This window comes from Emys orbicularis, chromosome 1, assembly GCF_028017835.1.
Source record: "Emys orbicularis isolate rEmyOrb1 chromosome 1, rEmyOrb1.hap1, whole genome shotgun sequence".
NCBI lineage: Eukaryota > Metazoa > Chordata > Testudines > Emydidae > Emys > Emys orbicularis.
Genome location: NC_088683.1, coordinates 224,640,669 through 224,784,847, shown reverse-complemented (window position 1 = coordinate 224,784,847; position 144,179 = coordinate 224,640,669). Strand labels below are relative to the sequence as shown.

Sequence of the window (144,179 nt, the reverse complement as noted above, 5' to 3'; positions counted from 1 at the left end):
TGTGTGATGTTTGTGGTTGCCTTTTTAACTTTGTAAGGAGTTTGTAAGCTTGTAATCATGTGTTAAGGATGTAAAGTGAATTGGATGTAATTTCTAAGTGGATGCCCAAGTATAATAGATGCCAACTGTTTATAAGCAACCACTTAAGTACATCTCTTTAAAAACATTGCCCTCATAAACATGGTATACTGCATACAAACATATGGAGAGGAGACAAAAAAGCTCAGAAATTAATCTTCAGTAATTGGCATGGTTTGTAATACTGTGCTCTGAAGCAAAATAGGCAGGGGTTACAAAAAACACTGATTTTTTTTCCCCACAGTAAGAAAAATATTGTTCCACCACTTCAAGTTTGAATCTTTGTAGAACAGTCTGAAAATGTACTTTACTGCTATAAATACATCATACTTGCCTTTGGATTTATGGAGGCTCAATTTTCTAGTCTCTGGAAATATTCCTTGGACTCAAAAATGATCTACCTATTATTCGTCTTTCTGGCAACCTGGCCAGCCTTTTGTCATTACCCTAATGTTGTCTAGTACTTTCAGTTGATGTCCGATCCTTTTCATTAATGTCATGAAAATATAAGTTCCACTTTGTTTTCTCAAATTTCCTCTGCAGGGACCAGTTTCAATCCACATATTCTGAGAGAGGAAACAAGTGCTCAAACCCGATCTAAGAAAATCATGATACAAAGTTATAATCTAGGTAGCCATGCATTCCAGGAGAACACTCCAGTCTGATCTCAGATAAACACATTCACACCAAGAGCTGCACTATCTTGAGTTCTGACAGAATACAAAAAAAAAAAAAAAATAGATGATTCATCACTGCAGGGCTCTCTCTCAACAATGGGTATGGGTCTGGGTACTGCTGACTTCTATGACTTGAATGCTACAGGCAAATATTCTTGTCCTCATTAAATACCTCATTAAACAGCACTGAATTAGTACACCCAAGTATACTCGTCAGAAAATTAGCCTTCGAGAATTCCCTAACTCAAGCGCCATCCCAACAACAAGAACTTCCTGAAATTCCCCCCAGCAACCCAGCAATTTACCCAAACCTAACCACCCCTATCCCGGTTGAATCAGACATCGCATGCATCTGCAGAACCCTTGCACTACTCCTCAGCAATCTTTTGCATGGGATCTACTGGCATTTTTATAATTTTGTAGTGGGGAGCCCGCTTACTGCATTTCTTTTCCAGTTTGTTGGAAAGGTGGGTGATCTCTTTTTTAATTTTATTGTATCCCCTTCTTAGTCTTGAAAGCAGGGCATGGGGGAAAGAAGAGGATTACACTTAGTGACTCACTGTTGAGTAGGAGAAAATGTTGTGGTTAAGACAAATGGCTTTGGGAGGCCTACAAGCTGCCCACTAGCAGTATGCACTCAGAGTGTGTGTTCACATCAGCATCTTCCTGTGTACGAGTGAACAGGTCACATTCAGTAGTGTTTTAGCTACATATTAAAAACTGTAAGCCACTAGCTGGAGTCCATGCTACAGGGAGGCTGCTGATGGTACTCAAGTGTATTCTCTTTTAATTTGCTCCTCATAGTAAATTAATATTGTCTTACAGCATTAAATTGTGTCTCCCACACACCTCCTCTACTGTGACAATGAAGTAGTTAAAATCCCCTATTAATAATAGATAAAATAATTGTAATAATTAATATAGGGCTGTCAATCAATTAACAAAAATAATCGTGCTTAATTGCACTGTTAAATAGAATACCATTTATTTAAATATTTGTGGATGTTTTCTACATTTTCAAATATATTGATTTCAATTACAACACAGAATTCAAAGTGTACAGTGCTCACCGTGCATCCATGCTGATGGCGGGTTCTGCTCAACAATCCAAAGCAGTGCAGACCGACGCATGTTCATTTTCATTATCTGAGTCAGATGCCACCCGCAGAAGGTCAATTCTCTCTTTTGGTGTTCAGGTTCTGTAGTTAATAAAATAATAATAATAATAATATATGGAGATATACCTATCTCATAGAACTGGAAGGGACCTTGAAAGGTCATCAAGTCCAGTCCCCTGCCTTCACTAGCAGGACCAATTTTTTTTGCCCCAGATCCCTAAATGGCCCCCTCAAGGATTAAACTCACAACCCTGGGTTTAGCAGACCAATGCTCAAACCACTGAGCTATCTCTCACCCCTAGATTGGATCCCTCCTCCCCTGGATTGGAGCGTTGCTCTTTTAAGACTTCTGATAGCATGCTCCACACCTCGTCCCTCTCAGATTTTGGAAGGCACTTCAGTTTCTTAAAACATTGGGTTGAGTGCTGTAGCTATCCTTAGAAATCTCAACTTGGTACCTTCTTTGCATTTTGTGAAATCTGCAGTGAAAGTGTTCTTAAAACGAACATGTGCTGGGTCACCATGCGAGACTGCTATAACATGAAATATATGGAAGAATGCGGGTAAAACAGCAGGGAACATACAATTCTCCCCCAAGGAGTTCAGTCACAAATTTAATTAATGTTAAAAAAAATAATGCGAGCCTCATCAGCATGGAATCATGTCCTCTGGAATGGTGGCCAAAGCATGAAGGGGCATATGAATGTTTAGCATATCTGGCATGTAAATACCTTGCAATGCCGGCTACAAAAGTACCATGCAAATGCCTGTTCTCACTTTCTGGTGATGTTGTAGATAAGAAGAGGGCAGCATTATCTCCCGTAAATGTAAATAAACTTGTTTGTCTTAGAAATTGGCTGAACAAGAAGTAGGACTGAGTGGACTTGTGGGCGCTGAAGTTTTACCTTGTTTTGTTTTTGAGTGCAGTAACAAAAAACCCCCAACATTTGTAAATTGCACTTTCAAGACAAAGAGATTGCACTACAGTACTTGTATGAGATGGATTGAAAAATACTATTTCTTTTGTTTATCATTTTTACAGTGCAAATATTTGTAATAAATAATAATATACACTGATTTCAATTACAACACGGAATACAATATATATGAAAATGTAGAAAAACATCAAAATATTTAATAAATTTCAATTTATATTCTGTTGTTTAACAGTGCAATAAAAACTGATTAATCATGATTAATTTTTTTTAGTTAATCACATGAGTTAACTGCGATTAATTGCCAGTCCTAAATTAACAACATTATATCTGGGGTCATTACAAAGCTCAGATTCAATCATGCTTCCCTTAATATCACTGGGATCTCAGTTAGGAAAAAGCTAGGACTCCCTTTCTATCACTGATGCTCTTGCCTCGCTTTAGTACTTTATTAAGCTTATCTTGACCGTGTGTCCAGTACATACCCACAAACATTATTGGATCTGGCCTAGCTATTTACAAAAGTGGGAAAGCAACCTGGCTAGAGACTTGGCCAAAAAGCATGTCTAGCTCTATAAACACCCATGTTTATTATATTTTATGCTATGATTAGCATTGCTATTTGTATTGGGATAACCCCAACACTAGTAAGATTCAAAGTCCCAGTGTGGTAGACACGGAACACACCGTGGCAGACATTGTAAGAGGCTGTCCCTGCCCCAAAGCTTTCACAGTCTAAGGCAAGACAAAATAGGTGGGTGCAACGAAGGGAAGATGTCAGTGAGAGGGGCTTAGGACATGGACATGTATGACAGGCTCCAAACACCCCAGGGGGAGAAAAGAGGGCCTGAACCCCAAAGAATAAGCAATTGAAGCAATAAGTGTATCAAGTAAGGTCCTTTATGAAAGCTGGTGATACATTGATAATTACTGTAATATCACTGAAATGTATGTGTTAACACTATGAGGAATTATGAACACTCCCTGATATTATACCTTAAAGTCTGTGACCAAACAAATAGAGGGAGAACCAGGTTTTCACCCAGACAGGAGGGAAGATAGCGGTCTGTCTCCAATGTAAGTTAAGCATTATGAAATCAAAACAATGGAAGCTCCATTTATGTAGGGATCCACAAGAGGATGGGAAGTCAACAGGAAAGGAAGAACAGAAGAGAGTCATCCTGACTTTGGGGTCACAAGGAGTTTTGGGAAATATAAGCTGAAGCAAAAGGCCATGTTAGCCTCCTTCGCCTGAGAAGACAAAGAAACCAAGCACTTTGGGCTTTGTGTTTTGGATCCTGTGGTGAGAAAAACTACTTTAAACAAAAGACTGGTTTGTTGTTAGGTTTTTAGTCTTAGACTTGTGTTTTTACTTTTGTTTGTTTGTAACCATTTCTATCCCCATTCCCTCTAGTTGGTATCACTTAAATATCTGTTCTTTGTTAATACACTTATTCTTGTTTTATTTGTGAAATAACCATTTCAGTGCTGTGTTTCAACATGAAGAATAAAATTCACAGCCAGTCTAACAGGCTGGTGCTGGGTACTATTTCTGTAAAGGAGCAGCAAACTTGATAAGGTTTTGCAAGTGCTACAGTGAGAACAGCTGAGCATTGCAGAGGAGACAATTTTAGGTAGATGTGAGACTGGCTGGGCTATTGGTATCACCAAAGGAAGTCTTGGAACAGACAATGTAAAGATTAGCTTGTGTGGGGAACAAAGGACTTATGGGAATGGACATAGAAATAAGGACTTTATGCAATGTGAATAAAGTTAATTTGAGACTATCGAAAGAGAGTTTCAGGAGAATAAGCTTATAAAATTGTACATCATTGCTTGTGAATCCAGATACCATCTACCAACCAAGTTAATGTAGACTTTATTTTATAAGCAAAGATATTTTGTCAGTCCAAGCCTTATCAATTATAATGGAATATGAGATGTTCTGAGTATCCATGAAACCCACAGATACTCTGCTCCATAAGGCTTAGTCTACACTAAAAACTTACATCAGTATAGCTACATCTTTCAGGGGTGTGGAAAAACCCACACCCCTGAGAGATGTAGTTATTCCAACCTAACCCCCACATTGTAGACAGTGCTAGGTCAATGGAAGAATTCTTCGATCGACCTAGTTACTGCCTCTCAGGGAGGTGGATTACCTATGCCAGTGGGAGATCTACACTGAAACGCTGCAGCTGCATTTTAAGTGTAAACATACCCTCAGTCTGTTTTTTGCCATTCCAAGCAGACTTACACCTTGCTTTAATGGCCAGATGAAGATTTCCCTGGTGTGAAGAAATCCATGGGCGGAGTAGATCATCTGCTTTCACACAGATACTCATGGCATTGGTGGCTACTTTGTGGCTTTGTCTTTTGGAAGAGACGTAAAACCAAGGTCCTGACCTAGCAAACAGAGTGGCAGGGGCTTCCCTCACCTCAGCTGCTGTAATGGATGGCTACTGGCTTCTGATGTAATTTAGTGTAGCCTTCAGGCTATTCTAACTTATATTAGAGGACTGGAAGTCAATGGAACTACATCGTTTGCACCAGCTGAGGCTCTGGCCCAAAATAAACAAAATATTCATAAAAGATGTAAATTTATTTATTTTAGTACTTTTATTAAATGGTGGGCTTAAGGCAAGGAGCCAGGATTAAGTTTTGAGGAAGATCCACACAGTAAAAAGTAATTTAAATGAACTCAGCTATGGAATACATTCTTTGACTTAAATTACATTGAAAAATCTAGAATATGCGGTTAATAAGTGAGAGCAGAATGAATCCCTTAGCTATCAGCTGTAACTTGCCTGGCATGTCATTTTAAGACTAGATTTTTTAATAGGCCTTTTGGGAAAGGAATCAACAGCATTGGAAGGGGGAAAACTTAATTACACATCAAAACAGGCTTGAACCCCAGTGTCGGAGTACATGAGAAGGTAAGAACTGATTTCACTGAGTATCATCCCACTTCTTCAGGAATTTGCTCCTAGATAATGATGAAATTGGCTCCAATAGAAAGATTCACACAGGGTATGCCTGCACTGGAATAAAAGACACATGGCACAGCCCCAGCTGCCCTGGGTCATTTGACATGGGCTCACAGGGCTCAGGCTGAGGGGCTACAAATTGCAGTGTAAATGTTTGGAATCGGGCTGGAGCCCGGGTTCTGGGAACCTGCCCCTTTGTGGAGTCAGAGAGCTTGGGCTGCAGCCCAAGTCCAAAATGTCTATACACCCATGTTACAGCCTCACAGCCCGAGTCAGCTGACCCTGGCCAGCCACGAGTGTTTAATTGCTGAGTAGATGTAGCCACAGAGACTCTATGCTCAACATAAACTGAAAAAGGTGGGGACACTTCTTTCATATGAAAGAAGCCTGAGTAATCATGTTCAGTGTGTGAGAAGTCCAGATGGGTTGTGGGCAGTGAAATCCACCTCACAATAGGGAGCCTGGCTCCAGGCTGCAAAGAGCCATCCTTTGTAGTTCCTTGTAGCGAGGCGGTGGGATACCCCACAGCCCCGCTGAGGGCCGAACCTCCCCTAACACCAATGTGGGCGGAGCCACTGGGTCCGGCGCCCGCCCCTCAGAGGTCACAGCACCGACCCGGAAGTATAAAAGCCTGCCTGCAGAGCTCAGTGGAGAACAAGCTGCCGGAGAGAGCAGACGTCTGTGGCCGAGCTTCCGCTTGGGAGACAGCAGCAGGCCGCGACCGGCCTGAGGACTCACCAGGCCAGCCGAGCCTACCCCTCACCCGTTACCCCAAGGAGGACTGGCCGAGCCTGCCCTTTCCAGCTACCCCGAGGAGGAGCCGAGCCTGCCCTTCGCTACCTACCCGGAGGAACCGATGCTGGTGGAGACCACCAAGGACACTAGTACGGCCCAGGTACCCTACGAGGGGGAGTGTGGAAGTAGCCCGGGGGCAGCCAACCCCAGTCTGGCTGCAACACTGCCAGAGCCTATGTCAGTGTGTTGTGGCCAGGATCCCCACTGACAGCAGTGAGTTTCCGCCGCTGCTAGGGCCCCGGGCTGGGACGCAGTGGAGTGGGAGGGCCTGCGTCCCCCCTGCTACCCACTCCTTGGGTGGCAGACTCCCCCTTTCCTGGCCTAGAAAGGCTGGGACCTCTCGCTCATTGACTCCGCCCCTGCTTAAGGGCCTGGGTTCCTGAACTATTGGCTTAGCCCCCGCTTAAGGGCCTGAGCCCCTAACCATTTGTTTGCTGTCCCACACTACCGCCAGACCAGGACTGACGGCGGACCAGAGCAAGGCCGTGGGATACCCCACAGCCCCGCTGAGGGCCGAACCTCGGCCGAGACTTCTACACTTCTACTCCAGTGGAAGTGGTCTATACAACAGGCTGGCCATGTTTGCCTGACATACCATATATTGATCTGGCTGACAACAGGTTAAGTACATTCATTTGATTCACTGAGACAAATGGCTCGTTACTTTACCTGCATATAAAGGAGGTGGGAGTGGCTCTCTAAGGAAAGAGGATCTAGTATGGAGGCTGAGTAGTCCTGAAGGAGGAACCTTGGGAGCAATCAAGCTTGCAGAGACAGTTTGCACTTAATGTAGTTATGTTACTGATAATTTCTTTATTAATAAATGTCAACACAGGAAGGGATGAGTTATGTGATCTACGGTATGTAGTACTTGATAAGTCGGCTCCAACTCCTCCACACCACTTGCACAGGGTATCGGGGACATGGTTCCACTTACATAAAAATCCCAGGGACCCTTCCTGGGCATTCCCATGACCAAGCTCATTATCTGCAACAGCCTATGCGAGGCTGGCACAGAGACCTTTTCCACAATGCATCCCTGCTGCTTGGCTGTTCTGCCTCCACCCCCTCTAAGCATCCCCAGCACAATTCAGCCTCAACAAAATACTTTACAATAGAATTTTAATTTATCTCAATCCAGATGGCTACATAATGGACCCGATTCTGTTCTCACTTGTTGTGGTACGATCCAGGAGTAACTCCATTGCAGTCAGTGTTACTGTCATGTAAGATTAGATTCAGGTACTATGTTCTAATCAGTGGCAGAAGGACAGCCCGTGGAGGTGGTATGTGGCCTGGTTTTTTACCTGATGTAACCCACCATCACAGTATCTTTCCTTTCAGGGTCAGTGAGAAAATGAAAGTTCTCATCTTTGAATTTGATCCTAATTCCAATAATCTTATTCAAATTCAATTCATTCCTAAAATATTTCCTTTTGATCTTCACTGCTCATTACAGTAACTCACTCTGCCTACCATCACTTATTGGTCTGGTGTTCAAAGGATTTAATAGTGACCATAAGGTTGAGTGTCTCACACACTTTCTTCTTCAAAGGTCTAGTGGCTTAAATTATTCTCGTGACATTGGAGAATATTCATGGCGGGGGAGGGAGATTTTAACTCTGTCTTTATGAGGTATTTGATAATACCACTGTGGGTTAGTTTGTTTGGTGTGGTTTTTTTTTTTTTAAAGGCATTATAATAGGAAGACAACCTAACTAAATGATATTCTGTTGTTCGTTTGGTCTTCCTTTTTTGTTAAGTACTGAATGTAGTCTCCAGGCTTCCACTGTCTGTTTGCATATGGGATTTACATGTATAGCTTTCATTACCGTTATTGTCTCAATCCCTGTGAACTGACAAACTTGCTACTTCAAATACATGGCTGACAGAGTATTTGTCCATCAAGTGTAACAAAGTCTCCATTGAAAGCTTGCATTGTATCCATGTTCCTAATCATGCATGTGTGCAGGTAATATTTAAGGGGTGATGTAACGGTTTTGAAGTTTATGCCCTTATGGTCTTAAGTTTAAAAGGAGTCACCAGGGAGTGCTATTACTCGGAGATGGACTATTCATGCAGGAGGGAAGTGTCACCCTTCCCTGGTTAGCCGATTATGTAAGGTAGCATCCAATTGCCTAGCCTTGCTCCATCACAGAACAGTCAAAGAACTGCAAACGTTCAAAACCACCTGCAGCTAAAACAGAACATGAACAGATGATCAGCCTGTCTCTGAATAAAGACAAAAGACTGATTTAGATATGAGATAGTGAAGAAATACTTTGTTCACCCCCACTGAGCAAGATGTCTCCTCAGTGTTTTTCATGAGAGATTGGATTCTGATTCCTGAGAACCCAGCCAGCTCTGCAACAGAGTGAACTGGGGGGGGGGGGGGGGGGGGGGAAGAGAAGAGGAGGGAAGCTACTTGATTAGCTAGAAAAGATAACTATTAATAAAATGTAGACCCTAGTTCACATTTTAGGACTTCATTTTCTATTATAACCATGTTTCCATCTCTGTTCTTTCTTAAAAAACCTTCTTCTACTTCATTACAAGTGCTGTGTGTTACTCACAAATGGTGGTTTAAAATAAAACTGATTCCTGATACTGTTCCTTTGGGGGCAGAAGATCTGGCTTTCTGTGTCAGGGATTGGAACACTTAAAGGGGACTCAGCTGCACCTCTGGTTAACCTGCAAGACAGAGATAGGGCTGGCATAGCCGCGAGGAGAATGCTTGAGTGGCTGAAAGGCTGGTGGTGTTAGGGAAGGAACACTCACTTATCCCAAGGCAGAAGGAGCTAACAAGGTGACTCAGTGAACTGTCATAAATATGCATCATGGAACCTTATTGACTCAATAATACATTGCCCTCAGTTACACTCATCAACCCCAGTGAAGTCAGACATTGGTCCAGGAAGTACTTTTTACCTATAGGGATGGATTATCCAGTCAGATACAGCCAGTATTGAGCACCTCCCCACATATACCTCACCTCCCAGAGCCAGGAACTCTCCCCTGGCATGAAGCCAGTAGAGGCAGCCCTACAGATCCTGTGCCACATACCCACTAGGCTAAGCGTAGGGAGGGGAGGGGGCATACAGAGGGCATTTTGGGGACTGGGACAGAGTTATATGGCAGAGCACTGTTTGATATGACTGATCCTTCACTGGAATAATATTCTGGCAGGCCTCCTATGGTGGTAGCATTAAGTTAAGGTTGCATAGGGATAAGCCTAACTTGCTGGATGGCTATGAATCAGAGATGCAACCAGCTACCTGCAGCCACCCCTCTCTGCTCTGTCCAGCTGCAGAAGCAAACCCATAGTTTCTTCAGAAATCCTGAACTCAATCCTTGGCTGCAGCTATGAGGCTTTTGGCACAACTCAGGAGGGGAGATCATAAGAAAAAGAACTGGTTAGAAAACTTTGCCTTTCTAATTGTAAGATCAATAAGGCACTGGTGTCCATTCCCGCTAAAGCATGAGTTTGGCTACTTGGGGCTAATGAGAATGACCAAACTTTTAGAAATAAGAAGTAGAGATCCCTTTATGCTAATGCCACAAGCTAGAACCCAAACGTGGCTTAGTTGGAATGTCTTAGGCCTGGTCTACACTATGACTTTAATTCGGATTTAGCTGCTTTAATTCGAATTAACGCTTGACCCGTCCACACAACGAAGCCATTTAATTCGAATTAAAGAGCCCTTTAATTCGATTTCTGTACTCCTCCTCAACGAGAGGAGTAGCGTCAAAATCGGTATTGTTAATCCGAATTAAGGTTAGTGTGGCCGCAATTCGATGTTATTGGCAATTAGATGTTACTGGCTACCCACAATGCAACGCTCTGGAAATCGATGCTACTACGGTAGCTTGGACGCACACCACCGAATTAATGGTGCCTAGTGTGGCCGAATACATTCGAATTTATAAAATCGGTTTCCTAAATTCGAATTATATAAATTCGGATTAATCCCGTAGTGTAGACATACCCTTACTTGAGAAAGGGTGATCTATTTGACTGATGTCTGTTTATCATCCACCACCTCTCAATGAGGTTTCAAATGGATTGGTAGACCATCTACCTAATTCTTAACACAGAACTTAACAAGTGTGTTTAAAAGTCCATAACTACCTGGCCTCAGGCTTTTGGCATGAGACAGTGGCTGTAGAAAGATCCCTCATAACTGACTAATATATCGCAGGTTTTCTAGCAATGCTGGAGTTGCAAGTGTTGCAACCATAAAGAGGAGTAGACACAGGGGGTCCCATCTAGACAACTGGCTCAAGAATTCTTGCTGTTTGCCATCTGGATACAGTTTTAACAATTCATGTGCCTTCAGAGAGTGGTGAGGCTCAAGGAGTGCTTCTCCATGATCTTCTGTGGCAGTGCTAAAATGTTATTTTCCTGATTTAAAAAAAAAAAAAATCAAAATATTGGTCCAGATCCTCAGCTGGCATGAATTAGCATAGCTGTACTGGCACATTTGTGCCCAGGGAAGATCTGGCCTCCCACCCCTTCCCTTTTATCTGAAGTAAGCTTGGTTTTTTGTTCCTATATGGCAGATAGAAACTTTGGGTGAGGAAGGAGAAACAGTAAAATCGTGTGTGATGCACTGGGAACCTATGTATAGAACACTAATTGTAAGTTAAAGAACTGTGCTTGGAGATCCAGAGCTCTTTTAGGGGCAACACTCGTGACATGGTCTTCAACCCTGTACAGAGATGCAGAGGTATTTTTGCTGAGTCACTTTGAGATAAGGTATGTTGTTCCCATTCAGCGCCAATCCAAAAATGTCTGGGGGAAGAGGGGAAATAGGGCCAAGATGTTTCACAAAAAAATTCCAAAATCATTCATCACACATTTGAGAAAAAAAATGTTAGGTTGTTTCGAAATTGCCAAAAAAAAGTTGGTTTTCCAATCTCGATTTTCCCTCTTCTGTTTCTCACCTTTTTGACCTTCACCACCCTTTTCCTTGTGCTATCATGTCACTGAAGAAGTAGGGTGAAGAAGTAGTAAAAGAGTGGGAAAGTAGGGGGAACAGGGAAGGAAAAACAAAATGAAGATTCTGTCTTTGGGGGAAAAAAGAAAACCCTGAAAACTTCAAAAAGTGAATTTCCCAGAAAAGAGAACATGCCCTAGGAGCGAAGAGTCCCGGAGTGGGTATCCCTTTAAGTGGAAGTTCCTGGTATCATGGCTCACTTGGAGTCTCGCTGATATGGAACAGGATGTTTACATCCAGATTCACTGCAGAACCCTGGGGCAGATAGCCCTTGCCTCCCACAGATCCCCCAGAATCTGCACAGTTAAGGGATAAATTGAGTAGTCTGTTCCACAGAGAGGGGCCCAATCACTGACACCTACATACCTCTGACAGAATGACATGGATGTGTCTCTGTGATGGAAACCTTGTGGAGGTTACCCACCTCCCTCTGCCCCAGAGCAGGTTTATCCATAAGAGGGAGTTGTCTGGCACATGGCCCTCAACAGCAAGCTCTCAAAACAGGACTATCAGCTAAGTTATATTAGCCACAGTGCCTCTGTAGTAGAGCCAGCTGAATTATTCATGTTGAACAATTTATCTGATGTTTTGCAAATGCGTTTTTTGTTATCAGACCCACTCTACAGCTGGCTGATCGATGGGAAAAATATTTGGGGGAAAAAAAGCACCAAATAAAATTATTCAACATTTTGTTCTCATTATGAGATCAGCTCTGCTATGCCCCCACTAATTAGGGGGAGGGCCTGGTGGGGGTGGGGGGAGAAGAGGCTGCATTGTTAAAAAAAAAAAAAAAAAAAATCAGAATTCCTGGCTTTTGCCAGGTTAAAACAGGCCTCTAATGTTATTTTAACATACGGTGGGGTTTAGAGACAGAGATGGCATCCTGCAGAGAGCAGAAACAGTTTGCTTAGGAATACATCTATAAACTTGACAAGAATCAGCACTGAGAGACCTCTGACTCCTGCCTGCAGTCTTCAAAGATTTCAGCCAAACTATAGTGAAAATGACTTTGATGTGCTAGAACCTAACCAGACCAGAAAACCGGTATCGGAGGTTTTCAATCAGAATTCTTCACAAAAAGCCACTTTCAGTTGCTAGAAGAACTAGTAGAAGAGGGGGGAGGGGGAGAGAGAAGCCTTGGAATGCCTGCTTTTGTTGGCATTCAGGGTGTAAAATAAAGCTTTCTATGGAAAGCTTTGCTAGTAGAAAAGGACCTCATATTAAAAGTCATACAAAGGCCCAAAGGTCAGGTCCTGGGTAAGATACCTGATAAGGAATCTTCCACAATTGCTGAATGAGACTCTGCAAAGCAGAGAAATGCAGAAAGTGGAAGATGATAGGGTTTTATCAATACTAGAGAGGGGCACAAACTGGAACCTCAGTTCCAAACCCTCTCAAAACTTTAGGAACATTAAGAATGAGATGTGAATTTAATTCCAGAAACTTTGCCATCTTTGTGGTTCCTTAACCCTAGGGTTGGCACGTACATGCCCAGTCCCTGGAATAAGACAGAGCCATAGCTATTAGGCTATGGGTTACAGATAGGTCTAGGTTACAAAGCTTGGATCTGCACCCAACTTTCCTCAGTGGACTTTGGATCCAGGCCTAGTTGTGTGATTAAAATGCTTGAGAAGGCAGAGTATAACCAAATAAAGCTCTACTGGACTTGTGTTCATAGATTATACAACCAGACAGAACAAAACAATTGTGATAATCTAATCTGACCTCTTGAATAAGGCAGGTCATAGGACATCCCTGAATTAGTTCCTGTTTGAACTAGAGCAGATCTTTTAGAAAAAGATCCAATTTTGATTTTAAAATCGCTAGTGATGGAAAATCCATCACAACCCTTGGTAAATTGACCCAATGGTTAATTACCCTCCCAGTTAAAAATTTGCACCTTATATCTAGTCTGAATTTGTCTAGCTTCAACTTTCAGTCACTGGATCTTGTTATACCTTTGTCTGCTAGACGAAAGAGCCCTCTATTATCAAGTTGCTGTTTCCATGTTGGGTTAATAAACTGATCAACTCACCCTGTAACATTCTCTTTGATAGACTAAAATAGCTCAATCCATTTAGTCTTCCACTATAAAGCACATTTTACAGTTCTTTAATGGTAACACTTCCAAGCATTGTGACTCAGAGCTGATTGTAGGGGGATGTACAAACAGCGAGACAGCATGCAGGGGCTCTTTCCTCATGGCACATCCCTTGCCAAAGTGGTGGGCCAAGAACTGGCTAGAGCATGGGAGGGGAGAATGTAGCCAGGTACTCTGCCCTACAATCCTCCACTGCTGGAACAGCCCCTAACCTTTAAGCAAACTCTGAGTCCTACTCTTCCTGCTCACTAAGTCTTTGAGCGCAAGTAAATTCCCTGGGGACTTCTAGGAGCTTTATTCCAGCTCTCTTTTTAAAGGGACAATACACATTATTTCACTCCATGCACAAACACTATCAGTCAACATTATTACACTTATGAATCAACATTTATCTATCAGCAGGAGACTGTCATTGACATTCTCTCTTGTTCTGTCAGACAGAAAGCAGATAGGTAAAAGTCAACAGGAGAACCAACGAAAGGTTAGAGCACAGTTGGAAAAAAGAAATTCACTAAGAATGGCAAGCTCTGACAAACTGAAAGTTTTTCCAATAAAGGACCAGGGAACGTTATTTTTACTATGTTCAGTGCTTAGCACAGTGGGATCACAATCCCTCACTAAGCCTGCTAGGCGCTGCCACAACACAAATAGTTATTAACAAAGAAGTATGTGGACTGATGGGGGGGGAAAAAAGTTACAATGGTTTAATGGATTTTGAGAGACCGTGTAAGAATTATATAAGGGTTATAAGGAATAGCCAACATGGATTTGTCTGGAAAAAAATCATGCCAAACTAATCTAATTTTCTTCTTTGACAGGGTTACTGACCTCGTAGACATAATATACCTTGATTTTAGTAAGGCTTTTGACATAGTCCCACATGACAATCTCATAAGCAAACTAGGCAAATGTGGTCTAGAGGAATTTACTAAAAGGTGGGTGCACATTTGGTTGAAAGATCATCTTCAAAGAGTAGTTATCAATAGTTTGCTGACACACTTGGTGGATGTATTTAGTGGGGTACTGCAGGGATCTGTCCTGGATCCAGTACCATTCAATGTTTTCATTAATGGCTTGGATAATGGAGTGGAGAGTATGCTTATAAAATCTGTAGAATGACAAAGTTGGCAAGAGTTACAAGCACTTTGGAGGACAGTATATTAAAATTCAAGAGGGCCTTGACAATTTGGAGAATTGGTCTAAAAACAACAAGATTAAATTCAATCAAGACAAGTTGTCAGATGTGATGACTACAGCAGTGTGCAAAAGTCACACTTCATTCAATCTGGATTACTCTTTGACACAGACAACAGGGATTCAAATCAAATAAACACGAAAGTCTATGAACATTTTTTTAAGTGTGTCAAGGCCCTTGATCCTCAGGGCTTTCCAGAAGGGTTACAAGTCTCAGAGACAATCTGGTGTTAATGCCTCTGGGAAGCTAGCTTGTATTGAGTTGTTTCTCCTTAGCAGTCCAAAGTTCTTCTGTCTCTGCCCCTTTCTCTCTGTTCCTCCTCCATTATAGCTGATCTTAGACATCACAGCTGTAGTAATTGATGAGGGTGTCTCCACAATTGCCATTTCTCACAGCTGAACTGGGGCCTGGTTAGTTTGGCTGTCTGCAAGCAGAGAAGGTTCTTAACCTTTTCCTACCTGTCTTTTGTAGACCCCATCACCCACCATCCCTCATGATTGAAGCCTCAGTGCATCAGGGAAAGTCTACCTATAGAGATAGTGTTTATTTTTTAATGTGATATTCCTGGGCTGTGTTGTACTTGGAAAGCATATGGTTGTAGTGACAGGTACACACTTTTTGGGTTTCCTTCATTCCATTCCTCAGTGGGGGGGAGGAATAGCTCAGTGGTTTAAGCATTGGCCTGCTAAACCCAGAGATGTGAGTTCAATCCTTGAGGGGGCCACTTAGGGATCTGGGACAAAAATCAGTACTTGGTCCTGCTAGTGAAGGCAGGGGGCTGGACTCAATGACCTTTGAGTGTCCCTTCCAGCTATATGAGATAGGTATATCTCCATATATTAGAACATTCAACCGTGGTAAGGGTGCATGATCCAAAACCAATGTAAATACATTCCCAAGGAGGTAATAACTCAGTGTCTGGTAGTCAAATGCTCTGTGGAGATCCTATCTCAATTATGGAATACTCTTTCTCATGGAAAAACTTCTTTTGCTGAGATATAACATAGGGTGCTCTTTGGCATCTACCTCCTGGGATGCAACTGCCGCTATGTCCAACTCAGGGGCATCTGTTTATAATACAAGCTTTTAGAAAATCTGGGCTATAACAGTGACTACAGAGGATGTCTGAGGCCTTGGATGGCTCTCTGGCAAGCTGGTGTCTGTATAAGCCACTTTGGGGCAGGGTCTTCAGTTTGGTTGATTAGCAGAGCTGCTACAGTGGCAAAGCGAGGTATGAATCTGCAGTAGTACCCTGCTAGCCCAAGGAAGGCTTGAACTTTTTTCTTGGTGGTAGGTGCTTGGTAAGCTTACAAGACATGACCCTTGTCCACCTGATATGAAAAAAAACTCCCCGCAGTCCATTGTGTAATCCTAACCTCCATTTTATCTCTCTGACTTCCCTCTTCAATAAGCAATTGTCATTTTACCATGGAGAAAACTGCAGGTCATTTACCCTTGGATGTTGTAGGTCACATGACCGGAGTTGAGCAATTCGTGGACTGAGCATGCCCAGTAGAAGGCAGAGTAAAATGAGGTATGGCCACAAATTAAATGACCTGAAGCATGACCAGTAGGGTCAGATGAGGTAATCATGGCTGAGGCAAACCACCACAAGAACATGTGCAAGAATGACAATGCTTAACAATGAGCATGTGCAGAATGAGGTTACTAAGAGTCACATAGCAGAAGCCATAGGTTACTCAAGGTCACATACAGGTTGAAAGAGAAGGTTGCCAGATGTCAGTGAACATGCTCAGTAAAGGTCTCGCTACTGATAGACTAGTATAGAAGGAGAGAGAAGAAGAAGACAGAAGAGCGGCTGAAGAAAGTGACAGTTTAGAATCTTGAGGAGCTAAAAGAAGCTGCCCCAACAGCAGCAGCAACCACACCAGCAACTTCTATCAATAAACAGACAAGCACACTGACGGGTTCAGACACTGATCCTCTTGGGACTGTCACCTGACGTGGTGAAATTACCTCTGAGCCCATTTTTCCTGCCAGCTTAGGACTTCCATAACCCTGCCTTGTTGAGACAGACACACTAGTCTGCTGCAACACAGATCCCTGTCTGGGCCACGCCCAGAAAGCTGCAGGCTTTAAGTGAAAACAGCTCTGCAGGTTACCTGACTCCAGCACCCAGACACCCAGCTCCCAGTGGGATCCAAACAAATCCATTTTACTCTGAATAAAGCTTATACAGGGTAAACTCCTAAATTGTCCACCCTCTATAACAGTGATAGAGAGATATGCATAGCTGTTTGCTCCCCCAGCTATTAATCACTTTGGGTTTACTAATAAATCCTACTTTTTATACTTTTATTTAAGTGGTTCCAAGAAATAACAGACAGAACAAAGTTAGTTACCAAGCAAAATAAAGCAAAAAAACCATGCAAGTCTAAGCCTAATACATTAAGAAACTGATTACAGGTAATCTCACCCTCAAAGATGTTCCAATAAGCTTCTTTCAGACTAGACTCCTTCCTAGTCTGGGCCCAATCCTTTTCCCTTGTACAGTCCTTGTTAGTTTCAACAGCCATCTCAGGTGGTAACTAGGGGTTCTCTCATGACTGACTTCCCTTCTCCTGCTCCACCCCCTTTTATAGCTTTGGCACAAGGCAGGAATCTTTTTTCTCTCTGGGTCCCCACCCCTCCTTCTAAATGGAAGAGGACCAGATTTAAGATGGATTCCAGTATCCTGTGACATGATCACATGTCCTGTGAGATCCTAGCCTCCATTCTTCCTGGGCTGGCCCACATATACACAGGAAGGTTTGCAAGTAAACAGAGCCATTTACAGTTCATTGATTCTGAAGCACCCTTAATGGCTTCCACTTAATATGTTTACATCAGTAATACAAGTTTGTGTTATTCTCCTAACTCCAGACATAGAAATACATTCATACAAATAGGATGAACACACACAGTAGATTATAAGCCTTGTAATGATACCTTACAAGAGACCTTTTGCATAAAGCATATTCCAGTTATATCATATTCACATTCATAAGCATGTAGAATGCAACATCACAACTACACTCTCAAAAAGTGATCAGGAAGGACTCAAGGTGGTCTTCTACCATGTTGGGAAGCTTATGAGATGGGGTGCTCCCCAGATTGATGGGCAGAACTCATGCTAGGGCAGGGTCCAAGTGGCTTTGTAAAGGCAGCAGGTTGGTCATATTTTGTAACACCTGTTGATTTGTCACCAGCTGCTCAGACAGTTTTCTGCTATGGGTGTACTTGTGAGTTAACTAGTCACTATAGGAGTTTATTCACCATCATTTGTGGGGATTCTTTGGAGGGGGACTGGAGATGGGCTTCTATTTTGAGGGGGGGAGGGGGAGAGAAGACAAATCCAACTTGTAGTGCTACCTGTCAGCTGTGCAAAATCTGCCTCAAGCACTCTGGGTCACTTTTTGACCTGAAGAGTTCCAATCAGCAAGAAAGGCGGGGTCTATAAATAAGGCCCTACCAAATTTATGGTCCATTTTGGTCAATTTCACGGTTATAGGATTTTAAAAATCTAAATCTCATGATTTCAGCTATTTAAATCTGAAAGTTCATGGTGTTGTAATTGTAGGGGTCCTGACCCATAAAGGAGTTGTGGGGGGGAGTGGAGGTTTCAAGATTATTGTAGGGGGGTTGCGGTACTGCGATCTATATGTCTGTGCTGCTGTTGGTGGCGGTGCTGCCTTCAGAGCTGGGCAGCTGCAGAGCAGTGGCTGCTTGCCTTCAGAGATGGGCTCCCCGGCTGAGCTGCTGCCAGCACAGTGCAGAAATAAGGATGGCATGGTATTGCCACCCTTACTTCTATGCTGCTGCCTGGAGAGCTGGGCTCTGTCAGCAGCTGCCACTCTCCAGTCACCAGCTCTGAAGGCAGCAGTGCAGAAGTAAGGGTGGCATGGTATGGTATTGCCACCCTTATTCTGCACCGCTGCTGGTGGGGTACTGTCTTCAGAGCTGGGTGCCTGGCCAACAGCCACCACTCTCTGGCCACTGAGCTCTGAAGGCAGCACAGAAGTAACCTTCCTACCCCCACCCTGCAACTCCCTTTTGGGTCAGAACCCCCCATTTGAGAAAATGGTCTCCCTGTGAAATCTGTATAATATAGGGTAAAACAGACCAGATTTCACTGGGTGGAAGGCCAGATTTCATGGTCCATGACATGTTTTTCATGGCCATGAATTTGGTAGGGCCCTATCTATAAACATTAAAAATTTAAAAGGTCCTTGATCCTCAGGACTTTCATCTGACTACCTCCCTTGCCCTGCCAGAGGGCTACAAGTCTCAAACAGTCTGGTGCTAACTCCTATGGCTGGGTGGCCAGCCGGCCAAGAATTGTCGCTCCTTAGCAGTCCCAAGCTCTTCTGCTCCTTCTCTTCCTGTTCCTCCCACTGTACAGTTGGCCTTGCCATTATTAGTTACTGCAGCTGTGAATGGATCTCTCCATTATTGGCATTTCTCACAACTGAGCAGGGGCATGGTGAGTTTGACAGTGTGCAGGCAGGCAGGGGTCTTAACCTTTTCCTGCCTATGTTTCAGGTCAGATTTGTAGACCCCAACCACACAAGTGTGAAGCACTGCACTTAAGGGGGGGGGAAAAAAATCAAATGCACAAATGCAAAATGGGGAACACCCAGATAGGCAGTAGAACTGCTGAAGAGGAACAGGGGATTACAGTGGATTTCAAACTGAATGAGTCAACAATGATGCAGTTGCAAAAGGGTAATATTCTGGGGTGTAGTAACTAATGTCATATGCAAGCTCAGGAGGTAACTGTCCCACTACTTGGCACTGCTGAGGTGTCAGCTGGAATACTGTCTCCAATTCTGGGTGCCACATCTCAGGAAAGTTGTGGACAAATTGGAGGGAGTCCAGAGGAGAGCAACAAAATTTTCAGTTTAGAAAATCTAACCTATGAGGAATGGTTAAAAAACTGGGCATGTTTAGCCTTTAAAAAAAAAAAAAAAAAAAAAAAAAAAATCAGGTTCTCCCCCCGCCCCCCCCCAATATGTTAAGGACAGTTACACTCCCTGTCCACTGAAATTAGGAAAGGCAGTAATGGGCTTAATCTGCAGCAAGGGGGATTTAGGTTAGAATCAGGGGGCCAGGGGGAGAACTTTTAACCAAAAAGAATAAACTAGGCACTTGAACAGGTTGATGAGAGATTGTGGAATCCTCATTGTCTGGAGGTTTTTAAAAAACAGATTAAACAGACACCAGTCATGGTTGGATTAGGTTTACAGTGCAGTGGGCTGGATTTGACCTATTGAAGTCTTAACTAGAGCCTTCCAGCCTGGAATTTCTAGGAGTTTGAAAAAAATCTTTTCCCCTCACTCATAGAATCAGTTAACCCTGCTGCTCCCCACCTCCTACAAAGAGGATTCTGCCACTCACTCTGCTTCCTCAAACTCTCACCTCTTCATTTTTTGAATATTTAAAATAGAAAGACTTGCTTTCTTTCAGCTAATCTGAGGTGATAGCTGATAGGGGGGCATAGAAGGGGAGTAACACTGCATGTGGGAGCCTCTTGCCAATCTCATTGTTCATACATTCCCTAGGACCAGCTCTGAGTCAGAAATCTTTAAGGGGGGGGGGAAGGAGAAGAAAAGTCAGTCCAATAGAGCTTTGGTTGTTATCCACCTTCTCAAGAATTAATAGCACATGGAAGCCCCATTCCAGCATACAAAGTGGTCAATGGGAGTCTTTCCCATTGACTTCAAAGGGTTTTTGTTCAGGCCTCTAATGAGAAACAGATTCCATGTTATTTCTTTGTATATCTCAAGATTTTTCCAGGCAATAGACAATATTTAAATGCTCCCAAGCTTTATTTTAAGAAATATTGGCAAACTGTAACTTGTTCTACAAGGGTCCTGAAGAACCTCCTTCAGGACAAAACACTAGCTTTGATAACTGAAAAAAAACCAAAGACAAATTCACCAGATAAGTGAATTTTATTGCAATTTAAACAATTTTTGCAGTGTGTAGGATGATATAGAACCTGTCAGAGCAAAGAGCAGTCACTGAATAATACAAGACACCCTATACATTAAGGAAGAAATGATTCTACATAATGAAGAATATTTTTCCACACACACACCTAGAAAGGATAGGAATCACATTACTGAGCAGAGTGATAAGCCCACCACCTTATGAATAAAGCAGTGGAAATAGGAAATGCCAAAGATAGGGAGAATGGAGGAGTAAGACTAGGCCAAGAATTTGTAAAATATACAAAACATTCAGATGTTTGTGAAAGTCCCAACTAGAGCAGTCCAATATTCACAAATTTATTCAATAATTGATGTATGAACAATTGATGAATATTTCTGGTACTGATCAGTTTTCTTCCCAATGGATTTTTGACTGCTGAAAATAGAATAATGAGCAGCTGAGAGCTGAATAAAAAGAGTGGAGCATTAGCCAGAGGCAAGCTACTCTCACTATGCCAGTGTTGCCAACCATGGGTGATGGTCTCTGAAATGGAATGGTGCAGAGATCCAGTCTGCTTACGACAGATGCGATTCTAATCAGATGCGATTCTTAAAAAACAAAAGTTGCACAAGTTATTTAAGTTATAAGTCCACTAAATTAAAGGCATTATAGTAGTGTAAAACTAGGAGTTTGGTGGAGAATCAGCCCTCATGTGTTTATTTATAAATACAAAAAAACACCTACATTAGAAGAGCATTTTTAAGATTTCTAAGTCAAGCACTCAAGTTAGGAAGTTCCTATACAACTTATTTGCCCCCTTGTTAGGGTGACCAGATGTCCCATTTTTAAAGGGACAGTCCCATTTTTGGGACTTTGTTATATAGGCACCTATTACCCCCCACCCTGTTTTTTCACAGTTGCTATCTGGTCACCCTACCCCTTGTATTATCCCACATATGAACATGCTTGTAGTTACATGATCACATTTTCCCACAGCACCCCTGCCTCATTCAGTGCAGGGAATAGACTGTCCTCACTTAATAAGCAAGTGATTCAATATTTTGTTTTAGCCTTATTCAATGTGTGGTCCCAGATCTTATTTACTGCAGAATATTTAATCCTTCTCTGAACACAATTATTGATTTCCTCATGGGCTTGTCTATGATGCCCCTCTCTATAGTGTCTGAGCACATCAAACATTACTGTATTTATTTTCACAATACTCCTGTGACATGAGGAGGTAGTATTTTCATAGAATCATAGAATATCAGGGTTGGAAGGGACCTCAGGAGGTCATCTAGTCCAACCCCCTGCTCAAAGCAGGACCAATTCCCAACTAAATCATCCCAGCCAGGGCTTTGTCAAGCCAGGCCTTAAAAACCTCCAAGGAAGGAGACTCCACCACCTCCCTAGGTAACGCATTCCAGTGCTTCACCACCCTCCTAGTGAAATAGTGTTTCCTAATCTCCAACCTGGACCTCCCCCACTGCAACTTGAGACCATTGCTCCTTGTTCTGTCATCAGGTACCACTGAGAACAGCCGAGCTCCATCCTCTTTGGAACCCCCCTTCAGGTAGTTGAAGGCTGCTATCAAATCCCCTCTCATTCTTCTCTTCTGAAGACTAAACAATCCCAGTTCCCTCAGCCTCTCCTCATAAGTCATGTGCTCCAGACCCCTAATCATTTATGTTGCCCTCCGCTGGACTCTTTCCAATTTTTCCACATCCTTCTTGTAGTGTGGGGCCCAAAACTGGACACAGTACTCCAGATGAGGCCTCACCAATGTCAAATAAAGGGGAACGATCACGTTCCTTGATCTGCTGGCAATGCCCCTACTTATACAGCCCAAAATGCCGTTAGCCTTCTTGGCAACAAGAGCACACTGTTGACTCATATCCAGCTTCTCGTCCACTGTAACCCCTAGGTCCTTTTCTGCAGAACTGCTACTTAGCCATTCGGTCCCTAGTCTGTAGCAGTGCATGGGATTCTTCCGTCCTAAGTGCAGGACTCTGCACTTGTCCTTGTTGAACCTCATCAGGTTTTTTTTGGCCCAATCCTCTAATTTGTCTAGGTCCCTCTGTATCCAATCCCTACCCTCTAGTGTATCTACCACGCCTCCTAGTTTAGTGTCATCTGCAAACTTGCTGAGAGTGCAGGCCACACCATCCTCCAGATCATTAATAAAGATATTAAACAAAACCAGCCCCAGGACCAACCCTTGGGGCACTCCGCTTGAAACCGGCTGCCAACTAGACATGGAGCCATTGATCACTACCCATTGAGCCAGATGATCTAGCCAGCTTTCTATCCACCTTACAGTCCACTCATCCAGCCCATACTTCTTTAACTTGGTGGCAAGAATACTGTGGGAGACCGTATCAAAAGCTTTGCTAAAGTCAAGGAATAACACATCCACTGCTTTCCCCTCATCCACAGAGGGAGTTCTCACATCATAGAAGGCAATTAGGTTAGTCAGGCACGACTTCCCCTTGGTGAATCCATGCTGACTGTTCCTGATCACTTTCCTCTCCTCTAAGTGTTTCATAATTGATTCCTTGAGGACCTGCTCCATGATTTTTCCAGGGACTGAGGTGAGGCTGACTGGCCTGTAGTTCCCCAGATCCTCCTCCTTCCCTTTTTTAAAGATGGGCACTACATTAGCCTTTTTCCAGTCATCCGGGACTTCCCCTGTTCGCCATGAGTTTTCAAAAATAATGGCTAATGGCTCTGCAATCTCATCTGCCAACTCCTTTAGCACCCTCGGCTGCAGCGCATCCAGCCCCATGGACTTGTGCACGTCCAGTTTTTCTAACTAGTCCCAAACCACTTCTTTCTCCACAGAGGGCTGGTCACCTTCTCCCCATATTGTGCTGCCCAGTGCAGCAGTCTGGGAGCTGACCTTGTTCGTGAAGACAGAGGCAAAAAAGCATTGAGTACATTAGCTTTTTCCACATCCTCAGTCACTAGATTGCCTCCCTCATTCAGGGAGGGGCCCACACTTTCCTTGACTTTCTTCTTGTTGCTAACATACCTGAAGAAACCCTTCTTGTTACTCTTAACATCTCTTGGTAGCTGCAACTCCAAGTGTTATTTGGCCTTCCTGATTTCACTCCTGCATGCCTGAGCAATATTTTTATACTCCTCCCTGGTCATTTGTCCAATCTTCCACTTCTTGTAAGCTTCTTTTTTGCTTTTAAGATCAGCAAGGATTTCACTGTTTAGCCAAGCTGGTCGCCTGCCATATTTACTATTCTTTCTACACATCGGGATGGTTTGTTCCTGCAACCGCAATAAGGATTCTTTAAAATACAGCCAGCTCTCCTGGACTCCTTTCCCCCTCATGTTATTCTCCCAGGGGATCCTGCCCATCTGTTCCCTGAGGGAGTCAAAGTCTGCTTTTCTGAAGTCCAGGGTCCGTATTCTGCATTTTCCCCATTTTACAGACAAGGATATTAAGGGAAAAAGTAACTACTAACTTTTGATGCTTCTTTCAAGATGCAGAGGACCTGATTTTTCAGAGTACTTAGCATTGTACATGTTCAAAGCACAGCTCCTACTGACTTCAGTTGTAGCTGTGAGAGCTCAGCACTTCTGCTGATCAGACCCCAGGGTCTCCAGTCAGGCACCCAGAAAATGAGTACATGATTAGTGACCACCTCTGAAACATCTGGCTTAAATGACTTCACTAGCACCACACAGGAACTTTGTGGCAGAGTACGAGACAGTTGAATAGTACCCAGGACAATTAGATTCTGTCTCAAATGTGAGACTGTCCTTTCTCTTCTTGCAATCCCCTATTTCATGCATAACAAATGTTCCAGATTCTGCAATAAATGAAGCAGGAATCCTACAGACAGCCTCCTTTGCTACCCTGCTTCATCCCAGAGCAGGTCAGATCGGTGCACTGAATGAGGCAGAGGTCCTGTGCAAGATATTAAGGACTGTATCATAATGCAGAAGCACTGAGAGCACAAGAGACAGTGTCCCTGCTCTCCGAACCAGTGCCTCAACCCAGACCGTCCACAACTGCAATTGCAGGTAAAGTTCTGCTCAGCCCCAGGCTGGAGTATGCCCAGTGCAGATGAAAGCTTTGGGGAATTTAGCTGCTAAAATTTAAGCCTCTATTGAGCATGTGCAAACTATTTTTTTTCCCCCTCAAAGGCTTATTACTTGGCCAAATTTGTGCAGGTTTTCATGGGATGGTCAGAGGCACATCCCTAACACAAAGGCCTGCCTGCCATATTTAAAGTCCCTGCTCCAAACTTGGAGGCACTACAGCTTTTCAAGAAGAGGTTGCCAGAAATTTGTAGTGAGAGCAAAATAGTTTCCATAGCTTTATTCTTTGAAATGGCTGAACTGTTTTGGCTGAACTATTTCCAGAACAATTTGGTCTGAGGCAGACATCCAGCATGGAACTCTTCAGCCCAAAGGGTTATAATTTGGCAAGGTTACAAACAACTGAAAATAGGCTCTATTGCAAGCGTCAAGCAGTCTTAATAGGTGGTGTTACCAGCTCTTCCTATAATAAAAAGATTATTAACAGTTATGCAGTAAAACTGTACCTCTAGTCTATGCATCCAGATACCATAGTGCTTAGAGATATGTAATAAAACAATCAAACTGCTGAATGCTTGATACCTCTCATTTAACTCCTCTTCATAAACGTCTAGATCTCCTGGACTTTCACTGTGGAAGTAATGTTTTTATCCTTTGAAAAAGGCTTACTGATACCTGGTTCTTGAATAGAGGAAAACTTATGGATATAACCATCTTCTTATGATGCTATTCATCAAGCTAGACAAGAGGTTCTCCAACTGGGGGTTGGGACCCCTCATGGGGTCATGAGATTATTACATGGGGGGGTCACAAGCTGTCAGCCTCCACCCCAAACCCTGCTTTGCTTCCAGTATTTATAGGATGTTAAATATATTTTTTAAAGTGTTTTTAATGTATGGGGGGGTTGCACTCAGAGTACAAAAGTTTGAGAACCACTGTGCTAGACCTTTTTAGGTCCCATTTGAGTATTTCAGAAACTCTTGCCCTTTAAAAAAAATCCTTCCAATTATCAGGACTCTTGGTCTGAGTGTTTCAAAAATGTCTAGAATTACAGCTAGACCTGAGGTCAGGGCTTATGTTCAACGTCTCCTTACTGCAATCAGCCTTGTACCTGGCCTGGTAGGCAGCAGAGAGTCACACACCATTTTCCTCCCAGAACTCAGTTGCAAGACTCTGCTAACTGTTCCTGTGACAAACTCTCCCTTTTAAGCTCATTTCCTCCAAGTACAGCAGACTCTGCAGGTGTGCCTATTTAGTACCAACTGAGCCCTGGGGAGCTCATTAGCCTTTTCCTGATCGTGATGGGGCACACCCCCATCCCAATCACAAGATTTGGATTTCTCCCAAGTCTGTGGGCCAGATCCTGGCTGCATTTCAACCACATTCAGTGCAGCTTGGGTGAAGAGGGAGAAAAGTGTATTTAAGCCACATCTAGGGAATAACAGTGGTGCAACCGAGGATCTGTCCCACTGGGTCTGATTCTCCACTGCCTTGTACAGCCATTTATACCTATGAACAAAGAATATAAAGTGAGGTAGAATGTTGCCAATGAATGAGTGTGGAGAATTTTGATTTGGCAGACTAACACTCACTTTGTACAAGCGTACATGGCTACACAAAGTGCAAGAGAATCAGACCCACTAATGTCATTTCAGCTGCCTGAAGTTGACAGCATTGAACTGAAGTACAGACAGAATTAAGCCAATTCAAAGAAAGAACGTGCCAAGGTACCGGAAAAGAGACCAATATAAAGATGTAATTTCAAATTAAGACCTAGCAAAGAGCAGAAGTAAATTAACAAATGCAGCAGTGTTTTCTCTTACCTCTAAGCACTTCTATTCTCCCATGCCATAATATGTTGGCACTTCCTTAATATTTAAAAATAGAAGTGAAAGTATTTCTTCCCAGCCTTGAGGAGAAGTAACCTGATTAGTTTATAGTTTGGAACACATATAGAAGAGGGAAAGGGTCAGAGTGTCTATATGTGCCAAGCTTAAGAGAAAGCTAAAAATCAAAGGGATGCTGCTTGACTTTAGTTCGGAGTACACGGAAATTAGTACCTACTCTTTATTCCATGCAGGAGTGAGTTCCAGGAGTTCTAGAATGCAGACTGTAACAGCTAAAATATGGGAGACTTCTTGGCAACATTATCTGTGGCTTCAGAAGAGAAAGAATGCCCTTTTAATATTTAACAAATTATGTTCTCAGCTATTCAGCATGTGGGATTTCTAAATGTAATATACTATCTTCTAATAATGCTTAATATCACATTTTAGATCATTTTATGTACAATACATGTCTCCAAACCTTTGTAATCGCTTCATTATAAAACCATTAGTTACTACATAATTGTTCCTGCAACTCCCCCTACTACCTTCCGTGATTGTTGCAGATCTTCTCTCCTCTCGTTATCAGTTTACAGGATGATGCGTTCAATGATCTGACTCCAGATTATTCTGTTTCCTTCTCTATCAACCCTGAACTACTCTCATTCCAAACTGCTGAAGTAATTACAATTCACACCTGCATCCTCTGTTTATGCATCAATTTGACTCTAGTTGCTGTTATAGTTTCATTATAGTGTCAGCACCCAAATCTTTGCTTTTAGTTTTCATATTGGTTTTAATAGCAATTAAAATATGGGGCCAGATTCTGCTTTCCATTACTGTGGAGCCAATCAGGAGGCAGCCATGAGAGTTACTCCTGATTTGCCTAGTATTGCTGAGAGCAATAATTCACTGATGGTTAACTTTATGATTCACACTGCATGGACAAGCGAGTTTACAGGCAAAGGTTATAATCTTCCTACTTTTTTTACTGTTCGTATTTAAATTATAAACTGAGAACACTTTATAGAGCAATGTATATTAATATGAATGCTAGGTGATCTGTGTTGTTAAGGAATTCAGTGACAAACATATCAAAAGAGACCCATTAACCACATTTTTTAAATTTGTTTTATTGCTCCACTGTTTATCACCCTCTCCCGATTTATCCATTTCTACTTTCTAAACATTTGGGGCCAAGTTCAATGCTTTACTCTAGTCAAGCAAAGCAGCCATAAGCCAAGCTTAATGGGTGTATCTGTCCCTCTGTTTATTTGTATTTTAAAAGCCTCTTTCATTGGGGTGGGGGTGCCTCAAAATACTTAGAAAATATGTATTGATTAAGTCCGATTGAGCCTGGGAGAAACTACAGATAGGGAAACAGAGGTTAAATTACCCAAGGTTGTATAGCAAGTGATTTGCAGAACTGGGTCAAGAATCTAAGAGACACTAACTACAGTACCTCGTTTGCTCTATTAAATACGTTGGGCTTGATTCTCCATTGTCTCCATCTTTGTGTTGTGATTTACTGCTGTGCAAAGTGGGTGTAAAAATGCTACCAAATAGCATAGGTATGAATGGCTTCATAAAGTGCCAAACAAAGCAGAATCCCCATAATATTTACCCCTTATAAACATGTCTCTGCCTCATTAACTTTGTTTATACACCAACTTCCATGATAAATTTAACACTGCTCTGTTGATAAAAGGGTTGGTTAATAATTTTCTCTTTGCTGCTAGATGACTCCGCAGCAAATGTGCATGAAATGTTTTAGGTCTCATATCCACCAGGCCTCTTTTTCCTCGAATTTTTCAGCCACAGCAATGGCTATTTCTTTTCATTAGAATTCAGAGGATTTCTATCTGCTATATTGTAACTATTCCAATATAGATTATACCAGTAGGTCAAATTCTGAGTTGCAAGCTTAACAGTTTCCCCTTAAATACAAATATAAATCACATTAATGTAATTTTCTAAATTTCTGTGTTTTGCTGCATATACTTGATATTTAAATATTCTATGCAAACATTTTAAATCCTCTATTGCAGATATATTACTAGAAGGGTAAGGCAAAAGGTAACAGTTTTTTTCATTAAGATATGCTTGTTTCCATATTTGCAAAATATTCCCAAAATGTGACACCATCTTAAATTTTGCTAAAAATTAGAGGCAAAAAAATCTTTTGCTATTGGGATGACTTCAAAAATTGTGTGTCAATTTGTCATGTTATTTGCTGAATGCCAAGCTGGACAGGTGGTTGTGTGGGGTCACAAATCACATGCAGCCAGTCAGGGTTTCACGTGGTGTGGAAGGTTAGCAAAAGGCATTGATCTTGCTCCCTTGTGGAATGGCTGAAATTTTACAAACAAAAAAAGAGGCAAGTGTTAGTAATGTAGTATGCAGGCCTGTATATTTGCCTGCGACAGAATTTTGGGCCTTGTTTGCTCATTTGACTTTTGATATTTTTATATTCTTACTAATGTGTGAACAAAGACACTGTTACATCTGTTCACAAGTTTCAGAGTAGCAGCCGTGTTAGTCTGTATCCGCAAAAATAACAGGAGTACTTGTGGCACCTTAGAGACTAACAAATTTATTAGAGCATAAGCTTTCGTGGGCTACAACCCACTTCTTCGGATGCATATAGAGTGAACCATATATTGAGGAGATATATATACACACACATACAGAGAGCATGAACAGGTGGGAGTTGTCTTACCAACTCTGAGAGGCCAATTAAGTAAGAGAAAAAAACTTTTGAAGTGATAATCAAGATGGTTCAGTACAGACAGTTTGATAAGAAGCAAGTGTGAAAATACTTACAAGGGGAGATAGATTCAATGTTTGTAATGGCTCAGCCATTCCCAATCCCTATTTAGCCCTGAGTTGATTGTGTCTAGTTTGCATATCAATTCCAGCTCAGCAGTCTCTCGTTGGAGTCTGTTTTTGAAGTTTTTCTGTTTTAAGATAGCCACCCGCAGGTCTGTCAAAGAATGGCCAGACAGGTTAAAGTGTTCTCCCACTGGTTTTTGAGTATTATGATTCCTGATGTCAGATTTGTGTCCATTAATTATTTTGCGTAGAGACAGTCCGGTTTGGCCAATGTACATGGCAGAGGGGCATTGCTGGCACATGATGGCATATATCACATTGGTAGATGTGCAGGTGAACGAGCCACTGATGGTATAGCTGATGTGATTAGGCCCTATGATGGTGTCACTTGAATAGATATGTGGACAGAGTTGGCATCGGGCTTTGTTACAAGGATAGGTTCCTGGGTCAGTGTTTTTGTTCAGTGATGTGTGGTTGCTGGTGAGTATTTGCTTTAGGTTGGGGGGTTGTCTGTAAGCGAGGACAGGTCTGTCTCCCAAGATCTGTGAAAGTAAAGGATCATCTTTCAGGATAGGTTGTAGATCTCTGATGATGCGCTGGAGAGGTTTTAGTTGGGGGCTGAAGGTGACAGCTAGTGGTGTTCTGTTATTTTCTTTGTTGGCCCTGTCTTGTAGGAGGTGACTTCTGGGTACTCGTCTGGCTCTGTCAATCTGTTTTTTCACTTCAGCAGGTGGGTATTGTAGTTTTAAGAATGCTTGATAGAGATCTTGTAGGTGCTTGTCTCTATCTGAGGGATTGGAGCAAATGCGGTTATATCTTAGAGCTTGGCTGTAGACAATGGATCGTGTGGTGTGTCCTGGATGGAAGCTGGAGGCATGTAGGTAAGTGTAGCGGTCAGTAGGTTTCCGGTACAGGGTGGTATTTATGTGACCATCGCTTATTAGCACAGTAGTGTCCAGGAAATGGACCGCTTGTGTGGATTGATCTAGGCTGAGGTTGATGGTGGGATGGAAATTATTGAAATCATGGTGGAATTCCTCAAGGGCTTCTTTTCCATGGGTCCAGATGATGAAGATGTCATCAATGTAGCGCAAGTAGAGTAGGGGCGTTAGGGGACGAGAGCTAAGGAAGCGTTGTTCTAAGTCAGCCATAAAAATGTTGGCATACTGCGGGGCCATGCGGGTACCCATAGCAGTGCCGCTGACTTGAAGGTATATATTGTCCCCAAATGTGAAATAGTTGTGGGTGAGGACATATCTATTCAAGTGACACCATCATAGGGCCTAATCACATCAGCTATACCATCAGTGGCTCGTTCACCTGCACATCTACCAATGTGATATATGCCATCATGTGCCAGCAATGCCCCTCTGCCATGTACATTGGCCAAACCGGACAGTCTCTACGCAAAAGAATTAATGGACACAAATCTGACATCAGGAATCATAATACTCAAAAACCAGTGGGAGAACACTTTAACCTGTCTGGCCATTCTTTGACAGACCTGCGGGTGGCTATCTTAAAACAGAAAAACTTCAAAAACAGACTCCAACGAGAGACTGCTGAGCTGGAATTGATATGCAAACTAGACACAATCAACTCAGGGCTAAATAGGGATTGGGAATGGCTGAGCCATTACAAACATTGAATCTATCTCCCCTTGTAAGTATTTTCACACTTGCTTCTTATCAAACTGTCTGTACTGAACCATCTTGATTATCACTTCAAAAGTTTTTTTTCTCTTACTTAATTGGCCTCTCAGAGTTGGTAAGACAACTCCCACCTGTTCATGCTCTCTGTATGTGTGTGTATATATATCTCCTCAATATATGGTTCACTCTATATGCATCCGAAGAAGTGGGTTGTAGCCCACGAAAGCTTATGCTCTAATAAATTTGTTAGTCTCTAAGGTGCCACAAGTACTCCTGTTATCTGTTCACAAGCAGATGGGGTGAAAAGAGAACTAAAGCAGTGGTGTTGGCACATTTTTAATAGTGGGGGTACTGAAAGCCAGCCCCCTTGCCCCTGTCCACACACCCCCCCCCACCTCCAGAGCAGAGGATGGGACCCCAGGCATGCGGGGCTGGCAGCCGGGACTGTGGGCGCACAGCAGCACCCTCCCACACCTCTCGTTCCCATGCCTATGAGCTAAAGTGTTGCTGGGTAGAGTGGGAGTTTAATATATGAGCGTACACTTGAAAGACAGTCCTGCCTCAACTCCTCTCCCAAGATAAGGTCAAACAACCAGTCAGGAGGGGCAAAGAGGATGAGGGGGAAGGTATAAGAAACACTAAAAGCCAAAGAAATGCCTGTCCCTGATTGAAGCACAGCCTCACTCCTTACCCCTCCCATGAGATACAAGAGGTGGTACCAAAGCTCCCAGACCCAAGATCCTCCAAAACAGAACATGACCATAGAGTTTAAGGTGTGGGACCAAGGGTGTGCACTACAGGGTGCTAAGGAAGGGGTAATTGGGACACTGGGAAAAGGCTCTGCTGGCATGCAGAGCTAGGAATATGCTTGCCTGATTAGCCCCAACAAACATCTCATTGCCTGCACTTCAGAATTGTGTGACAAGAACCAGGGAAAAGGGAAAGCCCTCAACAGCAAGCATTTCCTCATCATTAGTGAATAGCAAAAATTCTGTATAAATGTGTGGAGGTGGGTTTAAAATAACTCTTCAATGGATTTTGGATCAGTCCTGTGTAGAGCTGGTTGGGAATTTTCCCTAGGAATGATTATGCAAAATTGTATTTTCTGTTGCAAAAATTGTAACTTTCCATGGGAAACTTGATTTTGCCACAGTAAATAATTTTCTGTCAGGAAAACCTAAATAAAATATTTTGCTCTGGATCAGTTTGACCCAAATCAAAGTATTCTGGCTTGTTGAAATATTTTGCTTCATGTTAGTTTAACATTAACAGTATTTCCCTATGCTGGTGTATTGCCTCCTGGGAGCAGTAATTCAGATGCCTTATGCCCCCATTCCCTCCTCAAGGATGAGGGACTACACCACCCCGATGCAATAAAAATCTGTCCCCTGACCAAGCAGCATAGTGCATCATATTCAAATAAGACATTTCAATTTGGGATATCAAAAAAAAAAAAAAAACCCCAATCATCTCAGTTGAAAATGCCGAAATGAAACATTTCACCATTTCTGAATCAAAAATTCTTTAAAACTTTATTCCATTAAGAGTGGATATTTTAAATTTCTCTCATTTTCAGAAAAAACAAGATGTTGAAATACTGGAATTTCCTGAAGGACAGAAATTCCAATTTAACTCAGCTCTAGACATATGTCCTCCAACAACAGAGGACAAGCTTGACATTCCTGATTTTATGGTCAGAAAAAGCAAAAAAACAGTCAAGCACTCTTTAAAATTGTAAAGCCAGAAAGAGGCAAACATTTTTCCCCTTTGCAAGTCACTTTTAAAAGTTACAACATTACCTCTATCTATTGTACACTCACACTATTCATATCTATTTTATGACAAACAGTAATATAAAGCAATGCATTGTTAACAAATGGTAATTCTACTACTAACACCACCACTTTGCTCTTATATGGTACTGTCCATCCAAAAAATAAAAAATAATCTCAAAGCAATTTACAAATATTATGGAACTAAATGTTGTAACTAGCTAGGTAGAGATAGCTACTCCAGTTTGCCTTGATAAGTTTGTTCCTAGGTCACTCCTGTAGCCTTGGGTCCAGGAACTACAAAACAGAGTAGGAGAGTGGGCTGGGAGAGGAGATAGAGGAAGAAGGAGAAATAAGAATGAGCTCTGGGAAGAGCTAGGGAATAACCTTACTTTTGCAGTTGTGGTTTCCTTGAGTCTTCCTTACAGGGACTCAGAGACAAAAATACAACAAGTAGAATGGGATAACTAAGATCTGGTCTATGCCTAAAACGTAGATCTACCTACCTACATTGCTCAGGCCTGTGAAGAGTTTTACACCCTGTGTGCTGTAATTAGGTCAACCTAAGCCCCACTGTAGACACAGCTAAGTTGACAGAAGAATTCTTTGATCAACCTAGCTACTGCCTCTCTAGGGGATGGATTTACTATAGTGATGGGAAAACCCCTTTCATTGCTGTGGTAAGTGTCTATACCACAGTGGCATAGTTGTAATGCTGCAGCTGCGCCACTGTAGAGTTTGCAGTGTAGATATAGCCTCACTTTCATAGCACCCTCCAAGGTAAATTATTATTCCATTTAACAGATGTGGAAGCTGAGCCACAGAAAAGCACAGTTTCTTACTGAAGGTCCTGCAATAAGTCTGACAGCAGGCAACAGAACCCAGGTCTCCAAGGTCCCAGTCCTGTACCCTAACCTACACTATCTTTTCTCCAACAGGAGGAGAAAATACTATGTGGACATCAAATTCAGCCTTTGCCTTCAAAATGTAGGTCACACGCCTTAGCTCCTCAATCTCTCTTATACAGACTCTTCTTCCACTCCCGTGCCTCTCTGCTTGGTCAACACCAACTTTGATACCATGTATTTTCTTCCTCCTCACAATGTCTCTAGCCCTCAGGACAGCATCCAGATTCAGGACAGCACTTAAGCACACATTTAACCTTAAAAAATGGCTTAAGTACTCTTCCGAATAGGAACAATTTAAACAAATGCTCAAGAGTCTTCCTGACTCAGTACTGCTGTGCCTCATTCCATGCTGCCCCTTATGCTTGGAACACCCTCCCCAAACCACTTCCCTTCCCTTAGTCAATCCACCATGCAACCTCACTTCTGCTTTCTTGCCCAAAAAGTGCAACTGGGGAGCAGGGACAGATTAACTTTTTGTGGCCCAGCGCCAAACATATTTGTGGGCCCCCATTGGGGAAATAGGGCATGTGATGGGGGGCGGTCCGCAGAGTGAGGGGCCGGTTGGGGGCAATGAGATGCAGCGCAGCAGGAGTGGCCCCACTCAGCCCAGCACAAGGGCACTGTTTACAAACCCCAAACTGCTAGACGCACACTGGCCCACCCAGCCCTGTGCTGCCAGTGTTCCCCTTCCACACTGCTCCCTGCCTTGCCCTTATGCCAGTGCGCCCTCACCCAGAGACTTCTCCCACAGATCCCTATGCCCAACACCCCCTGCCTAGAGACCCCTCCTGCTGACCTCCCACCACAACTGACCAGCACCCTGCACACCATACCCCCTGTCCAGCTCCCCCACCCATAGATCCCCTACTGTCCAGCACCCCCTTCACAGTCCCACCATCACAGCTGTACAGTGCCCCATATTTCTGAGGGAATTCTGCATCAACTTCTGTGCATAATATTTTAAAATTCTGATTTTTTTTTTATAATAAATAAATGTGGAAGCTCCACCATGGCAGTGGGGAGCACAGGCCACTGGCTGCATGGAGGTGGGCAAATACCCTGCAGCCTCCCCTACCTCCCTGGGACAGGGACTTGGCAGTGAGACTGAACCTGACCCCGACACAGCACAAGGGCCAGGCCTGCCACAGAAACACCCTGGGGCCTTGCCCCTTTTGCACCAGGCACACCAGATGTGGGCAGGGAGGCTCAGCCTGGCAGCAGGATCCAAGTGCAGAGGGACTTAGTGTGGGGGGATCCAGATGGGGGTATGAGGGGTTCTGTGTGGGGGGTAAGAGGGGTTCTGTGTGGGGCAGTCTGGGTGCAGGCAGCTCAATGGGGGAATCTAGATGCATAGGGAGGTGCCAGGTGCAGGGCAATGGGAGTCTGCAAGGGGGAACAATTTGAAAGTGGTTGGAGCTCAGCGGGGGGGAGTCTGGATGCAGGGGAGGTGGGGTTGTTGTACATAAAGTACTGCACAGGATCTTTTCAGGGGGAAAAAGGCAAATGCCACATTCATCGGTAATACATGCATCAAACACACACACCCCCACACACCCCGTCTTCTTGTTGTTACCAACTAGTTGCTCCCCTTAACTTCACTGGCCAGGTGAGTTAGATAGGGGAGGGATGGAGCCAGGCTTCTGCTGATCTGGATCAATGCTCCAATGTTGACAAGACCCAGGATCCTCTGCAAGACACCTCACTTTTATAGCAGCTTCCCGCTCATGCAAATCTATACCAGATTCAAAATCTGTGTCCGTTGGTCCTTTGTGCTGCTTCCTTTTGGGTGTTGTCCCAATACTGTTGCATCTGAAGAAGTGAGGTTTTTACCCATGAAAGCTTATGCCCAAATAAATCTGTTAGTCTTTAAGGTGCCACCGGACTCATTGTTGTTTTTGTAGATACAGACTAACACGGCTACCCCCTGATACTTGTTCAAAGAGGGTGTTTCCAAAAGAAGGTGCTTGATTCTAACTCCCCCCCCCCCCCCCACCCGAGGCCATCAATATGTCTGCTCTTCTTTAGTGAGCCCACTTGTCAAGTCTGATTGTCCTTGGGTCTGGCTTCCATCCCCTCTCCAACTAGCTGTCTGGAGGTGCTTGCCTTCCACGCCTTGCTCATTCACATCTCATTCATTTAACATTCCAATTGATTAAGGGAGTGTGGGGAGGGGGAAATCTTATTCTACTCCAAGGAAAAAGACATTTTTCTTCTACTTTAACTATCCTTGGGGGCTATAACATTATACCAAGGCTTAACACAAAGTTTTCTATACATTTTTCTACATAGGGATCTGATACAAAGTTCCTATATCAAAGGACTTGATACAAAGTTGTATGAAAATAGCTTAATACAGGGTTATATGAAGAGGCATAATACAAAGTCATATGAAGTTATGTGAAGTTGTTTAATACAGAGATTTATCTACAGGGTTCATTTGTGTGGGGGTCTAGGTGGTTGGGGCTCAGTGGGGAGGGTATCTGGGGGGGCACAGATGCAGGGGAGGTGGGGCTTGTCAGGGTGAGGGTTTGATGGGCCTGCTTAACAGGTGAGCCCCAGCTGCTGTGGGAAGGGAGCAAGCTGTGAGAAGAGGCAGGGGAGGGGGAGGTTTGCTGCCGCACTGCAGCAGAAGCCTCACTGCCAGGAGCACCAAGCTTCTGCCCCCCACAGGAGAGAGCGGGGGGCAGAGAAGAGTGGGCCTGGTTGGAGCCCCCCTGAGTGTGGGCCCGGCTCCATAGCGCCAGTGGCTCCATGGTGAATCCGCTACTGCTGGGGAGCGAGAGGAAAGACAGCGATTGATAACACAGTTAATTGTATTATCAAGAGGTGTACATGCCTGAGTAACCATGTGATCATGTCTGTGTTATTTCCTTCTTCCTCCTCTGCTCTTTTTATTTGTCTGATGATAATCCTCATTCCTTCTCCCATGTCAAGTTAAGACTGAAGGGTCTTTGGGGCAGGGACTATGTCTATGCTTCTTTTTGGGAGGTACCTAGTATGTTTGGATGAATTAGAAGAAAACATGTGCTCATCATGGAGTTATTATTGCTGGAGGAATCATAAAAATACACAGAAAATGCAAGTGTTATTTTCAATGTGCAATCTTAAACATTGCATTAACATTGCACCTACATTGTTTTTCACCCCCAAAGTCCAGTATTATTTAAATCAAAGTAAACATGTTGTAACATGGTTCACTCACCATTAGGGTAACTCCTCCAGGTCTGACACCCCATTCTGTCTGCTTGCTCTTGCCACTGCCCCACTTGCTCTCTGGGACTCCACGCATTTCCTCTTTGTGACTCAGCCCTCTAGCTAGATCACTGTATAGTCCTCCCCTTACAAACTGTCTCAGGCAGTCTTCCCATTCACTGCCCAGACAATGCCATTTCTCCAGGAGCTGGTAAGGGAACCCAGACCCATCCGCCACTGTAGGTTCCAGCTCAGAGACCCTCCAATCAGCAGCCAGCCTCTGCACCATCTTAAACCTTGCTGTCACTTCCCTGAACCTTTTCCCACATTACCCCCCCCAACTGACAGACAGACATCTCACTCATATCCAGAGACTAGCTGCCAACTTCCTGGCTTTATATTAGCCTTGCCTGTTCCTTCTCAGCTGGGCTTCTTCATCATTCAGGGGTTACTTAGGATACCTAATTTCCCTTAGCTGTGGCCCATCTGGTTAATTTGCCCCTTCTCAGCCTCATTAACCATTTCTTGGCTGGGAAGAAGGGGTGGTAAACACCTCATCACAGGCATATTGACACTATAATCATCTTTGTTCTAGATAATTTCTTATGTTCGTTATTATTATAAACATATTCCAATACATATCTACCTAATATAATTAAATATCAACACTCAAAATTATTTTAATTTGGACACAGGGAATTTATGTGTGCAAATCCCTTTGCCCTGAGATGTGTAGGTACCTACTTTGACATGACATTATTTCACATAGTGTAAAATTAGGCAATTTTTATTATTAATAATAAAATTTGCCTAAGAACCAGAATTTGCCAGAGAGCACATGAATCTTAGGAGAAATGAGACTGACCAAGGAAGGAAAGAGACACAAGGATCAAGACACACTTTGTCTGTCTTTAATGTTAAAACTGGCAGAAAAGAAGTGCAATGAACCCAAGAAGTACAAAATGAATTATCTTTGAGGCAGTTCTTGTAAGTAATACCCTCCTAGGGTACGTCTACACTAGCAACTATACACATGCATAGTTGTGTCATAACCCCTTACTGTCCTCATCTGAGTCCCTAAAGCATGTGCAGAGGGCACACAGTGAAAAAGCTAGCATACACGAGGGGTGTGGGTTTGCAGTGCTATAATCACCGCTATCAGGGAAGTATGTGGGCATAAGTGCCAGTGTCATCTTGCGTTTTTCCCCACAGCAGCATAGGGTGACAAGTCCCTCAGCACAGTCACAGAAGTCATCTCCCAGGTCTGCACTGTTCCAGGATTTGTGAACATATGGCATCCTGGATTTCCCTTCCCTGCTGGGAACCAGGACCAGTGTGGGAGGGATCCAGTTATCTGCACAAGCTTTACACACCTGTTCTATCCTGTGCCTGCTCCGTTCCTTCACAGCACAGCATGCCATGATAATGCAAACCATGTTGGCCACACTAGCCTCCAGCCAGGCATGCAGGCGTTGTCAACAAGTTTCAGCCACTCAGACGCGCACCCAACAACGATTCTGCAGCTACTCAGTCTACAGTTAAATTCCCTTTTGTCTGGGTCATTGACGTTGGGGTAAGGCTTCATGAACCAAGTTTGGAGTGGGCATGCAGGGTCCCCCAAAATAACCATAGGCAGAGAAACACTGTACAGAACCACATCATTTCTGGGGAATAAAGTCCCTTCTTCCCCATTAAATACAATCCCAATCTCCTGGCATCATGAACTTTTCCTGCGTGTCCAATATTTGTGTTCATGAACACCGTTGCCCATGAAGCCCTGGAGAACAAGCGAATAGAATCCTTTTCGGTTCACATATTCACTTGTGCCTTTCGTTGGGCAAAGTATGGGGGATATGGTGCCACCAATGGCTCCTGCACAGTTTGGAAAGCCCATCCACTGAAATCTAGCTATAATTACTGGTACTTGGGCTATGGCAACCATCCATGGGTAGATGACAGGATTGACTGACTGGCAAACCTATACAAGCACCACCCCCGACAGGGGACTTCTCAACCCTGAACTGGTTTGCAACTGCATGAAGCTGTCAGGTGTTGCCAGCATACAAAGGGCAATAGCCAGCTGCCTGTGTACTGGTATGGGTTTCCAAAAACAGGTGGTCTGGTGCTGGACGGTTGGTGCAAGCTCCTTGTGCAGCTCCATAAAGATCTACTTCCTCATTCCCAAGTTATGAAGCTACTGCTTATCATCCTAGGTTTCCAAAATGATTTGATCCCATCACACCATGCTGGTTCTGCACCAGAAGTGGCAGTCCACCTATAGGCCTACCATGGCAATACCAGCAGTGACAATCTCTGTTCCATGGGACCAGAGTGGATTGTCACGCATTGTCTCAGTCAGCCATCTTAGGTGCATCAAAAAGTTCTGGTCTGATTCTGTCAAGTATCTAGTGGACTGAGTACTGCAGCACATGAACATTGGTCCCATGAGAAGTAGCAGGAACAGAACCACATCATCCAGAACTTGGTCCATGTCTTCCAGCAGAAGGGAGAGGTGAGTGGGAACTGCAGACAGTTCCAGCACCATACAGCAAGGCAGCTCCTAGAATGTCTCCTGGGATGCACAGAAATCTGAGATACCGGCCCTAAAATGGTAGCACTAATGTCACATACTAACAAGGGGCAGTGGACGCAGGTATACGCATGTACACAGTGTGTACCCATGTCCAGAGCAACATATGTGGACATGCGGTGTGGCTACAGGGTACATGCACTAGCAGTACATGGACAACTACTTGTACAACTCACAAGCATAGATGTAGCCTTAGAAACAAGTTAGGGTTTTGAATACAGAAAAAGAAGTCTCACATGAGGTGGAGTTTCCTTGTAGCAGAAACAGACCTAGCTGACAAAAGAGCCCTTCTCTTCACTCCTGAATGGTGGCATGGCCACGCTTCACCTCATGCAGTGGCAGAAGGAAGATCTAGCATTGCTTCGGGAAGGTGGTTGTGGAAAGCTATATCTTCACTCCCAGTAGGGAGAAGCTGTAGAAAAATCAGCTCTTCTTCTCTCCTTGTCAAGAGCAGCTAAACCCAGAGCAGGAGCCAGGAACTCTTCCTTAACCTTTCCCTGGGATGTATTGGGAATTCTCTTCTTCTGCTCAGCAAAACCAAGCAGGAGGAGGAAGTGATAATCTCCTTGCATTGCTTCATTTAACATCTATCTGGTAGGTAATAATTACTGAATTTCCTGGGAACTAGTATAATGCAACAATGTTATATCTCAGAGAAACTTCACTATATACTGTACCACATGCAAGGCCATCATTACATGCCTGATTCAAATCCCTCTGAAGGCAATGGAAAGATCCTATAGGGACTTGTCCTTCACTGCTGGTGAAATATGCCTGTCAGCATAGGGAACATGGAAGGCCCCAAACATGATGAACCATTGCTGATGTGTTCTACAGGGGAGCACACCCAATGAGCAGCTGTGCAGACGGATTCCCCACACATTGCAAGTAGCAGAGCTGGGCTCTATGTCAGCTCCATATAGCAGACACAGAGCAGAGTGGCAGTGAGTTAGATGAATGGGTGCATGGTCACTGGATCCACAATTACATGGATCCAGTGGCTACAAATGCTCAGATAGGGAGTGGGGGTTATGCACAGAGGTTACAGCTGCTACACAAGCGCAGGGGGATGGCAAAGGAGCTGGAGAACTGTCCTTCCTGTGCTTTAAGTACTGTATTATATTATTATTTGTATTACCATAGTGCCTAGAATTCCATCCCTGTCTCTTCCTGCAGAGTCCATTCACACAGAGCTTGTGCCTAAGCAAAATACCTAACTATCACCAACCTTACTACAAGCAAGTTCTACTGTATCGTTAATAATGCTAATAGCAGAACAAATCCTATAACATATGCTTACACTTCTTTTAAGGGTTGTTGTGCTGTAAGAAATGTGTGCCTGGGGAACAGAGAAAATAAAACAGAAGGAGCTACGTCCCTCCAAGAAAGGAACATAGGGCAAAAGGAGAGAGTAGGACCAAAATTTAGAAGCAGTGTGGGAATCACCCTGATTAAAATTATATTTTTTTAAAGTACACTCTTGGGTTTTTTTTAAATATAACTATAAACACTATATTCATTATTAATACTATTTCAGTAGGGCCTAGAGCCCCCAGGTGGGATTTTTGCGTCATTGTGCTGGGCACTGGACAATCACATGTTGCGCTGCTCCAGAAACAGACTAGAAAACAGATTGTGACTCAGTGGGTCACAATCTGCCTTCCAGTTTCCCCCTTCTCTGTGAGAGATACTGTATAGCCTCTTCCAGATTTATCCCTGGTGCAGTGTACTATCCCCCATGTACTGGATAGCTGTGGGGTGAGCAGAGCCAAGATTTAGCCTATTTCCTACCCCCTCTCTGCCCATATGGAGAGTGGGGGAGGTAGCATCTCTCATTGGCTACATCTCCCCCTGTGCTGCTACCCATATTATGAATAGACTGCACAGCAGAGTAAGGAAGTATCTGGTACCCCCTCACCCTACTATGTGCCACATGAGCTGGCCAATGAATTTCCCCATAGTAAGAGACAGGGAGCATTTACAATCTAAATAGACACTATAGACCTGGGATAAGAGAAAGGGGGTATTAATGTCCTGTTTTTGAAGAGGAAACTGGGAAATACGAGTCATTTGCCCCAGATTATACAGTAAGAGTGTGGCAAAGCCAGGAGCTGAGGCCAGATCTCCTGAGCCATAGTCCAGTGCCTTAACCACAAGACTATCCTCCCTCTTAAATAAAACATTTCAATCTCTATTGAAGAATAGATATTGGTAATGGTTTAGTAAGCCTATCACTTACAGGTTACCAGTTCAAATCCGCCTGGGTTGGTGATTGCTCTCTTTGATCCTACAGCCACAGAAATAGCTGTGCAAGTCAGTGCCTTGTTGCAAAATCCTGTCCTGAGCACTGCAGGCCAGCTCACGCTCTGCCATCCCTTGTATTGAACAAGTACATCTCTGCAGTGCCTCTAACAGGCACATACTGTCTCTATGGTAATGGGAGACAGGAAGCATCTATGAAAGATGCTGCAGAGAAACACAGTGTATGGGTGCCAGCAGGAGAATGGAAGAGTGTATAGAAGCCTGAAAGGAAACATTCCCTGCAAACTCAAATAAGTGATCCTTAGTGACAATAGGATGATATGGAGTGACAAAGAGGATCACAACAATAATTTGCTGTTGTTATCTTTTAGTTAATCTTTTATTTCTACTACTGAGTGTTGTTCATTTTTCATTATTCTCTCATTATAATTTGTTAATTGTTAATTACCAAGTGCTACAAAAAGTGTTTAAAGATATTATCCAGAACATTTAGATCAATTGTCATCAGCCTGCTGTAAATTGAAAAATGGGCCACAGAACTTACAGTTTTCTTCTGCAGAATTTAATAATACATTATTTGCTTGTTTGTACTGCAGGAAGGGCTATTGTGAAATATCAAGTATGGTTATAACTGTACCCTTAAGGCACTCACTGTATCTGTAGTTGTGCCATGCTTTACTCAATTTGGAAGCGCTGTAAATAAAAGGAAGTGTCAGGTTGAAAATCATATTTTTAAAAATGAATTACGTTACTTGTGTTACTAATAATGTGTCAAAATATTAAAGCAAATAATTATAAAAGTTCTAATTCACTCTTCATTCTGTTTACCTCCTTTTTAATATTTGATTCAGACTGGACAATGAAATGGTTTAATCAGATTCAATTTTTGTTTATAGTCACTTTGTGGTTCTTATGCACTAGCACAATCTTAGAGTGTTTGTACTGAAAAAAAACAGCATAGTTATGTTTAAAGTGAAAAAAGTTTTCATTTTTTTAAATGTTAATGAAAACATTAGTGTGAGATTCTATAACCCTTTGAGGGGCCAAAACTCCCATAGACTAAGCAGTTGTTTTCTGGACTGCAAGGCTGGAGCTGGAGTTATTGCTCATCTTCATTGTTACAATTAATATTCCTTAACAGAAAAGGGAATTGTTTTATTTTAATCCTGTGTGCACACAATTGCTCTCAAAAACTACCAGCATCAGAGAAGACAAATGTATATAGGACATTATCTAAATCCCCATTAGAAGGAAATTATCCACAGGTGCTAATGCAGTTTGCCTGTATAATTTCAGGGAACAGATTAGGAAGCAGTGTAAATTTTACCTGGTTATTTGTACCAAATAGAGCAAAAAGCATGTGTTTAAATGGTTATTCACCTTCTGTACATTCTTACTGCATGCTGTTTCACAGATGCATAATCTCTACATATGAAGGGTAAAACACTGGGCACAGTTCAAATATATAATCTTGGAACTATGGAGGAAATTGGTGACTATATCCAAATTACACATATGTGTAACTACAAAAGATCAGAACAGAGCCATAAATATGCATGTGGTGTACAGGACATTTCCTGGAACACCTTCCTTAGGGCACATATTGCTGTCTGCTGCTGCACATTTTAAACTTTAATCTTATTTTAAGGGGATAATATCTGAGCCCAATGCATTCTAACTTGGGGTGGATGTTTAACTGAGCCAAAAAAACCTGAGCCAATTCTATACCATTCAACATTCTATACCATTCAGAAGTAATATTACTAGTACAATAAATACTTTGAAGGGGAAAAAACACCCATGACTGCACTACAGATTTGTAACAACCAATTAATGGCCAGAGAGAGAAATGTTTCTGGAAATGCCATAGCCTCTGTCACAAAATTTTCAGTCTGTCTCCCTACACCAACCAAACAAGCCTTTGCTCTTGATGCAAATATTTCAAAACCAAACCTAGATTGCTTTCTTCATGCACCACTGCACTGCCTACATGACGTGTTTTCTGCATAAGTGAAAGAAAGTTGCAGACATCTTGTACTGTTGCCAAGACACTCTGACACTTGCTCTGAGACACTCCTCTGCTGCTGCTAGTCAAAGATGCTTTTACTCCAACACTTCAGCTTTGCATCAGTGTGCCCCTGGCTGTTTAAGCTTTATATATTGTTTTTCAATGGTTTTGGATGTGCCTTCTTTCTGTGCAACAGAGTCCACTCATTTCAGAAAAATCCCCCTCTCCCCCCAAGAAAAAGCCCTGACAATTTCCCTTTGGCAAAAATATTTGTGTATAATTCCAGTTGTGTTACGCTAGATCAATAACCCCCATATATTTAATGCAGCTTAATGCAAGTGAATAATACATCCTCTTTCATCTGAACCGTTTAAATATTGTTTGGAGCTTTTGATTTATAAGGCAGTATGTGATCCAGTGATGCTATGACAAATCCCATAGTTACTGTGCCTTTACAATCTGTTTGGTGCATATATTTTAGAGATGTGGGGGAAATGCTAGCACACAGTAAGAAGTTATTTGGACAACAACCATTATTATTTGTGTTTTGTTTTCATTGTGGGTTCAGTTTAATGCTCATTAAAGTGAAGTGAGAAACAGGAACAGAACCAAGCAGAATCTGTGCTAGCTTGGCTACTAAGCTTTGCCAAACTTCCAAATCTAACCCGTAGCATTATTGTCATCCTAGTACACCCCTTCTCTCAATCACTGACTGCCGATACGGTGTGAACAAATATCCACTGGGGACTAGGATGAAATCACCAAACTCCGTTTCACTTGTGACCTAATAGATAGTGGAACCTGCCCTTCTTTAATGTGTTTCTTAATGGGAACTGTCAATGTAATTCCCAATGCTTCATGCTGAAAACTGTTCCCATAATAAGAGAATACACTAGTGGGACTCCGCTTGGTCACGCTGAAATTCACAATCCCAGACTCAGCGACCGTTTTTAAAAATCAGTGGTAAATTCAGTGGTAATGTCCCCCATCTTCTTCCTTCCCAGACCACACACCAGCACCTCTCCCACCTCCAGTGGACTGGACTGGCCTGTTCCTTGGCCTGGCTGGAAAGAGCTCCACCGCCATTTCTAGTGCATTCCCACTAACGCGTGGAGTGGCTGCTGCGGGTGCTCCTCAGGCTGTGCCTAAGAGAGTGCTGCACATCCCTCAGCCTGCACCGCTTCCCGCAGCCCCCATTGACCTGGAGTGGTGAACCGTGGCCAATGGGAGCCGCGATCGGCCAAACCCGCGGACACCGCAGGTAAACAAACCAGCCCAGCCCGCCAGGTGGCTTACCCTGGTGAGCCGCGTGCCAAAGGTTCCTGATCCCTGGACTAGACAATGAGGTTGCATAGGAGTAAGACAGGATTTGGCCCACTGTGTTCATTCCTGCCATACTAAGCAGATCGCCTTTCCAGTGTGTTTTTTTAAGTGCGGTGTGAGGTATGCCTGCTGCCACCAGAGCGACTGTAAATGGAGGATGTTGTCTCTTTATACCAGGCAACCTTCTTCCTTCCAGTCATCTATCCATTTAAACTCACCAGCTGCTGATGTGGGAACAGGCTGACGTTATCCAAAGCGACTGTGACCATTGCCACAGTTATATTGCTGCCTAACGCTAAATAACCTGGGTAGAAATGAGAAAGAAATCCTCTCCAAGAGAACATGATGTTTGGCAATCACTTTCATACTTAAAATTCCACCTTATTGATTGGTCTCCCATTCAAAATATTTTTTAAATCAGATGCTGTACTTATGACAAAGTATCAGCTACTATTACATCCCATTACATTTCTTCCTTCTCCCTCTCTTTCAGGCTAGAGTTGGTTTCATTTAGTTCCAGACAATAGATTCAATTAATTCCAACCACCCAGGTTTCTGGCTCCATATCAATGACCTGGGGATGGGTGCTTTTCTTATCTTGATTTTCTCGTCCCACTTCCAGACAGTCCCCCACCCCTGACAAGAAGATATATAGCAAATTTCAGGAGTCAAGGCTGAGTTCAGTCACTCAGGCTAGGTCTACACTACAGCGGGGGTCCGACCTAAGATACGCAACTTCAGCTACGTGAATACCGTAGCTGAAGTTGCGTAGTTTAGGTCGGCTTACCTAGCGGTGAGGACGCTGGAAAGTCGACCGCTGCCGCGCTGCCGCCGACTCCGCTGCCGCCTCCTGCCGAGGTGGATTTCCGGAGTCGACGGCAGAGCGATCAGGGATCGATTTTACCGCGTCTTCACCAGACGCGGTAAGTCGATCCCCGATAAACCGATTGCTACCCGCCGGATCGGTGGGTAGTGAAGACAAAGCCTCAGTGCAGTTCTTTCACTACTGATGTATCCTCCCCATACACTTTAACACTGATGAAATTATAGTTCATATATTTGTCAAGTGGTAAAGTACATGAGTAGTAAGACACAAATCCTCTTAACAGAACCCAGTCAAAGTAACTGGTCTTAGTTGTGGGGAGGAATTGCTAGGTCAGACTCTGAGGGCATGGCTACACTTGCAGATGTAGAGCGCTTCGAATTAAACCAGCCTTCGTAGAGCGCAGTAGGGAAAGCGCTGCAATCTGTCCACACTGATAACTGCAAGCGCACTGATGTGGCCACATTTGCGGCACTTGCAGCAGCCACAGAGAGCAGTGCATTGTGGTAGCTATCCCAGCATGCAAGTGGCTACTACGTGCTTTTCAAATGGGGGTGGGGGTGGAGTGTGACAGGGAGTGTGTTGTGTGTATGTGGGGGGGAGAGAGAGTGTGGGTTTGGGGGGGGGGGGCTGAGAGCATATCAGCATGCTGTCTTGTAAATTCAGACAGCAGCAGATCCCCCCTCACACCCGCCCCCCGCCTCTCTCTCTCACACACAGCATTCCACAGTAATGGTTTGCTTTGATATCCGCGTTCCTGCAGCAATTCCAAAACAATGACAAGAGTGGCCACAGGCCAATCAGAGCATAGTAATGCAACACCTCGTTCACACTGACGCCCAGGCGTTTCACCCGAGGCGCACCAAGCCTTATGCTTCTCGCCAAGGTGGATTACCAGGAGCGCTCTAGCCATGGAATCAGAGCACTCTAAGTGCCTTGCCAGTGTGGATGGGTCGTGAGTTAGGGCGCCCAGGGCTGCTTTAATGTGCTCTAACTCACAAGTGTAGCCAAACCCTGAGGCTCACCTCTTTGGGGAGGGAGAACTGGAAGATACATATACTGCTTTTTCCACCTCACTAGGTCCTGCTCACCTTTTTGCACAAACAGTTCCACTGCCAGGGGCTCTCCACGTTCACAGGGATGATGGCCAGATTTTCCAGACCTGAAGAAGAGCTCTGTGTAAGCTCAAAATCTTGTCTTTCTCACCAACAGAAGTTGATCCAATAAAAGATATTACCCCACCCTCTTTGTCTCACTAATATCCTGGAACCAACCTAGCTACAACTACACTACATGCACTACTTTTCACATGGGCATTTCTCTAGTGCTCTCACTGCAGTATCGGAGTACTTCAAAAATATTTGTGATTTTATCTTCACAACTTCTGTGAGATCAGGTGCTAGCATTATCCCCATTTTGCAGATGGGAAACAAAGACAGAGAGGTTAAAGCTAAAATTGTCAAAAGTGTCTACTAAATTTTGACTGCCCAATTTAAGACAATAAGGACCCAATTTTTCAGATTTTATATGTCCACAGTTCAGCTCCAGTTGACAGTTGTAGTTGTGAGTGCTAGCATATGTGCAAATCAGACCCCAGGCGCTCAGAAAATGAGGAACACACAGTTAGTGGCCAATGTCAAAATTTTGGTTTAAATGATTAGCCCAGCATCACAGACGAACTCCTGTGGCAGAAGCAGGGATAGAATCCAGTTCTCCAGGGTGGAATTCAGTTGTCTAAGCCCAGGGGTACTGGAACAATTTTTATAATGGGGGTGCTGATTATGGAAACCATGTATTTGGTGTTGGTCATTATTACTTCAAGTCAGGGAGTGGCAGCACCCCCAGCACCCCTACTTCCAGCACCACTGTCTAAGCCACAAGACCATCCGTTCTCTTCCTACATTTTTGTGCCTCATTCACTAAACACTTTCCAACTTCTGCAGCAAATGAGAAAAGGCACTACATTTTCACTTGGTACACAACCCTGATTTGTTCCCTGAGTATCATTCATCTTGTGCAGTCAATGAGGAAAGGGTCCTGTGAAAAAATAGTATGTGGTCATGTATTTAAAATGCATAATCACAAGGGAGACAAACTAAGGTTGCAGAGGCATACTTAATTCTTACTTTCCCTAACTTTTGAGCACTTGACTTTGAAACGTTAATGTTCTTTTACTATAGTTTTTATATATAACTTCTGAAGTTTTTAAAAATTCAAACTGAAAAAACAAAGTCCATCATATGCCATCATGTTGACATCAATGTGGGTAATCAGCAGATTTGGAACCTCCATTTCTCAGACCATCACTACTTGAGCCAACAAATGATAATAGTAATAGGCTGTCATCCTCTAGATCAGTGGTGGGCAACCTGCAGCCCATCAGGTTAATCCGCTGGCGGGCCGCCAGACAGTTTGTTTTCATTTGCACGGCCACCTTCAGCTCCCAGTGGCCGGGGTTTGCCATTCCCAGCCAATGGGAGCTGTGGGAAGCGGCACGGGCCACAGGGATGTGCTGGCCGCTGCTTCCTGCCGCCCCCATTGGCCGGGAAGGCAAACCCCGGCCACTAGGAGCTGTGTGCAGCCGTGCAAATGTAAACAAACTGTCTGGCGGCCCGCCAGCGAATTACCCTGACGGTCCGCGTGCAGCCCGCAGGTTTCCCACCACTGCTCTAGGTGGACCAGCCACTAGCTTGGACACAAGAACGAATGGATAGTGGACACGAGAACGAATGGATATAAACTAATTTCAAGTTTAGGCTTGAAATTAGACGAAGGTTTCTAACCGTCAGAGGGGTGAAATTTTGGAACAGCCTTCCGAGGGAAACGGTGGGGGCGAAAGACCTCTCTGGCTTCAAGATTAGGCTAGATAAGTTTATGGAGGGAATGGTTTGATGGGATAACGTGATTTTAGTCAATTAAGCATTAACGTGCCAGCGCTGGTAAAATGAGGGTCCGGCTGGAGATTCTTGCCTGTATGCTCGGGGTTCTACTGATCGCCATATTTGGGGTCGGGAAGGAATTTTCCTCCAGGGTAGATTGGCAGAGGCCCTGGAGGTTTTTCGCCTTCCTCCGCAGCATAGGGCAGGGGTCGCAGGCTGGAGGATTCTCTGCGACTTAATTTAAAGACTTCAAGGGAAAGTGGGTGGGTCAGCTTTTGTGGCCTGCAACATGCGGGAGGTCAGACTAGATGACCATATTGGTCCCTTCTGACCTTAAAGTCTATGAGTCTATGAGCTTGGGATGAGAGACACCCTTTGCTGGTAGTTTTCACAGCTGTTTGCTGACAGCAGAGGAATGCTCAGACTCAGGAATACTGGGTTCTGGAGGGGGATAGTTTTTAGACCCCTCTGCCCTGTCCTAGCAGCCTGTATCCTTCCTCTGCCCCTCCCGCAATGTGTCTCTCCCAGCCTGCCCTCATCCTCCTCCATTCCTATCCCCTTCTGGTCCTATTCCCCCAGCCTGCTCCTGTTTCCTCTCAACCTCCTCCTTGACCTCTCGGCCCCTTGCTTTCCCTTCTTCCCCTTCTACTTTCCAGTCAGGCTGATTCTCCTTCACACTGTTAAGGTGCCAGTCGGAGGAGCACTGAGATCACAGAAGAGGGAGTCTCCCTGCTCTCGGTTCTGGTGCCTGGCATCGCAGCAGCCCCTAACAACCAGGAGAAGCAATTTCAGGGACAATCTTATGCAACCCTTACAGCCCTGGGCTGGCGCATGCTCAGTGCCCACGGCATACTCTGCAATTTTTAGTCGTCTGTCCCTAAGAACCTGCTACTGGTCATGTGTAATTTGTGATTTTTGAGATTCTTATAAATTGGCCAAATTTGTGTAGATTTTGACAGGGATAGCAAAAGGCCGTAGTACAATGGGCCCCTGCATTTGCCTGATGCCTCTGGGTACTACCATACCATAAATATTAAATAATAGTGATAATAATGCTGCTCTTAATCTTAATAAGCACAAACATTTACCATAATCTGAAATATATGCTTGTTGCAGCCTTGAGGAAAAAGGCTTACAAATTGTTCAGACCTTAAAGCAAATTTCACTGAAATTTAAGAGCCTTTCCTGTTATGATATTCCCGTACAGCCAAAAAAAAAAAAAAAAAAAAAAAGTGAGTGTTTTCAGGTGCAAAGCCAATCTCAATTAGTATTATACACAAAACAGAACATAGCCTGAATTCTGATTAGAAGCAAACAGATGATTCATACTGCAAAGGTCTGCATCTTCTTGTTTGCTAGGAAAGCCAGTGTAGGAATTGATAAGGGGTTTCAGGCTAGAAATAGGCATATATATCAATTTAAACATTTTCTCTACAAACTGAGATTTTGTCACTGTGGCTTTTACTTTGTGTTGTCTAGCATTAAAGGCCACACATCATGATAGAACACCAGCTCCCCAACTAAGTAACATGCTACAGTTACAATAATAATGTACCTCTATTTTCATCAGGGAAAGCTGCGATCTGTTTGGAAGGTAGCCTTTCATGACTGAAAAATAAAAACATCACCAAATGTTCTTTGTACAGTAGAAAAATCCCTTGCTGCTGTTTATATCTCAGGAGCATTTAAGAGGAATTGGAAGATCAGCCCATCCCTACAGAAAACATAAAGAGAGGAACATAAGCACCAGATGTGGGTGTTGTTTTTTTTTCTTTTAACACACACCTGCTTAAATATTTCAAGCTCCTGGTAAACCAAATAACTGAATATATGCAACATATGAACAAGTACACATTGTCAGAAATTATATTTGTTTCGCTTGCTCATGTAATTTACACCTATGGCCTGCTTCAGTGTTTTTACTTGCAGTGTGGTTGTCTTCTGGGTACAAAACAAGACATATTTTTCTCCCATCTACACTTCTTATAGCTAAAAATAAAACACTCGTGTTTTGTACACAACCATAACAAAGTTCTTTAAAGAGACCTTGTGCTAGTCTCCTGCACATGCTCCACCCCTCAACACAACAAGGCAAGTAGGAAGTTGTCAGGGTTATTAAAATGTGGCTAACGTCCATTTTTTAAAAAATGATCATCGCTGTTCAGGTAAGTGAAGGGCAAGATGTGTGAATGATGGAACTTAGCCTTTACAAATGTATTTATTTTTGGCATTTAGGTGTCCTGACTGACCCTCCCCTCTCACTTTTCTTCCTGATTGCAAGTAAAAGCCCTGACCTGTGGACTTCTACATTATGGCAGGGGGCATGCAAATCATTGCCTGCCTGAAGAGGCTGCAGGAGCCCTAACAAGACCAGGGAAAGAAAGTGGAGAAAGGTGTACCCAGCCGCTCCTAGGCCTCAAAAAAAAAAAAAAACTAGTTCAGTTTAAGGGAAGAAAGCCTCCTCCCCCAAGAGAGCAGCGAGGCGGACGGGCAGGAACATCTGTAACCTCTAATCACAGGATCCCGGAGAAGTTTGAATAGCAGGGAGGGAATGCGCCCTGCCAAGAATGTAAAAGATGGGATCCTGGAGGGGAAGAGCTTGGAAAGAGGCACTTTGGAGGCAGGTTGGAAGCTGCCTGAGGCAGCTCTGGGAACAAGAAAAGAGACAAGCTCCCCTCAAAAAATAAAAATAATAAAGGTAGATTGACAATTAAGCCACTCCAACTGTCACTTTTCTGAACAGCAATCGCTGTGATGAGACCCACCCTTTTAAATTATTTGAAAATTTGCACAGTGAGTCAGCACCAAGTTATTTCTGTAGCTGTGACACCATAAGAATAATCACAGTTTAAATGGGGCCCTCCAGCTCACTTCTACATATGTGGTTGTGATGATTTGGGGAATCTATGTACAATTTATGAATTCAAGTTTGATTTTATGAACTGTCAGTATCCTTATGTCTTATGGCTGCCTCTTACTGTGGCCTTACTTTACACTTTTTGTGCTGGGGAGGGGGGGCAGATGCCAGGATGTCTGTGTATGCATCTGTGTATGCGACTGAAGAAGTGAGGTTTTTTACCCACGAAAGCTTATGCCCAAATAAATCTGTTAGTCTTTAAGGTGCCACTGGACTCCTTGTTGTTTTTGTGGATACAGACTAACTCGGCTACCCCCTGATACTTGTTTATGATTAGGTTGGTCATTAAAAACCATCAGCAACTGAATAGGTCTTGCTCAGGCAGAACTGCATTCTAGACAAAACCAGTTTTCTCCTACTCTTCTGCAGAGGGCTAGAGTTTAAAGGAATGGAATTCCCTAGGAGAGTGAACAAAGGGATGAGGTGCAGCCCTTTAAAAAACACAGAGTCTGGGTGAGTGAGAGACACAAATGAAGCTTGGGGTAGGAGAGAGAAACAGAGGAATAGACTTCTGGAGGGAGAAGGGACTTTTTGGCTGGGGCACCAGCCAAGGCTGAAGTAAGCTGGCTGTAGGAGAGAGAGAGGCTCCATAAATCAGAGAAGAAGCCATGCACTGCAGGAGGGGAGTCCTGGACACCCCAGAGGGCTCTGACCAAATCCCAAAGAATGCACAGAAGTCACGAGGAACCTAAAGCGGGGAAGGTCCTGTAGGGTGTTTTACTGTTGTTACTTACATCTGTGTATCTCTTGTATTGTCTAAAGCAGTGGTTCTTAACCTGGGGTGTACACATCCCCTGGGGGTGCGAGACATGCCAGATTTTTTTCGAAGGTAAATCATTGAAAATACAAATTAAGCACAGGCACGTATGTATTCATGTATTCTTAATTTTACCGCAAAATTAAAATAAATATATAATTCTCTCTCTTTCATTCTATAGTTATGATATATCTAGGTTTAAAGAACTGACCTACTTCAATGATTTTTGATAAGGGGTGCGAGAACATATTTTGAGAACCAAAGGGGTGCAGGCTGCAGTAAAGGTTAAGAACCACTGGTCTAAAGGTATAGAAACCCCTTATGAAAAGCCTATGTCTAAACTGTTAAGCAGAGTGCCCACAAGACTGGAGCTCTAGGAAAGAGTGTGCTTAAGCACCTGAGGAGTTTGGGGGAGGCAATACCTAGTCTCAGGGCCTAGGCATCTCAGAGGGGGAGGCAGGTGTTAGAAAGAGTATCAGGATCCAGAGATTGTGCCTAGAAACCCTGTGTACCCTGAGAGTATGCCTGGACTCTGCTCAGATTCAGGAAAACTTAAAAGCACTTGGGTCCAGTGTGGGGGCCTGTGACAGGCTGACTGGCCCTTTAAGGGAAGCCAGGCTGAGCCTCGCCTGTGACCAGGGCCGACTCCAGGCACCAGCTGAGCAAGCTGGTGCTTGGGGCGGCAGATTGTTGGAGGCAGCATTCCGCCCAATCCTAGGGTGGCACGGCCGCTTTTTTTTTCTTTTCTTTTTTCCCGCTCCGGCCGCCCTGTAGGGGGCGGCGGCGCGGAGAACCAGAGCGCCCTGCAGGGCACTCCTCTTCCTTCCCTCCCCGCCGACCGGAGCGGAGCCCTCACGGCAGGAGGCGGCGCAGCGGGAGGGGCCGCATGGCAGCGCCCCTGTTGTAGCCCTGGCCGCCCCCTTCTCTCTCTCTCCCGCCCGCTCCCTTCTCCTCCCCCTCCCCCCCAGCCGGTCCCCCTGCACCCGCGCTCCGGCCGCGTCGCAGGTTTTTTTTTGTTTTTTGTTTTGCTTTGCCGTTCTGGCCGCCCCGTTTTGTTGTTGTTGTTGTTGTTGTTTTTTTGCTTGGTGTCAAGGCTGTATCCCTACTTTGAACTTTAGGGTACAAATGTAGGGGCCTGCATGAAAACTTCTAAGCTTATCTACCAGCTTAGCTCTGGTCCGCTGCCACCATCTTAAGAATTCCCTCCCTGGGAAGCCTTGAGAAACCTTTCACCAATTCCCTGGTGAATACAGATCCAAACTCCTTGGATTTTAAACAAGGAGAAATTGACCCTTCCCCCCTCCTTCCTTTCACCAACTCCTGGTGAATACAGATCCAAACCCCCTTTGGATCTTAAAACAAAGAGAAATCAATCAGGTTCTTAAAAAGAAGGCTTTTAATTAAAGCAAAAGGTAAAAATCATCTCTGCAAAATCAGTATGGAAAATAACTTTACAGGGTAATCAAACTTAAAGAGCTCAGAGGAATCCCCTCTGTCTTAGGTTCAAAGTATAGCAAACAAGATAAGCACTTTAGTAAAAGGTACATTTACAAGTTGAGAAAACAAAGTAAATCTAAGACGCCTTGCCTGGCTTTTACTTACAATTTTGAAATAAGAGAGACTTGTTTAGAAATATGGGGAGAACCTGGATTGATGTCTGGTCCCTCTCAGTCCCAAGAGCGAACAACCCCTTAAACAAAAGACACACACAAAAACCTTTCCCCCCCCAAGATTTGAAAGTATCTTGTCCCCTTATTGGTCCTTGGGGTCAGGTGTCAGCCAGGTTACCCGAGCTTCTTAACCCTTTACAGGTAAAAGGATTTGGAGTCTCTGGCTAGGAGGGATTCCATAGCACTGTACACAGGAGAGCTGTCACCCTTCCCTTTATAGTTATGACACTTGGGGCGGCCAAAAAGCCAGAGCCGGCCCTGCCTGTGACCCAGCAGCTGGCACATACACACACCCCCGCTGATGGTGATATGGAAACCTAATGATAATTAGCCAGCCCAGCTTCAGGGACTCAGGCAGGACTACTTAAATAGAGCTGGAAATTCAGTGTAGGGCAAGAGACTGCCGAGGAGTAGGACCTTGCTGCAAAAGAAGCCTGGGAGTTGGCTGTGGCTAGAGAGATGATCCCCAGAGGTACTAGAGCTAACTCCTGTGGGGGAGCTGCTGGAAGAAGGGGCAAGGTGTCCACAGAAACAGTTCTAGGGTCAGCGTTCTGGAAGGGAAACAGGGGATAGAAGACACCACAGAGCGGAGTAGTCTCCTGTGGGGGAGCACTGTTGTTGCTGTGAAGCTGCCAGCCTCCCTGGGGAAAGGAGGCTGTGGGGGAAGCTCTGCAGGAGAGGAGGCCAAGAAGCAGAGAACTTCAGTCTGGGCATTTGTTTTAGACTTTCAGCTGGACCTTTTCTTTTCCCAGAAAGAGTGAACTTTTGTGTGACTTGGCTGATGGGGCAGGCGATAGAAGACCTGGCGAGACAGGCCACTGCAGGAGTGAGGCAGTGACCATTGCGGGGGTACCTGAGATGAGGGCCCCTGGCACCCTGATACAAGGGGGCACTAGTCAGCATGAGGCTGTGCCATTACAGGGCCTGGTGAATATTGAGAAGGGAGAACTCGACCAGGACTGTGGCAGGGTTTATTTAGGATTAATATTTTGGATGGTAACATAAAAAACAGTGGCTGGCTCAAGGCCAGTTAAATCTTTCCCTCTTTCTTCTATTATCTATTGCTTTCTTTAGCACATAACAGCAATCAACTAATTATTCTGATCCTGTAAACCCTTATTTACATAAATCCCATTGATTTCAATGGGATTACTAATAGGAGAAACGGCTGTTCTTATGTGTAAAGGTTTCCCAGAGCAAGCTCTATAAAGCTTACCAGTAATATAGCATTACATTTTCTAATCACTGTAAAAGCATCAAGAAATTACCCTCACAACTCTCCTGTAAAGTAACTGAGTAAACATTATCCAAGTATTAGAGATAGGGAAACAGATGTAAGATGCCCAAGATCACACAGTGAATCAGTAGCAGAACTAACTCTTAGCAGATTCTAGTTACCTGTCCCATGCTCACTCCATTAGACCATGCTGCATCATCAAATGATCTATAAACTATGTGATGAAAAACAAACACAGATCATTTGAAGATGGGAAGAAAAGCCTTCTAAGAAGCCAAAATATGCAATTCATTTATTCTGAATCTGAAAATCTCTCATATGATTGCAAAGTACATTGCCACTATGACTTAATATGCATCATAGCCACAGGTGAAAGAATGTGACTTAAGGTGACGATTCTGAGTCAGAAATACATTGTCCTGAAGCTGGGCATCTGTTGTTTATATTTACATAACTGGTTTTTCTAACAACATTAGAGACACAAAACCTAAGCAATAGACTAAAGGGAAAACAAGCCAGGTGGTGAAAAAAAAAAAGGTGGGGAGGCATGCTCACCATAAGGGAAAGCAACAAGCTATGTAGGCAGTATATAAATAGATTAACATGCAAGTTATTCAGTCATTACCCAGTATCTAGATATTCAGCAGATGGGTATTTTAGAAATACTATAGAGGAGAAAACAGATTAAATTTCTGTTTGTTATTCACCTACACAGGACTGCCTTCTGGTGATCAGGGGCCCCAACCCTGCAAAGACATACCCACTGAAGTCATTGGGACTATTCAAAGTGTGTAAGTCTTTGCAGCATCAGGGCATATGAAATTAAGTGACCTACCAGTGGTATTCAATCAGGCATTGTCTAACACCGATTGTCATGGGGTCAACCAAGAATTAGTTTTTTCTGATTGAAAGAGATTGCACTCTTGGAGCTGGGGAACTGTCCACCATGCTGAAAAGTAAGTCCAATATTAATCTTTGGTTTTATATCCCTAAATATTAAACCAGATGCCAATTAATGAGTTTGCATATGGTGAATTTACACATTCAAATGTGTCTATTTTATGTAAATAAAAATAAACAAAAGAAATAATCAAGATGTATGGACAGAGTTATTCTTTCCCTGCCAAAATACTGATGTCTGCATATTTTAAATATCTACAGAACTTCCTATATTCTGTGACACTGAACCCCACATACTTCATAGTGATAATATTATGATAATGACATAGTTATGATGTATTTTATGCAAGATAAGTCATGTGAGATGTCATCGAAAAGGTTATGATTTGCTGAATATGGTTATCCTATTTGTATTCATGTATCATTTTTGTATCTGAAGTTATGAATATTGACTATGTATCTATTTCAAATATAGTTACACCTGGGTAATGCCCACTAGACAAGATGTTTTAGTCTAGATAGCTGGTTGGGAAGGGTCTATTTGGGGCAATGGGCCATTAGGAAAAAACAATAGGCCTTAGGAGAAGCTTATCTCCCCTTTGGTGAGCCTTCCTGTGAACGCTCCAAACAGCCTGTGAGTGATGGCAGCTATGACTCTACAAGGACATGTGATGAGACCACATGTCTCTAGCCTCCATCTTGGGATGTCAGTATTTTTCCACAGACCAGTCTGGGAACCAAGCTTTGAAACAAAGGGTTCCCGCCCTATGCAAAATCTATACAAGGCGGGGAGTGACATCATCTGGTGTTCTTCGCTCCCACCCAAGAAGACACCTGAGGAACAAAGAACTGGGGGAAGTGCTGGACCCAGGCTAAAGGGATTTTTAGCCTGTGAATGAAACACCTGGGGATTCCAAACTGTAAAGCAAGTCCAGCTTGCCCCTTAAGAATCTGCAGCCTGCTTGTATCATCTCTTAGAATGAGAATCTGCTATTCATATCCAATTTATTTAGTTCACTGTTTAGTTTGCATTTTTTGTTTATTTGCTGGGTAATCTGCTTTGATCTGTTTACTATCTAAAATCTATTTTTTGTAGTTAATAAACTTATTTTTGCTTTATCTAACCCAGTGTGGGGGAATCATAATTCAGGGGCAAAAGGCTGTTGCATATTTCTCTCCACATTGAGGGAGGGGGTGAATTTTATGAGCTAACACTGTACAGTTCCCTGTGCAGCGCAAGACAGTATAATTTTGGGTTTATACCCCAGAGGGGCTGCATGTCTGAGGAGCTGGGAGTAGCTTTCCCACGCAGGAGCTGGTCAGAGAGCCTACTTGTAACTGTAGCTGAGTGTGTTTCTATCTGTATGTATGCTGGTGAAAGTGCAGGCTGGAGGGCTTTGTAGCTTGTCACAGCAGTACAGTGGGAGAGGGAACCCAGGCTGGTGGGTCAGGGGGCTCAGTGGTACCCCAGTTCCAGGTGGCACCCGTCACATAGTCTACCCTGACTTTATAACTTGTTTGCCATTGTACTCTTAAACCAGACTAACTGAGCATTTTAAACAATTAACTTTGATAGCTAGATAATGAAATCCTGTTTCTCACAAATAACATGTACATGAATGCTGCCATATCCTGCCTGTCTCTTTGGGTCACTTTTACATCTCAAATAGAAAAACTGTTTTACTAACATTCACACAGGAATCAGGATTACCATTAGGATGTGAATTTTGTATTTGTGAACAAAGGACAGTATCTCGAGACCTGTATCTTTCATAGTCATATGTGAGAGTAAGTGGAATCATTTCCCCCACTATGCTGAGGCTTCATACAAACACAAAGCACCCAACCCACACACCTTTTTCTTTCTGTTCATACTAATGGTGCAATCAGGGGATCTCCAATCCAATTTTAGTATCATCACGGCCAGAAGCTGGCTAATGGAGCAGCTCAGAGATGCCCATGAAACTGCATTTCTAGCAACCTAGGGCACTTCCCTTCTTTTATTACACTCCATAAAAGATAAGTCACCCAGGTTTCTCTTAGCAATCGTCATGAATCAGCAAAGAGCTGCCAAAGAGTGACCATCAGGGAGCACCCAATAAGGAATCATGTGCCAGGTGTTAAAGTATATCTTAGTGATTTATATTCTTTTTATATATCTACTTATCTGGAAGGAGGGACAACCAAGGGAGAAGCATGGGGATTTGCATTTTATAGAACACACTGCAAAAGAAGATATTGTCAAGCAGTATTTAGCTTTGTGGATTGCTTTAATTTTTGCTTATGCAAAAAGGGGAGCCAGTTAATATGATTTCTCCCCAAAATGTAAATTTGCAAGTTCAGTTGGATTCTCTGTGTACTATTACGGATGGCAGACCATCAATGTCTGAGGGAAGTAGGGAACGCTTTGAAGTAGATCCAGAATTGAAGCATTAGTTCATTCTTTAGCCCTTTTCTGCCATTATCTGTGATTAACATAAGGGGTTCACCTACCATAAATGAAAGACATTAGATGAAATTTTTCTTGCCAGCAGACAATTGCAGCAGGGGAAAGCAAAACTATGCCCTGCTCTAACCTGTGTCTGCCAGAAGTTAAGATGACCAACAATGAAATCTATGACTGCAAATTATGAGAGGTATAGATACTCCTCAGCAAGTGTGCAGTCTCCTTTTTATATCCCAGGTCCATAAAGAAGCACATCCCTTAGAAAATCTCAACCCTAATATTGTCATCCTAACTCCCTGAAGGGCATGTTCTGAGGCATACTGCACATCCTTAAAATTCTTCTCCCTTAATCACATCCTTCATTGGATTTCTATTTTTTTTTCCCCTGGTGTTATCACGAGGATGATAACAATCACTCTGTTTCAGGGTGGTGGTGGCACTTGCTGGTGGTTTTAAGAGAGCTAGCTAGACCCATAAAGTTGGCTCTGCTCCTTGCTGCCAGCTGAGAGAGACAGAACAGATGGGAAAGAGAAAGCAAATGAAGAACAAAAGTAAACAGTGTGATTAATTTTATTCAAAAGAAGAAAACATGTATTGCATCAAAGCAAAGCTAAAAATGCAGCAATATCGATTTCCAGTATAAGCAATTGCTGTAGTTGCCACAGAGATACTATGTGAACATGGATGAAAGATGGCAGGGGGTACTCAGCAAATAATCTGCCTATTAAAATGTGACCCACACTGTGAAGAAGTTTGAGATCCTCTGCTCTATATGTTAATTGCAAACTGTCTAAGACTAGAAGTGTGAACTTTCCTCATTCACCATCAGTAGGGTGTTACCTTTAGAGCCTTCTCTGCACAGTCAGTTTCTCAATTGACTTTTAAAAACATCAGCTCAGCTCCTCAGCTAAGGAGTGCACAGCAGAGTTCACTGAGGGGATGTAAAGGTGGTCACTGTGCTCCTGTAACACTGACAGACGCTGGTATTGAACCTGGGACCTAGTGGAGCTAGATGCATGAGCCTCTACTGCAGGGATCAGCAACCTTTGGCACGCAGCCCATCAGGGTAATCCGCTGGCGGGCCGCAAGATGTTTTGTTTACGTTGACCGTCTGCAGGCATGGTCCTCCCCCAGCTCCCAGTGGCCACGGTTCGCCATTCCCGGCCAATGGGAGTGGCTGGAAGCAGCGGCCAGCACGTCCCTGTGGCCCATGCCGCTTCCCACAGCTCCCATTGGCCAGGAACAGTGAACCGCGGCCACTGGGAGCTGCCGGGGGGGGAGGGGGGAGCGCCTGCGGACAGTCGACTTAAACAAAACGTCTTGTGGCCTGCCAGCGGATTACCCTGATGGGCCACATGACAAATGCTGCGGACCCCTGCTCTACTGCATGAGCTAAAAGTCACATGATCCTTAGCTAAGGCTGTAGAGCAGACTCAATCTTTAAGTGGTCTCAGTGCCACTAGAGGGGCCAGAACACCACACCCAGGTGGTGTGTGGGTTACACTCCCACCATAAATGGGCCAGCCAGATCTCAGTTTTGTCCCCCAGCAAAAATTTGAGCACCTTCTTCATTAGTTCTTATGTGTCACTTTCCTTCATATCCCCATATGAATGCTGGGCCAGATTTTCAGCTGGTGTAAACTGATGTAGCTCCAGTGACTTTGATGGAACTGATTTATACAAGTTTAAGGATCTGACCCTAAATCACACAATCCCCCCCAACATTACTTAAAATCTTCCTTTTCCTCTCAATTGTCATCACAAAAATCTTTAGTATCATCCTCACCATGGATTGCTGAAAACCCATTCTCTTCAGGCTCCAGCTGAAGCCCACATCGCACAATTTGCTCAGTATTCTATTATAAAAACCACCTGCTTTTCCCCACACTAAGATCACAGTCAGACACTCCTAAGGTGTCTGCACTGGCACCCGAAACCTAACAAAACAAATATAAGGTATTCACGTTACCCGCCACAGCCTTCCATACCTCTGCTTGTCACCTTTGATGTCCTTCCATGCCCTCTTTGCACAGCCAAAGCTGCTATTGGGATGCTTTCCTTCGGCTTAACAAAGAGAAGATTACAAGAGAAGATAACAAGATAACAAGAGAAGAGTGACATGATCTCAGTTTACAAGTATCTACACGGGGAACTAAAATTTAATAATAAGGCTCGTCAACCTTGCAGACAAAAACGTATGATCCAATGGTTGGAGTTGAGGATAGACAAATTCAGACAAGAAATGAAGCACAATTTTTATTTTTTTAAACACTGAGGGTAATTAACCATTGTGCCAATTTACCAAGAGCTGAGAAAGATTCTACATTAGTGGCAATTATTAAAAGAAAGATTGGATGTTTTCTGAAATATATCCTTTAATTCATACAGGAATTAGTTCAGGGAAGTTCTATGACCTATGTTATCTAGTCTACGCTCTTAGATGAGCACAGTGGTCCCTTCCGGCCTTAGAAACTGTGAATGTCCTTATAGCTATCTGTGCTCTGTTTTCAAATGGAACTCCCTCTTTATGAGCTAAATCTAATGTGTTAGCAGATGAACCAAACTCCCAGGGTTCTCCGTAGATGAACCAAGTCCCAGACTAAATCTTTGTGTGTTGTCAAACAAAGGATCGTGTGTGTCCTTTTGCTTTGATCTGTAGACCCTTACAAAACATGTCCAGATGTGCAAGAATCCAAGAAATTGAATAATTATCTCATTAATCACAGAAGACGTGTAACAATAATGACTTGCTGAACAGATGTTCTTTTGCGACATCTCAGTTTACATACTCAATAAGCTAAAGACATCAACAAGTAGACCATGAGAATGAAAAGAGTAAGAAATTCCATAAAGTATAGTATATAAGGAGATAAATTTCTAAAAGATAGGTGGAACAGAGATGCAAAGCTGCTCCCTGGCTTGGTGCTGTATTAATCGATTTGTTACCTTTCTGTAGTACACTGATTAATCTTTGACTGATAATCTTTGATTAATAAAAATTAAGCCTGCTTACCTGACCTTACTACTAATAGAACTGAACCTCTATCTAACAAATGTCTCCCACCTCTATGTTTTTTCAAAACTAACTCTCATCTGCCCAAAAAACATACACTGTAACCTCAAAAGGGAATGCACACGCAGATTGTCTTCTCCCTCATTATGCCTATTCCTAGCCCTTCCAGCCCACTGTGTTGTTATCTCTTCCTGTTGTTCTTTTCTTGATTAGGTGTCTGGGGTATGAAACATTTTCTGTGTTGTAAAGCACTAGGCATTTTATGGAGGGAAATAATTAATAAATAGAAATCATATTCTTAAATTGCTTTTAAAAAAGATTTGTGATGTTAAAGTTGGTATTGTCTAATTCATGGGAAGCATGTGCGCTCTGGGCCGCAACAAAGAGATAAAGGAAATCAGCCCAGATCTTAGAACATAAGAATGGCCACACTGGGTCAGACCAAAGGTCCATCTAGCCCAGTATCCTGTCTTCCGACAGTGGCCAATGCCAGGTGCCCCAGAGGGAGTGAACAGAACAGATAATCATCAAGTGATCCATCCCCTGTTGCTCATTCCCAGCTTCTGGCAAACAGAGGCTAGGGACACCATCTCTGCCCATCCTGGCTAATAACCATTGATGGACCTATCCTCCACGAACTTATCTAGTTCTTTTTTGAACCCTGTTATGGTCTTGTTCTTCACAACATCCTCTGGCAAAGAGTTCCACAGGTTGACTGTGCGTTGTGTGAAGAAATACTTCCTTTTGTTTGTTTTAAACCTGCTACCTATTAATTTCATTTGGTGACCCCCGGTTCTTGTGTTATGAGGAGTTATTAACACTTCCTTATTTACTTTCTTGACACCTGTCTTGATTTTATAGATCTCTATCATATCCCCCCCTTTCCACACTGAAAAGTCCCAGTCTTATTAATCTCTCTTCACATGGAAGCCGTTCCATACCCCAATCATTTTTGTTGCCCTTTTCTGTACCTTTTCCAATATATCTTTTTTGAGATGGGGCAACCACATCTGCACGCAGTATTCAAGATGTGGGCGTACCATGGATTTATATAGAGGCAATATGACATTTTCTGTCTTATTATCTATCCCTTTCTTAATGATTCCCAACATTCTGTTTGCTTTTTTAACTGCTGCTGCACATTGAGTTGATGTTTTTAGAGAACTATCCAAGATGACTCCAAGATCTCTTTCTTGAATGGTAACAGCTAACTTAGACCCCATCATTTTATACGTATAGTTGGAATTATGTTTTACAATAAGCATTACTTTGCATTTATCAACATTGAATTTCATTTGTCATTTTGTTGCCCAGTCACCCAGTGTTGTGACATCCTTTCGTAGCTCTTTGCAGTCTGCCTTGGACTTAAGTATCTTGAGTAGTTTTGCATTATCTGGAAAAAGGGATAAAACGTGAGGTGGCAAAATTTGCAGATCATTTATGAATGTGTTGAACAGGACTAGTCCCAGTATAGACCCCTGGGGGACACCATTATTTACCTCTCTCCATTCTGAGAACTGACCATTTATTCCTACCCTTTGTTTCCTATCTTTTAAACAGTTACCAATCCATGAGAGGACCTTCCCTCTTATCCCATGACAGCATACCTTGCTTAAGAGCCTTTGGTGAGGGACCTTGTCAAAGGCTTTCTGAAAGTCTAAGTACACTATATTCACTCGTTCCCCCGGTCCACATTCTTATTGACCCCCTCAAAGAATTATAGTAGATTGGTGAGTCCTGATTTCCCTTTACAAAAACCATGTTGACTCTTCCCCAACAAATTATGTTCATTTAGGTGTCTGACAATTCTGTTCTTTACTATAGTTTCAACCAGTTTGCCCGGTACTGAAGTCAGGCTTACTGGCCTGTAATTGTCAGGATCACCTCTGGAGCCCTTTTTAAAAATTGGCATCACATTAGCTATCCTCCAGTCATTTGGTACAGAAGCAGTTTTAAAGGATAGGTTACAAACTACAGTTAGTAGTCCTGCGATTTCACATTGAAGTTCCTTCAGAACTCTTGGGTGAATACCACCATCTGTTCCTGGTGACTTATTACTGTTTAGTTTATAAACAGGGGTCAGCACCACCATGTTGTGCAACGGACACTTGACAAAATTACTGGACTTAGTGACAGACATTGGTGGAGGGGGGACCTCCAGGCTGGAGCAGGGGGTTGGGGGAGGGGAAGGGCTCCGGCTGGGGGTGGAGGCTCTGGGGTGGGGCTGGGGATGAGAGGCTTGGGGTGCAAGAGGGTGCTCTGGGCTGGGATCGAGGGATTTGGAGGGCAGGAGGGGGATCGGGGTGCACACTCCATGCAGCACTTACCTCAAGCAGTTCCTGGAAGCAGCAGCATGTCCTCTCTCCAGCTCCTATGCAGAGGCACGGCCAGGCGGCTCTGCGCACTGCCCTGTCCACAGGCACCACCCCCACAGCTCCAATTGGCCACGGTTCCAGGCCAATGGGCTGGGAGCCACGGAGTCAGTGCTTGGGGAGGCGGGACAGAGGCAGCGAGCCTGCAGAGCCCCCTGGCCATGCCTCTGCCAGCAACAGCAGGGATGCAGAGCCGCCCGAGGTGACCTTGAGCGTTCCCCACAGACCTCAAAGTTTTTACCACAGACACATTGCCAACTGCTGTTTATCAACTATCTTCTTGCAGAGATAAGTGCTAGGCCTCAGCTAAGCTTCACTATCTATGAAAGGGCACTGGAGGGCCTGCAGCTGCTTGTGAACTGCTCTTCTCCTTTAGACCATAGCACACCTCAGTTGGAAAGTAGATATTATGGATGGCTGTCGGAGTGTGAGGCCTCCGTCCATCTGAGAGGGAGGCCACGCCCCCTCACTACAAGTCCTCTGGAAGAGCACAATTCAGAGGGGAATTAGCATCGGGGTCTCCGCCACTCAGCGGGGTAACCCAGTATTGAGCCTAGGAACCCAAGTCCTCTGACCAGACAGGGCACTAAACACTTAGGGGGCTGTAGCCTACAGTCAGGGTAGAGCAGCAGTGTCCATAAGCCAGGGATGGACAAACTTTTTGGCCCAAGGGCCACACCTGGGTATGGAAATTGTATGGTGGGCCAGGAATGCTCACGAAATTGGGGCTGGGCTGCGGGAGGGGGCTCCGGGCTGGGGCACAAAGTGCTGTGGGGGGAGTGAAGGCTCCAGCTGGGGGTGCAGACTTTCGGGTGGGGCTGGGGATGAGGGGTTTGGGGGATAGGAGGGTGCTCCAGGCTGGGACTGAGGGGATCAGAGGGCAGGAGGGGGATCAGGACTGGGGGCTGGGGCACAGGGGGGTGAGGGCTTCAGCTGGGGGTGCAGGCTCTGGGGTGGGGCTGGGGATGAGGGGTTTGGGAGGTAGGAGGGTGCTCCAGGCTGGGACTGAGGGGTATCGGAGGGCGGGAGGGGGATCAGGGCTAGGGCAGGGCCGTCCCTAGACATTGTGGTGCCCTACGCAGCCCCCCCCCCCCATGGGGGAAGGAGTGGCTGTCCCCAGGCCTCCACAAGGTCTGTGAAGGGCAGGAGCAGGCTTGGGGGGCAGGGAGGAAGCCACCCCCCCAGCACGAGCCAGCGGAGCGGGTTGGGGCCGGGTAGCTCCACTTCCTGCCACCCGGTGATTGCAGGACGGGCCCAATCCCGCATTCACGGGGCGGTGGGAAGTGGAGTGACCCGGCCCCAGCCCGCTCCACTCTGCTCCCCTGGCTCCCAGCTTTGGGACTTGGGGGACAGTGCATAGGTGCCGACTTCCACTGTTCCCGGTGGGTGCTCGACCCCACCCCCACCCCTGACCCTGGCCCTCACCCCGCCCCATTTCAGCCCCTTCCCCCAAGTCCCCGCCTCACAGCTGTCCCTCCATCCCTCTCCGAGGGAGGCCACGTCCCCTCGCTACAGAGAGGCAGAGCAAGGGCAGCCAGTGTTGATGGGGTCTCATTTCTTGGGTGGTCTAAAGCACGCCAGCAGGATTCAGTTGCCAACATTAAGACTGTGTCTACAGTAAAATTGTAATTTTGTAAGCCTCTCATCTGACCCACTTACAACAATGATGATTGAGTTGTGTCTACTCAGCAGCATTTTTCAAGCTACATTATGTCTGACACCCATGTGTGCGCATGTCCATGTGTCCACCATGTGTCCCCTGGTGGCGAAATATGGCGTCATTTCCCTGCACTGGGGAGAGGTGGAATTTGAAGGGGAATGCCACCAGCATCCTGCAATTCTCTTCTCCAGGATGGCTCTCTGTACAACATTGTGCAGAAGACGTGGGGTGGCAGGACCGAGGCAAGAGTGGGAGGAGTGAGGAAGATGCCAGATCTGAATCCTTCTAACCCAGGGGTTCTCAAACTGGGGGTCGGGACTCCTCAGGGGGTTGTGAGGTCATTACATGGAGGGTCGCGAGCCGTCAGCCTCCACCCCAAACCATGCTTTACATCCAGCATTTATAATGGTGCTAAATATATTTAAAAGTGGTTTTGATTTATAAGGGGGGTCGCACTCAGAGGCTTGCTATGTGAAAGGGGTCACCAGTACAAAAGTTTGAGAACTACTGTTCTAACCTCTCTGGCCTAGTAAAGTGATTGTTTTAGGATTGGGGTGGCTGCTTCAGTTTGGAACTGGATTAGTGACCCTGGAACTAATTAGATTGGGAACTGGGCTGAGGATTTGGACCTTAAAGTCACATTACTGAGATGTTTGGAAGAACAAAGATTTGTGAATCACCAGTTTGATATTAATGAACGATACAATTATATAGCCACATCTAGGGTGACCAGATGTCCCGATTTTATAGGGACAGTCCCAGGGGTGAAAGTAACTTAAAGAACTTACTGGTACGCTGGAATCCTGAGTGGGGGCATGGCCTCAACCAGAAGAGGCGTGGCCTCAACCGGAAGAGGCGGGGCCTTTCAATATTTAAAGGCCCTGGGGCTCCGGCTTTGGCTGGGAGCCCCAGGGCCTTTAAATCACCCCAGATCTATCAGCTGCAGAGGTGGCTGGAAACCCCGGGCCTCAGGGGCGAATTAAAGGGCCCGGGGCTCCGGCCAGCCGCTACCCCGGGGCGGCAGGGCTCTGGCGGTGATTTAAAGGGCCCGGGGCTCCAGCCACTGAGGGGAGCCCCAGGCCCTTAAAAGCCCCGCCAAAGCCCGGCCACCGCTGGGGCTCTGGCAGCCGGGCTCGGGCGGGGATTTAAAGGGCCCGGTGCTCCTGCCACTGAGGGGAGCCCTGGGCCCTTTAAAGTGCCACCTGAGCCCCGCTGCTGGTGCTCCGGCGGTGATTTAAAGGGCCCGGGGCTCCCCGCAGCGGCTGGAGCTCTGGGCCCTTTAAATCACCGCTGGGGAAGCCGGTCCAGTCCAGCATGGCGTACCGGCTCTTGCCGGTTTGCCGGCCCGGCCTGGCCCGGCCCGGCTTACTTTCACCTCTGGACAGTCCCGAGATTTGGGGGGTTTTTTTATATGGGCTCCTATTACCCCCGTCCCGATTTTTCACACTTGCTATCTGGTCACCCTAGCCACATCATACAGAAGCACATAATCACAACATTGTAACTCTAACAATTACAAAACCTGACAGAGGCTAATACCAAAACATTATTGTGTGTGTGTGTGTCCAGGGCCGGCCTTTGGGTTGGGGAGGGAGCGGTGCACAGGGTTTGGATTCCCACCTGACCTGCTGAGGGCCAGCTGGGCTGATGGAGGCGGCAAGCAGGCGAGCAGCAGTGCTGGAGTGGGGGAGAGACCCGAGCTGCAGGGGGCAGTTGGACAGCCAGCCATCTGAGCCAGATGACTCCTCGGAAGCAGGAGGTCCCCTCCTCCCCCCTGCTCCACGTGAGCAAGAGCTGCTGTTCCTGCCCCCTCCCCCTTTCTCCCCGGAGCAGCTCTGGTAGGGTGACCAGACAGCAAGTGTGAAAAATCGGGACAGGGAGTGGGGGGTAATAGGAGCCTATATAAGAAAAAGCCCCAAATATTGGCACTGTCCCTATAAAATGGGACATCTGGTCACCCTACGCCCTGGCCACTCGGACTGGGACTCTGGGAGCGTCCTCCTGTCTGCTGGGGGGGGGGGGGTGATGTCGGGGGTGTCCCCTCACCCGTGCACTCAATTTCCACTGAGCTGGGGTGACGGGACAGGGGGAATCACTGTGTGTGCTGCTGCCTCTCTGGGTCTGGAGCTGGTGGCCCCTGCTTGTGTCTGAACACAAGCCTTCAGGCTCCTGACCCTCAGTGCTTTCTTAAAGAGCCAGCGCACTCCTACACTCAGGAACACACACATTCCCCTCAACACACACTCTGTCAGACACACACACTGACACACACTCTCTCTCTCTCCCCGCAACTCACACACAACACCAGGGCTCCCTGCATTCAGGTCACTTCCTCACCTGGGCTGTGCTGAGGCATCAGCAGCTGCTGCTCTCCTGCCCTCTCCTTATGCAGCCTAGGGGGTGCACGGGGCAGAGGAGCATCGGTCCAGTGGGGGAGCGAGCAGCAATGCCAGCTGCTTTGTGCATCCAGGTGGGTCAGTTTCCCCACGTGGGTGCAGGAGGGGGATACAGGGATTAGGGGCTCAGGAGGGAGGTGCAGGGGGTAGAAGTGAAGGGGTGCAGGGTTTAGAGGCGCAGGAGGGGAGTGCAGGGGTTAGGGGCGCAGGAGGGAGCAGGTATTGGGACACCAGAGGGGAATGAAGGGGTTGGGGTGAAGGGGGCATGCACAGTGCAGGGGTTAGGGGTGCAGAAGGGAGGTGCAGGGATTAGGGGTGAAGGTGGCACAGTGCAGGGGTTAGGGGTGCAGAAGGGAGGTGCAGGGATTAGGGGTGAAGGTGGCACAGTGCAGAGGTTGGGAGGAAGGGAGGGTGGGGAGCCCATGGGGGACCAGGAGCAATGGGGAGCACCATGTCCATGGGAGCAAGGGGCACCAAAATGCAAGTTCACCCAGGGTCCCATAAAGACTCTATGGTTTGGGCAGTGATGGCTTGGGTGAAGCTAAGGGCACGTCTTCACTACCCGCCGAATCGGCGGGTAGCAATCGATCTATTGGGGATCGACTTATCGCGTCTAGTGAAGACGCGATAAAATCAATCCCCGATGGCTCTTCCGTCGACTCCAGAAATCCACCGCGGCAAGAGGCGGAAGCAGAGTCGACGGCGGCGCGGCAGCGGTCGACTTGCCGCCGTCCTCACAGCCAGGTAAATCGACCTAAAATACACCACTTCAGCTATGCTATTCACGTAGCTGAAGTTGCGTATCTTAGGTCGACCCCCCCCCCCCCGTAGTGTAGACCTAGCCTAAGAAAGACGGTTTAACTGTAACAGAAATAAACATGTTGATATCTGGGTATCCAAATATGAAAGCTTTAACCCAGCTGCTAATGTATTTCTGATTTTTTTTATTGTTTTATATGGGTATAGTTACACCATTTATTCAGATTAGACTTTAGATGGAGCTAGGTATACAATTGTAATAGGTTATAATATTACACATTACTAGAAAAAAGTTGTTTTGATTTTTTTGAAGAAAGAAAGAAAGAAAGAAAGAAAGAAAGAAAGAAAGAAAGAAAGAAAGGCATTGGTAAGGTGCCCCTTCAATAAAATCATTAACATTTATAACAGGTAGCAGATTTTTGACAGAAGCAACAGAAAATCTGTTAGTGAAAGGAAGAAAAAAATAAACCTTAAACACCCAACTCAAGTTAAATTCCAGCCATAAAAATATTGAAAGGAAACCTGAATCAAAATCAAAATGTGAAAGTCACTCAAGAGAGATACTATTATAAATCTTAAATGACTCATCTGCTCACTACCCATACCTCACGCTATGTCATCTCCAAGGGAGAACCCCACTGTGACATCACTACACACACCTACCAATTAATCAGAGTGGTGGGGGAAGTGTCCAGGCACATGGGGATGTCCGTGTCAGTGCAGCTTCAACTTTTTATGGCACTCCCTGCATCCTTTGTATGCCCCACCCTCCCATTGTTGAAAATCCAGACAGGAATTCGATACCCTGCTCCGATTTGTACATTCCTTCGGCTCTGCGTCGCCTACACCCAACCTCCTCCTCCCTCCCGATCAGCTGCTCAGCTCGCCCTCGCACACCCCGCTCCAAGACCCTTTCCCGCTGCCGGCTCGCCACGGTGCATTTGGGGAAGGGGAGTTTTGCTGCAGCTCAGGGCAAAGGGCAGGGGAAGGGCACCAGCTTCAGCGGGGCTTCACTTTGGCAATGGGCATGTGCAGACACTGTGCACATGCCCATTAGGGCCGCATGAGGCCGGGCGGATTCTGCTGTTCCACCGGCAAAGCCCTCGCACAAGCCGCATCCTGAGAGCGGCAGAGCCAGACAGGGGGGAGACCCACGCTCGCACTCACACGCGACCAGACAGGGCGGGTGGAGGAATCGCCTAGACGTTTCTGGCTCCTGCTTTCTCCAGCGAGCGACTCCCCCGCTGCATGTGTTGGCCAAGCTAAAGGATCGCGTGATACCAATGAAATACACAAAACTGTATCTCTGTGCTGATCCTGTGTCGGAAACAATGGGACCCGCGGCCGCCGGCGTGGGGCCCAGCCCCCAAAACGTGCTGCTAAGAGGATTTTTGGAGAGGTGAGGCTGGAAACTTTCCGGAGGAGCGTGACTGTACCAGTGACATGCCTGGCTCCCTCCTTCCCTGAGCGCCTGAGGATTTTCTGATTGGCAGCTTGTCCCTTGGAGGCTCGCGGCGGCGCTGTCATGGGGCTGACATAAAGCGGTATCATCAGGTCCTCTTATTTCAAAGTGGGCTGGGGGGGCCTCCATTGACTACACAGGTCTTAGTCGTTTTGATTTGCAACCGATCCGCTGTGACTTCTTCCAGCCAAGTTCCCCGCCCGACAGCTGCGGGAGGCGGACAGCAATGCAGCCCACCCGCTCCCGCGGCGGCCGGGACATTAGGAGCCGCGGCTGAAGATGGGGCGAGGAGGCACCGCGGCAAGCCGCCGGCTGCCCTGAGGACTGACTGATCATTTTCTGGGCGGGGGCAGGTGGGGAGGCAGAAGGGGGCGGGGGTGGGGGCCGCCATCTGAACAACTTGTGGTGGGAAAGCAAGGACGGCAACTGGCCCTGCGCTCCACGCGTGGCCACCTCCAGCCCCTCCGGGTCACGGGGCGCTGGTGTGATTCCCTCGCAAGCGGCGATTCCCTGCCGACCAGCGCGCTGCTTTAAAACCAGACGGCGAGGAGTGTGTGGCAGCGGGTGGGGGACTAGCCGCCTGAAATCCATTCAGCACCGCCCGGCTCACACAGGGGATCTACAACCGAGCAGCCGCAGCACACACACACACACCCCCCCGCGGCCCCCACCGCAAAGGATCCGGCGTGTGCCGTGTGGGGTGTGTGTGCGGGGGGTTGTTGTTGTTGTTGCGAGCACGCCTCCCCTAGCCGCTCCATGAGGGGGAGTGGGCGCTCCACTCTCCTCGCTGCCTGCGCGGGCTTGGAGCAAAGGCGGCAATCAGCGGCCAGCCCCCGCCTCCCCGACAAACTCGGCTGTGGTCTGGCGGCAGCCGCGGTGGGCTCGGGGCTTCTGGCGCTCGCCCGTGCTTCCCTTCGCCGCCCCAGCCCCGCTGCCCTTGGGCGTCTGCTCTCCAGAGCCGGCTGGCGGGTGGAAGTCAGACAATGAGGCGCTGGGAAACTCCTCTAGGGCACAGCCGCGTTCCGGGAGGAAAAGAGCCTTAGCAGCCCCCCCCTCCCCCCTCCCCCCCACCCGAGCGCACACACCCACCGAGCGCCTCGGCTCGGCCGGATTTTTTTGCCCGGGTGTATTTCAGGCCGGTGGGGCAGCTCCCGTCTGCCTGGGCTCCCCCGATGGTTTTGCCTCGGCTCCGGGAGAGCTTCAGATCGCACCTCGCCCTCCTGAGCTCCCTCTGCACTAGGATGTTGCGGCAGGTTTTGCACAGGGGGCTGAGGACGTCTTTTTCCAGACTCGGCCACTTCATTGCCAGTCACCCGGTGTTCTTCGCCTCCGCACCTGTGCTGATCTCGATTTTGCTGGGCGCCAGCTTCAGCAGGTACCAGATCGAGGAGAGCGTGGAGTATCTCCTGGCCCCCAAACACAGCCTGGCCAAGATCGAGAGGAACCTGGTGAACAGCCTTTTCCCGGTGAACCGCTCCAAACACCGGCTCTACTCTGACCTGCAGACCCCTGGGAGGTACGGCAGGGTCATCATCACATCCTTCAGGAAGGCGAATATGCTGGACCAACATCATACTGATCTGATCTTAAAGGTAAACCGCTGCTGTATTCCCAGTTATTCACCTCCTGCACTCCACACCTCATCTCTCACTCCGTCCCACCCCTCTTCTTCGATCCAACCTTCCCCACCCTCCCAATCTGTATTATAATAACTCAGACACTGTCCAGATACACATTTATGCCTGTTGGGGTACGCCCTACCTTCCATAGACACTGTGTGTCTTGTGAACACAGCTACTAAGTCACATCCCTGCAACAGTTGGGATGACTACTTATTTTAAAGGAGATGAGAAATCTCCCTTATTTGTGGATGAAATAACCTAGACAAAGGTGTGTATTTTTGTGAATAAGGAGCTCAGGGCATTTTGTTAAACAATTCTTCCAGCACTCTTTATTATTCTTACAGTCATGCCTGTGAGTTAAGCTCACTCTGAATTCAATAACTGTTTTTGAAGTTTGAGTACAAAGCTGCAAACTGCTTGGGGAGGTGGGGGTGGTTTGTATGGATTGCCAGGTATGGACTGTCTGTGACTTTTGGGTACAGAATAGCTTGAAACCTCCACTTCATGGTTCTTGGAACCAAATTACATACCAAATTGATTATTTTTAACTGGTAGTATTTCCTCCTCCACTCATCCTCACAAACCTTTTTTTTTTTTTTTTAAAGAAAAAACAGCCTGGTTGTAAATTTGAGGCATTGTGCAGTTTGTGATGTACAGGATCAAGTTACATTAGGTTGCATCTTGTCATATCATTTATGTTTCATGGAATATGATGTAATGTGACATTTCATAGTACAATTTAGCCTAACATGTCAGAAATACGAATTTCTTTAATTTCACTATCTGGTCTAGACTGCAATAGTTTTGAGTAGGTTTTGGGGGGCGGGGAGGGGGAGAGAAAGTAGGATGGTTGCAAAAATTGGGCCGCAAAAGGGTCGAGTTCCAGAAAGAAAGAAGAATCTCTGGAACATTTGGAAATATTCAAGGTGTGGCTCTCAGAATCTACACACTTTTAGCATTAAACTGTAGGACTGCATGTTAACATTGTTCCCCTGTGGAAAGCATAAAGACTGTCAACATTTTCTATTTGCTGAATGTCAAACCATCAAAACACACAAAAGATAATGTTAATGTGAACAGTAGGGAGTGTCTTTCCTAAAATGAGAAAATAAGTAAAAATATATATTCTGACAGAGTTCTGGGAGAGTTCACTCTTTTCACTAAACTAAATGCGTTTCAGTGGATTAATTTTTCTTATTTCAACTATAGTACTATTGCACTGATCCACTCAAGTATTTAATATTTTTCCTTTTTGTTGCTGACATATCGACAAACAGCAATCAGCAAGTAGATTTAATGAATGTCGTCTCAGTAAGTCTAGTAACATTTCAGTGGTAAATAAGAAAACTCCAGAGAAGACAATTTTCATTCCTTCATTTTCCAGTTTTTCTGAACTGCATTTGCATCCAGGATGTGCATATTCATTCAGTCACAGATTAAAAATTATAATGGATTTTTCCCCTGTAGTGCTATCTCTAGAGATCTGTAGTTTAATCAATAGACTAGTGACACACAAATAAATGTTACTCTGAATCTTTCCACAAGCAAACTTCTGCATTAGATTTATCATATCAGGGAGAAAGCTATTATTTAGAAAGTTCTGTCAGTTTTAAATGCTGCCTCTTTTTTTATAGCTGGAATGTGCCCACAAAATGATTATTTTTCGCTTACTGAGATCATGATTAACCACGCTATTGTCATTTGACTCCATTTACTTATTGTTAATCTGACATCATCAAGCATATAAAATACATTTTTACAGAAAATACAAAATATGTTTGTTTTAATTATTGGTCTGTTTGTGGGCAGACCCAGGCACAGACAGCAGCCTAAAGAACCCTGTAGATGGCTAAGGAGATTGGTTATGAGCAGTGGGTCTAAACAGATCAAAATAGGAGGCGGAGCTCACAGCTCTCACTCTTATGTGGTCATGCGGCATTGCATCATCTTGTGGTGACAGGGCGCAGCAAGTGAAAGAGAATGAGAACTAGATGTAGGTTTTTATGCTGTACCTATCACCACTATATCTGAGCACCTAAAGGAACAAGAGCATAAATGTAATCTGAGGGGAGTTCATGTTTCCATGCAGTCCAAAGCCAGTCAAACAAAGTACTGTGACTACATACAGTGTGTGTGGTGGCGAAGTGCTCACCCCACCTGTTTTATAACCGCTGCCACATAGACATGATCAGGATAGAAAATGTGTTTAATAATGTCCTGCATTTTAAAAGGTTAAGACATTTCAAAGAGAGAATTTGAACAAATCATTGTGCATTGTTTGTCTTTCCTTCTGTAGAGGAGGGAAGTTAGCCTAGGGACAGGGCTTGCTTTAGAGCAATGCTTCTCAACCAGAGGTACGCGTACCTCTAGGGGTACACAGATGTCTTCCGTACATCAACTCATCTAGATATTTGCCTGGTTTTACAACAGGTTACATAAAAAACACTAGTAAAGTCAGTACAAACTAGAATTTCATACAGACAAAATGAGAAAGTAAACAATTTTTCAGTAATAGGGTGCTGTGACACTTTTGTATTTTTATGTCTAATTTTGTAAGCAATTAGTTTTTAAGTGAGGTGAAAGTTGGGGTACGCAAGACAAATCAGACTCCTGAAAGGGTTACAGTAGCAGGGCCGCCCGGGGGGGGGGGGCAAGTGGGGCAATTTGCCCCGGGCCCCACAGGGGCCCCCACGAGAATATAGTATTCTATAGTATTGCAACTTTTTTTTATGGAAGGGGCCTCCAAAATTGCTTTGCCCCAGGCCCCCTGAATCCTCTGGGCAGCCCTGTACAGTAGTCTGGAAAGGTTGAGAACTGCTGCTTTAGAAGAGGCAGATAGGAGACTTCAGGATGGGACACCTTGTCTTCTCAGATCAGTTGCTGCTGCCCCAGCTACTGGCTGTAGCACTGGGAGTCACAGAAACTCCCCAGCCAGGCACCAGCTGCTTCTGCTGCATCTCCTCCAGATCCCCCAGCTGATCAATCTTTATCTCACCAGCCAAGGAGACAGGGGAGAGCCTTGGAGTGCTAGTGCTCCCCCACTCACAAAAGGAGAAGAAGGGGAGCTTTCACCCTGGTTTTAGCAGAAGGATAAGTGTGCTCCCACACAGTCACCCTGGTAATGATATGAAGCATTTCGTCTGGTTGGAATCAGAATAAGGTTGATAGTACTAATAGTTACCATCTAACAGCTTTTTGGTGGCCTATCTAAAATGGTTTGGTGGTCTCTGTCCAGTTCCCAATGGACAGATGTCCACATCAGGGAAGAGGGGAAGGAGAAACTATCTTCACAATAGGCACTGAAGGACACCTTGTTGGCAATCTGGGAAGTGAGGTATGAAATGGAGAATAGAATGGAGTCTGAATCACCCTGTCACTGGACCAGTTCAGACAATGCTGCCAAACCTAGAGACCCATCCCCCCCATCCCCAATGGGCATGTTGAGTGTTAGTGTGGTGTAGGTGCTCACGCCTCAGAGCCAAGTACTGCTGAATATAGAAGCTGCTACACATTTACTAGCAGTTTTGTGATGACAACTCAACTAGTGCATTCTAGAGAATCAGGCCATCTTGCCCTGTATTACAGCCTGGCTTGGACACAATGCTGATTACCCTTTTCCTATTTAAGAGGAAGCCTCCATCCACTGTTCTCCTAACTCCCTTCACAAACGCACAAACCAGTTCTAAACACACTGCTTGTTGCCTCCCCGAACTAGCACAGAAATTACAAAGTAGCAACAAAATAGCTTTACGAGCCTGTGAAATTCATGAAATGTCTCGTCCCTCTCACATCACATTGAGATAGAGAGATAATGGTAGTAGGGCAGCACAGGAATTTTATACTTCCATTGCCTATGCTGTGCCTGTTCAATAGTTAAATACAGGGCACTGGTATCCTGCATTGTCAGTCCAGACCCTTTTTCTCTCCAAAATTCACTATTTTGTGGAGAGGAGAGAGAAATATAATAAAAATATAACCAAAGATACTGTTTTCACATTTGCACCTCAACACACACCTGCAAGAAGAAAACATTATTTGGACATTTGGTCCAAATAATCATCCAAAAGTTCAGAGATCTTATGCAAAACTTCTCCCATTCTCTTTAGTCTAGAAATGAAGCTGAAAATACTGCAAGAGCTTCTTCTATTTTAGTAGGCATTTCCACTTGCAGAGGAAACCAGGAAAATTAAAGGCACACAAAATCTGCAAAAAACACTAGTCAGGCACTTTAAAAAAAAAGTTTGATTTAGATTCAGCTGGAGTTCGGGTCTTTTGTTTGAACCTCTTTGCTCAACCCTAGTCACAGTGAGCCCACTGTACTGCACATTGATTTTAATTTAATCTTTGTTTCTACTCTATCTCTATTATTATATTTATAAGAAACACTATAAGAATACAGTATTTTTGTTAAATTTAAAGTGGTTTAAAGTTAAGGTAAAAGAGTAATGAACCCTAACATGCCTTATAGCAAAAAGGGATTTTATATTCATAGTTGTGTATATACAGATATAGAAATGTTGAGTTTTTGAAACTACACTAACCTCACATTTTTAGCAGCAATGTTTATTTACCCCTTCTTTCACATAGCCTGCCATAGTGAGAGATAGATATTTAAGTAAATATCTAGATATATGTGGAGGTAAAAATTGGGATAAAATATTTATTTCTGAAATTCATAGCTCCTACTGATTAATAAACAGTTTAATTGCAGGGTTTTTGTACCATTGTACTCCCCATTGTTATTTGGTTGTTGTTTCTTTAATAGCTTGTTATTTAATTATTTCATATGTCAGTAAACATCACATCTGCATATGGTAGATAATATTTTCTACAATTTCCTCATTCACATTCTGGATGGATAGTTTCTACAGATGGTGAAACTCATGGGGAAAATAATTCCGTTACGCTCCCATGTTTGCGTTATCTTTAATCATTATCTTATAGATATACTGCATATATAGGAAATCATTTTTGAAAGTCAGTGGGGGCTGCTGGTTGCTCAGCACTTCTGAAAATAAGGCCGCTAGGATTTTGGAGCGTAATTTTAGGTACCCATTTTTGACATCTTAGCCACCTCTTAGCTATAGTTAGTTACTTTTACTAATACAAACACACACAAACGTACAAGAAATATAGCTATATGACACTGCATAGGTATGTATATAGCAAATTTTAACTATTTTGCCCAAAAGTTGAAAAACAGTTCTAACCATGGACAAACTGTGTAGTGAGTTGAAAATAAAGGGCCAAATCATGCCTTTCGGAAAAGGCTGAAGAAAGAAGGAAAGAATCCTAATGTAAGAGGAAAATATATGAAAGAAGTGGAAGTGCAAGACATTTGTCATAACAGCACAATGTCATGAGGTTAAAATGTGCCTTATGCAAAAACAGAGTGGAATTAAGAGCTGCAGGTAAGATCTGGGCACAGCCAGGTGAGAAAGAAAAATACATAGGAACATGGTACAAGAACAGCATGGAAATACAAGTGCAGAAACATCAATGTCAGCATTTAACTTACAGTGACTTCTGTGTGTGAAAAGAACAAGGAGTACTTGTGGCACCTTAGAGACTAACAAATGTATTTGAGCATAAGCTTTCGTGGGCTAAAACCCACTTCATCGGATGCATGCAGTGGAAAATACAGTAGGAAGATATATATACACAGAGGACATGAAAAAATGGGTGTTGCCATACTAACTATAACGAGAGTAATCAGTTAAGGTGGGCTATAATCAGCAGGAGAAAAAAACTTTTGTAGTGATAATCAGGATGGCCCATTTCCAACAGTTGACAAAAAGGTGTGAGTAACAGTAGGGGGGGAAATTAGCATGGGGAAATAGATTTTACTTTGTGTCAGAAGCAGATCTGTCTGTACTAGGAACCATAAATTTCCTTGCTGCCTTTAATTCACAAAGACCTCTAATTTACTCCCACACATGTGCCCCAGTATCCCCTTCTCTCACCACTTCACAATAGCTCCTCCAGGTACTCTTTGCCTTAAAGAGGTCCCCTCTGCACTCCTCCTTTGGCCCTTTTGATGATTTTCAACAGCAGCCACTTATCCCTTCCGTGGGATGGCAAACATCATGGCACAACCTCAACAGCATGATGCCTTAGGAACTGAGTGGCTTCAAAGGCACAGAACTTTGAGTAATGCTCCTCTTCCAGCGGAGGAGATGACACGGACCAAAGTTTGAATTAAAATGATCATTGGTGACTTTACAGCTTGTGACTGACTCCTTTCCCAAACAGAAAGACAGTTTTATTTGGGCACTTGCCATATATAAAGGCACATACCAAGTTGCCAGCCTACCTTAATAATGACTCAAGAATTAGAATAAGAATTGGGGGGGGGAGGACCTAAATCTTCCCACCTGAGTGTTAAAATTGCAGCATTTTATCTTAGCTGCAGCACAAATGTTCTTCTTTCAGATGCTCCAAACAGGGATCTACCTTGGCTCTGCCCCAGGTGCCTGTTGGAGCAACAGGATCTGAAACAGGGTAGCCAAAATGAAGCATGTTCAGCTCAATGTAACACACATTCAAACTGAATTGTCATGACATTGGTTGAAATGAAGATCATATTAGATTAGAAAAGAAAATGATGCATAGCAGTCTCCTTGGATGTGGAGCCACTAGGAAAATGGATGGAAATATGTATAGTGGAAAAGCACACATTCCTGCTAATACTCAGTTCTTAATGTAAATAATAGTAACTTAAGTAACTTTCTGTATTTTGAAAATCACTGAAGGATTTTAATTACATTGAAAATTGTTTAGTAGTTTGGGACAAATATTCTGCTCCCCCCTCCCCCCCCATGTTTTGTGCAGATTACAAATACTGCTGGTGAAAACATGATTTACACCTACCTCTACCCCGATATAACGCTGTCCTCGGGAGCCAAAAAAGCTTACCGCACTATAGGTGAAACCGCGTTATATCGAACTTGCTTTGATCCGCTGGAGTGCGCAGCCTCCCCCCCCCCCCCCCCCCGAAGACTGCTTTACCGCGTTATATTCGAATTCGTGTTATATCAGGTCGCGTTATATCGGAGTAGAGGTGTATTTAATTAATTGTAATGTCTCATTCAGAGACTTTACAGTCTGGGTGAATATATATAGTCCAGTATCCCATACTGTTTGTTTATTGCATATTCTTAAGTTACAGGTGAATTGCCTTTTAGTCTTTAGTGTTTCCTTATGAACTGTTATGGTCTGTTGGTTTCATCCATCTGCTTTGTATGCAGGTTACAAATGCATGCTGGAAGTTCTTGTGCAAGACACTGCTTTCCATCACAGTGGAACCAGGGGTTCTCAAACTGGGGGTCGGGACCCCTCAGGGGGGTCACGAGGTCATTACCTGGGGGGGTCGCGAGCCGTCAGCCTCCACCCCAAACCTCACTTGCCTCCAGCATTTATAATGGTGTTAAATATATTTAAAAGTGTGTTTAATTTTTGGGGGGGTTGCACTCAGAGGCTTGTGATGTGAAAGGGGTCACCAGTAAAAAAGTTTGAGAACCACCGGTGTACACTGTTACTCTAGACACACAAAAGTGAGGCTGAGAGCAGAATCTGGCCCATTATGAAATGTTTATGGCACAGTTACACGTCTTTCCCCTTCATCCTTCATGTGTTCATGTTTTTATAATGAAGAACCTTTATTTAAAACATTGCTGAAGATTCAGGGCTCATTTCTGTCCATATTTGTACAATATGCAAGGTATTTCCCCCTGTAAATTAAGAGAGCTGTGTAAATCTGTTCTCTCACTTAATTCAGATGGATGCATTCCTCTTTACTGGGACAATCTTCTGAAAATATTCAATCAAAAAGCACTATGCAAAAATAGATGGAGATCATAGAAAAACAGAAGAACTTTACAGTAGTTCAGTAGAGGTTTCTTCCTCTTTTTCCTTTCCATTGGCACAAGTTACCCATAAAAATTACCAACAAAATAAACCAGACAAAGGCAACTTTAATTTACAATGAAACTATAGGCTTAAGTAGTGTTGCCAACCGCAAGCATTCAAAAAATCATGAGATTGTAAACAATAATACATTTGGAGTTCTTTATTTGCCTTCTGGGTTTTAAGCTTTGCTCCACAGCCAGGAAGGTATATGTTTTTTGGTTTTTTTTTTTTATGAAAGTTGAGATGATCAAATAATCAACATGACTTCAGGAGCTTGGGCTTTAAAAGAAACACCAAATATTGTGAAAATCACAATACAATTGCAGGAGTTGGCAACATGTAAGGTCATCTCCAATACTGACCATCAGATGCCCATTGATCCTGGCATTTAGAGACTAAACAAATTACAGTAAAAAATATATTTGTGATATGACATCGCAAAGATCAGACTCTCATAACAACATATGTCCCTATATTTGTCAAATTGCTCATGTTATAGGAGGAAAATATATCCATCTAACTAATTTTATTTAGCTAGCTATTTATCTATCATAGGTCAAGTGACACATCATAATCCAGTGTGGTGCCATGTATTGCCACCCATAAAATATTACACATCATAATTTGAAAACAAAACCAAAAACAAATACATTTTTGAAACCCATATCGGAAAGCAAGCTGCAAGCATTGTGTGAATCAGATAAAGTACAGTTCATGCATTGCCACTATCTAAATTATGTCTGGCTAGTTTTACACATGCTTAGTTTTAATAATCTGACTCCATTAAAGTCAGAGTCTCTTTAATGGGAGTTGAATTAGGCCTTAAGAGTCCAGTTGATTTTTGGTAACTCATTTGCCTGGAAGTAAATTTATACCAGCCTTAAAACCTGTAACAGACACAGGACTATCTGTGGTTCTTCAGCTGCTTTCCCTGTGCTGTTCAGCCATGGCTTTGATCACAGTACCATGTTGCATAGTATGGTTTTACAGAATTTCTTGGAATGCATCATTTTGCAAATGAATCAGCAGTTTCAACCCTTTCATCTGGAATATAATTTGTTTACTTTAAAGGGACATTGCTAACTTGACTTTTAAAAATATATCTTTTGATAGAGCCCCATTTACATAGTAGGTGCAGACTTCTATATCGGAAAGTTCCTTTTTTAAAAGGGGGGGGAGATTTTTCCCCTTTCTGAGTTGAAAAGGGTCTTCTGAATGGGCATAAGAGCAAAACCAAACTCTCCCTTTTCTCCTGAGTACACCCCTGACTGCTGCCTCTTTGCTTTCAGTTCCAGCGTTGCTGTCACTGATGCTACTGGTTAATGCCCTCTTGCAGTTCCTGGAGAAGGACTTCACCATCATCAGAACAGTGAAACTGACTGTAGAGAAAGGTCCTTATTCTCAGTTACTCCATTCCTGCACTTGAGGCAGATATGGGGGGACTGGGAGCCAAACATAACTTTAAACTACCTTTGCATTTCCCATATTTGGAGCTATGCAGGGACCTAGATGATCACAGTGGTCCCTTCTGGCCTTGGAATCTATGAATTCGTGCCCTGCCCAGCCCCTGCCCTAATGTAAGTTATAGAAGCCTTACATTCTATTTCCCTTTGACTACCTATAGGTCTTGGGGAGCAGAAATGTGGGGGGACTGGGAATGTGAATTTCAGTTGACAATGTCCCTCTAAGCAAGAAGACTAGAAGGGTGTCAATTATTATTTAATTTGTGACAGGTGCACTTTCAGGTACAAGAGCAAAACCAGCATGCTATCATGGCTGAAGTGATACTATACAATTCTCATGCACAGTGCTTTCCTGCACCAGCTATATACTGGGTTCTAAAGTTACACTGTTAGTTAACTCAGAAACCTGTACGCCATGACAAACCGGCACTACTGGCCCTTTGAGGATCTCGGATAAAAAAATATTTGTGCGGATTATATTCATATTACTTCTGTTCTCCCTTTCTAGGTATTAGACAATTAGGGATGGGAAAACTGATTAGGAATAAAGAAGACTGTCTGACCCATCCTTAGTCCGAGCTTCAAATGTCACATCTTTTTAAATCCTTATTACTCACCATTAAACTACTTTGCAATGTCTAAATTTATGCTAATGCTGTCCCAGTTAAACAGTAGTCACTACTATTCGCTAAACTAAACACTTTTCCAAAGGGATGTCATAATATACCGTGTTCAAATGAAGTTGTATATAGTGAAATCATTTAAATTAATAGCACCTTTCAGCACAAAGCACTTTACATATTCTATATCCTACAAAACAAAGAGGTTGGATTTCTGCTCTAAATGAAAAATTCAATGCAAATCTAACAATCAAGTTCCTAAAATGCCTTCATATAAGGAGAGCCATGGAACTACAACTATCTCTGGGGAAGAGGGCAGCAGCCAACTGACACACAGGCTGATGGATCAGTGTGGAGAGGGAGATATTCTAGGATGCTGCTGCACCAAATCAAACTTTTCCCGAGTGTTCCTTAGTATTCACACACAAGCAAGAGTGGTTTAGTTTGTAAGATCTGTTCTGAAAACAGCACATAGTAAACTGCAGGGTACTGAATGTATCTGCTTCCAGGATGAAGGTGTGAGTCAACCTTCTTTATGGCTGAAACAGTGCTCAGTGCATGTAGGGGGTGGGGAGGATATGAAGGGAAAGGTGGTTTTACACCACTTTTTCACCCATCGCTGATTCTAGGCCAGGTAGGGGCCAATTTGGCTCTTGGCACAATTTAGAGCAGCCTCAGCGCTGCTCTAAATTGCACCATCTTGTAACAACCTTCAAGGGCCGTTATATTATCCAGGGACTGCCAGAGCACAGTGCACTCTGGTTGCTCCCTTTCCTTCCCTGATGCATCCCTGGCACGTTCCCTATGCTGGCAGAGTGGGGAAGACCAATAGCCATCTCCAGATTACTTGAGCCTTCTCCTATCCCATCTGTCTGGCTAAGCCAGCATTGTAGCCCATTTGCTCTGCCAGTACAGCAGAGAAAAGACCATACTACATGATATGATCTGGTCTCTGAATCAGAAATGATGGCCTCCAGGGAGCATGAGTATTTCAAATACCATGTTTAGCTACTAGCTTTTTAGTAAAGATAAACAGAATTGTTGGCAGTACAAATTATTTTCTAACCTAAATAAGAGAAGATTTCAGACATACAAGCAAAGGAAATTCAGCAGAGTTGAGGCAGAATAGGTAAGTAGATACAGAGAGTAAATAACGTATTATTTTAAATTATATATTATATATATTATTTTAAAATCTATATTAAAAATAATATATATTATCATTGTTTGGGGGGTTAAATTGCAGCATCCTACTCTGTGCATCCTTCCGCAAAGATATCAGTTGCTAATCTAATGCAGGCAGCAAATAATTCAATTTTTAAAAATCTTTTATTCTTGTCAGCTACACTTCTATAAATGGCATTTGTTTTTACAAAAATAGTTGATGAAATATATTTACTGGCTGCTACCACAAAAACTCTAAACAGATATCTACATTTGATTTCAGTAAATCAAAACACTTCCCTAACACCATAACAACATGAAGTTGAGGGATATATCCCTGAAATAACTGTTGCATTAGTTTTCTAACAGAGCAGAAGCCTTTCAACTTGGGACAGTCTCAGAAGACATTCCCTCCTGTGAAGATTTCTATTTTGTTTTGCAGGACTGTTGTGCAAAAATCTTTAATCACAAATTCCTATTTGTAATCTCTCCATGAGGGAGAACTTAGCCTGCTCACTCTGGTTAACATTATATCCTTCCAATCCTCTGGAGAGGTTTGTTGGTTCATTTCCTTTTCCCAACCTAGCTTCACATTGTCAATATTGCTCTATAATTTTACAGAAAATTAAAGCTACTCAAATGCAAGTGAAACAAGCCACATAATTGCAAGACAAACAAGTTCAATGGGCAGGAATTTTGTATCTTCTTACACATATTGTTTATATCATCATAAGAATTGCAGACAATTTCAACTAGATTTATCCCGGTACTGGACTATGTAAGATAATTACAAGATAATCAGATCGCTGGTAAAATAAATAATACATGGTATGTGCATTTTTCTACAAATATGGTGAAATTCTGGCTACCCTGAAGTCAAGGGCTTCCAGTGACTTCCAGAGAGCCAGGATTTCACCCACGGTGTTTAGACAGCTAATCCATCTCCACCACCAGAGCCTGCAAGCTCCATTGTTATTGTGGGTACCTTCTCTCATTTTCTTTTTCAATCACAGTTTTTCTTCTACAGAAAACGTGTGTGCTAAATATTGCCTCAATTCAGTCCCTTCACTGTCTGTATAAACTGAGAATCTCCCACTCCCTCGGGATTCCGTAGATAGCAGCACATCTAATATAAAGAGGAAGGGATGTTTTTCTTCCCCAGGACAGTGCTTTCTGTCCTGCCAAGCAGCAGGTCAGATTATAATTACTCGTCATTTAAAAAAAATTAGAGACATTTCTAATTCAATCTCTCAACTCATCAGTAAATATGTGTTAATATCCCTGCTTTACAGAGGAGGAAACAAGAGACTTTCCCAACACCAAAGAATCATGAGAACCAAGATCTTTTGATTTACTGCCAAACCCCTGCACCTTACAAGCAAGTCATTGAGCTTTTCCATATGTCAGTTTTCCTGTCTTTAAAGTTGACCTAATGAGAACACTTTGCACCTACAGAGGGCTTTTCCATCTATAGATCTCAAAAATGGCAAATGTGGTCAAGCAAGCATGAGTAGACAGCTTTTATAGGCTATACCCACACAAGACTGGATCCTTTTTTTCTGAGAGGAACTGTACTCGAATGAATGAGACATGGATCTATAATCTGGTTCTGTTCACAGCTCTGCCACACACCAAGTGATCCTGGTCAAGTTAAGTCAGCTTTGTGCCTCGATTAACCCATCTGAAAAATGTCAATAAAGATATTGTTGGCCTCATGCAAGGAGTGTTGTGACCCTTCACAAAACAGGGATTGGGAAGTATATTGAATTATTAAAACCAGTCAGAAAAAGGGATGGAAATTGAACTTGAGATATTCTGGCTCCCAGCCCCATGTTTACTACCCTACACTTCAAGAAGCCAAGGGGTCCCTTTGATCAGATTCCATGTTTGATCATTTCAGAGTAATTCAGGGGCCTATGGAGTGTAGCACTTTGAGCTAGATCCCCAGTGAGCCGGAGCAGTGCACCAGGAGAGGAAGGGAAGGACACCTTTCTACCTTTCTGATTTTGGCAGCTGCCAAAGGCCAAGCCAGCTCCTGGTGCAAGTTAGAGCAGCCTCAGCACTTTTCTAACTTGCACCAGCCGATGATGGCCCTCAAAGAGTGGCTCTGTCAGCCAGGATTGTCAGAGTATATGACATTCTAGCCCAAGCCACTCCCATACCCTGTGTAAAGAGTGGCTATCGTACGGCTGGCTTCTCATGGAATCTTGCCTCCTTAAGGCAGGTTTAAGTACCCTTTACACCACTACAGCAGCACAAAGAGGACTTAACTGGTGCTGAAGATCTGGCTCTATAAGCTTATCAGGGAACCATATGCAAAATAAACAATATAGTTTGCAAAGCGTCCTAACACGGCCAAGTTAAAACATTTTTTCACCAGAATACCGAATGGGCCTTCACTATACTTAAGGCTATTCCCCTACCAAATTTCAACCTTCTAACTGCACCTGTTTTAACTGGAAGCTGGTTCAAAAGAAGTCACAAGATTTTATTTTATTTTTCCCATGGGGACAGTGCAATTTTTCCACTCTTTTCCTCTTTCAAAAATAACAGCCTTTTTTGCTCACATTTTCCAGAACAATTCACTTTTGGTCAGAGATTAACCATGGAAACTTTCAGCCTAAACAGTACGCTTCAGAAGGATACAAGCACCTCGGAAAAGGAGCTGGGATACAACTGTAATGATAGCAGGCCCCAACCAGCAACTCCTAAAGTAAAAGGTTTTGCCAGCTAATATGTTCTTCCAGGAGGCTCTAACTTCTGTTTTTAGCCTCCCTTATCATCTCAACTGTTTGCTGTAGTTTGGGTGGATAGGACTACTGTTCAATTAATGCCAGATCGCTTGGTCATGCTATCCTGACAATCCTGGCACTTAGGACATGCAGCTGTGATCTTTCCTTTGTCCTGAGAAAGGGTTAACCCTTCCACTACCAATCAACAGGGCCTACTACACCTCACCCTAGTGGCACATTGAAATGACCCGTCATGTTGCTTTTCTGTACTGCATTCCTGATAGTTGTCTGATGCAGTGGTCATTTAGCAATCCTGATTGTTATTACATTGCCATAATGTGGTTGGTCTGTAGCTGTCCCTTTTGCTTCACTTGGAAATGAAGCATTCTGGTTTATTGGAATGATATTTTGTTTTGGGAGAGGGTGAACAGCAGGTGCACCTAGCATTTATAGAAGTCAAAACATAATTGAGTTATGAGTAAAGGACATTGGGGGGAAATATCAGTACTTTAATGCATGTTTTGCATTTTTATAATGTGCTTACTATTAATATTGTAGCAATTAGAAATGTTTTTTTTGTTGCAGAGATTAAATAGGAAATGGACTGAGATGACAAAGCTGCTGTCATTCTACCTGCTATGGTGCACAGTTAACTGATGAATAATGTGTGTGATTTTTCTCCCCCTTACAGTTACACTCAGCTGTGACCAGGATCCAAGTTCAAAGACCTGGTTTCAATTACACATTTGCCCATATATGTATCCTGAATAATGACAAGACTTGCATAGTGGATGACATAGTGCATGTACTGGAGGAGCTAAAGTCTGCTCGATCTTCTAATCGAACTAATTTTGTTATCACATATCCAATCACTCACTTAAAGGATGGCAGGGAAGTGTATAACGGGCACCAGCTTGGCGGGGTTACCGTGCACAGCAAAGATCGGGTGAAGTCTGCAGAAGCCATCCAGCTCACCTACTACTTGCAGGCGATCAACTCTCTGAATGACATGGTAGCAGAAAAGTGGGAATCCATCTTTTGTGACACTGTCGAACTTTTCCAGAAATCCAACAGGAAAGTCAAAATGTATCCCTTCACTTCGTCTTCGCTGAGGGAGGATTTCCAGAAGACGAGCAGGGTGTCAGAACGTTACCTGACCACAGGCCTGGTCCTTGTGGTCACTTTGGCCATACTCTGCTGTTCTATGCAGGATTGTGTCCGCAGCAAACCTTGGCTTGGCCTTTTAGGGTTGTTAACGGTGAGCTTAGCCACTCTGACTGCAGCTGGAATCATCAATCTGACTGGTGGGAAATACAATTCCACCTTCCTGGGAATTCCCTTCATCATGTTAGGTAATTATCTCATTCTATTTTTTTGTGGGGGTTTCTGGTTCTTTGACGTATTTCATGGGCAGCAGAAAAGAAGCCAAGCATCACTGCATGAATCCCCGTACCCATTCACTGTGAAACTGCAGTGTACTTATCCTCATCATGAATTCATCTGGTATTTGTAATAATAATGCTTATGGACATTAAAAAAACTCCACAGGGACTTGATTGTTCTGTAGCACCATTTGGTATGACATTCTGCTCATGTGGTAGATAGAGACAAGTTTGTGCTAGTGAAGTATGTTATGCAAGAGAGGGAAACCAATAGCAGCTTCTCTGTGGAAATTTGATTATGTTTTTTGGTACTCAGCTTTATAAGGAAACCTTTGCACAGGTCCCTTCTGTGAAATTAAAATATCAGCTGCCTTGGTAAATAAAAGGGGCACTTTTCATTTACAGAACAATAACTGTACTCCCCTTGAGTACACACTGTTGTTTTATCATGGGCTTATATTTTAATCAGTCTGTTTAGGGAATAAATGCAGTAGTAGGCAGTTTCTTTGTGGCATTTCACTTGAAAAATGAATTTGCCAAGACAGTTTAAGTAGCAATATGCACTGCTAAGTTGCAGAGCTCTGGCTCTTGCTGACCAGGCCAGCTCACACCATTCAGCATCAAGCCCTGCAAATGATTGAAGTATTGACAGACTATGAAGATTGTCCTGTGCAGACCTCGGGGCTGGTGGCATTACCACCAGGATTTCTGTCTGTCTCTATTTTTATACTCCACTCACCCACCATAATTTTTTGGGTATCAAGACAAGGAGAGTCAGATTGTACCTGATCTGAAGTCAGTGGAAAGACTTTTATTGACTTCCGGGGGCTTTTGATTAGGCACATTTTTGGGGAAACTTGGCACTATATCAAAGCAGGCAGAGGACTTCACTAGTGGACATAAAAAGATAGCTGGAAAGCTCATTCCGTTTGCTTTTGCATTTAGTTCATGAATGGTAGAAAAACTTTGTACACTGCAGGTGTCTGATATGTCCTTGTTCACAACATTATTCATTTGTGAAGAATACCTCATGCATTGATTTGATAACAGTTTTCCCAGCTGAAAATCAGTGTGCAGTACTACACATTTTCAGCACAAGTGGATCTCCAATTACTAAGTCACATCATGTAGTGATGTTACATGTTTCAGTAGGTTTGTTTTATATTCAAAACTAGGCCCACTATGATCTGCATATAATATACTTGTGCTCCTGACATGTTTAATTAAAAGGATGTTACATTTTATAAAGCAGCCATTTAGGTGCAGAATATACGTAGTGGAAAGTAAGTAAACAGAAAGCCGACCCTCAAATGTCACATCAGAGGCAGCATGTAATTCTGATTTTCAAATCACATCCAAAAAATTAAAATAAAATGTAACATGATCAAAAGGAAATATCTTGCAGGAATTTTCAATCAAAGGGAGGCTAGCCATCTGCCTTGTTTTCTTATATTTTACTTTATGTAATCTAAAAACGCCTTGATCAAACTAAGGAGATTATGCAAAATATCCTGTTTTTCTGTGTGTGTTATAAAGAGAATATTCACTGCAGAAATTAAATCTAAAAGTCCATCCATAGAAATGAAAGTATTTTGCATGGAGTGACTTTGAAATATAAAATGTTAGCTAGATTAAGGGATCAAAACTCACACTGCTTAAAGACAGCCTTTCACATTTTTAATTAATTGGCAAATGAATATGCTGCGATCTGCACTTCTTATGGGGGTCGGGGGAGGGGGCACAAAGTTAACTATGGTAAGTTTGAATGCAGTGTTTTTGTAGCTGAGTTGGTTGCAGGATATTTGAAAGATAAGGTGGGTGAGCTAATATAGTTTAACTCTAGATCTCCTTTGATTGCCAAACACTATAGACCAAAATTATTTTTTAATTCAAGTGTATTACTATTTTTTTAGGAGTGAGTTTCTAGCAAGTAATTAAACTTTAAATAACTGCCAGAACCTAATAGCCCATTTCACTTGAATCCTCCATATGCTTTGCATGGATTAATATAAACTCTTGAAAATCAGACATGGACATGAAGGACAGATGTACATTTTTTAATGAGAACTGATTTAATCAAGTGGACAATTGGAAACACATTTTTTTTTCTTTTGACAGCAAAGTGAAGCAGGACATAGAAAGATTCTGCACAGATTTCAACAAATATTTCACATATATACATTTAAAAAATAAAGTCTCCCACTAGGTAACTGAAAGCTAGAGGTGCAATCTAACATTGATTGTAGTCAATGGAGATACTCTCATTTAACTTCAACAAGGACTAGATCAGACCCTAGATTTACTGACCTTCAGAGAATATAGGATTTCTGGTCTGTGGTTTAGTGTGGTATCTACTACTTACCCATGTTTTCTTAGCTGAACATGGGTTCCCACAGTAACAGTGGCCAAAAGAGCTAGCGCGATCCTGGGATGCATAAACAGGGAAATCTCAAGTAGGAGTAGAGAGGTTATTTTGCCTCTGTATTTGGCACTGGTGGAATACTGTGTCTAGTTCTGGTGCCTACAATTCAAGAAAGATGTTGAGAAATTAGAGAGGGTTTCAGAGAGCCACGAGAATGATTAAAGGATTAGAAAACATGCCTTATAGTGATAGACTGAAAGAGCTCAATCAATTTAGTTGAACGAAGAGAAAGAAGGCTAAGGGGTGACTTGATTTCAGTCTCTAAGTATATACTTGGAGAAAAAATATTTCATAATGGGCTCTTCAATCTAGCAGAGAAAGGTGTAACACGATCCAGTGACTGGAAATTGAAGCTAGAGAAATTCAGACTGGAAATAAGGTACAATTTTTTAGCAGTGAGGAAATTAACCATTGGAACAATTTACCAAGGGTCATGGTGTATTCTCTATCACTGACAGTTTTTAAATCAAGATTGGATGTTTTTTCTAAAAGATCTACTCTAAGAATTATTTTGGGGAAGTTCTGTGGCCTTCTGTGATATACAGAAGGTCAGACTAGATGATCACAGTGTTCCCTTCTGGCCTTGGAATCTATGAATCTATGATCTCATGACTACAAGCAAAAAGTTGACAGAAAAAAATACTTATTCCTGATTCAAATCCTGATCTTACACAGCTGCCACTATGCCACCACTGTGATCAACTACAGCTGGTCAAATAATATTTCTCAAATAATTTATTCATAACATTTCACAATATTTGTCCAGTTATTCACTGAATGTTTTTAGATGATTTTCCCAGTTACATACAGCCACACTGATAATTTAGGTTTCAGAGTGGTAGCCGTGTTAGTCTGTATCAGCAAAAACAATGAGGAGTCCAGTGGCACCTTAGAGACTAACAAATTTATTTGGGCATAAGCTTTCGTGGGCTATAACCCACTTCATCAGATGCATGGAGTGGAAAATACAGTAGGCAGGTATAAAAATACAGCACATGAAAAGATGGGAGTTGCCTTCTAAGGTGCCACAAGTATTCCTCATTGTTTTTACTGATAATTCAGGCAATATATGTGCAAAACATAGTATTCAATTAATTGTGTACTATTTTTAATAGATTATTGACAGATCCTCCTCTTAATTATTTACCTCGTGTCGGCCTCAATCCCCTCCTACAGTGAACAATCTGTAGCGCAGAAAAGGTAGCTTCAGTTTCTGTATTTATTGAATTCTTTGCCTCACTAAGTCTTGATTGTGGTGATGGCTTTTATGTTGTGGACAGGCTTCTTTACCACAATTAGGATTCATCAATTGCTTATTAAAACAAAGCAGAAATCAAATAAAGTCATTGAAACCAACAGGCTTCTGAGATATGCTATTCAGTGAGATTCAGCACTAGTCAGTAGTACAGCAGGAGCCTCTCCACCTGGTCCCAAAAGGGCAGGGTTCTACTCTCACCATATACAAATGAGGTTTTAGGGACAGAGAGGACAGGAAGAGCTGCAAAGGTTGGAATCTTATACGGCACCGGCGAGGTGCTGTCTCAGCCATTGAGCTAAATATGGGAATTTTTGCAACAATCTTTGTTTTCACTGTGAACATTTTGCACAGCTCTTAGTTAAATGACTGCTTCTTGGAGCAGCCAGTCCTGGAACCCACAACAGGAGAGACAATTCTTGATTTAGTCCTAAGTGGAGCACAGGATCAGGTCCAAGAAGTGAATATAGTTGGACCGCTTGGTAATAGTGACCATAATATAATTCAATTTAACATCCCTGTGGTGGGGAAAACACCACAGCAGCCCAACACTGTAGCATTTAATTTCAGAAAGGGGAACGACACAAAAATGAGGAGGTTAGTGAAACAGAAGTTAAAAGGTACAGCGCCAAAAGTGAAATCCCTGCAAGCTGCATGGAAAGATGCCATAATAGAGTCTCGACCTAAGTGTACACCCCAAATTAAAAAACATAGTAAGAGAATCAAAAAAGAGCCACTGTGGCTAAACAACAAAGTAAAAGAAGCAGTGAGCGGCAAAAAGGCATCCTTTAAAAAGTAGAAGTTAAATCCTAGTGAGGAAAATAGAAAGGAGTATAAACTCTGGCAAATGAAGTATAAAAATATAATTAGGAAGGCCAAAAAAGAATTTGAAGTACAGCTAGCCAAAGACTCAAAAAGTAATACCAAAAACATGTTTAAGTACATCAGAAGCAGGAAGCCTGCTAAACAACCAGTGGAGCCACTGGACGATCAAGATGCTAAAGGAGCACTCAACGACGATAAGGCCATTGCAGAGATACTAAATGAATTCTTTGCATCAGTCTTCACAGTTGAGTATGTGAGGGAGATTCCCAAACCTGAGCCATTTTTTTTAGGTGACAAATCTGAGGAACTGTCCCAGATTGAGGTGTCATTAGAGGAGGCTTTGGAACAAATTGATAAACTAAACAGTAATAAATCACCAGGACCAGATGGTATTTACCCAAGAGTTCTGAAGAAACTCAAATGTGAAATTGCAGAACTACTAACTGTAGTCTGTAACCCAGGGGTCGGCAATGTTCGGCACGCGGCTCGCCAGGGTAAGCATCCTGGCGGGCCGGGCCAGTTTTATTTACCTGCTGACGCGGCAGGTTCGGCCGATCGTGGCCCCCACTGGCCGCGGTTCGCTGTCCCGGGCCAATGGGGGCGGCGAGAAGCGGCGCGGGCGAGCGATGTGCTGGCCGCGGCTTCTCGCCGCCCCCATTGGCCCAGGACGGCGAACTGCGGCCAGTGGGGGGCCGCGATCGGCCGAACCTGCCGCGTCAGCAGGTAAATAAAACTGGCCCGGCCCGCCAGGATGCTTACCCTGGCGAGCCGCGTGCCAAACGTTGCCGACCCCTGCTGTAACCTATCATTTAAATCTGCTTCTGTACCAAATGACTAGAGGATAGCTAATGTGACACCAATTTTTAAAAAGGGCTCCAGATGTGACCACAGCAATTACAGGGCAGTAAGCCTGACCAGTACCAGGCAAACTGGTTGAAACTATAGTAAAGAACAAAATTGTCAGACACATAGATGAACATAATTTGTTGGGGAAGAGTCAACATGGTATTTGTAAAGGGAACTTATGCCTCACCAATCTACTATAATTCTTTTAGGGGGTCTGCAAGCATGTGGACAATGGGGAATCCAGTGGATATAGTGTACTTAGATTTTCAGAAAGCCTTTTACAAGGTCTCTCACCAGGCTCTTAAGCAAAGTAAGCAATCATGGGATAAGAGGTAAGGTTCTCTCATGGATTGGTAACTGGTTAAAAGATAGGAAACAAAGGGTAGAAATAAATGGTCAGTTTTCAGACTGGAGAGAGGTAAATAGTGGTGTCCCACAGGGGTCTGTACTGTGCCAAGTCCTATTTAACATATTCATGCATGATCTGGAAAAAGGGGTAAACAGTGAGGTGGCAAAATTTGCAGATGATACAAAACTACTCAAGATAGTTAAGTCCCAGGCAGACTGTGAAGAGCTACAAGAGGATCTCAAAACTGGGTGACTGGACAACAAAATGGCAGATGAAATTCAGTGTTGATAAATGCAAAGTAATGCACATTGGAAAACATAATCCCAACTATACATATAAAATGATGGGGTCTAAATTAGCTGTTACCACTCAAGAAAAAGATCTTGGAGTCATTATGGATAGTTCTCTGAAAACATCCACTCAATGTGCACTGGCAGTCAAAAAAGCTAACAGAATGTTGGGAATCATTAAGAAAGGGATAGATAAGAAGACAGAAAATATCATATTGCCTCTATATAAATCCATGGTACGGCCACATCTTGAATACTGTGTGCAGATGTGGTCGCCCCATCTCAAAAAAGATATATTGGAATTGGAAAAGGTTCAGAAAAGGGCAACAAAAAATATTAGGGGTATGGAATGGCTGCTGTATGAGGAGAGACTAATAAAACTGGGACTTTTCAGCTTGGAAAAGAGACAACTAAGGGGGGATATGATAGAGGTCTATAAAATCATGACTGGTGTGGAGAAAGTAAATAAGGAAGTGTTACTTACTCCTTCTCATAACACAAGAACTAGGGGCCTCCAAATGAAATTAATCAGCAGCAGGTTTAAAACAAACAAAATGAAATATTTTTTTACACAACGCACAGTCAACCTGTGGAACTCCTTGCCAGAGGATGTTGTGAAGGCCAAGATTATAACAGGGTTCAAAAAAGAACTAGATAAATTCATGGAGGATAGTTCCAACAATGGCTATTAGCCAGGATGGGTAGGGATGGTGTCCCTAGCCTCTGTTTGCCAGAAGCTGGGAATGAGTGACAGGGGATGGATCACTTGATGATTACCTGTTCTGTTCATTCCCTCTGGGACACCTGGCATTGGCCACTGTCGGAAGACAGAATACAGGGCTAGATGGACCTTTGGTCTGACCCAGTATGGCCATTCTTATGTTCTTAAAGGTGTTCCTTGCAAAAAAAAATTCTTTAAAAAAAATCAATGAACGAAATTCTGATCTGTTACGTCTGTGCAACCCCAGTGGCTTCCATGACTTGCCTGAATGTAAGTGGGAGCAGAATATCGCTGAATAATTTAAACATTATGGCCCCAAATCATCAGCACACTTAAGTATGGGCATAAATGCTTTGATAAACAGGAATAGAATTATTTAAATGCTTAAAGTTAGATACTTGAATAATACTTTGCTAAATCAGGGCCTATACACTTTTAAACTCCAGAAGTACGTAATGACAAATCAAATTCTTCATTATTAGATTAAACAAATTATATAGGTGGGCATGAACTGCAAAGCAGAGATCCAGATTTTGATTCACCATAGCTTCCCCAACCAAAGTTTTGGGGTGTTTGTTATCTGGACCCAGGCCAAAGTGTTGTATCGAAATACCGTGGATCACCATATCTAGTAAGTGTCATTTAATGATTCCTGATCCTTAAAAGTATATCCACTTCCTCAAAAGCATTGTGTGTTACATATCAAACCATTTAAAAATAAGCTGTGCTCATGAGACAGTCGACATGTTATATCATACAGCTATAATGACACATTGATCTTAAACAACTGAAATTAAATTTTCAGTGTTGGTCTTTCTATTTCAAAAAGGCAGTCTGTTATTCCTTTAGAAAAACTGTACAGTTTGTTCAAGAAGATTCAGCTCTTTTAAACGACCACATTCACTGAAAGAAGCATCCATGTAAAATAATTGTGGGATGTCAGACATTGCCAAATATGGGGAAAGATGCAGTAAATGTTCCACTGGCTTATATTTAGCTTCTGATTTAAAAGTGCACTAACGCATTAAAATAGGCATGGAAAAAACAGTTGATCAGAAATAAAAATGGCCTGAACTTTCAGCCATCCGTAAACTGATCAAACATTTTGCTAAGTTTGATAAAATACAGATAAGTGCAGTGCCAACACTCACAGTCCTCTACAAGCCTCTTTACTTTGTCAAAACATTCTTTGCAGTCTCAGCAAGTTGAGGAATCTCTGCTGAGCCAGCAGCAATCTTCAAAATATGCAACTTCTCAAACTTCCTTAGGTTCAGAGGAGAAGGTAGTTCACATGGCAGCTAAAGGCCTAAAACGTGAAATTTTAGCAGAGTGACCAGACAGAACCCATCAAACAAAATGTCAGACCAGAGACCCTTTTCTTAAATATCAGCCAGGTAAGGTTTGGACTAGAAGAGAAGGAGTTGGAAAGTCTGTGGGCTCATTGACATCTGGAAGAAGCAGATAGAGATGGGACAAGGGGCTATATGAAGTCAAGAAAAGGAAGATAGGGAATTATGTTGATGGCCAGATTGACGTGAGCATTGTGATCAGGAGAAGGGAAATGTGGGGTTAAAAAAACAGGGTAGGAATTGGCTGTGTTTGAAGGAGAGAGGGACAAGGACAGAATGCGAAAGCAAAAAATGGAAATGAAAGGGACTCTAAAGGTCTAAAGATGCTCAAGCCTGTGTGTAACTAAACAAAACCAGGGAGACTATGGAGTGGCAAGAAAAATGTGAAGAGCAGTGGAGGTTCAGGTGGCCCTTCCAAGCATAGCTTGAAATACCAAGTGCAATTTCCTGCACTTTGGAAGATTTTAGACTAAGATTTCAACAAACAAGTACAGACACCCCCCCGACTTACGCAATCGTTCCGTTCCAGAAAGCCTTGTGTAACTCGAATTTTGCGTAAGTCGGAAATGTATACCCGTACGTTACACAAAAATTTCCGTAACTCAAAAATCCTATTTCTGGCTTATGGAACTTTTTCCGTAAGTGCGAATTTGTGTAACCCGGGGAGCATCTGTAGTCTACCTGCCATTTCTCTGGAACTCTGAAGTAAACTACTTAGTGGTGAACTGCATTCTGTTAAAATGTAACCATGCTCAAAAATATCCCAGGCTCTAAAAGCACTCATCATATTCTCCATCAGACACAAAAAATATTAATATATTCTTTTAAAACCCTCTGTCAGCATTAGTTTTACATACAGAAACATTAGTGCCTGAACAGCACTCCCAAATTTCCTTCATTCCACATTTAAAGGTACAATACACACAAATGTTTGACTTTGTAGAGTATTTTGCCACCAATCTTTGTCATAAATTAATAAAAATGAGAAGCTTACTGTCTCCCTTGTTTTTATTCTTTCCACTCAGCTTTCTTTCCTTCTCTATCAGCCTGTCTCTCTTCCTTGTCTGTTTCTCCTAAGGAGAACTTTATCTCCCCTCTCCATGGGTGTCTCCCCAAGTTTCTGTCCCTCCGCCTCTTCCCCTTCCATCTCATTCATTCCTGTTCTCACTTTCCCACAATCTTCACTCCCACATCCCTTTATCCTTCCGAGGTTTGTTTTCCCTTGCTTCCACTCTTCTCTCTGTATCCTGTTTACTGTCCCTCCATGTTCTGTCTTCCAGCTCCCACTTCAACCCTGTATTCATCATTTTTGCTGTTTTTCTCCGCCTTTGCTTAGGCTCCCATCTCTTTCTTGACTTCACCTTCCATTTCTTTCCCATTCTCCACCAGCTCAGTCATCTGCCCCCAATCTAACTTCAACAAACCCCAGCCTCAACAATCCATCCTCTGCCCCCTAAACTTCTAAAATTGCTACTCTGCCCACAATCCATACCCTTTCCCCTCGTCTCTCCAGTGAATGCTCTGGCCCTGAACAGTTCTTTACCCTGATCCATCTTCTGCCCTTACTACATCTCTGAATACAATATCTGCCTCCTCAGACCCCTAATCAGTCCCCCAGCCTGTCCTCTGCCCATCCCATCCCTGCTTAGCCCCAATGCATCTTCTGCCCACATCTTCATCAATATCCATCCTCTGAACCCCTCAGTCCCTCCTCTGCCCTTCCAATCCAATCTGATCCAACTGCATTCTGTCTCCAATTGATTTTTCTGCTTCTCTCATCTCCCTGCTCCCTAATCAATTGATTCCCTACCTACCCCAATCATATTCCTCTTCCAATCCATCCTTTCCCCCTCAATCACTTTAACAAATTCTCTGCCCTCCAATCCATCTTCCGCAATCCCTCCCCATCAGTCCTGAAGCAATATTTCTAGTCCTTTGATTAGATGAGCATAAATCCCCCCCACAGCCATGCCCATTCAACCTATTCTTTGTCCCCACAGATCTCCAAACAAATTCATCCTCTACCCCACACCCACTGGTAATTGATCACCCATCTTCCCCAAACAACTGCTGCTCTCCCTCCCTCCATTCCGCCTACCAACTGATCTTCTGCCTCCAGTCCAGTGAGGAAAGCAAATGCAAAGGAGGCACTAACATTTGAAAAGAATGTATTTAAAAATACAAATAGTTCCCAAACATTTTATGCCATGTTCTCCCAGCTCTCTTCAAGTGCAAAGAAAATACATAGCTAACGAACTGTGGTGAGATCCACAGCAAATATTAGTGTAGCAAGAACTGTGCTTTCCCCTATAAAAGGTCAGGAAGCAAGAGTACATTGTACTCAGATACATATCCTTGTCCCAAGTGAAACATGTCAGAGATGGCTCAGTGTGCTGAGTTAGCATGGGTATAGGCATCAACTGAGGAATACAACCTTTGAGGCAAAATTAAACATTGTCAGAATCTACCTGGTTTTGATCTCCTGGAGTTTTTTCCCATGTTTCATGAAAAAATGTTCCATGTCCATGAAAAAATGTAATCAGAGTTGGGCATGCAACTTTGTTTTAAAAATAACTTTCTAGAATCTGAACATTTTGAGGAAGTTTTGTGATGCATTTTGAATTTTGAGCTGGGCTGGTCCCTGGGCAGAAAGGGAGGTTACATGGCATATATTAATGTTTGCTGATTGGCTGAGCCTGTCTCGTGTGCTCAAGAGGGTCAGCAGAAACCAATTTGACTCTTTTTCTCAGGTCTGTGTGTGAGAGAGAAAGTCCCATGTGTCATAACAGGCTTGTGGAGGATAGTGAATGTGTCCCTGAAATACCAGAGAGGGGAGCAGGCCCATCTCTCTTCTCAACCTGACATAGCCCAAGGATGCAGTATATGACAAAGGCCCAAAAGGAGAGGCATATAAAATTATTTATTTCGGAAACATACATAAATGCTGTGGGATTCCTTCCTTTAGTGTAAATAACTCATCATAACATCAGTTTCACGATCCTGTTGTAAATAATTTTCAAAAATAAAATGAGACCCCACATTTGTATGGAATATAACTCATTTTGGACCTAAAGTGAATGACATTTCTCAAAATGAGAGACAACTGTGAGGTATGTGTAGGCCTGTCATCTTTGGGCAATCAGACCTCTTCCATGAAGAGGACACACGAGGTGCTGGGAGGGACAAAGGAAGAGAGTCTGTGACTAGGCCTGTTGGGGCAAGGGTAATTATGTAGGGACAGAGGTCCATGGCAGGTTCGGGGAGTTGCCTGTAAGTTTGGACATTTCAGCTAAGTATCCAAGCTGATCTCTAAGCCTGAGGTTTCCCCATCACTAAATTTACTCTGTCTCCTGTTTTTATGAAGTTTTTCAATGTTAAGGGCAGTTTACTGTATTGTTTTCTATGTTAATCTGTTCTATTCTATTCATTATCCTAGGCGCAGGGCAAAAATTATTTAAAGGGATAAACTTAGCGCATTATTGAATTATATTGGTTTCAGTGTTATGAAGCAAATGGGGAAGTTGGAAGAGTTTAAGATGCTCCATTTTCCAGTAGACCATGGATCCAAAAAAGAAAAAACATAACCCAGAACCAAGGATGCTTTGGCTTCTGAATTCAGATCCAAAACCCAATGCCTAAGATTTTGCCCAAACTAAAATACACCCAGCCTCATTCCACCCTTAGGTATTCCTGTGTACCGTACCCAAACAGGGGTATTTAGCTCTTCTGTTACACACACAAATTATTTTGAGATGGCCTCCGTTTTCTTTTTGACTGCTGTTGCTTCAGTTTTATATATTTCATGTAAGGTCTGTCAAGAAAACTCATTTTATTCTCTATGGAGAAGGTCTGCTCTTGCCTAACACTGTTATTTTATTTAACTTTCATTTGCTAATCTCCAGTACTTTGAATCTCAGTGGGTAGAATAGAAGGAAGAACCGGTAATGCTTTGCATATGGTGACATGACAGCAATGGGAATCTGTCTGGGAGGTCTGTCTTACTTTGTGCCTGCTGCCCTACGCTAGCTGCTGGCATTCATGCTGAAAGCTCTTCTCTCTTGATTAAACGTGGTTTGGTGCACCTGAATGCTAGGGAAACTTTTTGTGCATGCTTTTGCTGTGTGTCTGCAGTGCCAGGGTCCCCTTATGTTTCCCAGCACCATGGTTAAAGTCTCTCACATTCTATGCAACTCACCCCATTCCTCATGCAAGGTAAAGTATCCCTAGATATTCTGTGGTCCAAACCCCTGCACCATCCTCCATCCTCTGCAGCCACAGTATACTCCCCTCTTCCTCTCTGTATCCATAACAGCTGTGTGGTTAACCAAACAGAATATTTCTCTTTCTGTTCCTTTCAAGCTCTCTCCTCAGCTAAGAACTCAGCCACAGAACTGTGGTTTGGAGGGGGTTTGCACATTTTTCACACATTTCAATGTGAAAGACCAGATTTTCGAGGGCACAAATGGCAATTATGCCCCAACTCCTATTGAAAATCAACGTGAGTTAGACCCCTGGCTGTCTTTTGTGCCCTTGAAGATCTCCCCTCTATCAATCCAAAAGTTGGTTTTGAAGCGTAGACCAGTATTTATTAGTGATCAGCAAATCTCCAAAAACTTTAAGCACAGATTCAGTTCAGAGAAGCATATAAAAAGTTTGGATCGTCATACATAAATAAATAACCAGACAGCTAAAAGCATATAGCTAAAGAGCAGCACAGTACTTAGATTCAAATCTTTTTCAATGTGATAAAAGAAACATATGATCTGACATTTCTGCCTCAGCCAGTTCTCTCTCAGAGTGAGTGGAGTAATCCACAAGTTGAAACAGAATTGACATCCTGATGTTTAAACACCAAAACAAGCCTTTGACATGGAAGTGCATTGGATTATTTTGTTAAGACAAATATTTGAACTGTAGGAAAAAGTGGCTCTCAAATGGTTTTCTGCTACCAGATTAAATATTCAATTTAAATAAAAACAGATTTTGAACCATATTTTGCCTTGCTTATCTGTGCTTCTGAAAATAAACTCGTCTCTCAGATGTTTTTCTATTTATAAAATGTGCTGACATTTTGCTGTCATAATAACAAACACAAACACTGCATTGGATCAGTATCCAAAAATGAAAGCTCCAAAAGAAACTATTCCAACCCACATCAAAAATAACATCCTCCGAACTCCCAGTCTACCCAATCAGGTCTCTTGACTCTATTGAAGTCAATGGGACTAGGGCATAAAGTTAGCCATGTGCAAATGTCTTTGCTGGATCAGGGTCATAATACCTATACAATCACCACATGTGGAGCTTTTGTCCATTTATTTTAATTGGATTTGGTATGCTGCATCATACACTGATTGGGAAACATAATATATGGATAGAGATTTTTTTTAAAGTGGACATGATTAAAATATGTTGTGTTCAAAGTTTAATGATTAAAACATAAAATAGAAACCATCAAATTATATTTTTCTGCTGTTATTGCTCATGATCATGTAAAAACTAGGAAGAGAGATTGTGACTAGATCATTAAAAAAAAAGAACTAGTTAAATTAATGGAGGATTGTTCCATCGATGGCTATTAGCCAAGATGGTCAGGGATGTAATCCCATGCTTAGGTGACCCTAAACCTCTGACTACCAGAAAGCGGGAGGGGAAGATAGGGTGGATCTTGCCAAAGTTGCCCAGTTCTCTACACTCCCCCTGAAGCTCTGGTACTGGCCGCTGGAGACTGGACACTGGGCTAGATGAACCAATGGTCTGACCCAGGATGGCTATTCTTATTTCAGTCCAGTACTTTACACGTATTTCTCCTTTTCCATATTCCTCTATCTCTTATATAGATCAGGGTAGAGAGACAATAGATATGAAGTATACATAGCTTATATGCATGTGTTTGTACATACTAAAGACTTACATCTAGACAGTAATTTTGGTTTTGGTTTGAATGGTACTACAGATAACATAGTTTGTTCTTTTTAGAGACTTCCTAAAGTGTATGTTATTTGTTTGTCATGATAAAACACTATTGTTTATATTATAGTAATTTATATAAATATTTTGGTCTTTATCTTTAGAAAGATAACACCACTCACCCTGGTTTATTATTCCGTCATAGGGAATATTGGGGAAGAGTTGCATTTGCTAGAGCCCCTCTTTGTGCAAGTTTGGGAGAGTATAAATCAAAAAGGGCATGGCCTGACCAATATTAAGTGTTCCACCCCAGAACAGAAAGTTGGCCCTATGCCGCCTTTCCAAACAGGTGCATTCTTCAGAAACATAGGATGGGTGAAATATTCTGTGTCTGATGTGGAACATCCAAATGACGGAGGATGAAATCCACCCTTGGACAGAGGGCCCACACAAGTCCTGTTCACCACCTTAATGCTGTATCAAGTATTTTGAGGGCTTGTGTGGGTCCTAAGTGATACATTAGGTTTGTGCTGGTGAATTTCACCATGAATGTGCAAGATAAAGTAATGTATCAAGCAGTTTGACTAATGGCACATGCATGTCTGTTCCAAAGATCCAAATACTATAAGGTGAGTGCACAACTGGTTGAAAGACCATTCTCAAAGAGTAGTTCTCTCTCACTGTCCTACTGGGAGGGCATATCTAGTGGGGCTCCACGTGGGTCAGTCCAGGGTCCGGTACTATTCAATATTTTCATTTATGACTTGGATAATGGAGTGCAGAGTATGTTTATAAAAATTGTGCATGATGCCAAGCTGGCAGGGGTTGCAAGCACTTTGGAGAACAGGATTAGAATTAAAAATGACCTTAAACTGGAGAATTGGTCTGAAGATGAAATACAATAAAGACAAGTGCAAAGTACTGCCCTTAGGAAGGAAAAAAATCAAATGCACAACTACAAAATGAGGAATAACTGGATAGGCGGTAATACTGCTAAAAGGGAGGGGGGCTATAATGGATGAAAACTGAATATGAGTCAACAATCTGATGCACTTGTGAAAAAGGCTAATATTCTGGGGTGTATTAACAGGACTTGTCCCACGCTACTCAGTACCAGTGAAGCCTCAGCTGAAGTACTGTGTCCAGTTCTGTGTGCACACTTCAGGAAACGTGGACAAACTGGAGAGAGTCCAGAGGAGGGCAACAAAAATGATTAAAAGGTTCAGAAAACCTGAGCTAGAGCAAAGGTTAAAAAAACTGGACAGTTGAGTCCTGAGAAAAGACAACTAAGGGGGGACCTGATAACAGTCTTCCAATATGTTAAGGGCTGATATCAAAAGAAGAGTGATCAGTTGTTTTCCTTGTTCACTGAAGGTAGGACAAGAAGTAATGGGCTTAATCTGCAGTAAAGAGATTGAGGTTAGCTATTAGGAAAAATTTTCTAACTATAAGGGTAATTAACCTCTGGAATAGGCTTCCAAAGTAGGTTGTGGAATCTCCATCATTGGAGGTTTTTAAGAACAGATTAGACAAACACCTCTCAGGGATGGTCTAGACCAGGGGTAGGCAACCTATGGCACGCCAAAGGCGGCACGCGAGCTGATTTTCAGTGACACTCACACTGCCCGGGTCCTGGCCACAGGGGGGCTCTGCATTTTAATTTAATTTTAAATGAAGCTTCATAAACATTTTAAAAACCTTATTTACTTTACATACAACAATAGTTTAGTTATATATTATAGACTTATAGAAAGAGACCTTCTAAAAACGTTAAAATGTATTACTGGCACGCGAAACCTTAAATTAGAGTGACTAAATGAAGACTCGGCACACCACTTCTGAAAGGTTACTGACCCCTGGTCTAGATTTACTTGATCCTGCCTCAGTGCAGGGGGCTGGACTTGATGTCTTCTTATGGTCCCTTCCAGCCCTACATTTCTATGATTTTATGATATTCTTCCTTGAGGTCCACAGACCCAGAAGAATGTTGTGCTCTAAGAAGAGCAAGCTATTGCACATTTGCTGTAGTTTTCCTTATCAACATACATTGATCATGTTTGTACATGACAACTTTTACCTCTCACCAGTGTTCCTCTCTCAATGCAACTAATTAACTGTGTGTAAATGCCGCAACATAGTCAACACAACCACTACTCAAGTGGATATTGTTAAACATTTCAATTTCTATTCCTTTTCTCCCAAATGGATCCAGTATAGGACTCAGACAGACAATGTATCTGGAAACAAGGAGCCAGATTCTTAGCTCATGTAAATAAAAATCTGGCCAATGCATTCTGATTTTTAATCCATAGAATAAACCAGGTATCGGCAACCTTTGGCACGCGGCCTGTCAGGGAAAGCCGCTGGCGGGCCGGACAGTTTGTTTACCTTCAGCGTCCGCAGGTTCGTCCGATCGCAACTCCCACTGGCCGCAGTTTGCCGTTCCAGGCCAATGGGGGCTGCGGGAAGTGGCGGCCAGCACATCCCTCGGCCCGCGCCGGTTCCCGCAGCCCTCATTGGCTTGGGACGGCGACCCGCGGCCAGTGGGAGCTGCGATTAGCCAAATCTGCGGATGCTGCAGGTAAACAAACCGTCTGGCCCGCCAGCAGCTTTCCCTGACGGGCCTCATGCCAAAGGTTGCCGATCCCTGGAATAAACCAAGGAATGAACCCTAAGATGGGGTGGATATGGGCATACCTGGGCTTGTGACTATGATAATGATAAAACAGTAGAGTTATGAGCTTCTGTCAGGAAGGCAGCCATGTTTCAGACTTGGACAGCAGATACGGTAATATATGGTTTGCTGCCATCTGCAGTGTGGACACAAATGTTGAGGAGTGCTACCCAGGCCAGTAAATTTTTACAAACTCAGTAAAAAATGATAGTGTAAATTAACTGTGGTTCTAGTTCAATCAGTTCCTTTGAATTTTATTTTTCTGGTCAGGAAGATTTTATCTAAACTGTATGCTCACTTTTTGCTCTCTATGCATGTTCATGAAAATGTTGAGACTGCTATTCACTGGTGTGTTTTAATTTCAAACTATATTTGTAGGGAGAGGTCACATCCGGCAAGTCACATAACATTTTACTTTGTCATTGATTGGCTGTTCTTAACCCTGGTGATCAGGAAGGTCAGCAGTGGCCATTTCACTTAGCTTCACAGAGGGTGGAGCTGGGTTTTAGGTGAGCTGTCTGATCCAGCTGGAAAAATTATGGAGGGAATCATCCCAAGCTCTTTGTCTAACTCTGGAAGGCACTCACGTAGCTGAGCAGAGCATCCATCGGCTAGTGGAATCTAGCGTGTCTTCATTACATCATATACTATTACTGTTATAGTTTTGTAAAAGAAAATTCCCTGGGCCTGATTCTGATATTCCTTGTGCTAGTTTTACATAGGTTAGCTCTTTTGACTTCAGTGGAATTACTTCGGATTTACACGGATGTAAGTGAGATCAGAATTAGGCCACCTGAATCCATGTGCAGCAGTTTCCCACACATGCATAAATCTTGCATCAACGTCCATATCTAGCCCCTGTAACTGATTATCCCAGGAAGACAGTAGCCTAGATTAGCTCATTATTATTCTTAGTCCCATCAATTGGTGAAAATCGTGTATTGTTACGGCATTTAACCTCATTAATGCAGAGGTCCATCATTATTAGTGTTTTGTATACAAGTGTGCTAAGATGGGGCAAATAAAACTAATTATCCATAAAATCATGGGTGGAGTTTGGGGGGCCGGGTGGGGCATTGCACCCCCAAAATTGCAAGCCTCGGGCAGACAGGCAGCCTGAGTGTGCAATGTAATGAGTTCTGCAGAGAAAACAGGAGACTTCTCCCAGCTTGGGCCCCTGTGAGGCAGGGAGTCAGAATTTTGTTTATAAACAGTATCAGAGGGGTAGCCGTGTTAGTCTGTATCCACAAAAACAACGAGGAGTCCGGTGGCACCTTAAAGACTAACAGATTTATTTGGGCATAAGCTTTCATGGGTAAAAAACCCACTTCTTCAGGTGCATGGAGTGAAAATTACAGATACAGGCATAGATATATTGGCACATGAAGAGAACGGAGTTACTTTACAAGCGGAGAACCAGCGTTGACAAGGCCAATTCAGTCAGGGTGGATGTGGTCCACTCCCAATAACTGATGAGGAGGTGTCAATACCAAGAGAGGGAAAATTGCTTTTGTAGTGAGCCAGCCACTCCCAGTCCCTATTCAAGCCCAAATTAATGGTGTTAAGTTTGCAAATGAATTGTAGCTCTGCAGTTTCTCTTTGAAGTCTGGTTTTGAAGGTTCTTTTGTTGAAGGATGGCTACTTTTAAATCTGTTATTGAATGTCCAGGGAGATTGAAGTGTTCTCCCACTGTCTATACCGGAAACCCACTGACCCTATACTGGAAACCTACTGACCAATATACTTACCTACATGCCTCCAGCTTCCATCCAGGACACATCACACGCTCCATTGTCTACAGCCAAGTTTTCAGTTGCCTAAGTAGCCCCTGGAACCACGGTTAAAGTTGCCCTCCCTCCCCCCAGAAATCTGAAATGGTGCCCCTGTGGGCTGGCACAGAATCCTGCCCCCCCCCCGCCCCGCCCGTGCGTGACCCTGTTGGCTTGACTAGAGCCGCCCTCCCAAATATAGAATTCAAACTGCGCCTATGCATAAAACTCTACCATGTGTAACAGACAGCCATGGAAGAGTGGAACTTCCTCCTCCATCTTTAGGGGGGTGTCCCACTTTCCAAGAAAAGTAAACAAACACACTTGAAACCAAAAGGTAAAACACAGTGCAGTTCCACACCACAACGTACTGCTATACTGTATCTATGTGCATGTAAAACTAAGGCTATGTCTACACTAGCATTTTTGTTGGCAAAACTTTTGTCAGGCAGGGGTGTGAAAAAACACTCCCCTGACTAACAAAAGTTTTATCGACAAAAGCACCGGTGTGGACAGCGCTATGTCCGTGGGAGACTCTCCCTCCAACATAGCTACCACTGCTTGTTACGGGTTGTTTAATTACACCAGCAGGAGAGCTCTCTGCTGCCGGCATAGAGTGGCTACATGGGAGATCTTACAGTAGTACAGCAGCAGTGGTACAGCTGTGCAGACATAGCCTTGTGAAAAGGGAACTAATATTTGATTCGCAGTCTCTCTCCCTGTTTTCCATTACTGAAAAATTCTATTCAGTTTTTCCTTTAAATACATACATTTAATCTTTTTATGGGGACTGTGAGAAAACCCACATAATTTTTGTATGAAATTAAAGAGAGCACACTGCATTCTTTAAACACAGAAAATCTAACAGCAGCTGTCATTTTAGGCTGGCAGGGTTGCCTAGTGGATAGAGCACTGGACTGGGACTCAGGAGACCTGCCACAGGGCAACTCATTTCACTTCCCTGTGCCTCGGCCTCTGTGTCTGTAAAATGGGGATAATGATACTGACCTCCTTGATAAAGTACTTTGAGACCTACTGATGAAAAGTGCTATGTAAGAGCGAGGTATTATTTATTATCTTATTTTCTAAAGACAAAGATGGGTGAGACGCAGTCTGTAAAAACCCCAGGCTGCTGCAGAAAGTACAGTCGAAATAACTACAGCCTGAATTCACAGAAGGGCTTAAGCACTGCAACACAGACATACATACACACTCCCTCCCTCCGCCATTTTGTGTGGAGTTAGGTGTACTCGGACCTCATCTACTGGATGGGGTCCCATTACATAAGATAGGTGAGGCAACACCTGTCTTAACCTGATTTGAGAATCACACTGGAGCTTAGGCATGAGATATGTATTCTGGTTCCTGCCTGAGGCAGAAATTTAGGCACCTAGGGAAACTTTACAGCAGACATTTACGCACCGAGTGAGTTTAGGCGCCTACAGGTTTAGGCGGCAGCTGAGTAGGGGTTTTGTGGATTGCAGTAGTACCTAAATCAGGGGTTTAGATGCTTAAGTCTCTCTGTGACTCTGGGCCTATTCTCTGGGCTGCTTCAATCAGAATTGCTGTAATGGATCTTGAGCAACAGCAAACATGACAAGGGGGAATCCCCTGTGTCCCAAAGGACTAGCTCTTTAGGGCAACAAGAGGATTTTTGCCTGGTTTCCTCCAGTGCTATTATTAGTTATTTGTATTATTGGAGTGCCTAAGAGCTCCAATCACAGACCAGGACTCCATGTGCTAGGTGCTGTACAAACACAGAACAGACAGTCCCTCACTCTCCTTTTTCCAATACCACATTGTCATTCCTCCAACAACCTCATTTGCCCCTTCAGATCACACTCTCCAGCCTCCACAGCCCTCTCTTGGCTCTATCTCTACTCATCTTCCTGTTACTGGTGCCAGCTAGTGCCGCCAGGTCCTGCACCATCATGTCTCACTTTTCCTCTTCACCCAGAGTGAATAAATATTTGAGAGCGTATTCACGGCTCATTTATTATTGATATTTACACAAAAGATTGGTTAAAAAGAGTTGTGAATAGTGAACAAACTGGTATAAACAGAAAAGGGGACTCTGCCTGATGATACAGTTAAAGTCACCCAGCCAAGCAACAAAAACAATACCTTTTGATCTAGGTGACCAATCACAGGGCACACACAGTGACCTATGAATAGTAATTAATGTTTGTAGTGAACAGTTTGCTAATAACCCATTGGCTAAATGTGTTCACACATTATTTACTGAACAATTGTGAAAAACAAATCAGTACAAATAATGTATTGGATAACTAAATAGCAGGAAAAGGGTTAAAATAACAGGATTATTTATTTGCAAGGAATGATCTGATCACCTCTAGCTGATGGCTTATAGGACAGACATCATAACATTGAGAGAGAGAGGAACAATAGAGTCAAATATAGATGGGCAGATGGTGGTTAAAAATGGAGAACATGAAATCAGCATAACCATAGAAGGAAAGCAAAATTCTTACAAAATGCCTCCATACACTAGACAACAAGGTCTAATCTTTAAAATACTGTGCCTAATTAGCATATGAAATTAGGGCCTGCTCCTTTCCATGGATTTCAGTGGGCACTGCATCAGGCCCTGAGTGTGACCGCATGTAAAAACTGTGACTTTGGGCTAGACAATTAAGGACACCTTTGCAGACTTGCAATTTTGAAAATTAGGCCTCCAGTACCCTTCACAAATATTGTACATGATACAGAGCATGGTCAAGAAATACACAACATTCAAACAGAAAATACCAATCCATAATGTATGGAGTGTATAAAAGACAAAAAAAGTAACCCATAAAATAGGATGATATGCGAGGCAATCATTTTTTTCAGTTAGCTTTCTAGATTATATGTATTTGAACCTCTCATTTACTTTAATAGTTTTATTAATCCAGTTCCTTTTCAAGTTATCCTCCACAATTATGTAATAGCAAAGTAAAAAAGTATCCCAAAGTATTGTATTATTAAAATTTGTCCTTGTAGTAAGTGGCAATCAGAAGCATAGGTGCAGAAAGTAGGGGTGTGTGGGGTGCTGCAGCATCCCCAGGTATTATGCAGGGCCACTGGCCCCACGCCCAGGGCTCCACTCCCTGGCTTGGGTCCTGGGGGCCAGTCCCGTGGCCTGCTCCCCAGCCGCTGGCTCCACACATAAAACCTGGGGGTGCTTCCTTCGCCTGTGCCCTGATCCCAGCCCTCCGCCTGCACTCTGCTGGCCCCACTCCCCGACTGCTGGCCCTTTGCCCAGGGCCTGGCCCGCCTGCTCCGCTCCCCAGCCACTGGCTCTGTGCCTGGCCACATCCCCCACTCTCAGCCTCCGCTCCCAGGGCCCTGCACCCGGGCAGGGCTCTGCTCTTGGCCCCGCACGTGGGGTCCCAGCTGCAGGCCCCTGCCCGGGGATCCGTTCCTGCCCCCACGCCCGCCTCCAGCTGTGGCCTCGGCCACCTTACCCCTGTCCGGGTCCCCTCCTCCCGGAGACACAGCCCTGCTCCCAGCCTCAGCTCGGGGGAGGGCAGCACGGACAGGAGTAAGGGGGCTGGCTTTCAGCACCCCCACTACTAAAAATGTTCTAGCGCCCCTGATCAGAAGTCAATGTCATCAGACATGACTATTATCCAAAACATACAAACAAACAAAAATCAGATCTTGCATCATTTTTAACTATATCTAAATTTTGTTGTATTGTAAGGACTAAAGCCTGCCAAATTAATGCTTCTATTTGAAATTGTTATGCAAGGCCTTATTATTGCTGAAGCATTATTTTTTTTTAAATGTGTTCAAACTAAAGCTCATGGTGAAAGTAATTTGTAATATGATGCTGTGTGGAATAGTCAGACATGCCCGTCTGCAGGACTTATGGGAACCATAAAGAGATTAAACCTCTCATTCCTCGCTTTGGCAAGTGATCTGTTACTTTTAAATAAAGGTCAATCTGTCTTTACAAAGAACACAGTGAAAGCAAGCTTAATCGTTTTCCCTACCGAACCTAGAACATAACTATTTAAAACATAATTAACAACGGGGTGGCAGTCGCTGATTGTACTTTTTCCTTTTTCTATGTCTGGGACGTTTTGTATCAGAGGGGTAGCCATGTTAGTCTGAATCTGTAAAAAGCAACAGAGGGTCCTGTGGCACCTTTAAGACTAACAGAAGTTACTTGGGAAACTTGGGAAGTTTTGGCATCCCCAATTAGTTTTAATAGGGGGCACTGTACTAGCTATCAAATTGACAGTCTTGACCTGCCCTCCAGAAGCAACTGTAAAACAATATTTGGACAAATTAAGATAAATGCCTCATCGGAAACATGACTAATGTTACTACAACATGGATATTCATGTTTTATTCCATGATGTAGGGTTTTTTTTAATCTGATATGCATGAGGGCAAGCACTCTGTTACTGTAAATAAGAGATGCTGGAGAGAAAAGACACTAGTTACATTAACTCATTTTAGTTCCATATTTCAAATTTCTCTTTTGTTTAAAAGTATCTGTGACTAGTGAGTTCATTGTTTTCCGTTATTACCAGAATGACCAGCCATGCCATCAACTCAAAACTTAGATATGCTAATACCTGCATCAAGGCCAGGGTTATCACATCAGTTTTGGGGATATTCTGATTATGTAAAGGGGAGTGACTATAAGAACTACTTAGGCAGGGGTATCAAACATACAGCCCACAGGCCGATCTAGCCAATGGTATGTATGTACGTGGCCTTCATGACACACAGATGCTCAAGAATCGATTTATTTTTTAAGAAAATTTTCAGCGCTAATGGCAAATGTGAACCAAATGTAATCGATGCAAAGGTGTCTGCCCGAGTTTGCAGACAGTATGAACCAATAGTGCAGAGATTGAATGCCCCTGACCCTGAGTCAATGATTACAGTCCAATTTACACTTTTGTGCCCTCACTAAATATGTTTTAATCACTGAACATTGTTAGTGGAAGGAATGAGGACGAAGATCAGAGCAAAGCAAGCCTACCGGGTTGGGAATTGGGCGTTGCTGAACAGAAGGAAATGCAGAGAAAAAAAGCAGAGTAGACTCACAAAGGCAGGGATGGGGGAGAAACACAGAGAAAGCAGGAAGGGAAAGGATGAAAAACAAAGGGGAAATACAGTGGCTGGCCCAAAGAGGGGAAGACTTATCACTGAATGACAAATGCAACAAGAAGAAGAAATCATAACTAACTAAATTTTTAGGCCCAAATTCACAAAGGAAATTAGGCATGAGTCACCTAAGCTAGCCAATGGGAGATGTTGACAAGAGGGGAGTATCCTAAACCCCACCCCTCTCAGAGTCAGGCACCTAAGCTGCTTGACTCTAGGAAAGAGGATCCCAGTTCATGGCTCACCAGTGAGACAGGCACTTCCCTGCAGTCTGGACTTAGCACCTAAGTCAGTTTCTGAGAGAATGAGTTAGATCCTGCCTCACTGCACACAAAAGAGCCAGAGAAGGTGGTGTCATCACCACCCATCTTATAACCTCTAGTTGAGTGGTTAGAGCACTCACCAGTGATGTGGGAGACCCATGTTCAATTCACCCCTCTGCTGAGGCGGGGAAATGATTTTAACAGGGGTCTCTGATCCCTTGGGGGTTGCAGGCTCTAACCACTGAGCTATAGGATATTCTGATGTGGGAATCTCTCCTGTTGAAGCTGTTCCACTGTGGATGAACACTTAAAGAGTCATTGGGTGAGAAAGTGTGAGCATGATTCTTCAGGTTAGTGTTTAGAGCACTCACCTGACAGTGCGAGACCCAGTCCCCCTGCTGCAATGAATCCCACCCTTAGTTCCTACATAAAAACCATATTTTTCATTTGATCTCTGTGCAAACTTCAAACTGAAACCAATGGGCATTTCACTGTGAGAACTATACAGTCCAGAATATACACCCAGTTCCAGGCCCATAATTAGCTTAGAATTTAGCCTGGGGGGCTCAAGGAGTTGGTAAAGGGGTGCAAAGACATTGTCAAATGATCTAAGCCTAGGACTAGTATCCCAGAAATCCTGAATCTAAACACTGGTGCCCCTTGTAGAGTCACTCTATCTCAGTTTTCCTATTTCAAATCAGTTTAGTACTTACCCACCTCCCAGGAGTGTATTTTTAGGATTGATTAGGTATCAATCAGCTGGCATTTTACAAACTTCAACTTATTTATAAGCATTATTTTTACAAAATTTTCTCCTCTAAAATACATCTAGTTGTGCCTCATAACCGTTCCCATCTGATAGCTCTTTGGTGATGTATGTGAAATGAGTCTGTGTTTGCAGTTTAGTTCTGCTGCAAGTGAGCAGATGTCCACATCACCAAAACCATCATCAGAACTGATACCTTTGTTGGCAGGTCACAATAGAGAGACCAAGGATTTAATGGGCATATAAGACAAAAGAACCAGAGACACAGGGAAAGCCATGCATTTTGCCAATCCTATATTTGTTCTGTGGTTAAACAGAGGATTTCAGTCCCCAGGTCTTTAAGTTCAGTTCTTTCATGAACACTATTTATTTTAAGAGGTAATTAAATAAATTACAACCTTTAGGGGTTGGTGAAAAATTAAATGGATCTGCATTTAGTTTTACAAACTGTGTAAGTATACACATTAAAGTAAGAAAAATAAAGCATTATGTAGTTTTGTACATATAAGCTTATTATAATCCACATTAATTCTGCCTTTCTGCTTTTGTAAAATTTATTCATGCTTTTTTGTTTGCTACATTTCTATGATTTATCTTTTTTCTAGCCAGAGGACATGGCAAGGGACTGGGAAAGTCTGTGATTGATTCACCCAGCAAAACTCAACTCAGATACAGCATTCCTTCTGTCGTGGAAAAATTGACCACACCATTGATTTTGGGTCAGACACACTGATGCACCTTTATTAGGTTACACAATACAATTATGCATAAAGGGAAGGTCGGCGTGTCCCCATGCAAGGGGGTCAGCCGCCTTGCATAAATTACACAGTCTTAAGCTTATAAAGGTAAAAACCGCAACGCGTAATGAAGCATTACAAATCTTATCAGCCTTATTTGGTATACTTATCAGCGAACCAATCAGAGCCTGTCTGGGGGCCGCGATTTGGACCCGATACCATTTAGGGTTTTTCCTGTTATTGCTAGAGGCTCCAGCACGGCCCCCCTCTTGCATTACCTTCTTTTGCATTACTTTATTGAGTATTAAGTTTCCTAATGCGTTTATTTGCTAATAGAGTTGTACAACAAGCCTTTTCTTAACTGTGTGCCCCCCTACTTGCGGTTTTATTGTACAAGACTTTTTTGTGTTATTAATTTTTATAGCTAAACTGCTGTTATTCTAGGTCAGGTTACCCAACTACCAGTAGGCGTTGGTTCCTCTTTTGCTCCTGTTGGCCTTTTGATTGAGCCATGCAGGTTCTGCATTGCGCCACACAAGCTTACAAATTTTTCCTATATCTTTATTGTTAAGCAGGCCTGCCCCGGCCTACTGTTGCTAGCTTAGCAATAGGCTATAATTCAGTGTAAGGCATATGGGGGTCCCCGAAAATCCTCAACACTTCACTTTATTTTTTCCTAGTTTTTCAGCAAGAAGACCCAAATAATGCCCAAGCTCTTCTGGTTCCTAATCGCTTGTTTTAATCACTAGTCAGATCCCACCACCTGAAAACATTACAAACTTATTGAATTTCAAACCATCCTCCATCTCAGGCGCTCTTGAAAACTAAAACCAATGGCTGAGAAAAACAAATATTTTACCTGGTTACCACCAACCCAGTAACACTGATGTGTGGAAACTCTAGTGAACTCTTCACAAAGACATTAGGCTTCCACATGTTGATCCTTACCAAAAATACATGATGAAGATACTTGGGTTTGCTAACTGCTTTTTTCATGATTAATGTGCTTCTGCAATTTACAAAATCTTAATATTTTTTTATTCCACAAGACCTTTGCTACTTAAATTAATGGGGGCCAATTATAACTCCTTTGTGCCTTTTAGCATGTCCATGTTAAAAAAATTTCATGCTGTTTTGCCCTTCCTGACTAAAAAGATACAGTCCTTAAACACTTGCTTTGTTCTTTATTCTAGGTCATGGGTTATATGGGACTTTTGAAATGTTGTCCTCCTGGAGGAAAACTAGAGAAGACCAACATGTTAAAGAGAGAACTGCAGCTGTGTTTGCAGACTCCATGCTCTCCTTTTCTCTCACCACTGCCATGTACCTGGTCACTTTTGGAATAGGTGCCAGTCCCTTCACTAACATTGAAGCAGCAAGGATTTTCTGCTGCAATTCCTGTATTGCAATTTTCTTCAACTACCTCTACGTACTCTCCTTTTATGGTTCCAGCCTGGTGTTTACTGGCTACATAGAAAACAACTACCAGCATAGTATCTTCTGCAGAAAGGTACCAAAGCCAGAGGTATTGCAAGAGAAGCCTGCGTGGTATAGGTTTCTTCTGACAGCCAAATTCAGCGAGGACACAACCGATTCAGAGGAAACAAATACTTATGAAAGTCATCTTTTGGTGTGTTTCCTCAAACGCTATTACTGTGACTGGATAACAAACACTTACGTCAAGCCTTTTGTAGTTCTCTTTTACCTTATTTATATTTCCTTTGCCTTAATGGGCTACCTGCAGGTCAATGAAGGGTCAGACCTTAGTAACATCGTAGCAACCGCGACACGAACCATTGAATACACTACTGCCCAGCAAAAGTATTTCAGTAACTACAGCCCAGTCATTGGGTTTTATATCTATGAGTCAATAGAATATTGGAACACAAGCGTTCAAGAAGATGTGCTAGAGTATACTAAAGGGTTTGTGAGGATATCTTGGTTTGAGAGCTATTTAAATTATCTTAGGAAACTCAACATATCTACTGGATTGCCCAAAAAGAATTTTACTGACATGTTGAGGAACTCTTTCCTGAAAGCCCCCCAGTATGCCCATTTTTCAGAGGATATCATCTTTTCCAAGAAATACAACAACGAAGTTGATGTAGTAGCTTCAAGGATGTTCTTGGTGGCTAAGACAATGGAAACCAAGAGAGAAGAACTCTATGATCTCCTGGAAACCTTGAGGAAACTCTCTCTCACATCCAAGGTGAAATTCATCGTTTTCAATCCATCATTCGTATACATGGATCGTTACGCCTCCTCAGTGGGAGCCCCCTTACAAAATTCCTGCATCAGTGCTTTATTTCTGCTCTTCTTCTCAGCATTCCTGGTGGCAGACTCTCTAATCAATGTCTGGCTCACTCTAACTGTTGCCTCAGTCGAATTTGGAGTCATAGGTTTCATGACCTTGTGGAAAGTGGAACTGGACTGTATTTCTGTGTTGTGCTTAATTTATGGGATTAATTATACAATTGACAACTGTGCGCCACTGTTATCAACCTTTATCCTGGGCAAAGATTTCACAAGAACTAAATGGGTAAAAAATGCCCTAGAAGTGCACGGGGTAGCTATTTTACAGAGCTACCTCTGCTATATTGTTGGTCTGATTCCTCTTGCAGCTGTGCCTTCAAATCTGACCCGTACACTGTTCAGGTGCTTGTTTTTAATAGCATTAGTCACCTTCTTTCACTGCTTTGCCATTTTACCTGTGATACTGACTTTTGTGCCACCATCCAAGAAAAAAAGGAAAGAGAAGAAGAATCCTGAAAACCGTGAGGAAATAGAGTGTGTCGAAATGGTGGATATGGATAGTACCCGAGTGGTTGACCAAATTACAACAGTTTGACTTGTTTGTTTGTTGTCTTTTCACAGTAGGTCTTATTGAGAGAAAAGAGATCATTATTGACTAAATATTGGATTTTTGATTTTTCTTTTCCTAAACTAAAACCAAGAATAGCCAAAATGGTGGGGGGGGAGGGAAATTGTACATTAATTGGCCTCCATAACAAAGGTATTATTAGTGAAAGAATTTATACACACACGCAAAGAGTGTGAATTTTAGTCACTTGAGGTAAGATCTAATAAGGGAAGATGGGTTACTAAGCACTGTTCTGCCTTCTCTATACTGCAGATACAGCTATTATTATTGCTGAGCCCAATCAAATTGAAAGGTCAACTGTCAAGGCTGAAGTAACGCTCAGTGTTCATCCGGAGGTAAAGGCTTTACAAACTTTCTGCACAGCAATAATTCAGCTCAATGAGTCAGCTCTGATAGGTCTTAGCCATCACACTGAACTTTTCTTTTCTCTTTTCCTCGAATGAAAACATTCATGCAAGTTTGTATAACAGAAAGCAAATTGAACTAGGGAAGAAGGCTGTATGCAGCAACCAGACACTTTCAGAACAAATTTGTGTTACAAATCATTTTCTTTTCTAAAAATACAGTTATTTTAAAATGTAATTCATCCCCAAGAACATTTTTAAAGTCACGGTTTTTGTAGCTGTTCCTTTTTAAAAAAACAAAAACAAAAAATGTCAGTGTCTCTGGTACGCTAGAAGATGTACGATTCTATTTTATGAATGTCTTGCTACTAGTTAAACAAGGGATCTGCTTTACCAACCGTAGTTTTGTTAGTACTGTACTAACATATACTAACGGTGCTAACAGCAGATAAAAGATGGTGTACTGAATATTTCAGCACCAAAATCCATGAAACAAGCCTCAAATACCTAATGTCACCAAGGAAAAGTGAATGTTAGGGCTCCTTTAATAAGAGTCTCTTTCAGGCCATTCACTAGTAATGCACACTAAGAGGATTAATGGATAGTTTTACATAATGTATAACTTAATCCCTCAATCTTCCTAGAGTAGCTGTAAAGCAATAGCCTTCACAGTTATGGGCTCTTCCAGGAGACAGCAGACCACAACGCGAGTTATATATTACAGTTCAAAGGTAGGACCACACTAACAGTGTCATGTTTAACTGTCTCCCCAAAGAGCCTGTATCAAAGGGGCCTATTGAAAACACCACATTTTTTTTTTTACATTACTGAATCTTTTTGGAGCATTGTGTTCTAAATCAATAATTATGTCAGCATCTGTGATGTGGAGTAATGTGGATAAAGAAGCATCCTCACCCCCATCCCCACTTAAGAACCACAGGACATTGTTGTGAGGTTTTATACCAACACATAGGCTAATTGACTTGGTTGTGCTAGAGCAGTCTAAATTAGTCAACTAAAACCCAGTAACATGCAGCTGGCTTTTGTGCGAGAAGTTCTAGTGACTATTCAATGTTAACATCTGTCCAGAAAGTAAAAGTACTTGAAAATATTTCAATAACTGGGAAAATGTTCACTTAACTCATGGGTTGTGGAACTCAAACTGATGTTTTCTGGTGTGTGCTTGGGCTAACTAGGGTGCTTTGGTTTCAGGAGGCTGCATGTGTTACACAATGATTAATGCATCCATTGTAATGAATTGGTGATTTACCCATCACTGCATAGTACCGTTCTTTAGCACTAATTCAAAATGGCTCCCATTAGACCTGTGTGAAATCCTCAGATTCCATTTTGTGAATTTTAATTTTCAAAGAGATATTTCTTACAACTTTTTGCTTAGCCAAATATTCAGACCTTTTACCCTGAAGCAAAGTTTGATGACTATGTAGGAGCAACTGGAAGCTCTAATGCAACTTCATTCTTGGCAGAAAAACTGTCAGACATCCTCAGGCCTATAGAAAGACAACAGAACCTGGGGATGGGTGGAAAGGTACTTTAAAGACCTGTTGTTTGGTTGGGGGTTTTGTTTTGTTTGTTTTTGATATGTTCTTGAGGCTCAGGACAGGAGGGATAGCTCAGTGGTTTAAGCATTGGCCTGCTAAGCCCAGGCTTGTGAGTTCAATCCTTAAAGGGGCCACTTAGGGATCTGGGGCAAAATCAGTACTTGGTCCTGCTAGTGAAGGCAGGGGCTGGACTCAATGACTTTTCAAGGTCCCTTCCAGTTCTAGGAGGTAGGATATCTCCATTAATTTATTTATTTATTATTGTTCAGAGCAAATTTCTGATAATGGACAAGCATGTAAAAAAAAGGAAAAAAAGAAAAACCGAAATGCAAATGACAGTCAAGTTCAGTCTAGTCTTTCTTGCAAGATTATTCCCTATGGTGGCTTAACATGAGTTCATTTTTCAGTTTACAAGTATTCCATTCTGGGAAAACACTGAGAGAGAAAAACTGGAACATCTGGAATAATTTCACTGCAAACAGAAATTGGCCAGGGCAGAATTTTCTGCCCAAAGCTTTATCAGAGAATTTTCTAGTTAGATTAAAATTAGAACTGTGAAAGCTGAGGAAAACCTGTCTGGCAAGGAACAGCTCCTTTTCCAAAAACAAACAAGCTCAGTGAGGTCAGTTTTATGAGCCTAAAGGGAGAGTACATCACTGAAGCAGCTTGATATGTCTATGAAACATACCAGCATTTGCTTCAGATCCTAGAGCCTTCCTGATCCATGGCTGAATTCAGACAAAATGGACGAAGAAGTGGCAGGCTGTAAAGTGACAGTTTATATTTTTAAATGCTGTTCTGGATTCACTCTCCTCCTTCCTGCCAGTTGCCACAACCTACCCCAACCAAAAATTTGATTTCCTTCGTTTAAAAAAAATAAAATAGTTAAAGCAATGTCACAACCTGACAGTCCCTGTTAAGAATGATGCCCACATCCTTAAACAAGAGGGAAGCAAAGTACTCTGTTAAGGCTGAGTTCTACAAAGGGAAAAACTTTAGTTATTTCTAGCTTTCAAATGTTAACAGAGACATGGTTTCCTGTTTCTTAAAGTTTGAAAGTAGATAAAATTACTACGGGCCAAATCCTCCCACAGTAGGCCTTGTATACAATTCTACTTCATGGGGCTGTGGGGACTAGAAGCAGAGGGCATGGATAAAGAGTCCAGGCTCCCTGTGCACAACGGAAGGGCTCCAGCTATCCTAGTGTGGATAGATTTTGGAGACCAGGCTGAGGTACACACTGGGGAAAGTGTAAGATGTGCTCCTTGCATTAGTGACTGCTGCAGGACCCCAACGGTAAGCCCCCTCCCCACTTTTTTAAAGTCTTTGCCTAGTGGAGAGGATTTCTCCCCAAATATTTCCTGTACAGTATTACTAGATATCAATACTTAATGCAGTAAGTATCAAATGATACTACACCTCTACCCCTATATAACGCTGTCCTCGGGAGCCAAAAAAATCTTACCACGTTATAGGTGAAATCGCGTTATATCGAACTTGGTTTGATTCGCCGGAGTGCGCAGCCCCCCTCCCCCCGGAGCCCTGCTTTACCGCGTTATATCCAAATTCATGTTATATCGGGTCACATTATATCGGGGTAGAGGTGTATTATCTCCAAACAAGATGTATTTTTCCCCCTTTTTCTTTTTATAAATACTTAAATTTGGTAATAAATATTTCTAGTGATAAAGTTATCTACCTTTGAATGTTCTTAAATTAGGAACAGTATCTATTCATTTCAATTCCAGTCATGAAAACTGACTACCCACTAGGTCTTTGGTGAAGCGGACTGGTAGCATCAGCAGGAAACTAACAACTAATCCACCTACCATAGGTGTACGTATAGGCCCTGATCCTGCATTCACCCCCACACAGTTGGACCCTTGTCCAACTGGGACTCTGCACCGGCACAGGGGTCAACCCTCCTGACTCGGATTGCAGGATTGGCGCCTTAGGTTTAAATTCTGGCAGAGCATTGCACATAGGAACCCCCCATGAAATTCATTCACCACAGGGGAAGTGCAGGGCAGAACTTTTCTGATCCTATCCTTGCTAGAGCCCTGGTAGAGGCTGCTCAGCAAGCCTTGCCTACCTGCAGATGCAGAGAGGTGCTCCTGACTGCTACACTGAATCATGGGGCATGGCTCACATATATTTGCAGATATGCCGCCTTATCCAGCAGTGGCACCTAGGCGTGCACACACACACACATAGCCCTATATAGTTTAGCCACGCTTCTAGCTGTTGCTACGCAAAGGATGGGCGCACAATAATGATGCCTTTGCAAGCATGTATTGTGTGGCCTTTTGGGAGGCACATATTTCTTAGACTTGAATTTGTCTCTGATAGTCTGCCTTCTAAAAATCTTCACAACCATTTGTTTGGGGGGAAAACAGATTCAAAAAATTCTAGGTCATTTTGAATTTTCCAGCTCCAAGATATTCAAAAGTCTTAATCCATGTGGTAAATTAATGTCTTGCAAAATTTCAGGTGATTTTTGGTTACTATTTTTGTATTAATTTAGGAAAACTCTTGTATAACAAATCTCAATGTACAGCCAATGCCTAAAATAAAATGTCTCTCCCTCTCTCTTGCTCTCTCTGCTTCCTGTGCTCCCAAACTGCTGCAGAATCATATTCTGTCCCCTAATTAAGAAACTGATTTATCTGGCCAAATCTTAAATCTGTGCACTAGGTTCTCCATGAGGACCAGGTGGAGAAGGAATCTTCCCACAAGGCTGCACAGTAACAGTAGAATTACTGAGTTCTGGTGGCCTTAGCGGATCTGTCTCTCTCTCTCTGTCACACACACACACAAACACACTTTCCCTCCATTGGCCTCTTCATGCTATAAGTAGAGCTCTACCAAATTAACGGCCATGAAAAACACGTCACAGACCATGAAATCTAGTCTCCCCCCATAAAATCTGGTCTTTTCTGTGCTTTTACCCTATATTATACAGATTTCATGGGGGGGAGACCATTGTTTCTCAAGTTGGGGGGTTCTGACCAAAAGGGAGTTGCAGGGGGGTCACAAGGTTAATTTAGGGGGGTTGTGGTATTGCCACCCTTACTTCTGAGCTGCCTTCAGAGCTGGGCTCCCAGCCAGCAGCTGCTGCTCTCCAGCTGCCCAGCTCTGAAGGCAGCGCTGTCGCCAGCAGCAGCACAGAAGTAAGGGTAGCAGTACCGCAACCCCCGTACAAAACCTTGTGACCCCCTGCAACTCCTTTTTGGGTCAGGACCTCTACAATCACAACACCATGAAATTTCAGATTTAAATAGCTGAAATCATGAAATTTATTATTTTTTAAATCCTATGACTGGGAAATTGACCAAAATGGACCATGAATTTCGGGCCCTACCTATAAGAGGCCCTCACAGTACATAGCCCAACAGCAGCACTGGGACATTCACTATCTACACAGAGTCCCCATAACTCGGTACAGTGGAACAAAGACAACTCCACAGCAGGCAGGTCCCTCCATGTTCATAGGATTAGCCCTTTAAATATAAACAATCATATTATTCCTTTGCCTTAGCCACTTCCCACAGCAGAATTCCAGCCCAATCCCAATTAATCAATTATTTAAAATAAAAATCTGGAGATAGTTGCAATTTGTTTGAGTGGCTCAAAATGCAGCGTTATCTTGATGGCCTGAACAATGGTACCACCCTTATTGCCAAAAGGACTGCTCTTAAAATCTTCCTTACCAACATCCCCAGGCCTGAGATACACATTCCTCCTGACGTTTGATAACACTGAGGACATTGAGGCAGATCCCTGTCCATTCACAGCTGTGAATTCTTCCTGTGCATGTCTTTCTTCCCTCTCTCACACACACAGGCCAGTCATTGATTCGTAAAGCATTGTCATTTAACGTATGTGGCCAGATTTTCAGATGGCTCAGCTCCCATTTACACACCTAGATGAAATGACCAGGGAAGCCGTTGAGTGCTGAGTTCTTTTTCAAATCTGCCCAGTAATTACCACCTTTATTCACCTTCCCTCCTTTTCCTGCTCAGAGACTCCCACCATCACTGGAAAGCCAGAAGCCAGCTTTCCTCAGTGCTTTCCCTAAGCTGATTATTATTCCTTTAGGTCCATCTGGACTGACTGCTTCAGAACTGAAGTAAACAATTACACTGAGTGAAAAGTGTGTTAGCAGCAGTTGCTCTGACACACCTGGGTGCAGCAATCAGCTGAAAAAAATGTCTACTCAAAAGAGCAAGTGAGCCGGACACAAGCCTAAGACACAATGAGAAGCAGCAAGTCTGGGAGCTGCAGAGGGTTTGACTGCCAGAGTTTTGCTCTTGGACACTTGAATTTAAATGGAGATTGTGAGTATGGAAGTCAAATGTCAAATTCAGAAGTAGATTGATCAACTTAGTTACCGTTGCTGCTCTAGTCCATTTCAATCATTCTTTATCAAATTATCTTAAAATCTAGATTTTCATGCATGGATGGCAGAAATTCTGGCGGTAACAAAAAACCCCATAGATTTTCTGATTGCTAATCTAATGTAAGAGAGGCTACATCGTCTTTCAGGAACTCAAGGAACAAAATTTGAGTACAGTGCTAATGTGTATCTCCCGTCAACGTTACAGAGAGCTGTGTGACTAATTCCCCATGCATGTAACTGACTAATAATACCTTTTTTTAATGTACTAATATATTATTCCTGAAACACGCATTCCTGCCTACAGTCGTATCTTTAGGAAGTAGGCACATTGGATCTGATTTTTAAATAAGTGAGGTGTGCGGTTGTGCACAAATGACATGCCCACATTTCATGTGCAATTCTTATGTTAGGGCATGCAAATCAGATAGTTTTACCAAATTACCATAATTAGTCACTTGTGCAATTACTTGATTTGCATGAGCAATTGAAGTAACTTGCACACATAAACAAGGCATAAATTTCCTGTGCACATAGAAACAGCTGTGTGCTAACACTTGCACTCACCATGTAAGGATGTGCAAGTGTTAGCATTTGCACCTAGAGAACGCATTAGAAAGAACTGGGTTTATTTTGTTGGTGAAAATATAAATACTTGCTGGTGTAAGATAACAAGCTTGTGCACAAGTGTTCCCTTTGTAGCAGGTGTTTGTGTGTGGGAAGTGCAGATGCATAAGAAGTTTTACACACACACACACACACACGCACACGCACGCACACGCACACAAACACACACTGGTGCTGGTATAGGTCCAGTTTAAAGTTTACCCATAAAGGAGATAAAGAGTTGTATAGCTAAAGAGCTATCTTGCCATTTGTCATATCCCATGCGTATATAGCCAAGTAGTATAAAGGTATGCAAAGTATTCCATAAATGTTCTCTTTGGCCATGTGCACTCCAATCTGTGTCTGAACTGAGCGGGCACAAATGTTCCCAGAAAGCAAATTTCAAAGTTGCATCAGTGAGTTTGCATGGAATCAAAATTTTAAATGTATACCTATCAAGATTTGTGCCAGAAGTATTTGAACACTGTCCAACCAGGGAACAGAAGCAATACCATGTGACTTATCTGTCCTATCACAACTGAACAATCTAGCTTGAATAATAAATGCCAAATATTTACAGAGCACTGTTCACAATAATCAATCTGCGGACAGTTATAAATAGTGTGCAAAAAAAATCAGTCAAATGCTTTCACAAAGTGGCTACATTTGAGAATATACCAATTTGTTTGCTGATACTATAAACAAAAGTGGTTAAATTTGTCAGATAAATTATTTAATAACCATATGCCCAACAAATACATATGCACTTTATGTAATATTTATACACACACACAGATTGCAGTATGAAATGTTAAATACATTTCAGCCCATATGCCCAACTCAACTCAGGCTGATAAGAGTAGCAGGAACAGCCAATCCAGCAATACAGTGTTGAATGTTGGTTGGCAAAGCTACTTTAGTGGCCTTGCAAGCAGTAATGAATCAGCAAGAGGGGAGCAACAGGGAAGCTGTCAAGGAGTTTAGGAAAAGAGAAGCTGGATGCACAGATGCACAGCCAGAGGTGTTGAGGAAGAAATAAACAGACTATCAAGTGACCAAGATAGAAATGGTGTAGAAGCTGTTGAGTTTGAAAGAGAAAGGATGCATTGGTGAGCATAAGGAGATAGCAGTATTGCTTGAGTATGTGTGTAGAATATAGAGCTGGAACATATACTAAGATTACCTAACATAATTTATACAGTAAAAAAAAAGTCTATAATTCTATCTCTTATTTGTACTGGTAACTATAGAAGATGGTCCAGCTTGACTCTCATTGTATGTGGTATCAAATTTCACAGCTGCCTATATAAATAACATGTATAAAATTAAATCAGAGGTAGACTTAACACCACTGAACTTTTGGGTAAAATATGGAAACTCAGAATCTGAACCCAGATCCAGAACTAAATTCTGGAGAACTCAAAACAGAACTCTTCACTGATATTTATAACATAATTTGGAATGAAGGAACAATCTGATAATTCTTTGGGTCAAAACTCATTCGCCAATTAATCCCTTTCAAAATAACTGTATTCTAATCATTGAACGAGAGAGAAAGAGAGAGAGATTTAGAATCCTAGCAAAAGGATTTTTATTTTATATATATAAAGGATATATTGAGGATTCTAAATTCTAAAGAAGCAAATGACTTAACATTTTTAAAACCTACATCTTCCCTATAAAATATTCATGTGCTGGATGGGGTTTTTTTTTTTGTTTGTTTGTTTTTTTAAATGTCATCAAATTTTTTTTTGTGTGCTCAAAAGTGAATCCATGTGGTACATTACCTGTCACAGGAAGTGGGAAATGTCAGTTCTCTCAGAAGATTCTTGAGTCAGGATCATCTGCAATTGAATTTCTCCCTTTTTTCCCCCTTTTTCTTCTTCTTCTCAGCGTGTTATTTATTTGATCATATTGTGAGCTGCCCCAGCATTGCCTATTCACACCACTATACAATTCAACATACCGTGACTCTTACTGTGACTTTTGAATCTCTCCATCTCTGCTGATTGCTTCACCTGTTCTTACTGTGAGCGTCCCTACTGCAACTCCCCTGGGAAGTCAGACACTGTGCTGCTCTCATGCCTCTGATATGGGTAACTAACACGGTGGAGCTCACTTCGGTTATTCTGGGGAAACCTTCAAAGCCGTATGTCCAATACACACCTTGTTATTGTTTATTACCTGTGTACATGCATATGTAGTTTCTAGACAAACAGACTATTATAATGTGGCACTAGCAGAGGAATGGAATACAAAACAAAAGAGGTGATGCCACTTTAGCTATTTGAAATACCTTGTGCAGCAATGAGGGAAAGATCACGGCCTTGCGGACAGTGACAGCCAAGCCTAAAGAAACTGGTTTATAAGGAAAGGTTAAAGGAACTGGGCTTGTTCTCATTGGGAAAAGAGAAACTTGAAGTTGATGTAATAAGAGATTTCAAGGCTTACAGAGTTCATTTCCCCTCCTCCCCCTCCCGGTATGTGGTTCAAAAACTAAGGTACTGAGTCTAAAACAATGTATGGAATGAAAAATATATAAGAATATTTAGGGATAAGTGTTTCACAGAAAGGATAACAAACACACGTTTGAAATGGGTAGTTGACAGGAAAGACAAGTGAAATGGAGACAAAAAGTGAAATCAAGAAACACCTAGATTTATTTTAGAAAAGACAGTAGAAGAGCATGATGTAAAAGCGAAGCAGAGAAGAACATTCAAATATACTCACAGCCCTGAACAAATCTTCAGGTGGTCTGTTTCATCAGCTTGCTGAAAATAAGGTAAGAATTTTAAATGATTGATTTTTACAGCGTACCCCCACTTTAAACTGGGGGACTGGGAAGAGGGGAAAATGTAAAACGTGACTGGGAAAATTCTTTTCAATAAATAACTCTTGGTGACTAATTAGCTGCTGGTGAAGACATGAAATTTAAATATATTTAAAATTAAAAGGCCAGAAATTCAGCTGGTATAAATCAGTATATCTCCACTGGAACTATAAAGATTTACACTTGCTGAAAATTTGGCTTTTAATGTTAAAAAACCAGATCCTCCTTCACTTAGCTGCCAAGGCTGAGTGTAGGGTTATCGGTTTCTCTTCTTAAGTTGATGGTATCTCTTAACATTGACTGGAACAGTTGGAACTACAAGAAATGTATCCTAGAATACCTCATTGGATAGGAGGTCATCAGCTGTTGAAAGAGAAGCAACCGGAACCTACTTGGAAGTGCAAAAGGCCTTTAGTTAACCTTTCATTTTAAAAAAAAATGAAAACACAGTGCTAATATTTTAAAGGAAACTATTTTTAAGTGTTCTTTAAAAAACTTACCAAAAAAAAAAACCCAGCTGTGTCTTTCTTTAACTTGTACAATGTTTTATATAGCAGTAACAGAGACACCTGTACTGGATGCCTGCACATCTCTAGCACGTGATAGCACTCAGCCTTTAGCTTCATACCTTGCAACCCCCCTGAGAGTCATGTGACAAGATTTTGTTCTCACAGTTGCTTGCTGAAAAAAACTTTATTTGTGTGTGAACAAGTATTTTCATGCATGAATTAGGGCTGGTCCACACTACCCGCCCAATTCGGCGGGTAGAGATCGATCTTCTGGGATCGATTTATCGCGTCTCATCTGGACGCGATAGATCGATCCCAGAAGCGCTCCCCCGTCGACTGCGGAACTCCTGCTCGCCGAGAGGAGGAAGCGCTGTTGACGGGGGAGCCTGCCTGCGCCGCGTGGACCCGCAGTAAGTAAATTTAGTTCGATCTAGGAAACGTCGACTTCAGCTACGCTATTCTCGTAGCTGAAGTTGCGTTTCCTAGATCGAGCCCCCGCCCCAGTGTGGACCTGCCCTTAGTGTATTTGCACTACAAGTGCTCACCCACTCATCCTATGTTTACTGGGTTTGTGTGTTTGCAAATGAGGGGGGTCTCAGAGACAGGAAGACAATAGGAATTTGAGAAAAACCATTTTTAAAACAAACAAAGGCTCAGATTTGGAAAGTGGCCTCTGATTCAGTTGCATGAGTTTTAGGGATCTAACTTCATGTACCTACGGCCTGATTTTCAAAGGTGTTGAACACTCACAAATCCAGCTGAAGTCAATGGGAACCTGGGGTTTTCTGTATTTCTGAAAATCAGACTATGGCAAATACTCCTGCTGGCTGGAAAATATTTTTCCCACTGAAAATATCAACAAACATGGAAAAAATTGCTTTCTTTGAAATTTTCAGCAGAAATTTTTGACTTTTCAATTAAAAAAAACTGAAAACCAACAATTTTCAGATTTCATCCTTCCAGTTTTATGATCAAAAATTAAAATTTTTGAGGAAACAGACACATTCTGCAGAAAATTTCATTTGGTCAAAACCCCAGTTTTCCATGAAGAAAAAAAAAGTATTGATGGAAAGTTGTCTACCAGCCCTTTTGAGTGCCCAAAACTTGAGGCACACAAAATCAGTGGACATTTTCTTAAAAAGTGGCCTAAATAAACAACTGAGTGATCACTCAGCATGAGCAATTAAGAGAAGCTTAAGGTAGGTAGAAAGGGGATGCCACTGCAGAAGAATCTCTGTTCTGAAGTCATTTCTTAACTGTTTCAGCCCAAGCCATGGAGCTAGGTGCTTGCAGTGTGGCCAGATATCAAGTCAGTTAGGGAATCAGTCTAGACACAACTGCCCCATGGAACAACCTCTAAAGTGTATATAGTTCTGTGGTAACAAGGATACCCATCAGGCTGATTTCAAGTTGCTGCTGGAAGGAATGAAAGCCATCAGCCCTAACTCCATCAACAGGGAAAAACAGGAGGGGGCAGAGAGCACAGCAAGCAGCAGTACCTGTCAGGAAAGGGGAGGCCCACAGCAACACCAATTACCTGGTGTGAATGCGACAAGAGAGAACTCAATGCAGACAGCCAATAAATCTAGGTTATAGCTTTCTCTATCCCTCAGTAAGGAAAGAGTCCAGCTATTTAAAAATCTGGGCTCCACCATATTTTACCAAATATTCATGCTTGTGCAAAAAAGGACAAGAAAATCTTTTCAAAGTCCTAACATTTCTTAGACTTATTTACCTCCTGCTACTGTCTCTCTCACTGAACTAACTCCAACTAACTCTCTTTCTCTGTCTCTCTCTCAGATTCAAATCCTCAGTTATTTCTTTAGGTACTGCCATAGCTCCTATTGATATGTTAGGTCATCCAATCAGCAAACATAAACCATAGCACATGATTTAGCTGACCATGCACAGAGCTCAAATAGCAAATACCAAAAACGGATTGCTTGAAAGAGTACTTGCTACATACAGCTTGCAAACATTCCAGAGGTCCACATTTGTTCATAAATCTATTCATTTAACAATTATGAATAATGAACAAATCTGTAGAAATGAGAATCTATTTGTGGACAATTTGCTTATAAAAAATAGGCCAAATAAAATGAACAAACTGTTCCCAACAAATAATTTCACTATGTCTAATTGTGAAGATAAAGTATCTCTGTTCAGATCCATCTAAAGAGAATACTGGCAAGATGTACAGAATACATAAAGAAGAAAGAAATAATGCATGTGACCCCAGCGTACCTCTTTAGAACCTTGGCAGTTGACCTTCCCGGGCTGAGAATAATGAGCTGTTTGGATGACTAGTACTGCATCAAGTGGCTGATTATATTTCCCCCCCACAAAAAATGTAATCCAACTCTGCTAAAGAGTGCCAAAAATAAATATTGGCCATGGGAGGCTTCGCCATTAGCATCCTTTTCAAGGAGCATGAAAAAGAATCAGGTAATTGAACAGTGTAATCAAATGAATTCGTGATATCTCTTCACTTTGAATTTCTTTAGAGGTATTTTTTAAACTTTGCCAAAGGGGGGGGAAATCAGAAATAAAAACGTTTCAAAGCCCAGAATTTACTTGAATATATTTTTCCTTACAGACACACTGTCCCCAACCCTTCTTCTTTTGCTCTGATGAAATTCCCAGTCTTCGGCTATTGTGTCTCAATAGCTCCCCTAACACACTTTTGCAATTGTAAGCACTCAGGGGTTCCACTAAAAGGGTGGCTGGATGCAGCTTCAGGACTAATTGTATCCTACAAGTTATAGAATTATGCACCAACAGCTAAAAGGACACAATTACAAGTTGAACTATTGTGACACACACTGTGTAATGTCATACAATCAAATGCAATGTTTAGTAAACATAAACCTCTTTGTCATTTTGTATTTATTTATACAGGTTTAAAAAATAAAGCACACATTTAAAAAATGTAATTTCTCTACTGTATCTCTGTAATAATATGCACTTTTCTGAGCGGCTGAAAGATGGGGTGAAGATGAGCTTGAGAAATATGGAATGACTATTAGATTGCATTAAACTGCAAAGAGAATATTTTAATTCAGCACCCTGCCATAGCCTCCTTGGTGGCTGTTTCAGCCTATCATGTCAATTAAGAATTGGCTTGTTAAGGAACCAAAATTCTACTGATTAGCGAGACCTTAACTAGGTCATCACATAGAAGAGTGCAATGCTCCAAAGAAGCTGTTATGGTCCATTGGGTTGATAAATACTGAAGAGTTTATAAAGTTAGATTCCCCCTTCTGCTACACAGCACATGTGGGAGTAAAAGGAAAGGAAAATGGGTTGAAAAGCTGTGAAGCCAGTGGACAAGGAGACACACCATGACACACTCCTTCCCCTTCCCATAAGCCAATGGAAGTTACTCTGCGAGGACACCAAATGGTGGGCTGCCTGGAGGTTTGAGGGAATAGTATGGCTTCATGAGGATGAACTTGGGGAATAGCTGCTGTCTGCAGCAGGCTCCTTTCCAACTCAGCAGATTTCCCCAAGAGGAAATTTCCAGGGGATTAATACTGTTCTAAGCAGCAAACCTTCCAACCTGTGTCTTTTGCACTGTCAGAGAGGATAATAAATCACTGGGGCAGCCAAGCACCACAGGTCCTCAAAGCAGGAGGAGGACAGGAACCAGTATGGAGAGCCAGGCACTCAAAAATTTGCCTCAAGATCCATGGATTTAGAGCATGATATTCCTCCATAAACTCAGATTCCATGGAATTTAAAGGGGTACTTCTCATTCGTATGAAGATTTTTTTTCTATCTGTATCTCCCCACTCCCTTCCCCTTCTTTCCCCCCACCCCACCCCACCTCCTTGTGGGATATATCACAGCAAAGGGAGCACGTAGGTCAATTCCTACATTTACAAAACAGGCCTTTTAAGCCAAAAACAGCTCTGACTGAAATGGGCACAACTTCCACTGATTTCAGTGGAAGGTCAATGATGTTTTTCATGCAATTGGACTACATTCTCCCCTTTCCATATGAAAAACACAAGAAAGTGTAGGGGAGCATATGGCCCAAACAATAGTATCTTAAGCACCAGTAAGAAAGCAATCATGCATGACATTTTTATTATTAGTTTTAAAAGGAGCCTTACTACCTTAAAAACAAATTAAGGCCTCAATCCTGCAAATGCAATGGATTCAATGGGACTATCCACATGCTTAAAGTTATATGTAAGTGTTTGCAGGAATCTGGCCTTAACTAAAATAAAACTAACCATAAAGAAAGGAAATTTAGAGTTGACTCCTTTATAAATCTCCTTCCATTACTCATCCCTTCACATGCAAATATTGGCAATGGGATTTGATAGTGGCCATCACTAAAAAAAATAATCATTATTTGCCAATGGTTACCATGCAGTTTGTGAGAGGCCAGTTTTTTTACCTATTCTTAAAATAAGGCCATATCTACACTACTACTTATGTCAGCAAAACGTATGTCATTCAGGGGTGTGAAAAAACACCCCCGAGCAACATAAGTTACATCATCATAAGCGCCGGTGAGGACAGCGCTATGTTGGCTTAATAAGACTAAAATAAAGAGCCCTTTAGCAGCTGGTATTTTCTCCCTGTGAAAATACTTACACATGGTAATGAAGTCACCTCTCAGTCTTCTTTCTGATAAACTAAATCAATTAAGTTCACTATAAGCCATTTTCTCCAGCCTTCACAACATTTGTGTGGCTCTTTTCTGCACTCTCTCCAATTTTTCAACTTCCTTTTTAAAATATGGACACCAGAACTGTATGCAGTATTCCAGTATTTGTCTGGACAATGCTGTATACAAAGGTAAAATCACCTCACTACTCCTGCCTATTTATATAGCGACAAATCATAGTAGCTCCTTTTGCCACAACATGGCACTAGGAGCTCATGTTGAGTTGATTGTCCACTATGACCCCTAAATCCTTTTCAGAGGAACTGCTTTCCTGGAGAAAGGCCACTGTTCTGTAGGCATGGCCTGCATTCCTTGTTCCTAGATGTATAACTTTGCATTTGGCTTCATTAAAATGCATCTTGTTTGAATGGGCCCAGCTTACCAAGTGATCCGGATTGCTCTGTATAACTGCCCTGTCTTCATCAGTATTTACTGCTCTGCCAATTATCCTATCTCCTAGAACTGGAAGGGACCTTGAAAGGTCATCGAGTCCAGCCCCCTGCCTTCACTAGCAGGACCAAGTACTGATTTTTGCCCCACATCCCTAAGTGGCCCCCCTCAAGGATTGAATTCACAACCCTGGGTTTAGCAGGCCAATGCTCAAACCACTGATCTATCCCTCCCCCAATTTATCTGATGAGTTTGGACCCTTTTCCCATTCATAGAATATCTACAAGCAGATCAGTTTTCTCAAATGTACTCAAATTATTTAATATTATTTAACAAAATGTTGATGAATTTTTTTTAACTCTATGGATTGACTGCAGTTATTCTTTCCAAGTGTATGCTTGTGAAATTCACTGCGGTGAAGAAATGTATACCACTTAGTAGGACATACATGGAGCATAGGTCTGGTGGGAGGTTACTGCATAAAGGTGAATTTTACATCCAATTTTACATCTACTTGAGCTGTGTTGCGTAGTTATGATTGGTCAGGTAAGACGCAAGGTTTCGTTTCTGTTCTCTGTCTGGGACCCCAGTCCTGCAAGGGTCTGAGCTTTCTGGGGCCTGTCCAGCAAAGCCCTTAAGCATGTGTTTAACTTGAAGCACAAGTAATCTCACTGCACTCACTGGGATTACTCACATGTTTAAAGTTAAGCTAATTCTTAATTGCTTTGCTGGATCATAAACGGGCACTCAGTACCTGGAAGGACTGAGCCTTGGATGCGCATGTGAACATTTCTGGTGCTAATACTCACATATTTGAATTTCCACAATTACTTGCACATGAGACTTTGAAAGTGACTTTTCTGGAACATTCATAGCCGTTCACTTCAATTTCACTAATGTTCAAAAATATTAAAAGGGACATGAACATGCTCAAGGGGGATGCATTTTAAAATTAATATGCCCAGAAAATGTTTAATGTTGAATTTTTTCTTCCAGTCACCTCCTGCAAGGATCCACATTTCAATTCTCTCTCCCCCCAGCTGGTGTCTTGTCCTATTCCCATTAGAGTCAATGGGCCTAATTCACCATTGCACTGCAACATGTGTAGTCATTTGCACTTGCTCTGTACAGGAGTAAATGATGACAAAAGGCTCAGTGCAGTGGTGAATCTGGCCCAATGGGAGTTTTGCTATTGACTTCAGCAGAAACAATGTAAGGCTCCTGCCTGTAAAATAAAGGGCTAGTCCAAAGGGGCTTATAAGGTTTCCTGCCATTTCATTCTAGCATCGCAAAATCCATCTTTATATTCTCCATGTAAGGTACAGATAATTGCACTACTCCTTTAGTAGAAGGCTAGTGAGCACTTTCCCTTGAGGTCGATGGTAATCTATACACTGGCCAACGGGAGGGGCTTTCATTCTACTCTCTCCTTTAGAAATGTCTGAGATGAGAAAAATCAAAGTTGTCTCTTCCGTGAGATTTTGGGCAGCCAGTGAACATTATAAGGTGAACATTATGAAATACATGTGCTGCAATTAGTACTTCACAGCAACACCTGCTGTATTATATGCGTAATATATATCAGTCCATTAAACACCTCATCATATTCTTTAAGAATATCTTTTGCAACCTTTTCCACAGATAAGTTAGATACCCTGCATTCAGGAGTTACGTTATACAAGGTGCATCACCTGCATTTACAGAATGCTCTTCAACCCAAGCACACTTGGGACCACCTGTTTCTCTATTTCAACCTGCCAGAAAAAGTCATTTCCAAATGTCAAGAACACATTGATCCATGGGAGAATGTCACTTGGAAAAGGCATGCTTTCTTTACAAGAAACCAGATGTCAGCAGAGACCACTGATCATTCTGTTAGCAACCTATCTGTTAAAGTTAAGTCACATAAATCTGAATAGTGATTAGTTGGACTAATTACAGTCAGGAGTATGTTTGTGGGGGGAGGGGTGTCTGGGACAAAAAAGGAGGGAAGGATGGGGAAGATCAAAGAAAAGGAAGGAGAGACTGAGGGGAGAAAAGATACTAAAAGAACATAACAGAAATAAAAAGACAAGATGGTAAACAGATGAAAAGACAGAAATATACATTAGAGACAAATATGTTTGGGGGAAAACAGAAAAAAAAATTACCACAATATACTCTCAATGGAAAGAAAATAAGAGTGAAGGAAAGGAAAAAGGAAGGAGAAGGAAGAAAAATACAAAGGAAAAATGGTGAGTTCAGAAACAATTATCACTTAAAAGAAAGCTTAATGTCAAAATCTCAGGGGTGAAATCCTGGTCCCATTGACATCAATGGGAGGTTTGCGCTAACATTTAAATCTCTACCTGAAATCAAAGCTATGGGTCCTTGCATGTGTGTATATCTCACTGAAGTCAATAAGAGTTGTGTGCAGAAGGACAAAATTTTAACGTATGCCTTTTTTTTGGCATAGAAAATGTAAACCTAACTTTCTTTCCTCACCTGTACTGCTTTGCTGTCTGATTATTTGTGGCCTATAATACCCATTTATAGTCCTTCTCCAATGATGGCTTCAAGAGGAAGAGAAGGCAGAAAGCACGTATTGTCTGTGCTTAGCACATAATTATTAATAGACCCAGCAGCAGCACCACAGCAATCTCAGATAACTGGTCCACTAGCCTTGAGTCAGCTCTTCTGTACTTTTTTCCTGTTGCTTGCATAATTGACCACATTTTACTTATTTATTTTGTCCATAAATACTGTTCTCAGCTGAAAAGTGTTGCAAACTCATTCAAATTTCATGAATCCACAATGAGTCTTCTGCAATGTATCCGTGAAGAAAAACAAAACAAAACAAAACTCTTTCCCCCCTAATTTTCAAAGGACAGTGACAAATGTCTGAATAACTGAAAATTATTCAACTATTTAATCCTTCTTCAGATTTGCAGAATGTCATATACAATGTCAATTCAAATGACTGGAATATTACACCATGACCCCTGGATATCCAGCCCATCCACTAGATCAATGGTTTCAACCTGTGGTCCATGGACCCCTGGAGGTCTGCAGACTATGTCTAAGATTTCCAAGGGGGACTATACCTCTATTTGAAATATTTTAGGAGTCTACAAATGAAAAAAGGTTGAAAACCTGAGCCGGAGTGTGGTAAGGAACAATGATTCAAAGTTACTGTTGCATTGACATAAATTAGAGACAACACCTCTTAGTGTAACCCTTTCTAAGTGTATTACCAATACACTCAAAAACACAACCGTTTAGATTTTCAAGGCTGATTTGTTAATGAGAAGGGCTAGAAACTATTTTTTTGTTTTTGTTTTTATGGTAGCTTAGTTCTGAGGCAACCCACCAAAATCTACAGGAAGTCTCCAAATCTGTTGACTTCACTATTTTTCCTTGTTTGGGATGATCATGAGATAAATAAAATGCATACATATCAATTAGTGGAGAAGACTGGTTTTCAGCTTCTTATATAGTGGACGCAGTTTTACACTTACAATTAGTTGTGACTACAAATAATTGAGGGCGCAAATTATAGTATTGAGGTATGTAGCTATCTGCCTATGCAATCCGGTAGTTAGATATACAAATAACACAATTTGTGCCTGGTGTTGAGGAGACAGTGTTGAGGTCCCTTTAAAATCAAGGCTTTCAAGCACAAATTAATGAAAGGAGGAAGACTTGACTCTACGCTTACACTGTAAAATACTCAATATTTCACAAAGATGCTCACTAAGTAGAGCAACCATCTATATTTAAAGAAAATAAATAGCAACTGAATGAAAAAAACAGAGCAAGGTTTATTTTTTCCTAATACAAATTCATATATTTGAATCACATTGTATCCTTTCATGATTACTACATAAAAACGTATTTTTATCTAATCAGCTGCATTGTATCTCCTTAATAAATATGGGTTATGGGAACTTAAGTAGCAAATAAGAGACATCCATTTAAAAATCAGAGCAAGTGGCCATCTTATTAAGAGAAATACAGTTAATCAAAACAATTAATAAGGGTCAGGTAAGTGGAATTCCAGTGAAATGAATAAACTAAATGCCATACTCCTTCTACGGGCACCACGGTTGCACTCAAAAAACCCTCAGAGTTTCCATGCATGTTTCCATCAAGATTTTACAATGCAGCAGATTCTCCTAGGTGTCACACTCAGGAAGTAGAATGTAATAATTGTGGTAAACATGAATGTGATGCTAGAGTGTGCCACTTTGCAAGAAAGAACACTATGAAACATTAGTGCCAGATTTTACTGTACTGAATATTATATACTATCCATAACGTCCCACCTGCAAAACCTATAATTATTTGCACTGTGAGGAGTTCCTGGAGAGTTTGCTATCTCTCTGATCTAAATATCTTTTCTATTCCTGTCTTCTCCATTTAATGGAGATTTCCTTCGCCAGCCTGCCCCTTTGACAATAATAATATAACATTTCCCACCAGATTTAAATGGAGAGCAGCCAAATCCCGCCTGCCTTACTCATGCAAGATGACTTCAGTAGGACTACTCCTGTGATTAAGGCAAGCAGGATTTGGACCCAGTCTTTAACATTTCTCTGACAGATTTCTCTTATGGAAAAATAATTTATTGGGATTTCATTCCTTAACACCAACAAGTCCCATTCCTGCTCCTCTCTACATGATTACAACTACAAACCTGATTACAATGTGTCTTTTTGATGCATAATCGTCCTTTCATGTACACCTGCCAGATGGGTCTGTATATTAGCTCTGAAGATGGAAACTAACAAGAATCTCTGCTTGCTACGAAATTGGATTAGGAACAGCTTCTGATGCATTCCCCCTTTGTCTGGGGCGCCTTAGACATTCCAATGCAAACTATTTTCAGAACTTTTACAGGGGAAGTGACATTTCAAAATATGAAATTCATTTCAGAGTAAATGAGGCAAATGATCATTTGTGACAGAAATGCATTATTGTGGCACTCAAGATCTTGCTCAAACATTTCCAAATAATGAAATGTATCTAACTCAGTAACTACATTAGTTACTTTTCAAATTTAATCCTGCCATTAAATACCTACAGGTACATACTAAACAAATACACATACATGCTGACATTTTATCTATGTTCTCACACTGTCTCTGTGGTACATGGGTGCTTTTCCATATACTAGTGTATACTGCACATTGTAGAGCACCCCAAATTATTTACCCTAAAACTATTAGTCATTGGACATTCTCTCAGTCTTGAAAGAACATATGAGGACACCGAGAGACAGCTGACGGTATCCAAGCCAAGCAGCAACTATTACATCTAAATAATACATTGAAGGAATGCTAAGGTTCCAAAATCAAGTGAACCAAAATTAGAGAACACCAGAATTAAAGTTGCCATACAACCTTAATTCAACCCCCTTGTGCACATGCATTATGATATCACCTTTAATTACATGATCACTCGTGATTTTTTCCACAGAACCCCTGTTTCATTCAGTGCACAGGAGGGATGGTGCTCACTAAATGAGCAGCTACTCACCATTTTCTTTTAACCTCATTGTTCAACCTCATGAGCCTCATGCCTCATTTACTGCACACTGTTTAAACCCTGCCCTGAAGAGAGAATTATTAATTTCCTCATGGGCTTTTTTATGGCGCTCATCGCTATAGTGTCTAAGTACTTCACAAAACATTAATTAATTCATCTTCAGATAATTCTTGTGAGATGAGGGATATTATTATCCTCATTTTACAGATGGAAAACCGAGGCACAGAGACATTAATGTCGGAAGGATCCATAAATGTTTGGTGCCCAATTTGAGATGTCTGTGGTCTGATTTTTTTCAGGGAACTTTGCATTTTATAGCTCTTAATATGTTCAAAGCACAGCTCTCATTGGCTTCAGGTGCAGTTGTGAGTGATCAGCATCCCTGGAAATCAAACCCCAGGCACCCAGAAAATAAGGAACACACAATTAGTGAATAGTTTGGTTTAAGAGACTTGACTAACATCACACAGGAAGTCTGTGGCAGAGGCAGGACTAGAATCAAGGTCCCATGGTGAACCCTGAAGAACTGGATTCTCTCTCTTTCTCTCCATGCAGACCCCTGCAACAAATGAGGCAGGGTCTTACAGATAACCATGTCATTCACTACACAACCCTAATTCATTCCCTGAGCACTATCCATCCCAAGCACAGAATGAAGCAGGGATCCTGTGGAAAAAATAGTATATGATCTAATTAAAGACTGTGTGACTTGTTGTTTCTGTTCCCAGTTCAGACTAGAGTGTTCTCTAGTGGTTACAGACCTTCTGTCCCTGTGTACACGCACCCACTCCAAGCCTGAGGCTTTCTGCTCCTTGTCCCAGTCTCCATGCCCCAGCTCCTTTCAACTCTTCATGCCAGCCCTAGTACTTCTGCTCAGAGCTGTGTCCCAATGCCAATTGTCCTCTCTGCTGACTCCTCAACCCTCCAGTCCCGGTCCTCATTCCAGCCCCTGTTCCCTCCCTGCAGTTCCTTGTCCCAATTCACACACACACACACACACACACACACACACACACACACACTCTACATCCCATTCCTGATGCTCCCTCCCACTGTTCTCCATCCCTGGGCCACTTCCCCCACCACCTCCAGTTCCTTGTCCTCATTCTCCACCACATTCCTCATCCCAGGCCCCCCACCCAACAACCCTTGTCCTAGATTCCTCACCCCTGCAGCCCCTTGTCCCAGTCTACCTCCTTGCCAACCTTGCCCCCACTCTGGCTGTTCACCCCTCTGCATTTCAGCCAGGCTGCTTTCTCCTCCTCCTCATTGCCTGGGTGCCAACAGGGGGAACACTGAGAGCACAGGAGGAGAGCACCTCACTGCTCTCAGTTCCAGAGTCCAGCAGCACAGCAGCAGAAAACAGCAATTACAAGGAAAGTTCTGCTCCATCCCTGCAACTCTGGAATGGAGCATGCCCAGTGCCAGGACCAGCTCTAGGCACCAGCAAAACAAGCACCTGCTTGGGGCGGCACATTCCCAGGGGCGGCACAGCAGCTGGTAGCAGTTGTGGAGGCGCAGCCGGGCCCGCATGGCCTCAGCCGCGCAGTGCAGGGCGCAGGGCATCTGCAGCACGCGGGCGCCGCTCACCACCTCGGGCAGGTTGTCGTGGCGGACATCGTCCATGCCGGCCGTGTCGATGAGCAGGCGCAGCGCTCCGAGGCTCACCCCCTTCACCCGAAGGATGTCCGGGGACGAGCACGTGGGAAATAGTCACTCTTGGCCACCAGCACCAACTTGTGGGCTCGGATCTGCCGGCCGGACACTTCAATTACCAGTTCTGGCTCCTCCAAGACCAGCTGCTGTGGGCTCCAGGGCTGCGCTCCAGCCTGTGGACAGTAAGTGCCAGGCGGCGGCCAGGCGATGTCGCCTCCTCCTGCCTCGGACTCGGACGTGCCTTGTTAATCTCCCACTGGCTCTTCACCACCCGGCTGCAGGAGGAGGCTGCTCCGGGCCCCCGCCTTGGGCAAACTGAAGCACAAGGAGGAGCTGAAACCGCAGGGAGCTTGCAAAGGGAGCGCGGCGCTTTCCTCACCCCCTCTCTCCTCTTCCCCAGCTGATGCGCTCCCTTCCATGGAGCCGGGCTGCTGCTGGCTGCCCTTGCTTCTCTCCGCTTCCCTCAGAGCTTTTCCCGGTGGCCCTAGCTGCTGCTCTGCTCCTCCGCAGAGCCTTTTTGGACAGGTCTTTGCCTCACTGATATTCCCATCACCTGGATAAAGGACACAGGATAGGACTGGGCTCTCCATGGCTCTAGCAGAGGCTGGACCTGGCTAATGTCCCCCCCAGACACACACACACACACACACACTCCCAGCTCAGCAGCACAGTCAGCCACCCCTTCGCCTTCCTCTTCTTCCCCCCTCCCTTTTTCCTTTTTTTCCTTTGCGGTTTAAGGTTGAACGTTACTGTGGGTTTTCCTTGCTCAACTCTCCTTCTTGGCACATGGTCAATTTCAGCCTTGTTTCCAAGCCTGGACTCCTCTCACATGCTGACAGCAGAAAGAGGTGTGGCGGCAGCCATCCCTGCAGCCACTCGCTGCTGAACTTTTCAACTTGACTAATTTCAACATTGGTTAGATAGCTGTAACCATAATATGCTTGCTGCAGCTTGATTGCTCAGACTTTCCATGAGTGGCATTGACAGATCAACGTATAGTAATAAAGTATCTCACTTCCTGTTCCTTGGGGGAGTTTGGTTTTTTTTTTCCTGGCGCAATTTAATTTTTTATGAGCCTTTTTCCTTTTTTTTCCCTTCAGAGTAAGCGACACATGTTCTTTAACAAGTGAAAGCTCACTGAGTTTTAACAGTTTTGATTTACCTAGATGTTCGTATCAGCCTGCATGCATCTCCCAAGATCCGTTTGACTAATTGCGCTGTTTTATTTCAGCTCAAAGAGGAGCTAAAGATTTTCCTTGGACTTTCTGCTCTGAAATTTGCAGCAACAGAGTCAACTAAACATGCTGATGTGTGATTATATTCTGCGATTATTGCCTCAATATGCAAACATGTGTACGAGCCAAAAAAAAAGGGGCCACAAATTTTTTGCTTGGGGCGGCAAAAAACCTAGAGCCGGCCCTGCCCAGTGCAGAGAGAATCTTTGGCAGATTTAGGTGCTAAACTCTAACAAATTTCTACTGAGCATTTGCAAATGAAATTTTTTCAGAGGCTTATAACTTAGCAAAATTTGGATGAATTTTCACAGGGATGGCAAGGCTTATTTCTGACATCAAAGTAACCTCCCTGCCAAATTTTGAGTACCTCCCCCAAAGCAGGAAGGTGTTAGGGCTTCTCAATAAAAAAAGTTTAGAAGTATTTTTAACATGAGCAAAGCAATGGGTTTTTTTTCCCTAATCTCATTGTCAAAAAAGCTCAACCATTTCAGTTTAGCCTTTCAAGAACAATTCAGCCCGAGGTAGACACTCAGCATGGAAAACTTCAGCCCAAGCGATTAAAGTCTGGCAAAGTTATAAGCAACTAAAAACAAGGTCTTATAAGCAGGGCCGGCTTTAGGCACTGCGGGGCCCGATTCGAAAGAGCTGCCGCCGAAGAGAGTGGCGGGACTTCGGCGGCAGCTCTAGTGGCTGCCGGTGCCTTCGGCTGCATGGCGGCGGAGGAACCTTAGGGACATTGCGGGGCCCTCTTAGGGGCGGGGGGCCCGATTCGGGGGAATCGGGTGAATCGCCCTAAAGCCGACCCTGCTTATAAGGTCAGGCAACCTTAACTATAGGCGTTGTTTCCTGCACCACCTGTAATAATGGTGGCCGCATAGAATGCCGTAAAAGCCTGAGATAGACAGACTTCTATTTTTTTCCTTACAAGATCAAAAAGTAGTTATAGACACCTCTTCCATTAATGAAATAAGGGGCACCATTAGTGAGGTATTTGGTTAAGCACATTGGATAAGCTCAGATTATTAACCATTATCACTGTGCTACTATCACGTGTGTTTACGGCTGAGTAACCAAGCTACCCAACTCATAGTTTACAGACAGAACTTTCCCAGGCCCATGTTCTTCTGTCTAGTGGGTTGCCAGGCTGTAGTTTTCCTGGGTCTCTTAAATAATATAAAGTCATAACTTCCTAATGAACAATGCACCACCAATATGATTCAATGAATAATGATAAAAAATTGTTTAAGTAAATATTCCATTCAATCTGATCAGTTCTACATCTGGTGCTGGTTTCCTTCAGGAAGTTATTTTCACTCCTTCTTCCAGTCTATGTAATGAGTGGGGAGACCAATTCCAGATGAAAAGTGTCTGAGCAAGTCAAGTTCAAACATTACAACCTGTCCAGTTGTGAACAGAACACAAACTGTACAAAATGCACCTTTTTACTGTGCAGACCTGCTTTCTAGAAGCCAAATTATAAAACAAAAGCCGCTAAATTGCAAGGCCCACAAACTGGGAGTTCTGAATAATAAAACAAAAACCAGACAAAGTTAACTTACACCCTCCTCTGGTTTTTCAAAACATCCTTTCGTCTATATGGGCTTGATGCTAGCAGACCCTTACATGGCCACAGGAAGTCAGGAGCTTCTTGCCCAATTGCACGGCCCATGTAAGAGCTGTGCTCGGAAATCATTTATTCCCCCAAGCCACCAGGTACCTCAAATACCAGGATCTCTATGTGCTGACCAGTGGAGCTGAGGTCAATAGAGTAATCCCAGTTCACATCAGCAGAGGATGTGGTCCAATATTTTTTCTTGTAGAGGTCTGTGCATTGATTCCACACATCTGTTTTTTGACATATTATTGATATGCTGACTTTTTGAGAGCACTGTCAACTGGTTAAAGCAGGGGACTAGGAGTATAGAGTTGTGACATCTGTCTCTGGTTCTGGGTTCTCTGAATTATTTAGGGCAACAAGTATGAACTCCAGTGTTCAAAAATCATGATATTGACTTAAAAATCATGAGATTTTTAAATATAATACATGCTGGGTCTTTTTATTTGCTGTGTGGGTTTTGAGCCTTTACAATTCACATTTTCAAGCTATTCTCTGCAACTATTCAGGCTAGAAACTTACTTTAAAAAAATGAAACCTGAGATGTTCACATAATAACATGACTCCAGGAGCTAGAGCTTTAAGAAAAACATCAAATATCATGAGCGACACAATAAAATCATGAGAGTTTGCAATGCCATCACTTGTGGCCTGATTCTCAAACATACTCAGCACCCATAGTTCCTATCAACTTCAACAGAACTTGAGGAATTCGACTCTTAACCTTTCTGTTCTTCAATTTCCCTATCTGTAACACAATGATAATATTTTATCAAACTAACAGGAGTGTTTTTAGGAGTCTTAATTAATGTTTGTAAATTGCTTTTAGATCCTTGAATGAAAGGTGCCAAACACACGTAAAAAAACCAGCATTTATTATTAGATACTCCAGAACATTTTAAAGATGTCTTAATATGCCCAGCAGTTTTCCCCCAAGAGGTTAATAAAAATGTATTTGTTTTAGTCCTCTTTTAAAAGTTATTTTCTAATTGGATACAGTACTGTCAATTATTCTACAGATTATGATGTGAAAAATTAAAGGAAATATGATGCCTTTGGTGAAGTAATTATCTTTTTTGACATGTCATTATATACGTGCTTCTTGTGTAGCTATCTTGCAGGTTAATAAAATCAGGACCAAGATGCCTTTGAGACAGGGTAGCTATTTCCTATCAATAAAATTTAATGTTGCACAGTTAATTTATAGGAAACATGGACTTCGTTAAGTGCTCTGGGCTACTCACCATGCAATAAAGTGTTATCCAGCAACAGAAGCTGCCTCATTGTTATGGCTCTGCTACCACAGGATGTTTGTCCCTAAGCAATGAAAATGCATTTTATCTGAATAAGAGTTATGAGCAATTTGAGATTGTTCTGCACCAAAACGACCCACAGGATTTTGTATTTGCTTAATTATTCTCCAATTCATTTTTCATTTACAGGGCTGATGATATACATCCACAAACCCAGGCAGGATAATGTTTGAATAACGACTTCATGGTCTACAATTTTGGGTACTGCAAGCGAACTGGTATTTGTTTCTGTAAAAATTCCTCTGGTCAGCCTAAATACTCTCTTGAAAGACAATACACTTGTTAATGGACAATCTAGGAATCACAAAGACAAATCATTAGCATCATCCTTGTCATCCTCGTGTCATCCCTCTACACTTTCACTTTAGTCTGTTTGCGGAAAATGTTTATGATCCAGTCTAGACTGCAGTAAAACTAAGGGCATGTCTTAGACTGCAATCTCTGGGTGGCATTGCAGCTCACATAGACATACCTGAGCTAGCTTGGTTACTGGAGCAATGAAGCTGTGGAAGCACTAACGTCAGTGCAGGCTAGCCCCATAGGTCATTACCCCGGGTTCCAGGTGGGTTTGTATAGCCCATGCTGACGCTCGCACTGCCATGACTTCACTGCTCCGGGACCTGTGCTAGCTAGGTTAAAGCTAGCTTGGGTGTGTCAGTGTGGAGTGCTTACTGAGTCCCACAGTTACCAGAGAGGACCAGGATATATTGCAGCCCGCTGATCCGGCCGGTAGTGAAGATATACCCTAAAGGGGTGAAATTTTACATTTAAAATTGATACTAGGGCAGCAATTCCAAAAAAGAATTACAAATGATCTCAGGATGGAGAGCTGCAAAGATTCTACGTGGGGCTAATAACGCTACATTGGATGTCTGCCGCTAGTTCCTTGGGAAACTGGAGAAAAGATGGAAAGGTCTTCAACAAATGATATACGTAAGACAAGGACTGACAACTCCCCTACTAGGGTTGCCAGCAAGACAAGAACTACACGTAGCAGAGAAACTGGAATTCATTAATGGCAAAAAAATGAACTATACAAGAGATATATGCACCCATCTTCACAGGGCTAGGAAAGCTGTCAGGGGAGTACAAAAGAAAACTGGTGCCATCAGCAACTGACTCCATTTGCTGGCATGGACCCACACCACTTCCCTATATCCTTGCTAGGGAAAGTCAAAGAAGAATTAAAGAGAATGGATGACATGGGGGTTATTTCCCATATGGAAGAACCCACTGACTGGTGTGGGGGATAGATGTAGCACCAAAGCCCAATGGCAAAACCTGGATTTGTGTGGCCTTTATGCAATTGAATAAAAGCATCTGCAGAGAAAGACATGCTTCCTGCAGTTGACCAGACATTAGCTCAGTTATCAGAAGTCAAAGTCTTCACAAAGTTAGATGCTACAGCAGGCTTCTGGCAAATGCCCCTTGCTAAAGAATCTATACCATTAACTATATTCATACCCCATTTGGCAGGTACCATTTCAATCTTTTTCCATTTGGCATATCTTCAGCACCATAACATTTCCAAAAGAACATCTCTTGAATCTTTTGGCATGCAGACATGTTGGTAGATAGAGGGCAAAGATAAGAATGATCATGATGAGCGACTACATGCAGTACTGAGACACTGCCAACAAACTGGGCTCACTCTGAATGAGAAATGTGAATTTGGAAAGGAGAGGCTAAAATGTGTAGGTCACATAATTTGCAAACAGGGAATTTAGCCAGATTAAGACAAACTGAAGGCATTACTTGCTTTATCTGAACCCAAAGATATTCTTACTGTAAGGATATTCCTGGGTAAAACAAATCATTTTGGGAAATTCTTATCAACTGTGGCTCATCTAACAAAATCTTTAAGAGATCGCCTTAATGGTTACAATACATAGCTCTGGGCTAGCCCACAACAAAA

At 43.0% G+C, this 144,179-nt stretch overlaps 1 protein-coding gene across 2 annotated transcripts; it reads left to right on the top strand.

Annotated features, from left to right (window-relative positions):
• Positions 1-71,701: 71,701 nt before the first annotated feature.
• Positions 71,702-115,571, top strand: PTCHD1 (patched domain containing 1). 2 transcript variants are annotated; one of them, XM_065423252.1, is made up of 4 exons: positions 71,771-72,121; positions 86,730-86,756; positions 86,922-87,390; positions 113,917-115,571. In XM_065423252.1, exons 1-4 carry the CDS (start codon positions 71,771-71,773, stop codon positions 115,569-115,571), a joined length of 2,502 nt encoding a protein of 833 aa, XP_065279324.1. The 2 variants fall into 2 exon arrangements, with proteins under 2 accessions (XP_065279323.1, XP_065279324.1); XM_065423251.1 differs by having other exon boundaries at positions 71,702-72,121; positions 86,730-87,390.
• Positions 115,572-144,179: the final 28,608 nt, after the last annotated feature.

Coding starts and splice junctions, on each gene's coding strand:
- PTCHD1 (XM_065423251.1), top strand. CDS start 71,702: ATGGTTTTGCCTCGGCTCCGGGAGAGCTTCAGATCGCACCTCGCCCTC. Junction 72,122..86,729: donor ATACTGATCTGATCTTAAAG/GTAAACCGCTGC, acceptor TCCCCCTTACAG/TTACACTCAGCTGTGACCAG. Junction 87,391..113,916: donor AATTCCCTTCATCATGTTAG/GTAATTATCTCA, acceptor TCTTTATTCTAG/GTCATGGGTTATATGGGACT.